The 144,179-nt window shown below is 36.2% G+C and overlaps 1 protein-coding gene across 2 annotated transcripts; it reads left to right on the top strand.

Annotated features, from left to right (window-relative positions):
* The first annotated feature begins 30,729 nt into the window (after positions 1-30,729).
* PKIA (cAMP-dependent protein kinase inhibitor alpha) lies at positions 30,730-127,387 on the top strand. Of its 2 annotated transcripts, XM_079901269.1 has the most exons (4): positions 30,739-30,843; positions 93,186-93,311; positions 120,385-120,562; positions 123,732-127,387. In XM_079901269.1, the coding sequence occupies exons 3-4, from the start codon at positions 120,412-120,414 to the stop codon at positions 123,809-123,811; spliced, it is 231 nt and encodes a 76-aa protein (XP_079757395.1). In that variant the 5' UTR covers positions 30,739-30,843; positions 93,186-93,311; positions 120,385-120,411; the 3' UTR covers positions 123,812-127,387. The 2 variants fall into 2 exon arrangements, with proteins under 2 accessions (XP_079757396.1, XP_079757395.1); XM_079901270.1 differs by lacking the exon at positions 93,186-93,311 and having other exon boundaries at positions 30,730-30,843.
* Positions 127,388-144,179: the final 16,792 nt, after the last annotated feature.

The raw sequence follows: 144,179 nt of genomic DNA, 5'->3' as shown, positions 1-144,179 counted from the left end.
ATAAATAAAAGAATTAAGGTTATTCTGTAACAAAGTGAACACAGTAGACTTAAAAACTTACATAGACTCATATTCAACATAAACTTAGACAAAAATAAACATGATCCATTTATGTTTCCCATGATATTTTGTTCTTGTCTACAAAAAATCCTTTGGCTAGTATGAAGATTAGGATTTCAGGATGGAAGTTACCCCTTTTCCCTTCTGAGATCCTTGTTGAGGAGGAAAAATACAAGAATTATTGATGTAACTTGGACCAAAGCATGAGTCATTAAAGAGCATTGTAAAATCTCTAACCTAGGACTCTGAGAAAAACTACATTGGAGAATATGGCTTGGTTAAGAGGCTAAGGTGGAGTTCTCATACCTATAGCTCTGACTCTATGGGTTGAGACCCACATTCCTAGGTGGTTTTTTTGTTTTGTTATTCATTTATTTGGCTGTGCCAGGTCTTACTTGCGGCACCTGGGATATTCGTTGCTGCGTGCAGGATCTTTAGTTGCATCGTGTGGGATCTTTAGTTGTGGCAGGCAGGCTCTTAGTTGCAGCATGCAGAATCTAGTTCCCTGACCAAGGATCAAACCCAGGCCTCCTTCATTGGGAGCATGGAGTCTTAACCCCTGGACCACCAGGGAAATCCCCGTAACTGTTTTTAAATGATCATTGTGTTGCTAGAGCAAAGTTGATACACACACCTCACGTACCCAATAACCAGCGTATTGAAGGAGACTGTCAGTTTCTGCCAAAGTAAGCCATGTCAATTTCAAACATTTCATTCTCTCTTCAAACATGTAACATACCCCAACTCCAAACTTACTTTCAGAAGATGACTTCACTTCTTAAGTTATAGAGAAATAGAATCCATATGACAGAAACTCTCTCAAAATCTTTTACCAGGTCTGTAACTTTCCCCATATCTATATACATTTTCTACGCCTACCTCCTTCTTAAAGTAGACAAAGTGTTCTTTCTCAAGTAAATGACTCAGGTTGTGATTTGACTCTCTCTCCATTTGGTTTCCCAAAGAGACATACTTCACCATTTAACTGGTCTGTGTTTTATATAATATTTTCAGTCATTTCCGCTAGATCTTTCCCAAATTCAATATGTTCAATTCTATTCAATATTTTAAAAAATAAATTATTTTACTCACATATTCCTTCTTACAAACTCCATTCCATCTTTTTTTTTTCCTCCTTAACAGTCAAGCTCCTAAACAATTAATTTTATTCACTGTCTCTATTTCCTTCTCCTTATTCCTCCACATACTCTAATCTGGTTTAAACCCCTTTCCCTCCATCAAAGGAGATCTTGTTAAAGGAACTGAACCCTATAGACTTCTGTCAGTCCTAAATCTCAGAAAACTCACCACTGGTTTTCCTCTCTCTTCTGCTTACAGCAGCCATCTTTTATTTTTCTTCTGTAATACCAGTTGTCTTGATTTTTCTCCATTCTGGATCTTTCTTCTTCATCTTCTTTTCAGGCTCATCTTTCTCTATCTAATCAATAAATATTGCAGCTTCTCAGATCTCAGTCCTAGGCCATCATCTCATGCTCCAGTCTTTCTCCCATATGATTTCAGCTACCCTCATGATTTCAATTGTCCTGTTTAATGGTAACTCCGAAATGTATACCTCTAGCACGGAGTTGTTCTCTAAGTTCCATATACCTATATCCAGCTGCTTATTCAACACCTCCACTCTGGTAAGATGCTTAACTAAACATGTTCAAAACCAAAGCCATAATATTTTTACCCCCAAAATCAAATCCACTACTACAGTTTTCTTTCAGTAAATCACCGTAACTACTATTCAGCAAGCCAAATATCTAGCAGCGCATCTCAGTCTATCTCATTCCCCGTAGAAGTCTGGTCAATTTTACCTCCAAATTACTCTCAAATCTGTACTCATCTATTTCCACTGCTCTTACCCTAATTGAAGTCACCCACACACCTCTCACCCAGAAAACTGCAGAAACCTCTTAACTCATCTCCCCACATCCATTTTTTCCTCCTTTCAATTTGTTTTTCATGTTGCACCCAAGCGATCTTTTCAAAATAAAAACCTAACCATGTTTCTCATTACTAAAACCTGTTTTCAAAGACTTCCTCTTACTCTTAGGGTAAAAATCAAAGTACTTAACATCCCCTCTACCTACTTCTGTAACTTCATCTTGTGCCTATAAGCCCCTTGCCGTTTATGTTTCAAAACCTCAGGCTTTCTACTTTTCAAGTGCACCATTATCCCTGTTGTTTCACAGATATCTCCTCCCACTTCACCTAGTCAGCTTCAACTCATCCTTTCTACTTATATCACTTGTCCCTTCTCAGGAAAACCTACTCTGGTACTAGCACCCTATATCAGGCATAGTATATGGTAAGCACTCAATAGATATTTGTTGCATAAATATATAAATAATACATAGACATACCAGATAACAGGAAACAAAACTATCTGCCAAACCTGAGGCAGAAATGAAAGAAAAAAAGCAAGGTGACATTTCCTGAAAACGCTTAGGTACAAGGATCCCACCATTAACACAGTAGTCCAATAAAAATCAGTCTCGGACCAATTACATACTGCTCTCTCAGAGAGGATTAAGTATGAGCTTGGAGCTAAATTTTTGCAGTTTCCTTCTTTTTTAGGATGAGGTAAATTTTTGAGTGGAATGCACATTCTTCTCTTTAATAATAACTATTATGATGACAATTCTCATCTGTTAGGGTGTTCTTGCCTGAAAGTTACCCCCAAAACCCAACTAAAATAGTCTAAAATGTAGAAATAATTATTTCACAAAGCAAAAATTAGGGAATTTTCACAGTTAATATAGTGGTTTTGAAATATCATCGAGCCCTGGAATTGTTCTATCTTTCATTCGGTCCTATTCAGGGAGTTAGCTTTTTGCCTCATGAGATGGCACCAGGAAAAACAAGACAAATATATTTATACAATAATATTAAAGGTTGAAAAAAGAAAACTCTTGCTTTTTGCTCTTACTTAAGGAGCAAGAAAGAACTTTCCAAGAAATCCCTCCACCACTTAGCAGACAACCCCCTCAGGCTTACTGATCAAAATCATGTCGCGGGTCCATTGCTGAACCAATCTCCAGAGAGAGAACAGGATCATTACAATTGGCTAGGACTAATAGAGCTTCACTCCTAGGGCTGGAGAAAGGTCCTGAAGCACATGGACTGCTGTCAACTGAGCAAAATGAACACTCTCTTATCCAGGAAGGGGGAGATTGACAGCGAACTCTGCCTGCCCCCCTGTCATTTAGTGAGGAACCCCTATGAACCCGTTATTCTACTGCATTTAATGTGCATCTTTTATAATCCTAACAACAACCCAACAAGACTGGTATGATTTTTACAGATGAAGATATTGAGACTTAAAGGTTGAGCTCTAGTACACTAGGTTATATTATTAATGATGTGGGCAAGATTTAAATGCAGGCCTGACTGACTTAAAAATCTGTTGTAAGGAACAGCACGATGATGATTACTCACATGTCTGCTGAAAGCATATTATCTACACATCGAGGTTCCAATAATAAAATTCTACTTGCTGTTCACTAAAATATTCTATTTCAAATACTCCATGTTTACTATTCAATAATCAATGTCTCCTAAAGTTTCTGACACAAAGATAGGTGCTCATAAATATATGTTAAATTTTTATATTAGACATATAAAACTAGGTTGTTTACTTTAAAACTTAGGCAAATTACTTAACCTCTCTGTGTCTTAGTGTCCTTATCTATAAAAAGGTTTAATAATAGTAGCTTCCAGTTCATAGGTTTATTGTGAAAAATAAAGGAGCCTGGTACAGAGTAAGTGCTCAATGTACATTAACTAATATCATTCCCAATTCAAAACTGATGCCTAATCAGTATTAACAATAGAAAAAAACAATTAAAACAAAATAAAACCAGAATTACCTCTTTTTTTTTTTTTACTTTGATGACTTTTCAAATGTGTTCTTTGAGATATGTAACCAATTTTTATTTATAACAACCTTTTATAGGTTTAATATAATAGTGACATTTAAATGGCCCATAGTCTTTTTCCAGGTTTATTGAGATATTATTGACACATAGCGTAAGTAAATTTAAGATGTGAAGTGTGATGTGATGCATGTATATATGGCAAAATGATTACCACAATAAGGTTAACACCTCTAACTCCTCACATAATTACCATTTTGTGTGTGTGTGTGTGTATGTGTGTGTGTGGCGATAACATTTAAGTTCTACTCTCTTAAGTTTCAAGTATATAATACAGTACTGTTAATTATAGTCACCATGTTGTAATTAGATCCCCAGAAATAACTGGAAGTTTGTACCGTTCCACCAACATCTTTCCATTTCCACCCCACACCAAGCCCCTAGCAACCACTATTCTACCCTCTATTTATTTGTGATTTCCGCTTTTTAGATTCTGCATATAAGTGATATCATACAGTATTTGTCTTTCTCTGTATTATTTCAGTTCCCATAATACCCTCAAGGTCGATCCATGATGTCACAAAAGGCAGGACTTCCTTCTTTTTGATGGCTGAATGATATTCACATTTTCTCTATCCTTTTAGATGACATGTCGGTAGTTTCCCTATCTTGGCTATTGTGAATAATGTTGCACTGAACATGGGGTCGCAGACGTCTCTTCAAGATAGTGTTTTCATTTCCTTCAGCTATATGCTCAGAAGTGGACTTGGTGGACTATATGGCAGGAGTCAGCCTGGTGCTGGGCAGCCAGCTCTGGGGCTCAGGGTAATGTCTGGCACTCACCTCACTCTTCCTCTCTGGATGGTATCTCTCTCCTCGCTGGCTGCTGGGGCTTGGGAGAGAGGTAACGTGAGTCGTGTGAATCTGTCTTTCCTACCATCTTCATTGTATCCTTTCATATTTCTGTGCTTCCCCCAGGTGCTGTAATCCCTTGCCTGGAATCCTTGGCTCTGGTGAAGGTATTTTCTTGAGCAGATAGTTACTCAAACTGATGTTTCTGGCAGGGGTGAGGGGAACTTTGGAGGGATGGGGACAGGTAAATGAGTGGTAGAAATTCCTACCCCACCAGTTTTTAGCCCACACTTTTAAATAGTCTTCGTTTTGAAAGCTGAGAACTAAGGTAGCAGCTAGAACACAAACTACTTCCCACTGCCTAACCAAACTCTAACACTTTATTCAATTCAAGATATATTCAATTTCAAAAGCTTTTTTTAATATGACAAGAATTTTGAAGTGAGATCTTGCTTTTCATCAAGCTTGTCTCTTCACCATGAAGTTTTAGCTTATTCATTCTAACTCCATATTCCTTTTAGTCTCGGTTTTCAACCTGTGAATTTGTCTTACTTTATCCAGTTCTGAGTGGGCAATAACCTGGTTTATCAGGTTTACCGAATTGAAAAATCAATAAAATACACAGTGGTAAATCTTCCCAGACAGGATAAATTCATAAACCATCATAGACTCTCTGCCCCATGAGACAACCCCAGCACAGGTCAGTAATAAGAACCACTTATACCTGAATGCAATAAAGACATTTTTACTGACCCTACACAGCTCAAGGCCCTTCTATTTCTTCCACTATAAGTAAGGGTAAAAACCCTAGTCAGATAAGTTCATAGCAATTGAGAATTTCAACACATCTTAGAAATAATTTATTCCAGCCCTTTCATTTCATAGATAAGTAAACAGTATCCAAGAAATTAAGCCACTTGTTTAGTTCTGCCAAATAATTAGTGATAGAAATGGAATCAGACTGCAAGTCTCTCAGTTTCTGGGCAAGCACGTTTTACTTTTCTGGGTTTCCTCTCCACAAAAACCTCTTTTATAATAAATAAATAAATGACAAATTTGTTTTTTTTTTTAATTTATACTTACTTGTGTGTTTTTTCTTGACTTGTACATATATTTTTCATACATTCACAACAATTCCCTCACCACTGATAAAAAGCTTCACTTGCCATGGAATTATCTTATTAATTGCTCTTCAAATAACTCCTCTAAAATTGCTGTAAAGCCATTTCTGCTATGAGAAGGTGTATACCTCTGACTATAAAATAGTTGTTTTTATTCATTTATTTGACATTATTGGGAACCTACTCCATGCTACATGCTGCAATTGGTGCTTGGTGTTCAGATAGAAACAGAGAAGTGGTGTTCACCCTTATAGTAATGTAGGTCAAGTGAGGGAAACAGATAGATACTAAAATAATTATCATAAAAATAAATACATGTAATAAAGAGTCTGACTCCATTTTTTTTTTTTTTTTTTTTTTAGCGGTACGCAGGCTTCTCACAGTTGTGGCCTCTCCCGTTGCGGAGCACAGGCTCTGGACGCGCAGGCCCAGAGGCCATGGCTCATGGGCCCGCCTCTCCTCAGCATGTGGAATCCTCCCGGACCGGGGCACGAACCCATGTCCCCTGCATCAGCAGGCAGACTTCCTCTTCCCTTTATGTCCCACATCTGGGCAAGCAGATACGAAAGCTCCAGTATTTTCTCCTTTCTTTGGTGCCAGTGTGTGTGTGTGTGTGTGTGTGTGTATATATACACACACACACACACACATATATATGTACATATATATGAACCAGTGAAAAATATATACATATATACATGTATATGACTCTGTAGAGGCATCTATATTATTTATATAGTATATACATGAAAAGTGTCAAAAAGAGAAATGGATTTTATTTTTAGCAACCACTCAATTATTATTCCAGAATGTTTACTGAGTACCTTTTATGTGCTAGAGACAGTACTAGATATTTGCAATTAAACAATAAACAAGACAGATGTTGTCCCTACGCTTACACCCTTTCCCACACATTTTCCCCAGATTTCCACTTGTATAAATTAGAAAACTCAAGTAGTTCTTTTGGAGTGTAGCTACCTTTTCATGGGTCACACTCTACCTCACCACCTAGGGCCTGTTGGGACTCGAGTCTAGTTATAGGTCTAGAAGCAAAGAGGGACAGTGAGGGTGGGTTCTGAGGAGAATCTGCATTGTCTTGAATGGCAACTGCCTCAGGGAGGCCATTACGTTCCCTCAGGCAATGAAGAATTAATCCCCTCAGACAGAGGTGGAAAGATGCAAACCACTGGGGTAAGGTTACCCCTTGCCATTGAGGATGGGGAGACCTCTCCCACTGGCACAGAAGACTAATCATAATTTAGGGCTCAGCTTCATGAGAGTCTTCCCACAGATCCCCAACACAACTTGAAGAATCCCATTTTTTTCTCAATCAATGCCCTAATTTTAACAGGAGGCGCCCTAGGAGGCTGGCAGCTCAACTTGAATTTCAGCAATTTCAGCCCTGTGGTTGTAGGAGGTAAGGGTCTCCTTCAGAGCACTCATGGAAGCTCTTAGGTCATTTCTGTGGCTTGAGTTGGGAAGTCAAATACCTGAACCCATTCTTTTGTTTCACCACTTTGTCAAGTGGCATTAGTAGCAACCAACTAATGTCACTATATTACTCAGTTTTCTAAAATGCTCAAAAGTATCATATATGGAGTTACTTAGCTCCTTGCTTCTTATAAGTGGTTGATTAGGAATAACTAAAGCAGATATTTTGCATATCTCTAAAGAATTCAAGCCAAGGACTCTCAGTGCTCTCTACTACTGGAGATAGAGTCATTAGCATCATCAGATTAGAGAGCCAATATATCATACTATTACTGAATGTCGTACTCTTTGTGGGTATACTAGATTCCTCCATGTGTCTTCAAAATATTCTTATTTATAACAGAGTCAATAAAATTTTCCAAACCTATTTCACAAGGTCATCAGGAAGTCTTTCTTTCTTTTCTTTCTTTCTTTCTTTCTTTCTTTCTTTCTTTCTTTCTTTCTTTCTTTCTTTCTTTCTTTCTTTCTTTTGGGCTGTGTTGGGTCTTCATTGCTGCATGTGGGCTTTCTCTAGTTGCAGCGAGAGAGGGCTACACTTTGTTGCAGTGCACGGGCTTCTCATTGCAGTGGCTTCTCTTTGTTGTGGATCATGGGCTCTAGGGGTGCGGGCTTCAGTAGTTTTGACACGCAGGCTCAGTAGTTGTGGCTCACAGGCTCTAGAGAGCAGGCTCAGTAGTTGTGGCTCACGGGCCTAGTTGCTCCGCAGCATGTGGGATCTTCCCAGACCAGGGATCAAACCCGTGTCCCCTGCATTGGCAGGCAGATTCTCAACCACTACCTCATGAGGGAAGTCCCAAGAAGTATTTAAATACAGTAAAACTATAGACAATCAAAGGGCATGATAAGAAGTTTGATAAAAATGTTAAACTCTGTTTTCTTTTGAATCAACAAAGATTTGTACAATTGTTTGCTGTATTGTTTACTTTGCTGGTCCAGTGAATTTGGCAGAGAAACAGTAAACAAGATATTTTTTATTCATCTATTTATCAAGATAGTAATAAATTCCCTTATTGCTTCAGGATGTAAAGCATGTTTCCTGTGAAGGATTCATTAACAAACATGTATGCTTTTCTGCTCTATTGACAAGCTTTTAAACATAAAGTAAGAATTGTCCTCTAAAATTTATATTTTGATTTGACAGAGAAAAATAAGCTATTTCAGGTTAAAATTTAAACTTATTTTCAATGATGTTAAGGTCAGCACACATATCCGTCTAAATGACACTGTGCTTGTCCATTAGGGTAAGTAGGAATAAAACATAATATCATATGCAAGTATTCACAATTAAATCATATATATTTTATATAGATGAGCACAGTTTGAAACAGCATAATAAAGGAAAGATAGATAAAAGATGGTAAAAATTATTTGTCTACAATAATACTATGAGTTTTATTTTCCATTAATTTTTCATGTTGAATAGGAAAGTGTTTTAAAGATTTTAAGTTTGTTAAAAAAAGCAAGTCAATACAAGAAAACAATCTTAATGTAAACCCCAGTTTGGCAATATAGATAATAAAAATATAAATAAGTATATAAACAAAGTATAATATAAACCCCATAAAAATTTAACATCATACAAATTTATCATATAGAGTCTGTTTTATACCAAAAAAATTTAATGATTGGAAATTGAATAAACATGAATTTGAATCCATCAGGACATATAGTTAAACATCCCTTGGGCAGAACAATAAACTTTTCTTAACTTTATTTATTTTCATCATCCATACAGTAATATTAATCACTCCAACCTTAAAAGATTGGTGATTAAAATACATAATATATATCAAACACCTGATTGGTAGTAGTTGCAACAAGCATGGTTCCTTTTCATTAATGAGGATAGAGCATGAATCAAATATTTTAAAGTAGAGAATCCATTCTCTCTTGTATTCATAGTCATTCATTCTTTTTATCATCCATTCATGTACTTATTTATTTATTCACAGGTGTTTATAGAGTGCCTATTATGTGTCAAATCCTGTTAAAGACACTGTGGAACCCTGCAGTGTAGAAATGCATTCAATATAAAATTTGTTGACATATCCTAACATGCCCTAAAATCACATTGTGGTAACCCTCTAGAACTAGAAAAGAGGAGGAAAAAGAATAAAATTATTCAGATGAATATATGATTTTAATAAATGAGGTTTATATAACATGTTTTTAAAAAAATATTTGTCTCCAAAAGATATCAAAGCTCTTTAAAATATAATAACATAGTACAAATAATTTTAGTGGTGTGGAAAATGCATAATATCAGCTGAAACTATTAAGGAAACTACAGAAGCAACACAACATTATATATTTTAATATATTTCTGTATAAAATTTAGTATAGATTCAGCCACAAATTGTAGAAACCTCAACTCAAACTATCTTAAATTATAAGGAAATTAATTATTTTACATAAGAGGAAATCCAGAAATATGGCAGCCTTCTAATTTGTTTGACATACTGGATTAACAATGCGATCGAAGAATGTAGTTATTTACATTTTTTGACTCTGTCATTCAGCCAGTTTTTATCTGTTGACTGTCAGCAGACCTCTGCACTACCTTTGTATTCCACTCTGTGTTGCAGGGGCCTGGAGGCCTCAAACTACATTTCTAAGGTACCTATGTCAATTGGAGACACTGATGGGAGATTGTAAAATGGGAAGAGAAGGAAATTTAGGTGTCTTCTGATGTTGCTTTTTGCTGTAGCAACATCCTTGGGTATGCTTTGAAGACAACTGACCAGTGCAGAGAATTCCGGACTTTATTGGCATTTGTGGGGTTTCCAGCAGTGAGGTCAAGAGCACAGGCTCTTGTGTTACTGCTCTGTGGCGCTAGCACTGCCTTCAGCAAACGGCTGGGAAGTGTAAGGTCGAGGGCTTCAGCCAAAGGGTGAGAGCGGCATTCTCATATGCGTTCCCACTTTCTTCTTCCTTTTGCTCCTCGAGCCTTGCTATTTCTTTCTTTGCTATTCCAGTCTTTCCAATGACTTGTTAATTAATTTCCTGCATTCAATCCTCCTCTGTTGGAACACCTTAAGTCACTTCCGTTTTCTTGGAACACCTTGAGTCACTTCCGTTTTCTTGACTGGACTCTGATTCATAGAGCCAACTTCAGTGATGACTTTGTCCTTAGGCTGCAGCAAGATGACGAGAGCAGTCCCAGGCATCACTCCGGATATAACAATCTTCACAGTTAAAAAAAAAAAAAATAGCTCTTCCTGCAGCTCTCTTAGGATCTTGGGAGTGAGGAACTTTTTCCCAGAATATTCATACCAGATGGCCCTTCATGACACACTGGACCGTACTGAGTCTCAAGCTGTGTGAGAGTAAATTATGCTTCATATAACAGACCCAAAATACATAATATGTCTCTAGAGGCAGATTTTTTTCTCTCTCTCACTTATGCATTCAGATGTGGACAGTTCAAGAGTAGTACAGTGGCTCTGATGTTGTACAAGACAGACTCTAGTTCAGCTTCTCACTTCACTGTGCCTAGGATGTGGCTCTAATCCTCATAATCTGAGATGACACTCCAGCCTTCATAACCATATTGCACCAGGATAGAGAAAGTGGAGAGGAAAAGCATCACCCTCACTTTAAGGACACATCCCAGAACTTGCACAAGTCATTTCTGCTTATGTGCTGTTGGCCAGAACATAGGAAAAGATCTTTATTATGAGTATTTTTGCACCTGGGTAAAAATAGGAAATTCTATTAAGGTATGAGAAGAGAACAGATATTGTGGGAAAACTGTTAGTCTCAGCCAGTCTTCCTCTTTAGCCATTCAAATATCAATATGCATCCTTCTTTCTACCAAAAAGAACAGTTTCACTCTTTTCCTGAGAGAAACAAGCACCAAGCCCTATGACGGTAGTGTATTCACCAAGAAATCCAGGATCCCTTCGTGATTCAGTCATCTCCACAAAGTGCAAATGTAACTCCTCATGGGCCAGTAATCTGTAAACTAAAGCTATCTGCTGCCAAAACAAATAATACACAGTAAAAGTTCACATTTGGAAAAGTTCCACAGTAATTTTAACCCTGCTGGGCAGTGATAACAAACATGCTCTCCTCTGTAAGTAGAATCAATTCCTTCATTGACTCCTTTCTCTGCAAAGAACTTTTTGTTCATTATCCTCCATAGTCCTACTTGATATCAACTTTAAAGAGAAGGGTATCCTAAAGACTTTCATGGGCCATTTCCTGCTGGTGCAAGTTTAGGGACCAGACAGTATTGCAAGTCAGGCTTGGGGGTTCTTTGTGAAACAAGCCCATCAAAAACTCGGTAGAGTTGAGGTTTGTTTCCCGCCAGCCCCATGTGTGAGTTACCACTGCCAAAGTTTTCATCTAGTTATAACTATTCAGCTTCACAGCTGTGGTTGTGCACTGACTGATCTCTGTCTGGTGCTCATTCCATACTATCTCAACTCTCGGGGAGCCCTCTCAGGGTATGGGTTTGGGTGGTGTTTTAGATGAGGTCACCCTTATACTTAACACAAAGCCCACAAGATTCTTCTGTGTGCCAGTCGTTTATTTGGGAGGTCTGTTGGCAAGGAGCAGACATGAGGGATTGGAGACTGAACGGGGGAGAAAAGAAAGTGGCCTCACTAGAGGCAAGGCCGATAACTGGTTTTATGTGTGACTTTCTAAAGAACCTCATGAAATGATTCTCAAAACTTTTCAGTCTGAGGAGACATGGAGAAGCATTCAACAACTGGCTCACATCTCCTATTAGTTTAAGGTCACCCAAATTTCCCCAAGTTGTAAGGCTGAAGGGGCTGCCACTGGGGTCTCATGCCAAAGAGTTAGAAAAGCCCTGGGGCAGGAAAAGAAAAATACCCTGTACATGCTTTGAGGTAGGGTACTGTCAGGCAAAGAGAGTTAAAGCCTGCACAGGATTTTTCACTAGAGCTTTGGCTAGAGTCAGAGGTGAAGTTGAGAGGAGGTAAGGCAAAGTATAGGAGATGACTGGGCACGTGGGAATGTATTGTCCTTAATCTAGTCTTTGACGCTGGAGTGGCTTCCACTGTCTTGTGTGTGTGTGTGTGTTTTTTTTTTTAATTATTTATGTATTTTATTTTTGCTGTGTTGGGTCTTTGTTTCTGTGCGAGGGCTTTCTCCAGTTGTGGCAAGCGGGGGCCACTCTTCATCGCAGTGCGCGGGCCTCTCACTATCGCGGCCCCTCCTGTTGCAGAGCACAGGCTCCAGACGCGCAGGCTCAGTCGTTGTGGCTCACGGGCCTAGTCGCTCCGCGGCATGTGGGATCCTCCCAGATCAGGGCTTGAACCCGTGTCGCCTGCATTAGCAGGCAGACTCAACCACTGCGCCACCAGGGAAGCCCCTGCTGTCTTGTTTTAAATTTCAAAGAAAGATGCTTGAAAGAGACTTGCGGCCACAGTCAAATCTCCAGCAATGGCTGCTGTTTTGCAGCCATGTCTTGTCACCACTTCCGTTTCAAGCAGAGAAACAGTTGGATTTTTCTACCCTTCATGGTCCTAATTTACCATAGTCTCAATCAGTTTAGATTACAGGCCACAGGAAATAGCACCTCCATTATTAAAGCAACATTTCCTTTCATCTCTGTTTGCAGGTTGGCTAACTCTAGCCTGAGTTCATCTCTCTTCTAAAGACTATACTGAGAGCAGCAAGAAGCAGCAATATAACAGCATTCTGAAATTTCCTTCCATATAGGAAATGCGGGTTAAGCCGGTCCATGGCTGCCCTTCAAAATATGGGTAGCAATAGTTTTACCGAGAACGTTGCCTCAACGTAGCAAATCTTACCAACTCTCCAGGAGACCGCACGGGTTACGCAGAGCAGGATCGCCGGGTAAAGAGAAGAGGTCATAACGTCTGGAAGAGGAAGAATGTCCGGTATAGGAGACTCAGGTAAAATGATGAGTGAGACCAGAGGAAAACTAGGAATGGGGGTTGTATCAAAGCAAGTGCTTCAAGGAGGGAGTGATTGTGTCCAATGCTCATAGCAGGTTGTAAATTAAGTTCTGAGAACTACTGGGCACAGACGCACATGAGGGATAGTGATGGGAAATACTTCTTCTGAAAATAGGTGCCTAGACTTCATGTTTTTCAGAGAATTTCCATCCTTCCCAAAGAAACTTTCTACACAGTCTCCTTAAAAATAGAAAAAAAAAAGAGCCCTTGCTTTTTAGCATAAAGGGGATGATTTGGAACAAACAGCACTGACAAGATTAGTGAAAAACTACGTCAATCCTCAAACCTAATGGCCTTATTTACTTAAAATATAATTTCAAAATTTCATATATTTAAAATAAAACTATTGTTTTCCTGAAGGGTTTTCAAAAATAAATATCTGCAAATAATGGGAAAGAGCATCAACTTCTAACTGTTAAAATTATAAAATCATTAATGTAATCTACATAAATGTCACAAGAACCTTGTCAATACTCAGAAAATAGGAGTTTTAGTAATAAGTAATTTTGACAACTTCATGAAGAAAGTCAGTGAGTAATCATGATCCTAAATTCTAATGTTCCTCTAAGTTCCTCCACCGTATTGTGATATGCACAATCATTTATTTCACTTCAATTAAAAATGACTATCATCACTCAGTATTTGGAAAGGAATGAGAAATATGTCACTACAGGGAGCCTAACCAAAGAAGTATAGATAAGATTTCTTGTTGATGTTATATACCTATATAACTGTATATTACATTCAAAAATTACATATATAATAACAAATTATGGCAGACTTTGAACTGGACCTTTAAATGAGTATGATTTGGACAGTAGAGCTTCCCTACCAAATGCAAATAACTCACTTGAACTCTCTTTTTTGTAAAGGACAGACCAATTCTTCCAAGGGGAATTCTTGAACTCATTAGATATGTGATATTCATTATAATTAGTTTCATTTAACACCACAAAAAGGACTTGATCAAAGGCTATTTTACTCTTTTCTTCCTCACTGGATGATTAGCTAGGTTCATTTTTAAATGGAAGATATACTCTAGATATTTAAATGTAGGGCATCTCTTCCTTTCAAATCTCAGAAAGAAAGGTGTGCTTCAGTTTCCCTGCAGAAAGCTCTGGTATCTTGCCCCCCCTTTTGAAAGAGGAACTAATCCTTCTTTCTCTATTCTTCTTTGTCTTCTTCCCTTCATCAGCAATGAGCCTTTTTATCATTTTTGTCAGCCCAAAGAATAATTTTGCTCTTTCCAGGCCATTCAAAAATTGTACACTACAAAGTAAATGGAAATAGCTTTATTTATAAAAATAAAACAGCTATGGCACTAGTTCTCAAAGAGTATAAAATTTTGATCCCTCATTCCAACAAAAAGTCTTGTTAGCATTTAGGGTTCAATGAGAGGCAATAAACAAAAATGTTTTGGTGACTCATTTGACATCTTTACTAATAGGTTTTAATTCATAATGGTGAATATCAGACATATTTGTGTTAGGCAATTAAAATTATATCTAGACATATTTTAAATTACCATATTAACATTAACAAGTAATCTTAGAACTCATCTTGAAAGTAAAAGGTAATTTTATATTTTATAATGAAAAAATCAATAAAATGTGCCTTTATGCAGAGAAAATGTAATTATAATACCAATTAATGTTAACTGGTCACTTTTTTATTGAAGTATAGTTGACATACAATATTATGTTAGTTTCAAGTGTTCAACATAGTGATCCAACATCTAAATACATTTGAATTGGTCACCATGGTAAGTCTAGTAACCATATATCACCATACAAAATTATTACAGTATTATTGACTATATTCCTTATGCAGTATATTGCATCCCCAAGACATTTATTTTATAACTGGAAATTTGTACCACTTAATCCCCTTCACCTATTTCTCTCAATCCCCTATCCCCCTCCCCCTCTAGTAATCACCAGCTTGTTCTCTGTATCTACAAGTTTGTTTCTGTTTTATTTTATTTGTTTTATTTTTTAGATTTCACATATAAGTGAAATCATACAGTATTTGTTCTTCTCTGTCTGACTTATTTCACTTAGCACACCTAGTACTCTAGGTCAATCCATATTGTTGCAAGTGAAGATATTTCATTCTTTTTTATGACTAATTAATATTTCATTATATATATATACCACATCTTCTTTATCCATTCATCTATTTATGGACACTAGTCTCTTCCATATCTTGGCTATTATAAGTAATGCTCCAATGAACAGAGGGGTGCATACATCCTTTCTTATTAGTGGTTTTGTTTTCTTTGGATAGATACTCAGAAGTTGAATTGTTGGATCATATGGTAATTCTATATTTAACTTTTGGGGGAACCTCTGTACTGTTTTCCATAGTGGCTGCACCAATTTACATTCCCACTAACAGTGCACGAGGTTTCCCTTTTTGATGATAGCCATTCTGACAGGCGTAAGGTGATATCTCATTGTGGTTTTGATTCGCATTTCCCAGATGATTAGTGATATTGAGCATCTTTTCATGTGTCTTTTGGTCATTTGTATGTATTCCCAAAGCAATGTAACCCCTATCAAAATACCAATGGTATTTTTCACAGAATTAGAACAAATAATCCTAAAATTTGTATAGAATCATCCAAACAAACAAACAAACAAAAAACCTCCAATAACCAAAGCTATATTGAGAAAGAAAAACAAAGCTGGTGGTATGACATGCACTGATCTCGGACTATACTACAAAGCTATAGTAATCAAAGCAGTATGGTATTAGCATAACAGACACATAGGTCAGTGGAAGAGAATAGAGAGCCCAGAAATAAACCCACAGTTATGTGATCAATTAATCTACAACAAAGGAGGCAAGAACGTACAATGAAAAAAAGACAGCCTCTTCAATAAATGGTGTTGGGAAAACTGGACAACTACTTGCAAAAGAATGAAACTGAATTATTTCCTTATACCATACAAAAAATAAATTTAAAATGCATTAAAGACTCACATTTAAGACCTGAAACCATAAAACCTCTAGGAAAAATACATTAACATTGATATTAGCAATATTTTTGGGGGGGTCAATCTCCTCAGGCAAGACCAACAAAATTAAAATTAAACAAGTGTGATTATATCAAGCTGAAAAGCTTTTGCAGAGAGGAGAAAACCATCACAAAATGAAAAGGTAACTTACTGAATGGAAGATTTTTGCAAATGATATATCTGATAAGGAGTTAATATCCAAATTATCTAAAGAAATTATACAATTTAATATCAAAAACCCCCAAATATTCCAATTTAAAAATGGGCAGAGAAGCTGAACTGGTCACTTTTTAAAGTGTTTGATACAATACTTAGATGCATTCTTTTTTCATTAGCCTTGAATAACAATACTCTTAACAGCTCCATTTATAAATGAAGAAATTAAGGAATGGAGAGATAAATGACTTGTCTAAGGTACAAAGCTTATAAAAAAAAAAAAAAAAGATTATACTAAACCAGACCTCTGATTCAGATTCCTATACTTTAATCATTATGACTTACTGCAGAAGATTAGAGACAGAATTTGACATTGAAAGCTTAGATTCCAGTTTTTAATGAGACTTCTTCACCATGCCTTTATGTCTAAGGGAAAAAATTCTGGTCTGTACTGCCATTAATGATGATACTATTTTAGAGAAATGTTCTGGAGGGAAAGGATATTATTCAAATTTATTTTTAAAGTTTTTTTTTTTTTTTTTTTGGTTTGACTTTGTTTCTTAATTTTCTCATGCTAGGATGGGAGGGCAAACAAAGCCTAAACTAACAATACCAACTATATGTGTGTGTGTGTGACTGTGCATGTACTTATAAGTATGAAAATACAACTTACAAGAAAAGGCAAGGCCAGAATCTCTAAGGCTAAGGATTTTGACTTTATCTGAGATGCAAGAGAAAGCAATTAAATGAAAAGATAGTTTCATTTAAAAGATAGCTGTGTAGATACTAGGCTGTTCAAGTAGAGCAAAGGAGAAATGGTAGTGGCTAAGATGGTGGCAATGAAGATGAAGAGAAACATTATATATGTGATGAGAGAGAGAGAGAGAGTTGAGATTCCAGAGGACCTAATGATGCAGTCTATGCAGAAAGTGAAGAAAAGTAAGGAATTGAGGATCATTCCCAGGTTTTTGCATTGAGTTAGTTTTTGTGTGAATCATGGCACCATTCACTGAGGAAGAAAAGATTTGCAGGATGGGACAGTTTGGAAGAAGGAATAATTGAAGTTTCATTTTAGACATATTAATTGTAGAGGCGTCAAGTAGTGTTCCTCAAATTTCTCCAATGAAAAGAATCACCTGGGGATCTTATTGCACATATGGATTATGACCTTTTCTGCTAGAAATTCTGGTTCGGTAGTCTGAGTTGAACACAAAGTACTGGATTTTCTCACACTGCAGAAGAAAAAAACCACACTGAAGGAGGTGGGAAAGAGCTAACCTAAGTAACTTTGGAAAACAGTATTTTAATATACTGTAATTAACCATGCACAATATATACTGAAAAGCTATATAAGACAAAACGAAATGTACACAAATATTGAACTTGTTAGTAAATTTATTTTTCACACATGTACAGGTTACTGATTTTTAAATATTTTATGTGTATTCCAGAATTGAGCAAATGAATAAATAGACTGCAAATAATGAGAATCAGGTTTCTAATTGTTAAAGAAAAGAGTTACAAATAAGGAAAGGGTAAGGGAGGCTAGAATAAACCCCGTGGTGTTGGATTGGAATCAAGGTATCAATTTGAATTCATATATCAATTTGAAGTTATATGTATATGTAGATAGATAGATGATAGATAATGTGTGTGTGCACATGTGTGTGTGTATACACACACACCCAGATAGATAATATGAAAATAGAGATATTTGTATATTTTTATGTATTCGTATATATATTTTTAGCTCTCTCTGCTGAAAACACAGTGAGGTAGCTTGGATAGCAATGAGTCCACCTCATACCAAGATTCTGGTTTCTGAATACCATTATTAATGCAAAGAACAAGAATTCCATGGAGAAATGACTGATTCAAGGCTGAGACAGAGGAAAGTAAAAGATGGGTCTGGAGCATTTTGTGGTGTCGGAAAGTAAGATATCACTCCAAAAATTGTATGGCCAAGTAGGAAAAATATAGGAGACAGCTTGAAGGAGTACCAGTGACCAAATATGGAACACTTTGAGAAACAAAACAATTAATGATAGTAATAAATTTTAACCCATAGAATAAAATAAATATCCACAAGTTTACACTGATATATGTATATATATAAGCAAATAACCAGATAAATACATAAATGAAGGAGAAGAACAGCTCTTTCTTATACTCAAATTATAGTTAATAAATGTAGAGGGAATGATGGGAATAGAAAATGAACAATCTTCAAACACCACAGTAATTGGTGAAGCCAAAAATTATTGATGGATGCTAAAATTAATATGGGAAAATTAAGCAAGAAGCAGAATATTCGAACAATCTCAAATAATTACAAAGGGAAAAGTAGTGATTTTGCAGCTATCATTATAACTAAGTCATCAAAGTTAGCATCACCAGTAGTGAGACATACAGATTTTTTTGTACCTCTAATATGTACTGAAAATGGCATAATATCTCCCCTGAAGTGTTCTTGTCAAGAAATACAGACCTACTGGAGAACGAACTTGAGGATATGGGGAGGGGGAAGGGTGAGCTGTAACAGGGCGAGAGAGAGGCATGGACATATATACACTAACAAACGTAAGGTAGATAGCTAGTGGGAAGCAGCCACATGGCACAGGGATATCGGCTTGGTGCTTTGTGACCACCTGGAGGGGAGGGATTGGGAGGGTGGGAGGGAGGGAGACGCAAGAGGGAAGAGATATGGGAACATATGTATATGTATAACTGATTCACTTTGTTATAAAGCAGAAACTAACACACCATTGTAAAGCAATTATACTCCAATAAAGATGTTAAAAAAAAAAAAAAGAAAAAAGAAATACATATCCTCAGTCTAACCATGAGAAAATATCAAACAAACCCTATTTGAGAAAAATTCTACAAAATGACTGGCTAGGATTTTCCATTAGTTCAAGGTCATAACATACAAAAAAAGACTGAGGAACTATCCTAGATTAGAGAAGAATGGGGAGATATGACAAGCAAATGCAATAAGGGATCCTAGATTTGAATCTGGACCACAAGACAATAAGCAATATTTGAATACGAGTCTATAAATCGTTAGTAGCATTGTGACAATGTAAACTTTCTGCTTTCAATAATTACACTCTAGTAATATAAAATGTTAACATTTGGGGAAGCTGAGTAAAGGGTATATGGGAACTCATACTGCTATGTTTGAAGTTTTTTGATAAATAAGATTTGATAACACAGTTTTATAAAAACTTAGTTTGGACATTTCTGAACCTCTTTTTTGTTTCCTTATAGAAGAAAGCTGCTGTTTAGTGTTAATACTAATTCAATGGGGGTAAGATTTACACAGAACCAATCCTAACATTCATAGTGTGTGGTACAGGAAACAACTTTGGCCATTTCAAGGAACAATATACTTAAGTGTATACAATGAGTAAAATGGAAGAACTACACAAATTTATGAGTTGAAAAACCATAGAATCATAGAATTTTCTCACTGTAAAGGCTCTTACTTTTCCAACTGCTTAACTTCAACCTCTGTTAAAGCACTTCAGTAACAAGGAGTTCTTGAGTTTAAAATGCAGTCGGTCCATTTTATAGTTGAAAGGTTCTACTTGTCAAAATATTCATCCTTTTATCAACCTAAACCTGTCTACTTGGTCTAAAATCTTCAGTGTGGGACAGTCTAATCCCTTTTTCATAGGACAACTCCTAAAATAGTTTAGAGCGACCACCTACTTCTCTCCTGGTCTTGCGTCATCTCATCTATTCCCAGTTCCTTCAGTTACTTCTTATATAACAATATTTTAGATTCCAGACAATTTACTGAATTCATCACTTTCTTCAGTATAATAACTCATTTGCTGAATGTGATATTTTAAGCCTAAAAGGATTTGTTTACTGTTTTCTATAAAGAATTAAAACATAAAATGTCCAATCAACCAATAATTCTTCACCTAACATGATTCATATACACCATTTGATAAGGAAAATTTAAAAATTCAAGTTACTTCATTCTTAAAGAGTGATCGTAGCATGTACTTATTTGTAACGTGCAGGAAATATGAATTTTCTTTCTGTGCATCTATACCATTGCCCTCTTGCAGGGTACAGAGGATACTCCATTGATGCTGCCTAATGATGTGTATGTGATATCCTGATATTTACTAAGTTAGACATTCAAAAGGATTTTTTGTTCCCAACAGACATACATATATGAATTTTTATTCTCTATTTTTTGTGTGTTTCTAACTTTTATTATTCATCTATTGGCACTTAAGTGCATTCACCAGACTGCATCATAAACATCAAAGCAGATTACTTCACTTTAACTTTTATGAGATTATTATACTTATCAACCAATATTTGAGCCCTTAATATGGGCAAATCATCCTAGCCTGTTAAGCACAGAGGTACAGAGCATGGAGTTGAAAGGGCACACACCAAGATTTGAACAAATTACTTAATCTCTCTAAGTCTTCATTTTTGTATGTGAAAAATGAGAATAATTACAATGATTGAACTCATAAGGTGGATGGTAGAAAACATCTAGGTGCTACATGTAAAGAGCTTGTTTGACTACCTGGCAAAAATATCCATTCTTTATTAACATGATGGTGATGATGTTGATGGTGACGATGATGATGATGATGAAGCTACCAGCAGGTGTCCTTATCAGGTCGGTAAGAATCGTGAATAAACCACAAGATCATGTCTGTGAACATTTGCGTTCTAAGGCTCCACTGCCTTTGCCTTCCCACCTCCGGCTGCACTCCTCATCTGTTTAAACATCTCCCAAGACAGCCCAGGTGTTCTCCTCTATGAAGCTATTCTGAACCACTCATCTAGAATGAACTTAAAATTCATTGCTTGCACTTATATTAATTTATATCAAGTATAAACTTCTGCAGTGGAATTTATTACGCTTTATTGCAATTTTTGTCTCTATATCAACTTGCAACTCTTTTGAGGAAAGAAACTGGGTCTTATTCCTAGAAACTAAAACAGTGACAAGCAAATAAGTCATAAATGTCTAATTCAGCACATTGAAGTTATTTTTTCTAGAAAAGTAGGGAGAACACTTAAGGGAAAGTCAGATTCATTGTTGTTCACACCGTCCTAAGAATGGACTTTCTCATAACTTGTATAATTCTGTATGTAGCAGGTGAAGATGAATCAATGGCAGGTTTTCCTTTATTTATATTTATATAATCTTAAACTAATTTAAGAAAAGCCATCTCATCCTTCTGAGTTAAGTTACAAACATTAAGCATTTTAATATTTAAATAAGAGTGAGACTAGCTTTCTTCACAATTCTGTGTTCTCATTTTATTTTATTTTATTTTATTTTTGCGGTACGCGGGCCTCTCACTGTTGTGGCCTCCCCCGTTGCGGAGCACAGGCTCCGGACGCGCAGGCTCAGAGGCCATGGCTCACGGGCCCAGCTGCTCCGCGGCACGTGGGACCCTCCCAAACCAAGGCACGAACCCGTGTCCCCTGCATCGGCAGGCGTACCCCCAACCACTGCGCCACCAGGGAAGCCCTGTGTTCTCATATTTTAAAAGGATGTCAAAATTTAAACTTTTTTGACTCTCATCTTCTTCCAGATTCAGTTAAATTGTGGTTCTTAACATAATCCCAAGTTCTGAAACTAATGGAAGAAGGTTAAACATCTAGTGATTTCAACCTCTTTTGGTCAGCCTCAACATTTCCTTCAAAAATAATTCCCATTGACCACAATATCTATACTTTCAGTCTATTTTTCCCTAATAAACACAAGAAAAAGTTCATGGTGACAGTTCCAGATTCATCCATGAGGGGGCAAACATGTCTCATACACACAATGAAGGGAAAACTAGTAATAAACTAGTTACGCTGGGAAAAAAATGGACATGGTGTCAATAGCAAGATTTGGCCCATATTAGAAAGAAAACAGTGATACATATCTGTTTGAACATAATATGTTTGTTTAATTTTTACATTTTACTCCTATTTTCAGTGCCAGAGGAAGAACATCTGAAGGATGGAGCTAGGTGTAATAGTCAAACTAATGTCTCTTTAGAGAAAAGAAAAACACTTGAAAACATTGCAAGCTCTCTTAAACTTATTTCTAGTCTAACAACTTTAAAATTAAAATTAGTCTTGTAAAATGCATTTCTGAAAGACTTTATCAAAAATGCATACCTCACCTCAGATAATGTCACTGAATTAAGGATCAAGAAATTACAGACAGGAATTCAGCTGAAAGAAACATGGAGAATTCCTGTGTAACAGAGTGAAATGTGGAGGTTCTAGCTGTGTTTGCTCTTACCATACCATTATCAGTCAAGATTTTCAGTTTTGTGTTCCAACATACAGTTAAAATCAAATGTAGTGCTCAAGGCATAATTCCTCAGTTCTCTGCTTACCCTGATTAGAGCCCATGGTCTGTCATTAGAATCACTCTTTTGCATAGACACTGTGAAGTCCCTTGGCCCTCACTCTCAGTCATATTGGCAGTGCAAAATGCCAGCCCTAGTGAAATAGAACTTATGCCAATTCAGCATCTGGGCCAAACAACTAAACATGGCTGGAGAAAAAAATGAGCAACCTTTCTAATTTGCCTCATTTAAATTCATAATCATTTTACCCCATGTGAACTCTTAGTACTTACTAGAAAACTGATCACTTAATCAATTCTCTTTTCTTCTGTCCTAGAGAACAATTTCATAACTCCCCTTTCTTTACATCTATAACATGTCTTCCTCTAAATTCTCAGCTGCTTCCTATTTCACTGAGAATACAGGAGGGATCAAAACAGAATATCCGTGAACTCCAAACACCAAGTCTACCATCCTACCTGGATCTATCTGAAACCACATGTTCTGGCTTCCATCTTCCTTTGGCAGAAGAAATGTTTGTCCTCTGTTCTAAGGCCGAACCCTCTACTCTGCACTGGATACCTCCCTTCTTGCCTATCAGGGATTTCTCTTCTACTGTGTCACCTCTTCCCTGTATCTTCCATTATTTGCTCTCTACCAGATGCTTTCATTAGCATGCAGAGATCTAATACATCCCATCTTAAAGGGAAAAATTCTTTCTTTCTTCCCATATCCAATTCTAATCATTGCCCCATTGCTCTGCTCCTCTTTATAGCAAAACTACTCAAAAAATATAGCTCTACTTAGTGTTTCATTTCCTTATCTCCCACTTACCTATTTTTGTCCTCTCCACTACATAGAAACTATTCTTCTTAAGGTTATTAGTGATATCTATTATATGTTGCCAAGTCCTATATTAAATTATCAGTTCTCATCTTAATCTACCAGTAGGATTAATAATAACTCCCTCTTCCTTCTAACACCTACCACTTGGCTCATGAGACAATTCCTCTCATGTCCCTGCTCACTTCTTATATCCTTTGCCGAATCCTCTAGATAATGGAGTGTCTCCTGGCTCAGTCCTTCAACGTCATGTATTCTCTGCCTACACCTACTTATAAAGTGATTTCATCTTTAAATCTAAAGACTTTAAATACCATGATTATTTACCGATTTTCATCTACAGCCATGATAATCACTTGCTGTCGAATTTCAGCCTAGTATATCCAGTTGTCTACTTCATATGTCCACATATGCCATCACAAATTTAGTATGTCCAAAAACAAATTCTTAATCCTCTAAAGTTCTCTCTTGACCATCGCCTAAAAGACCCTAAAGGATTTTTCGCTAACCTAGCTTTCTAACCTTATCTTCTAACAATTTCCCCTTTGATCATTTCACTACAAACAAACCTCCTAGTCTCTGGAACACATAAAGTATAAGCCCACCCACCTGCATACACCAAGCCTCTTTTTCAGTGTATTCATACGCTTTGCTCCCACACTTTCAAATCTCGGCTCAGATGTTCCCTGACCACCCTATATACTTGCCCTAAACCTTGCATCATTACACTGCTCCTTCATGGTCCCTCCACTAACTAACATGCTATATTTATGTATTTATGGTGGTCTCCTTCCACTGGAACATAAGATCCATAAAGAAGAGATTTACTTGTTCACTCCTAGAGCCTAGTGCTCTAGTGCCTAGAACAGCAGCACATATTAGACACTCCATCAATATCTGCTGAATGGATGAACATCAACTTGCCTGATGACCAAACACAGTTCACTGAAACTTACTTTTTAATCAGATTTAAATTTCCTCTTCTTATTAGCTTAAATTTGATTTGAAAAGTTGAATATTCATTTTTATTAAAAAAATGAATAATTATAGAGACATAATTCTTTATAACTACTATTTAATAATCTATTCATTACAATACAAAAGCTTTATTCAAAGTATACCTTTCTCCAGAAGGGATTTTTTGGTTTTCTTAGATTCTTTAAAAATTTAAGGTTAAAAAATTTAAAGAGCAATGCCTAAGTACATTGTTTTATTTCATGACTTTCACACGATGATTTTTTTAAAAAAGGGTTTATTTGAGAATTACTTACACCACGCTATTGAATGTATCATATGCCATTTCCAAGCATCTCACTTAAGTAAACATACATTTCGCAATTAAATCTAGACTTCCAATTACAGAATACTACCTGTATTATATAGATCTGGCATTACATGTCAACTCCTTACCAGTAGAAACAAGGTGAATTCTTAGCAATGTCTAAAGAAACAGTTACTGTTCTGTTTGTAGTCATTTCCCTTCTTCCATTTTCCTATTTCTGTTACAGATATTCAATATCAATCTTCATATGAGTGATCATTTTCTTGTACTCTTGTATCCGTGCTTTCATATTAATGCAGGAAATTTTTAGTCCAGCTATAATTACTTGAACGCAATTCTATTTCTATTACTATAGCTTTGCCATCCCTGGACTACATTTGTGCATATTTTACATGATATACTTTCTGGCCTCATTGAAAGGGTAGATGTTTATCATAAAATTTTAAGATTTCTGTAGAGTATGATTAATCAACCTAAGCTGAGCAGACCACACACACACACACACACACACACACACACACACACACACACAAAGGTACTATTGTTATAGAAATTCTCCTCCTACCCTTCTCATAAATCAAAATTATGTAAAACAATATTGATTGTCATGCAGTGAGTGCCCAATTCTTTCCTAGTAAACTAAGTTCCCAGCTTTAGGCAGACCCCTATGTAGTAAAGAGGGCAGGAGACCTGGCAGTCAGTGGATGACAGATGCCTGGGCCAAATCACCCTGACAACTCCTCTCCATAATAAATCTGAGAAGCTAATCTCTGCTAAATTGTTAATGGCTGCTAATCAGATACTGGATACACGGTTACCCCTCCTGATAGTATATTTGCATTTAAATGAGTCCTTTCTGGAAGGACTCCTTAACCCAAAGGAGTGGTTCTAATGCTGACAGCTTCAGGCACCCAGGGCCTCTGGCTCAGGTTTTCATATTGTCCTTTGCGGAGACACATGATATCATGAGGCCATTTGATCTCTAATTCCAGAAAATCAGAAAGGAATTGCTGCGGACCTCAAAGTCCTGATCCGAAGATTGTTTTTTAAAAAAGGGTTGTTCAACGAAAAGTCATAGATTAAAAAACTGATCTATTTCACCTCACCCTAGCCACTGTTCATTAAATTAAATCATCTGACATACTCGTGTAGGTCAAGTTCCAAGCAGATAGATTCAAACCGTACATGTTGATGTAAGACATTTCTCAGTTCACTTTTTGTCTTTCTATTTCCCCTATGTCTCTCGCCATGGTATAGTATCTGAAGCAGTTAATTCCTGCCATTTAATATCTTTAATCTTTGTTTTTTCCCAAGCACCATCAACACTGATTGTCTTCCATGAGTAAAAAGCACCTGGCAAGAGTACTTTCATGGGTGAAGGAGGCTGAATTATCATGAGAAACTATCTATACCTCCAGTGAGTCTGGCTTCACAGAGTGAAAACTATACAAGGAAGGACAATCCAATATGTTATGTAACTGTCCCAAATCGCCACACTTAATCCCCACTGTCTCAAACAAATTGAAAGAAAAGATTGAACATCTACTTTCACTCTTAAGGACAAGCCTATGTAATAGCCATTGTTCTCCTTATTTCAAAAATGAGACAGAGTCAGGCTGTGAATGGAAGGATCCAATCCCCAGTCTGTTCAACTACAAAACCCCTGACCTTCAGGGTCATCTTGTCTTTTTCTCATCGTCCGTCAACCTTATATGGACTTTTACCTCCAACACTGATACCTAGCAAATCCTTCCACTAAATTATAAATTATTAACCATAAGGTTTAGCATGTTCTCTCTTCCAAGGTATTTAGAACTTTAAAGGAGAAAGAAGCCTGCCCAAGTGGGCAAAGCTAACACTTATCAAGCATGAGCTCCCGACATTTGCACCAGACAATTTCACATCATCTCATTATAAACTGACAGTAATCTTTGTGAGGTTGAGATCCTAACCTTTTTACTGTGGATCCCTTTGACAATATGGAGTAGCCCATTTAAATAGTCTTAAAATAACACTTTTAAATTCATAAAATAGAATACATAGAATCTCAAAAGGAACTAGTTACTATGTTTTAAATGCAGTCATTAGAATATTTTAAAAACCAAATTTGTGATATAGAAACGAATGGGTATTTAAACTCATTAAATAACAAGATATAACAGAGACTCTATTAACAACTATACTTAAAAATAGTGATGTTGGGGTGATGGGTTAACAATTCTGATACATGTGTACTGAAATTGAACAATTAAATAAATAGATGGTGGATGGTGGTAGCCACATTTCTCAATATTGAAGTATGAATTTACAGATAAACAAGAGGAGAAAGCTAAAATAATCTCAGCATTAACAGATTATAGTTGCAGACATCAGTATACACTCAGTTCAATATAGATATAGATACTTATATATAGAAATATTTACTGATATGTGTATATACATGGGTTAGTATACATATATATTTCTTTGTTCTCTCAGTTAAGAGAGCCTAATCAAATAATACCCCATTAGCAACAGCACATCTAGAGCCCAGATCTTTCTATTACTACTCTCCAATAAAAGGAGAGTTTCTATTACTACTCTCCAATAAAAGGAATCAGGGATCCTCAGAGAAATGACTGATTCTAGGACTGGGGCAGGAAATACACAAATTGAGCCTGGAGCATCTTGTGGTACCAGAAAGTCAGGAAGTGTTAAACACACACACAAACATGCATGCTAAACACATATACACACAGATACACACACACACACAAACTCACACACCCCAAAGGGAGTATGTCAAAGGAGCACAGGCACCAAAAGCAAAAGCTCCCAATGGCCAAAGCTGGAACAATTCAAACAACAAGATAAAGTAGTATTGGATTATAACGCAAAGGAAAAATAGATATCCATGAGTCTATACTGATATAAATAAATATCAATAATTGAATACATTAATATTTAGGGGAAAATAGACAATTCTGTGCAGAAGAATTCCAAATACTTTATGTACATACTCTGTCCTCAAGGAGGTGGAGCATAACTCTCCACTCTTTGGGTTTGTGCTTCACATAGTGACCTCCTTCCAACAGGTGTAGTGTGGAAGGGGTGGAGGAGTAACTTTACAGTGGAGAAATCTGAGACACTACCTTAGCCAGGTTATCAAGGTCAACATCAACAGTCAAATCACGTTGACAGCATGTACCCTTGATCTGATGTTATAAAAAAGGCACTTTATCTGGTTGTCCTCCCAATAAACCATAATCCCAGTCTTACCATGAGAAAAGCATTGGACAGATTACATTAGTGAGGTATGCTACAAAACACTTGATCACTGCTCCTCAAAACTGTCAAGGTCAGGGCTTCCCTGGTGGCGCAGTGGTTGAGAGTCCACCTGCTGATGCAGGGGACACGGGTTCGAGCCCTGGCCTGGGAAGATCCCACATTCCAGGGAGCAACTAAGCCCATGTGCCACAACTACTGAGCTTGCGCTCTACAGCCCGTGAGCCACAACTACTGAGCCCATGTGCCGCAACTACGGAGACCCACGCACCTACAGCCTGTGCTCCACAATGAGAAAGGCCACTGCAATGAGAGGCCCGCGCACTGCAACGAAGAGTAACCCCCGCTCTCCACAACTAGAGTAAGCCCGCGCGCAGCAATGAACACCCAACACAGCCAAAAATAAATAAATAAAATAAATAAATTTAAAAAAAAACTGTCAAGGTTATCAAAAACAAGAAAAGCCTGAGAAACTACCACAGCCCAGAGGAGCCTAAGGGGGCTTGATAACTAAATGTAATGTGGTGTCCTGGATGGAAGCCTGAAATGGAATTAAGGACACTAGGCAAAAGCCAAGGAAATCTGAATAAAGTACAGACTTTGGTTAATATTATTGTATTAATATTGGCTCATTAATTGTAAAAAAGGTACCACACTAGTGTACGGTGTCAATAATAGAGGAAATTGGGAATGAGATATATAAGAACTCTGTATTATCCCCTTAATTTTTCTGTATATCTAAAACCATTCTAAAATATATATAGTCTATTAGATAAAACAAAAAAAGTAATGATGATTTGATTGTAACATCAGAGTAGTGATACTTTGAGGTATCTATAAAAACTGCCTTAGGAAATTGTCTGTGACATCTGCTGGTGATATAGTCACAGGTACGCCTAATATTATTGTGGTTTGTTGTCTGCATTTAGATTTAAAGGAAATGCTAAATACTAAATTCCAGTTAGAGGTTAGTGAAATTAAAGATATAATATTCCCATCCAGATTCCACATACACTTTGATACATATTAAGAATCCCCTGCTCTTTGGTGAGGTCTAATTTTATGAAAGTGAAACTCAGAGAGATGAGTTAGGTTGTTCCAGCTTTTAAAAAGCCCGCATTCTAGGGTCAAGAATTCTTACTGAGCCTTGTTGAAACTATTTGCTACACTACCTCCTAATTTTGGAACTGCTAAACAGAGAGTTGGGAACTCTTCCTAGATTAAAAGTACTGCCTTGGCCTTGTGCAATTATACTGTTTAGGTTGCTGGACAAATCCAAGGATAAAACTGGCCTGGACCTAGTGATGGGCAATTCCAAAAGCAAGCTGAATGTGAGAAGTTCACTCACAGAGAACCCTAGTGTCAAAGAGCCTCTCTACTTGGGAATGGCTCAACCCTGGTTCAGCTGTAAAGAGAGCACATCCTTGGCCTTTTTTCCCCCTTAAGTCCGGAAACTGATGATCTGGTCAGCTTAGGAGAGGGAGGGAGGGAGGAAGATGAGAGAGAGTGAGAAACCTGTTAATAGCCGGTGCCAATTTAAAGAGAGAAGGAAAGGGCTTATTATATACGTATATGCTAATATTATTCCTAAAGCCAATTCTGATAAATCCTTCGGGAAAGAAAGAGATGCAGCCATCTGTTAATGTGGCTTCAGCTTCTTTGTTTCCAAATGTTACAGCTGTCACCAGACCAGCCATTCCACTTGGGGTGGGGCCAGGGGGTTAGAGGGGGAACATCTGTCCACTAAGGACACCACTAAACAGCAACAAAATCTTGGGGCGACCCCTCTCTCTTTCCTCGAGTGCTTTCGCTAGCCGGTCCTACTTCCCCACTCCTTTGGGAGTTTCCTGTTCCATTACGTAGGCAAGAGGGCGAGAGGTCCCAGCTTTCATAATTGTGAGTGGTTTGGCTGGGTGTGTACGTGCGAGTAACTGTGTGTGTGTGTGTGTGTGTGTGTGTGTGTGTGTGTGTGTGTGTGTGTGTGCGCGCGTGTGTTGGGGGAAAGTGGAGCTTGCTACAAGGGGCTTAGAAAAACTAGTCGCCAATTTAAAATATTTTCGGAGTGTTTGAATGATATTTTAAAAGCTAATCCCACTCTCAAATTCAGCGAAATGAACAATACAGATAAGGAAGATGAAGAGGGTGGAAAACCCACACAGCGGAATGGAGCTGTCCATGCCGCGGGAGTGACAGGGGAGCGCTCAGAGGAAAGGAGCTCTGCAGAGAAAGTCACTCTGGCTCTTCTCTCTCGGTCCACCAGCCGGCGACGCTTCTTCTGTAAAAGCATTCCTAGAAAATAACCCTACAACCGGGAAGGGTAGCGATCATTGAGCGCAGTTTCCAGGAGCCGGTCCCCGCAGCCGGGAGAGGTCCCTCTCCCCCCGCGGCTGGCGCGGAATGTGGCGATCCGGCCCGGCGCGGGGGATGACTTCATGCGGCCGGAGCTCGGCGGCGGGAGCAGCTGCTGCAGCTGGCAGGTGGGGTGGGGGCCGGCCGAGCTGACCACGCACAGACCCGGCGCGGCGGCACTGCGGCCCCGGGGCAGCCGGCGCCGGGGACATGCGCTGATTCGATCCCTCCGGAGAAGGTAAGCAGCCCGGCTATTCTTAGCCTCGGCTACACTGCGCGGTGCTTTCTGCTTGGTTAGTAATGGGTTTTGTAATACAGAGGGAAGACGGGGAATATCCCTGCCGCCTTCTGCAATGGGAAAAGGAGCAACAACTGGAATTGAAATGTTAATCAGCCAAGTGCTCGAGATTATTGGAGGAGCGGTGTTACTGGGCAAACAAAGAAGGCGGTCAGCCTCTGTAATCTTAAAATAATCAACCATTGCTATGCCACACTCGCTTAGATATTGAAGAGGATTCAGAATGTAAAATAATTTGAGTTGCACTTTTACGTTGCTACGTTCAACCTTCGCTTGGTTAATTTCTGGTTTGCGAGCAGCAGGTTCTTGTCAGCAGCCTGGAGAAGTAATCGGAAATCTTCCCTCTCCTTTTGCCTTCCTCAGTCTTCTCCCTTTCCAGTTAGAATGGGTCTGCACGTTTCAACGTCAAACACCCACTTCAATACTGAACCTTTAGAAAGAATGTCAAATTCGAGGAGAAACTTACCTCCTGGAGTTCAGCAGCACTTGTCCCCACTTCTCCCTTCATTTACCATCTTCTCTTGTCAATCATTTCATTGATTTCTCCCCCCACCCCGGGGATGCTGTGCCCATTAACAAGCCAGCTCTTGTCAGCTCCTGTCCACCACCTCTGTTCCGTGACTGATTTTTCAAGGACCCAGAAAGGGCATTGCCTTATACCACGTTTGGACTATTATCTATGTCCTTCCCCAAAATGCATGGCATGAAAAATCCTTTAAGCCCAGTACCAACATGGTTTCCGATAACTCCCTTCATTGTAGTCACTGCAGCTACCAGATGGGTTTCGAGGACAGCAGAATCAGTTGGGGTGTGAGAAAGAGGGATATACCTACATATTTTGCTCCATGTGCATAAGAATAGGTGGAAGTAGAAATGCGAATGTCAGTCTATCCCGTTTTTCTGGAAGCTTTTTTAGTCCAGCTAGGTTGTGAGACACCTAGCTGGGTAGGGTATGGGGCAAGTCCTCCTGCAAAAGCAAGCAGTGTGTTTGTCCTAGGATTCCCCCAATAACCTCAAAAGAGTTTCCAGAGAGGCTTTTCCCACAGACAGTCAGAAAGTCAGGGGAGGTGGCCAAGGTAAACCTCAGGTTATTTGGGCATCCTCAAGTTAGTCTCCCCTTTTAGGGGTTCTGACCTAGGATTTCCCCACAAATGCCTTGCTGCTGAGCTCAAGTGCCCATTCTTGTTGCCCATCTAGGTATGTACAATTGAATGATATTCTGTGAAATGGTGAAGATTGCTATGGTGGGGATTGCAAATGTGCCACTTCACCAACAGAGAACAGTTGCAATAAGCCAGACTGTGTGGTGTCTGTGTGCCAATATTCCATTTAAAAAGAGATTTGTTATCTTTAAATCTGAAATTAAAGAGACAGTTTGACTCAAAAGGCCATGGGTTTTATTTTAACAAATCAAAATAGGAGATCAATGAAAAAGAGGGCCAGGGTTTATAGCTAACCTTCTCACCTTCTTTTTTAAATATTGCTTTTAGAACAAGATACTGGTTCTGAAAAATCATGTTACTTCTATTATATATCATTATTGTTTTTCTGATTACAAATTCTCTATTTATAAATACACTTTGGAAAGATTTGAGTTGGTTTCTTTGTCTCTATCTTCAGTATATGAGGCAGAAGGAGTGGAGGGGGGTGGGCAAATCCCTCTCCAAATGGCCCACTCAAAGAACTGTTCCCCGGACCATGCAAACCTCTGGACCAAGATTTTTTTGGCTTGCTGTTATTATTATCTTTAAATGTGGTTTGGGTTTGAAATATTAAATGTTCAGTGTTGTAAAATTTTGACTCAGGCACACCAACTAGAAGAGAGAACAAAGAACAAGAATAGCAAAACTATTTTCCACCTTTCTTACCTAATTGTAAAATATTTAATTATATGAATAATTATTCTGAATAAGAAGTGAAAAACATATTAAAATAATAATTCATTTTTAAGAAAGTAGCCCAAGGTTTATGAAATACAGGTTAGTGCGATTGATCTTAAGTACAGTAAGAATTTCTGTAATTTTAAAAGGTGTTTTTATGTTGAGTATTAGTACATGAAAATATGCTGATGATGGTTAGAAATTGAAATGTCTGTTACTCGGTTTCTGAAGAAACGGAATTCTTTGGCAAGAAATGGGTCAGGATTAGGGGACTGGAGCCGCCAAAGCTGGCATCATACCTGCCAGTGATTTTATAGGTGAGATGAATGCATTAAGTTATGGATTAGGGTTGGAGAAACCTTCTGGGGAAGAAAGAAAACAAGATAGAAAATATAATTTGTTATTTTAGTGCAACTAAGATAATTAAATTTAAGGTATTTCTGAATTTGGACTTCGTTTTATTTAAACAATTTCTGAGGAAAGTTTCTAAATTCAAAGCCCTAGGTAGAAATAGTTGTATGATTTCCTAACTGAAACTGATTTTTGACTGTATTTCCTTTTTTAAAAACGTTTCCCAGAGAAAGGAAAAATTAATTGCCCCGTGTTAAGGAGGAGTAATACCAAATAGAAGGATGTACGCTCTTAGATGCTAAATGAACTGTAGGAACTATTTTGTAGATTTGACAAAATAGAATTGAAATCTATCTGTTGCTTTCCAATCACGTAAAAAAAAAACATTTAGTCTGGTGGGTGGACAGTGTTATCAGTCATTTAAGACTTGAGTACCGATTTAGGATTCAAAGTTGCCCTCTCCTTACAAAAGGCATTTTCTGGTGCTGCATTACTGCCATTAGCTACAATTGAAACAGACTTATCCTGAGATTTTGAAAAACAGAAAAAGAAATAGTAGGATTAATAAGGTTTTGCCTCCACTGAGAATGGGTAGAAAAAGTGCTGTTTTGAAAGTTATCAATGGCCTCTTAATTGCCAGATTTCTGCGCTGTTTCAACCTGTTCTTTCGGTCTTTATTTTTAAGTTCTCTTCTAAGTTCTTTTTTTAAAATTTTACTGCTTAGTGTTTTATTCACTAAAATAGCATTTTTAATTGAAGTATAGTTGATGTGTAATATTATATAAGTTACAGGTGTAAAATATAGTGACACAATTTTTAAAGGTTATAGTCATATACTCCATTTATAGTTATTATAAAATATTGGCTATATTTTCTGTGCTATGCAATATATCCTTATAGCTCATTTTATAATAATAGTTTGTACCTCCTAATCTCCTATCCCCATATTTTTCTTTTTTTTAAATTAAATACTTGTGTTCAAAAGTACTATTAATAAATAATATATAAAGAGATATCTCTTTATCTAGTTTCTCACTAATCCCCTTAAATTGCCTCATGACCAGCCTAGAACAAGTGATATTTATTTGTAGTTTGTGCCTCATGATATCACGGCTATATGTCTTCATTTGTTCCTTTCACTCACCCTGCTACACGTTGAAACCTTGCTCACATCATACACTGCCTCTTCCATGAACCCTTCCCCATACCCACCTTCTTTCTCATTTCAGATGTGTTTCTCCCTTGTCTAAATTCCTATGGCACTTTCTGTTTTGGTCTGTCCTTTAGTTTGAACATGATTTGCTGTTCTAAAATAACCCTAGAGAGCAGAGTCTTTGACTAACAACTTTTTATTACCTGCAACTCATAATACAGTGCCTAGCTATGTATATGCAAAGTAGATGTTCAGCAATTTGATTTTAGTGAAGAAATTAGCTATTATTTTCCAGGGGTGTATACCCACCTACTCTAATATCCAAGTTAGGCTCTAAATAATGTGTGCAAGTACATTTTAGTTTAAAATCCCTATATAATAATATAGTGAAAGTACATTCAAACAGTTATATTCAACAGAAGTTATTGTGAGCTTACATGCCCTTAAGTGGATATTGGCTCATCCGCATCAAACAGCATAGTAAGCATTACAAAACAAAACTTTAAAGAAGACATTGTACCAGCTTTCAGTATGCTTTCATTCTACTGAAAATAAGTAAGCAGGGGAAGATGTCTTGCATAAATAAGTACTAGTTTTAAAGCACTCTGCGAGGTACTTTCATCTATGGTATATAATTTCATCCTTCTACTATATGCTAATTTTACACTGAGACTCAGAGATCTTACCTAAATGGCAGAGATTCTTTCCACATTAACATGCTGTTCTTTGAAGTGTTAACGAGTGAAGGAAAACTATAAAAACATAATCAGAGTAGTTTAAAATTGTTTTGTGAAAAGGCTTTCCAGTGCTTTTTAAACTTTTGGGTCATAACATCCCCTTTAATAATTCAATAAAGGCTATGCATCCACTCCCCAAGTACATACACAACACACACACATAGAATTTTGCCTGTAATTGCAGGTGATTACGGACCTAATAAAGCCCTCCTTTGCAAATGCTTTAAGGACATCTACACTGGGCACAGTTTTTCTTTTTCCTTGTTCTATGCTTAATATTTATTTTTGTACCTATTAAAATTAAACAAATTGTTATGTTATAGATTGAGATATAAACCTAAGCAGCTTCGTACTTTACAAGTTTACTTTTTGCATTTTTGTATTCTGTCCTTCTCTCTCACACAAACATAGAAATTTATATAAATGAGATCAAATAATACTTTTTTGTGAAGAGAATGCTTAGAATTTATTCTTAATGATTTTTCTATATATCACACGTCAGTGTTAGTTATAGTCATCGTGTTGTACATTATGTCCATAGTATGTATTTATCTTACAATTGGAAGCTTGTACCTTTGACCATCTTCCTCCAATTTCCCCTCCGCTGACCCTCTGTCTCCTGTAACCACAGGTCTGATCTCTTTTTCTATGATTGTTTTCTCTTTTTTTTAGGTTCCACATATAAGTGAGATCATATAGTTTTGTCTTTCTTTCTCTGACTTATTTAACTTAGCATAAAGCCTTCAAGGTCCATTTCTGTTGTCTCAAATGGTAGCATTTCTTTGTTTTCTTATAGATGAATAATATTTCAGTGTGTGTGTGTACATACATATGATATGTATATATCTATAAATATATAAAACAACCTCTTTACCCATTTGTCCATCAATGGGCACTTAGGTTGTTTCCATGTCTTGGCTATTATAAATAATGCTGCTATGAACATGGGGGTGCAGATATCTTTTTGAGTTAGTGTTTTCATTTTCTTTGGGTATATTCCCAGAATTGGAGTTGCTAGATATATGTAGTTCTAGTCTTAATCTTTGAGGATCCTCCATACTGTTTTCCATACTGGCTTTACCAATTTACAATCCCACCAACAGCACAAGGGTTCCTTTTTCTCCACTGACTGTTGGAGAACAGGATGACTATTCTAACAGGTGTGAGGTAATATCTCAGTGTGGTTTTAATGTGCATTTCCCTAATGACTAGTGGTATTGAGCATCTTTTCATGTACCTGTTGGCTTTTTGTGTGTCTTCTTTGGAGAAATGTCTATTCAGGTCCTTTGCTCATTTTTTAATTGGGTAATTTTTTTTTTGCTATTTATTTGTATGAATTTTTAATTTATTTTGGACATTAACCCTTATCAGATATATGGTTTACAAATATTTTTTTCCCATTCTATAGTTTGTCTTTTCAATCACTTTGTTGATTTTTTTTTGGTTTTTGTTTTTCTTTGCTGTGCAGAAGCTTTTTAGTTTGATGTAGTTCCATTTGTTTATTTTTTATTTTGTCATTTGTGTTTTCAGTGTCATATCCAAAAAGTCATTACCAAACCCATGTAATGAGCTTTATTCCTATGTTTTCTTCTGGCAGTTGCATAGTTTCAGGTCTTACATTTGAGTCTTTAATCCAATTCAAGTTAGTTTTGTGAGTGGTATAAGATATTGGTCCAATTTCATTCTTTTACATGTGAATATCCAATTATCCCAGGGTTCCCTTGTATGTAACTTCTCTCTTTTCTCTTGCTGGTCTTAAAATTCTTTCTTTGTTTTTGACTTTTGACGATTTAATTGCAATGTGTCTCAGTGTAGCCCTATTTGAGTTCAACCTATTTGGGCTTGATTGGGCTTCACGGATCTGGATGTCCATTTCTCATCCTAGGTTTGGGAAGGTTTCATCCATTATTGCTTTAAATATACTTTCTTCCCCTTTCTCTCTCTCTCTTCTTCTTCTGGAATTCCCATAACATGAACATTGTTTAGTTTATTGTGTCCCATAATTTCCATAGGCTTTCTTCACTCTTTTTATTCTTTTCCTTTTTGTTCCTTTCACTGGGTAATTTCTAATGTCCTGTCCTCCAGTTTGCTGATTCTCTCTTCTGCATGGTCGAATCCACCTTTGAAACTTTCTATTGAATTCTTCAGTTCAGTTATTGTATTTTTAAAATCTAGTGTTCCCGTTTTTTTGATGTTGCTATTTCCTTGTCAAACTTCTTGTCTTGTTCATGCATTGTTTTCCTAATTTCACTTAGTTGTCTGTGCTTTCTTGTAGTTCACTAAACTTCCTTAGGAGGATTATTCTGAATTCTTTGACAGTTCACAGATCTTCATTTTTTTAAGGTCAGTTATTGGAGTTTTATGACTTTCCTTTGGTGGTGTCATATTTGCCTAATTTTTGTGATCCTTGATTCCTTACATTGGTATCCGCATATTTGAGTATGGGCTCTTCCTCCAGACTTTACTGGGTATTATATTCAGTAGTAGTAGTAGATAGGGCTAGGAATTAGTTTCGTGGCAGAGAATCAGAGCCTGTATAGGACCTGGCTCTGGACAGGACCCAGAGCCTGTATAGTTCATTGTTTGGGAACCCAAATCAGGCCAGAGTGTGCACTTAATTCCCTGGTCAGGTGAGGACACTGGTTTTGCCCTGCAGATGGGGGAGGCCACAGGCTGTGCTGTCTGTTCAAGTGCCACTGTATCTAGGGCTGTTTAATGGCTGTACAGCTTCCCATGCTCTCTGGTTAGGTTCCCCAGTTGGACATGCTGAAGGCTGTATTCAGTGATGAGTAGGGCTATGAATTAGATTTCCTGCCTGGGTGCAGCAGGAGAAGCAGCTCTAAAGCCAGTAAAGCTCTTTGTTGTCTTAACTCAAGCTGATCCACACCCCACGTTCTGTGTCTGAACAAGGCCACTGGCTTTGCTTTGCAGACTATCAGCTCTGCCTACCCTTCTCTAGGCTTGAGCACTGCTGGGCCGCACAGTTTCTAGGAGTTGTCACCAATCCTTCTAGTCAGATGGGCCACAGCACATCCACAGCAGATGGGATGGGGCTAGTCCCAGTTCCTTTGCCTGGGTGGGATGAGGACGGGCCACTGCAGGCTACTCTTAATTTCTCAAACAGGCTCCCCAGTTGGGAGGAGCTGGGAGCTACTCTCAGCCTTGGATATGAATTAATCTCCCTGCCTGTGCATGATACAGGATCCCTCCACACCTGGTACTGGCTCTTTTTTGTACCAGAGCCAGTGATGAGCTCTGGCTGCCTGCCTCTTGGCTGGAGCGGCTGGAGCACGACTGGGCCAAATAGCTTCCAGGATTTATTGCCAGCCCTTTTGGTCAGATGGCCAGAAGACACTCTCCACAGTGGGTGGGCTGTGACTCTGCTCTTTCCCTGTGTATGGGCAAACCAGGCTCAAGGGCCAGATGCGTATCAGGTGGATCTGTACCCTGCTGAGTTCCCTGGTTGTAGTGCCCCACCAACCTGGCTCTGTAGATAAGCAAAGATGCCAGTTGTGATCACTACTTGGGCACTGCAAGTATGAATTCCATCTGTCACAATCCATGTGCTGGCTGTTGCATGCCCCTTCCCCCTACATCACAGTCCAACTTTTAGTGGTCAAACCCTGCAGATTCCCCTGCAATCCCAGTGGAGCAGATTAGAGCAGTGGCTCCCACAAAGCAACCCCAATGCTAGTGGTGGTGCTTGCTGTCCCCCAGTTCTCTTCTCCTACTGGAGGAACCAGAGGTTCATGGGAGACCTCACCCATGGTGCTCCACTGGCCTGGGGGAGGGGCAATGTGGTCAACGTGTAGCTCCTTCTCTCACCCTTCTAATGCAGTCTGTCTTGGTCTCTGTAGTGCACGGGGGTGCTTCAGCCTCACCTCCATGTTCTAGGATCCTCTCAAATAGTGTCCTGTTTCCAAATAATTGTTAGTTGTTCCTCCTCGGGGGAGCGCGGAGCCAGGAATGACCTTGGTGATGTCACCCCACTCTGTGCTTACTTTGACAATATGTGTGTCCTTTATAGCCCAGACATTTCTGGTACTTGAAATGAGGTTGTCCTTTTATTGTTCTCCCTGCTTTAGGACCTAAAATGGGAGCTCTTCATTAGCACTGGCACAAAGGCTGCTGAGATGACTAGGAAGCAAGTGCCAAGGAGAAGAGTGAATCAAAGAATCTTGATTCATTGATTTCCTTGATTCAAGGAATCCCAGAAGGAGCTCTAAACGTTACACATTCCAAATGATTTATTCAGGTTTTTCCAATCAAAACCATTTTTACAAAAAAGAAACAGTTCTCAGACTTAGAGTACTATACTGCCAAGTATGTAGAAGAACATTGCCAGCAGTTGAGTGGTGTGGTCTACTTTGAAATATATTCAGTTTTCTTAGGATGGACATATGTCTACTTCAAAGTTACTGTTTCTTTCTAGTAATGCTGTCTACAGTAATATATTTGCTTTTGCCAAGTTAAGAAAACAATGACATCCCTCCCAGGTTCTAAAACAATTACCAGCATAAAAATACATTAAATTTTTTAGCTGATACTTAAGGAAACCAGCACTAGCTAGCATTCCTACTGATGCTAGTATTCAAAGAGAGGCATGACAAAACCATTAATCTAGAAAAAACCAGGTTGGAAAGATGGAGAGAAAGAACTCAAGATGACTACTTAAGCTGTTGCTTTCTTTACATGTCCCCAAATATGATAATAACCATATAAGCTCCTAAAATAAGTGCAATTTTATGCAAACTTCATAATACGCCTAGTATGAGGTAAATTTTTACTTTATTTTATAGTATATTTTTATTTTGGTAAAATGTCCCATAATGTAAAATTTACCATTTTAACCATTTTTAAGTGTATCATTTATTGGTATTAAGTACATTCACAATGTTGAGCAACCATTACCATTATCCATTTTAAGACCTTTCTTATTATCCCAAACAGAAACTGTACTCACTAAACAATAACCCCTTATTTCTCCCCTCCCCTTAGCCTCTGGTTAACTCTATTCTATTTTCTGGGTTTATAATTTACCTATTCTAACTACCTCATATAAGTGGAATCATACAATATTTGTCCTTTTGTGTCTGGTTTCTTTCACTTAACATAAAGTTTTCAAAGTCCATCCATGTTATAGCATGTATCAGCATTTCATTCCTTTTTAAAGGCATACAATGTATAGTGATTTTTAGTTGCAAAACACTTTTAGTACATTGTGTTTCTATTATATTAATGATATCTAGCATATATCACTACCATATTACCTTTAGTAGATGCCCAGTAATGTGTACTATGAGTGAGCCATAATTTCAATTCAGCCAAAACCCACTGATAAACATTTATTAAGTTCCAAACAGTTTTATGATTTCAAGAAATGTGGTAATGGACATAGAGGTTCATGTCTTTATGTGCTGGAGCTTTTACTTTTGACGGAAGAATTCTTGGAGTGGCATGGAATGGTATTGTTGGGTCAGAGATTATGCAGAAACATTTATAATTTGAATACATACATTGACTATAAAAACCATAAACTTCTTCAACAGATAGTATTCCTGTATTTTATGTAACCATTTATAACTATCTTAAAAATGAATGCAAGTAATATAAGGGAATCTATTTAATGTGATTTGAGCAAGGAAACATTCTCACTTTTTTCATTTCTAGTTCATGGAAGAAAATTCCTATACACAAGTATTGAAATATTTCAAGTCTCTGGATCACACATTTCATCATTTCAAAAATATTACAGAGTACATCACGGATGTCAGTCAAGTCTTGTAACAACAGTGTAGAAAACTAGTAACATTTATAGCTAGTTTTTTTTAAGCTTCAGCAGTGGATCATTTCTATCCAGCCTAATCTGAAATTTTAATTCGATTAATTTTTAAAATAAAAAAGATTAATTTTTAATCTAAAACTATTTTAGTTCATATTTATGTACCTGCATTATGATAAATATTTTATTTTGTTGTTTTTTTTTAATCTTAGTTTCTCTTTAGAGTATCTTTTAAAATTTATTTTGAAACAGAATAATTAAAGCCCAAAGATGAGAATGTCTCATTTAAGCTAAACTAAAGAAAGTTGGAATAGCTGAAGTATGAACACAATTGGCAAAACTTTTCACTACCCTCCTTAGAAGAAGACTGTTTTGATTTGCATGGTCCAAGAAAGGAGAAACAGATAACTTGCTGGGGATTGCAACCTGCTTTACTTAAGTTAGACATTAACAGGCTAAAAGGGCAAGGATGAAGCAACATGTTTATAACATAGTTTTGAAAAGCTACTTAAAGGTGAAGGGTTGCAATAACACAGACAGACACACCCTAGACCTTTCACAACAATATTTTAAGGTATGCCTTTTCTTTGGTTGATAGGGATGGAGGGACCTATTAATAAACATTTCTCCTATTTACTTTTGTCTTTATTGCTGTCTAATCAAACCCTCATTAAAAAACAGACATAAAACAAATAAGCATTCTGACTTTTGCCTGAATAAGCAGCAACAAGCTCACATCTTAAACAATGGACTGCAATGGCTATGAGACTGAGGATCCTTGGTCATTGCAACAGTAGCAGCAGCACAACCTGCTTTGTTCCTTCTGTTGTATACCGCAGAATCTGAGTAAATAGAGAGAAGTCAATGATACCTTTAGTGCCATTTCTTACACTCCTCTCCATGATCTTTCACACTCAGGTTCTCTGGTAATCTCAATGTAGTGAAAAACAACCAGGATGCTAATACCCTCTATCCATTGACAAAACTTAATGCTTCTGAGACTTGCAGAAATAATGTTGAATCTGAATTGGTGGTACCCAATAGAGTCACTAAGAATAATCCGTCAGACTCACCAAATCCAAATTCAGATTTAAAGGCCATCAAATTTTAAAGATTACAAAGATTTTAAGATTTCAATATTTGTTATATATGGTCATATGTAAAAATTTAGAAAAGTAAAATTATATGTATAGGTTTTTAATTATAAGCTATATTCACTGGAGAATTAATGCATTTTTAAAAGGATTCATTCTGAAAAGATTACATTAGCACTTTTTTTAAACCACTACCCTCAAAAATAAATTGTGACAAATCATTGTTCATCCAAGTTTATCTCTCATCTCAAGGAAGTGAGTTGTTCTTGGGGAAATTGCTTTCATCTAATTTGTGCTTTCCTGCAGTGGATCAAGCTGAAATGAAATGGGGCTGACATTCTTAACTATTATTACGCGCCCACATTTACCAGAATTACCTAATGATCAGTACCGAAGTGTTTTATAATAAATAAATATGTATGTACTGAGTTGAGAAATGGCTGGTGATCCTGTAGAAGAGATATCTAGATTATATTTCTTACATCATCTCCATATTAGAAAGCAATCCAGGATTGCAAAGCAAGGCATGAGACAGTAGCATTTGGTGTATTTTATAAATGTTTAGATTTCTAGGGAGCTTATTGGTATCATATATTATGGTAAGCACACAAATGTAAACTGTTACTTTAAAATAGTAAAATATCAAGAACATAAAAATTTCTGCAACTTAAATGGTCAGTTTGGTATTTGGCTTTATTATAGGCATTTGCAAGATATTTATTAAACAACCAAATGAACCAATACCATTTAATTTTGAAAACTGCCTTCCTAATACAAAAGAATTGGTATTCTACACAAGTTCCTTGTGATTATTTTTGTAGGTGTGGTGGGAATGAATTATGGATGGCACTACCCTTTCTTGTCTGAGGTTTTGGTAAGGTGGAAATTAGAGGTGACGGACCTTAAAGTTTGAGCAGTTCAAGACACTCAACCAGTAAGTCAGAAAGAGAAAGACAAATACCGTATGCTAACACATATATATGGAATCTAAGAAAAAAAAAATGTCATGACGAACCTAGGGGTAAGACGGGAATAAAGACCTATTAGAGAATGGACTTGAGGATATGGGGAGGGGGAAGGGTAAGCTGGGACAAAGTGAGAGAGTGGCATGGACATATATACACTGCCAAACGTAAAATAGCTAGTGGGAAGCAGCCGCACAGCACAGGGAGATCAGCTCGGTGCTTTGTGACCAACTAGAGGGGTGGGATAGGGAGGGTGGGAAGGAGGGAGACGCAAGAGGGAAGAGATATGGGAACATATGTATATGTATAACTGATTCACTTTGTTATAAAGCAGAACCTAACACACTGTTTTAAATAAATAATAAATAAATAAATAAATAAAATAAAAAAGAAATTTTGGCAATTAAAAAAAAAAAAAAGACACTCACCAAGCACAGTCCATTTACCCAGGACAAGAAAACATATGACATTACTCTTCTTTTTTCAACCACAATGGATTTGAACTTTTAGAAAATTGAAAATGCAAGATACAGATTTTATTTATTTTTTAAAGTAATTTATTTATTTATTTATTTCTGGGGGCATTCGTTCTTTGTTGCTGTGCATGGGCTTTGTCTAGTTGCAGGGAGCGGGGGCTACTGTTCGTTGTGGCGTGCGGGCTTCTCATTGCAGTGGCTTCTCTTTTTGCAGAGCACGGGCTCTAGGGCATGCCGGCTTCAGTTGTTGCGGCACAGGGGCTCAGTAGTTGTGGCTCACGGGCTGTAGAGCGCAGGCTCAGTAGTTGTGGCACATGGGCTTAGTTGTTTTGCGGCATGTGGGATCTTCCCAGACCAGGGTTCAAACTCGTGTCTCCTGCATTGGCAGGCGGATTCTTAACCACTGCACCACCAGGGAAGCCCAAGATACAGATTTTAATAAGAAAATATTAGTCAACAGTTCTTTTATCTCTATGTCTTTTTCTATCTCATTGATTGTGAAGAATACAATCATAGAGAAAGCAAACTCTACATCAGTTGAAAATTTTTTCCACCTGCATGCATGTTATAGTGGATGTGTAACATCTTCACACGGTTTGTGAAATCACTATTTCACCACAAAAATTAAATATGACACTAAAATGATCTGACACTAATTAGCCCATTGAATAAGGGGAGGAGGATTGGCATCTTGGTCATCGTTTAGAAGAAAAAATAATCATTAACCTGTTAGACAAAATACTTGTCTTTAAATTTTCCCTTAATAAATATAATAGAAAATTAAATAAAATGGCAGTACAGTGTTATGAAAGGAAAGCAATTGGGTTGATCTCAAAATGAGTGAATACAAAAATCAATGTTTTTTGTTTAGTTTGTTAATAATTTTATTCTTAGAGCTCTCAGGCAGCTAGCTTTTGGTCATTTTTAAGATCAATCAAAAAGTTCTAAACATTATTTTTAAGGTATGCAGATCACTAGGCCCGCCTCCCCTCCTTTCTCTCTTTCTTTTAATTTTTAAATTTATTTTGGGGAGTTTTGGCTACCATTTATGTTCTAATCATGTTTTTCAGGAAGTGAATTTGAACTTTGAACCTTACCTAGTTTGAATCCTACCTCTATTGTGTTCTATCTCTATGACTTAGGGTAAGTTACTTAACCACTGTGAATTGTTTCTGGATATTTAAAACAGGAAAATCACAGGGTTGTTGCGAAGATGAAAGAAGATAACATAAAAGGGAACTTACTGCAGTGTTTGAGACATAGTAAGGGTTAGTAAATATTTCCAATTTTTATCTTTCTAATTCTCGTGAGCAGTTTACAATGAGATCTCATTACCACAGATTTTCCCTAAAATTATGAACCTTTTCCTACACCTCTCCATTTTAAACCAAACCTTGAAATGACTGAACCTCAGAGGAAGACGTCTCAATACAGATAATCCCAGTAGCAGGAGAGGTTGAAGCTACCACAATGCGAAGTTGTCAGGCTCTGATCTGGCAGTAGCTGTGGGAATTAGTCTTAGCTTCTATTTTTAACTCTGCAAGGAGTTGATTGGATGACCTGGGAAAACTCAGTTGGCATCTTATTTTCTTTCTGAATTGTACCATTTGTCTAATCACTCTTTTCACTGACTCATTATCAGAAATGATATCAAGGTTGTTGAATAAGGGTGTTGATTTCAGAAGTAATGTTATAGAAAATGGGAATTGTTCCCTTTCTTAAAAGCCGTAGTTGACAATTTTATTTTATTTTTTTCTGATACAGTGTTGAAGTTCCTGGGAGAGGGCAACTTTAATTTATAAAGAGTTGTTAACATTCACTTCCTCTAACAAAAGCCTTTAAAGGTAATACTACTAATTATCTGCCTTGTACCCCAATCTTTTTTTTTTAATATGTAACTGTTGAAGTTTTTTAATGTTAATCAATATCATTAAGTTGTCCAAAAAGGAAAATTAATCTGTTACTCCATTGTACATCATACACAAAGGAATCTTCTTGGTATATATCTTTCTATTTTACTGAATCTCAATGAATTTAGAGAGTACATGTAAGAATTTTAATATTCAGAGTCTTATTCATAAATGTGCACTACTGAGTAGATACAATCACTAGCAACACCTTTAAACTGAAATCAAAAATAGAGCCTCAATTAACGTGAAAACTTTAGTACCAGAAACACCTGCCTATAAAAACTGCACTGTTAGTACACAGACGAGCTTTAGTATGATAACAATTTTGTTGGGCTTAAAAAGCACATAATTTTACATTTTTTTCTTATTTGACTTTTTATCATTATGTGGACAATTTAGGTCTAAGGAAACAAGTACAAAAACTGCCTAAAGCCTTCCATTTAATATGTAAGCCATAGTTGTCCACAAGAGAGAATTTTGTGGTGATCAACAACTCTAGCCAAATAGGCAATAATTTATTTCATTTGGTAGAGTCTAATCATGTGTAACTATGCACTTTTCAGTAAAAAGTGTAAAACATTTTTAGTGGTAAGTTTGTCCTAAATTTCCAAATCAATATTTTTAATCCCTGTTTGAATACTGAATTCATTAGCTATTCACCAAAGGCTTGAGGCATAGATTTTGGGCATAATCCACTTCTAAGATGAGACGTAGCAAACAGTCTAAATTCCTGTTTTAAATATACATGTGCATACACGTATACACATATATTGTACAAAAATTTATATACAGACATTCCCCGAATTACAATGGTTCGACTTACCGATTTTTCAACTTTACCATGGTGCAAATGTGATACTCGTTTAGTAGAAACTATAGTTTGAATTTTTTCAAAGTATACTTCGAATTTAGAGTAGAAACTATACTTTTCCCAGACTACTGATATGCAGCATGATGCTTTCTTGTGATGCTGGGCAGCAGCAGCAAGCCACGCCTCCCACTCAGCGACTGGATCACAACTGACACACTTAACAGCCGTTCTGGTTTTCACTTTCTGTACAGTATTCAATAAAACAAATGAGATAGTCAACAGATTATTATAAAATAGGCTTTGTGTTAGATGATTTTGCCCAACTTTAGGCTAATGTGAGTGTTCTGAGCACCTTTAACGTAGACTAGGCTAAACTATGATGGTTGGTAGATTGGGTGTAGTATAAGCATTTACACTTTATGATATTTTCAATTGATGATGGGTTTATCAGGATGCAATGCCATAGTAAGTTAAGGAAGATCTGTATTTTATGTGTATTATATAGATTAATTATATTTAGTCAATTATGTGTGTAAATATATACATGCATATATATGCATGTATATATGTCTGTTTTCATGAACATTTGCCTTCTATTTCAAATATTTGATTATATTTATTTATTTTTTATTTGATTATATTTAAAATAAACAGACAAGTTCTTGGAGAAGCATTTGAAGAATCTTTGTTTCCAGAGTCAAGTTTCGCAAAGAAAACTTATTTTTTCACTAGCTGTTTATTTTTCGATAGTTAATTTTTTTTTTAATTTCAAAGTGATTCTTTAATATATGAATACGAATATGTATTTACTTCAGGTGCTATATATGTTATTTATACATATGTGTATTTATATATATTTAAATGTTTTTAAACCTGATCTTATTGGGTTATAACTACTATCCAATTATGTGAGAATAGTGATATTGTTGCTTTTCAGCTTGGAACATGCTTCTGTTTCATTTGATTATATTTTATCCATTAGGTGCTCTGGCCTTCCATTAGCTCTTTTGCTTTGAGGAATACATTTTATAATGCATTAGAAATAGTCTTCTATTTTTCATGCCATAATTTTCCAGTGTCTCACAAAATCCTAATTTGGAATGTTCTGACTTGAACAGTATTTCAGGATAGAGACTTGTCCCTTTTGGAATCATCAGATCTGTTGGTTAGGTACAGTATTTCTTATTTTTTCTGTTGGAGAGAGGGAGGAAGGAAACTGCACTATGGAACTTTCCAGTTTTGTTTTGTTTTGTTTTGTTTTTTTCCTTACATTTATAACAAAAAAATGCACTCTTCTAGTAAAACTAGAAACGTGAGAGTGGCAGTTACATAGTTCCAAATTAGGACAACCTAATATACTGTAATTTTTTCAAGTAAGAGAATAACCCAGGTAGTATACTATTAACTAGATTTTTTCAAATAACCATTTGTTTATTAATAATTCTATTATTTTTCCATTCTTAGTTTCATTTTTTTTTTTTTTTTTTTTGCGGTACGCGGGCCTCTCACTGCTGTGGCCTCTCACGTTGCGGAGCACAGGCTCCGGACGCGCAGGCTCAGCGGCCATGGCTCACGGGCCCAGCCACTCCATGCCATGTGGGATCGTCCTGGACCGGGGCATGAACCCGCATCCCCTGCATCGGCAGGCGGACTCTCAACCACTGCGCCACCAGGGAAGCCCAGTTTCATAACATTTTTACAAAAAGGTTTATATTAACAAATGGCATCAGTTGTATTGTTGGTTTTCTCCTGTGTTCTGAGTAGTTCTATAATTTAAAAATGCTTAAAGCCCAGACTTCTCAACTAGAAAACATAAGCACAGTAAAAGCAGTGTTTTTAAAATTAATTCTGGAATATATTTCTCTTGAGGGTAAAGACATGTAAGATTACAGATGAGTATGTTTGGATGCTTTATAAATAAAAATAATATGATTAATCATGTATTAATTTATACTACCAGAAATTCCCTCTAAATCCTTTCTAGGACACAAATATTTATGACATTTCTATATTGTTCTCATTTTATTATTTTAATGAAATATTATACAGGTAGTATTTCATAAAAACACTGCATCAATTGTAATACTAGTTTAGGAATTTTAATTTGGTATGTAAATATACTAACTTCTGTTGAAATTGCTATAGCTTAGGGTCAAAATTAATTTGAAGGTTATTAGTGTTATTATTCTGGTTTTTATTAGCTGCCGTCTCAAATTAATTATAAAGACAAAAATGTCCCTGCCTTAGAGTTTCTGCACTATCAATGACATACTGAGATGTCTATTGGGTATCAGTAAATGATATATTTTAGAGCATAACTTATGAAATGACTTGCCGGTTGGCAGACCACCTTTGACAATAAAATATATTTGATAGTCTACCTTTGCAAATTCATTGTACCACACAAATTTGATCTTGGTAATTGACATATGACTATTAAGCTTCAATCATTCTCTATAATATTCCTATTACCAATTATTAACAGAATAAAGGGGAGATAACAATTCTATAGTATTTATTCAGATTTTTATTTAAAGTCAAGTATAATCTATATTTCTATAGTGCTTTTTTTATCTAACACCTCACTTAAGTAGAAGGAAGTGTTCTAGAGGTTTGTTATCAGCTTTTAAATGAAGTAATCTTTAACTATCTTTTATTTAAAAATACTAAAAAAAAGTTTCATGGTCTTTAATTAAATATAAATATTGGAATTGTCTATGAAACTTTTGAAATGGTCAATCACATAAAAACATAGGGATATCGTTTAAAGCAGGGGTCCACAACCCCCTGGCTGTGTTAGGAACCGGGTCGCACAGCAGGAGGTGGGCGGCCGGTGAGCCAGCGAAGTTTCATCTGCTGCTCCCCATGGCTCGCCATCGCTGCATTACAGCCTGAACCAACTATCCTCCCCCACCCACTCTGTTGGTGGAAAAATTGTCTTCCACGAAACCGGTCCCTAGTTCCAAAACAGTTGGGGATCACTGCTTTAAAGCATATGAATTTCTAATATATTTATTTAGGATATATATGCTGAACTTTTTTTTACATAATAGCTCATAGGTAACCTTCACTATTAAGTATTTTATGATGCTTAGAATCGGAAACAATACAGAAACTAACAAATTAAAATTGTTTTTTGTAAAATGTCAAGTGAGAAGAGAAGAATGTTAAATAATAAATACAGCATATTCACAACTTGGTTTTGAATATCACACATATAGAGAAAAAAGAACCAAAGAAAATTTAAAAAATATTTATCAGTGGTTAACTCAAGAAATAAGAGAGTCAGGGTGACCTTTACTTCCTCCTGTTCTAATTCTGTATTTCCAAATTCATTGCAATATGTATGTGTTACTTTTAGAACTGTTTAAGAAGAAATGTGCCAGTTCGAATAATTATTTTTTAACATCTAAACATTGCCGAGTGTTGTTAAAATGTTTAGTTTTTATGTAGCTTTCTGGAAGATCTAGCTGGCCATAAAAAACTGAATATATTAGAGGAGGGGGAGTTTCCCCTCATCTTGAAATAATAATGATAAATAATATTTTTAAAGCATTAAATAATTTTCCAAGCTATTTTGTATACATTTTCTCCTCAGACCATCCTAACTCTCTAGAGTTGGTAGAAAAAGGATTATACTCATTTTACCCAGGGTGGGGGTTGGAGGGTGGGAATTGAAATTCATGAAGTTTAGCAAATTGCCCATTTAAGCCGTGCACAGTTATTAAGTGGGCAGGGCCAGAATTCTAACCTGTTTCATGCCATGGCCAATCTAGTGCTTTCCTCTATCCTGTAGGAACTGGACATATTTAAGAGGTAAGCACAAAAATGGAAATAGGTCTGAATCTTGCTCTAGTTACAAATTTGCCTATAGACCTCACTGGAGCCTGAACCAGGAAAACCTATATGAATTTCTTTCTTCAACCCAAAGAAATGGCCATGTTAAATAATTCCTAGGTTTAATTAAAAAAAAAAATTATACTGTCTGTTTTTTACCATATTCCAGTTTGTGTATCTTGTGTCTATCAACTTCTCCAAAGAACCATGCTTCTTACCTAAAGGATCGCATTTGCTTAATAAACAAACATTGACAATTCTGATGCTAACCTGAATTAAATAATATACCAATCATTTATGAGATCCGCCTTAGTATTTTTACGCTTCTGAAATATCATCTCTATAACCTGCTTTTTAAAATAGTCTGACACCTACTGAGTACTCTTTCACTTCCTACAAGAAATCAAGAAAAATAAAGCATTTGTGTTTTTAATTTTAGTGAAGGTTTCTTGATTTAAGAATTAGTCATTTAGTGTCATTTGAATTTCAAGTGTGCCTCAAATACTTGAGGCTCTTTCTGTATGACTTCTCCAGAGTTTCCACATATATATCATCAAAGTACTTTCACTTGGGATTAGTAAAAGAAAAGGTTTATTTACTACTATTTCTCAGTTTTCTTCATTTCAAATATTCAGTGCCTTGTCAAAAATAATATTATAGTCTTATACTGTTCATTGATAACAGATAATACCAAGAAATTGTGATTCTGGTTTTCAGTTAAAAAAACAAAATGAGAAACTAAAGAAATAATTACTATAACAATTTTTTTCTTCATTTAGCTAATCAGATATTCACATCAGTGAGTGTTAGATTTTGAGACTATGAATCCCAATGCTAAATGTTTTATATATTCAGAGAAGTGAAAAATAATAATTATTATGCTTCCTCTGTGCTAAATACTGTTTTAAAACCAATTGGAATCCCCCCTCACAACAATCCTAAGATGTAGGTACTCTTTTCACCTATTTTACAGCCGGACAAACTGAGGCACAGAATGATTAAATTATTCATGGTCACACAGCTAGTAAGGCGCAGATACGGTATTTAAAATCCAGTCTGTTTTTGTGAGAGTCCACATTCCCAACCCCTGTAATGAAAGCCTGTGACCCCTACTATTTGCTATATACCCATTGACTTGCTTTGTGGAAAGAAAGGGAGTGAGGGAAGAGGAGGGAAACGGAGGGAGGGAAAGAGGAAAAGAAGGCGGAATGGAGGGAGGCAGGAGAATTGTCAAAATTCTGCCAGCTTGTTGCTACTGTGTGTTATGTCTTATAATAAGGTTGAAATTAAGGACTTGTAGAGATTTACATAGAATAAATAATTTTAAATTTCCTTAAGGGAAGTCTCTGGTAATATTATCAGATGGAGACAGCAAGTGAATTTCTGTTTAATTCTGTTCATAATTAAAATGCTATAGCAGGCTCATATTTGGAACAAACACAGTTCTGGTAATTCTCATAGTAATAATTCTACATTTTCTTAAATTTGTTATCATTTTTTCACCCTCAACACTCTCAGCTTATTTAATTTTAGTACCTATTCTTTTTCAAAAGTCCATAGATTTTAGTTAGGCTTAAATCATAGGAAAATTGAAGAAAATTTAGAGCCTGTAACAGAAGGAAACCACCCTCTTCCCACCCCGAGCCCAGCTCTGTCCATTTCTATCAGAGCTACTCCACCAAGAAAGGAGGAATTATTCTGACTGGTCAGATTCATGACACATTCTATTACATAGGGTGACTGTGTTTGTTTAGAGGTACACAGCAACAGTTCCACATTTCTTCTTGTCCGTTGCCTGGTCCTGTGAAAGCAGGTAAGTGGAGTGAAGATCCTCGAAACCTAGACCTCAGTCTCTTGTTTCTGCTCCATTCCATTCACCAGGGTGAGCTTAATCCAGCAGAAGAGTGAGCTCTTCTGTGTTTCACTGGATGTTTCCATACAGATGAGTCAAGTTCCATTTTGAGCCTGGAAAATCTTGCATGCTCTCTCATCAGCTTCATCCTTTTCTGAGTATGTACTCAGAAAATGGTAACATGCCCCCAGTAAGCCTTTACCACAGCTCTGACTCAGGGTTATTAGGAAGTAATTCCAAATCTCAGACATGTTCTGTATTTTAATCAACAGATAATTTGTACTTTTAGTTAACATTTACTCTCGATTATTCACGTGTTCTTATGCAGTTGGAACCTATTTCTGTCTTCATGTGCTTAAAGCTAGGATGAGTACGGATTTTAATCAAGATAATTTAGAAATTTTATTAAGTGTTTCCTATGTGGCAGGCACTGTTCTAGGTACTGGTGATAGAGTGTTAAACAGAATGGTTACAATCCACACTCTAAGAAAGGGTACTTAACATTAAAATTCAAATAGGAAAGATGTACAGAAATCATATGCAAAACACAAGAGTCAGTTTAATATGCATGGTTGGCATTTTGGGGATAGAAGAAATCTAACACAAGGAGTTTTACAAGACTGATGATATATAGTCACTTCAGTTGAACTTTGTTTTATTTAAAAGAAGCAACTTTTTTTCAAACCAAGTAAAAAAATTATTGACAGTAATTTATATATATAGCTTTAACTTTATATATAACTTTATAGTTCCTTATTTAGTGAAGAGAGGGTGCTTTGACTTATGATATAAGGCAATTTCAGTATTTTGATAAACTAACCTTCAGCATTTTAGAAATTAAGCTTTTACATTGGTGGAAATTCTGATATTTGCCCATCAGTTTTATTTCATGCCTCCAAAATTAGATTAAATTTTCCAATTTTAAGTGAAAAACTGGCATATTATCAGTTGACACTACAGTTCCAAGTTTTATCATAGGAAAAGGTGGGTGAGAGGAATCCCCAGTTCAAAATCCTATCCAAATTTGAATTCTGAAAGTCTTTTTTTGATTGATTAGTAGATGTTGGTATCACATTATTTGCAATGACAGAGGACATTGTCAAGTTGTTATTAGCATTCATTGCAGCACCAGCTTCTGAGAATGTAGTAGTTTTTTTTTAAACCACGTTTTCTCCTCTTGATCCATGACTCCAACTCTAAAAATATCTTGACTCATTCATACATCATACATTCAAGAAATAATTACTGATCGCATATACTATTCCAGATACCAAGCTGGTCACTAGGGATTCAAAATGACTAAGGCACAGGCTTGGCTGTCAAGGAGACCCCAAGGTAGTGAATCTTTGCTTCTTACTCTTCAAGTGGCATTGATCCTGTGTAATCAGAAGTAATAGGGAATTAAGTAGCATTCATATTGTAATTAAATGTAGATAGAGCCAGATGATTTTCCAAAATCAGGTTTAATCAGAGATAGGGCAAGAATGTTCTTTGGGATTTTTCCTTGATGAGCATTGTTAACTATCCTTGAGATGCAATAGTAGAAGTCACTGAGTAATTTATCAGTTTGGTATCCTATGGGAACCAAGATGAAGGCCGTTTTCTCCTTTAGGCACTGACTTTCTACAGAGATAGCGAAGGCGCTTCAACTTTCCCAGACAAGAAATCACCAGTAAACAGCAGTGATGGTAGAGGTGGGTTATTTACTACCATGGGGTTGAGAATATTAGTGAGCTGCATTTTGACCACTTGTCAAACATTTTGACATCTTGGAACAGAAAATGTTATTTAAATATAAAAAGCATTTTCTGTTGAATTGCTGTTAGTCATCCCTATGAGGAAATGACCTATTAAGTAATAGATGGGGAATAAGATTGATTTCTGCTAGAGTCCTTAAAGTAGCTACATGTTTCAATTTGTGGGTTTTTTTCAACCATTTGTAAGTTACCACAGTAAAAACCCCATGTAAAAAGCTATCTGAATTTACTTTCCAGCATTCTTTCCTGGGCTTTCTCTATCTTTCCCCCTCTCCCTCTGTCTCAGATCAGAAGGAGAGCAATGGGTCTGAAGCTTTAGCGAGAATCAGAAGGCTTGTCAAAACAATGATTTCCGGAGCCTCAGCTGGGAATTTGCATTTCCAACAAGTTTCTAGGAGAAACTTCTGCTGCTGTTACTTATTTGATGAACCACTGCTCAAGTAAAAGGAATGGGAATTTAGGAAGTAGAAAGATGGAGAGCTATGAAAAGCTGAATGAAGTCAGCCTCGGATCTTCTTCACCAAGCTGCCCAAGGTATTGAGAAGATCATCACTAGTGCCCCAGGGAAGCGTATTGAAAGTCACACCAATTAGAATGGGCATCATCAGAAAATCTACAAGCAACAAATGCTGGAGAGGGTGTGGAGAAAAGGGAACCCTCTTGCACTGTTGGTGAGAATGTAAATTGATACAGCCACTATGGAGAACAGTATGGAGGTTCCTTAAAAAACTAAAAATAGAACTGCCATATGACCCAGCAATCCCACTACTGGCACATACCCAGAGAAAACCATAATTCAAAAAGACACATGCACCCCAATGTTCATTGCAGCACTATTTACAATAGCCAGGTCCTGGAAGCAACCTAAATGCCCACTGACAGACGAATGGATAAAAAAGACATAGTACATACATAAAATGGAATGAACTTGGGTCACTTGTAGAGATGTGGGTGGACCTAGAGACTGTCATACAGAGTGAAGTAAGTCAGAAAGAGAAAAACAAATATCGTATATTAACACATATATGTAGAATCTAGAAAAATGGTACAGATGAACCGGTTTGCAAGGCAGAAATAGAGACGTAGATGTAGAGAAGAAACGTATGGACACCACGGGGGGGAAAGCCGGGCAAGGGTGGTGGTGGTGGGATGAATTGGGAGATTGGGATTGACATGTATACAGTAATATGTATAAAATAGATAACTAATAAGAACTTGCTGTATAAATTAATTAATTAACTAATTTAATTTTAAAAAAAAGTAATTGGCCCTCCTCTGACTGATTGGCCGAGGGCATCATGTAGAACGCTCTTGACTGTCCTACTCTTAAGCCCAGGTTTGCAGTGAATGAGCCATTTAACCTCTCTTTACTCCAGTCTTTCTCAGATTCAAAATAGTAACGGTAATTTCCCTTCCCTTTTGTTAAAAAACAAGACAAAACAAAAAATACACAAATCCTGATGGTGCTTTCCCTTTGTGGAAAATTGTTTGGATTTATTCATCTATTACTCTGATGTAGTAAAGAAGAAATTTAGCAAAATTTCTCTCTGTCCATAAAGATTTTAGGCTTTTAAGCTTAACTCGTTAGCAAAAACTACCAAATGCCTATTCTTCACTGCCTGGGGCTAGACATTTCCTTGATTCTGTCTAAGAGGTGGGGAGCCACAAGGGAACAAGTACTTAAAGAGACTCTAAAAAGCCCTATCTATTCTGCACCCCCTTCACCACCACCAGCTCTCCAGTTTATCCACTGCTCTTCTCACTCTTTCCACACCAGCAACACCAGCCTCTTAGCTTGTACTTTCAACACTCAACGTTCTCCCATCCAAAGGCCCTTGCATTTACGATTTCATCTCTGGAAATGTTCTAGAAAAGTAGTCCATACACATATAAATAGAATATGATACTAGAGGTTATGAAAATAGATAGGATATGACTACCTTCCAGTTTCTGGTCAAATGTCACCACATCAGTGAGACCTTGATCATCCTATAAAAAACAACTGTTGTGCATCCCCATGCAGGTGCACACATTAACCTTACACATGCTCTATTCCATCTCTGATATATTTTTCTCCATATGTTTGTTCCCATCTGCCAAACAATACATCAGTATTTTGGTATTGGTTTATTTTCTGTCTCTTCCCTAGGTAGAATGCAAATTCCGTGCAGGTAGAGTCATGGTTTTTTCACTGCAGAACGTGCAACAATCATTGGCACATAAGAGTCGCTCAGTAAATATTTCTAGAGTGAAAAAAAGAAAGGTGATATATCCTTACCTTAGATTATCCACTGCAAATTTTGGTATCTTTTGCATTACTTGTTAAATGATCTTATACTCCAGTCATACTTACCTATTGGCAGTTCTTTAGAACCACCATTGCTCTTTATGCCCTCTTGTCTTTTTTAAAATTTAATTTTATTTTTATTAACATCTTTATTGGAGTATAATTGCTTTACAATGCTGTGTTAGTTTCTGCTTTATAACAAAGTGAATCAGCTATACATATATCCCCATATCTCTTCCCTCTTGCGTCTCCCTCCCACCCTCCCTATCCCACCCCTCTAGGTGGTCACAGGACATATATACACTCACTACCAAATGTGAAATAGCCAGCTAGCGGGAAGCAGCCACATAGCACAGGGAGATCAGCTCTGTGGTTTGTGCCCTCTTGCTTTTTAAATCTTGCTGTAGCCTCTGCCTAGAATGTTCATTTCTGAAACTTTTTTGTTGTCTTTCACACTTCTACATTTCCTTCAAAACACAAATCAGGTGTCCTGTTCTTCAAAAATATTTCATGATAAACTCGTTCTTTCTCTGTGTCCTCCTTCCCACCCTGGCACCCTATCCTGGCACATATCTACTCATTATGTTATACTATTCTGTCCAGTTGAAACCCCTCCCAGCTTTACCAGAGACCACTTGAAAGCAGGGACTGCTTCTGACATCAAAAGCACAATGCCCCAATGCCTGGCATATGACAGCTACTCATAAATGATCAATAAATGAACAACAATCTACCTTATTCTTTTTCTTATCATAAGAAGCTACTCTTCATTGCTTTAAACGTCTAAAATTGCCCTGAGGGATATAATAGTAATGAGTGTTCCTGAAAATCAAGAGAATGGGCACTTATGATAAGTAGCTTGAAGATCAGCCAAGTGAAAACTGGAATAGCTCTCAAACAAGGAAGAGGAGTGAGGCATTCAAGCTTCTTTAGGAGTAGCAAGTAGCAGTGATGCTGGTGTTCACACTGCCATGAAGAAAACCACTGCCATGTGAAGCTCCTAACACGAGTAAATATGTAGTATCTCTGAGGCATGGGATAGTATGTGATAGTAGATCATGATAAAACTCTTCAGCAACCCTGTTTCTGGATTTCACCTCATCCAGCATCACTTGGTGTATGTTGAGGTAATGCACAAATTGTACTAGGTAATTAGTCTAGGAATTATTCCTCTAGGGTAGAAAGATGCTATGTTACTCCAATCGTGTTGCTATAACAAAATACCACCAACTGGGTAGGTTATAACAACAGCAATTAGTGCTCACAGTTCTGGAGGCTGGGAAGTCCAAGACTGAGGTGCTAGCATGTTTGCCTTCTGGTGAGGACCTTCTTCCTGGTTCATAAGCTGACACCAACTCCCTGTGTCCTCACATGGTAGAAAGGGCAGGGGATCTCTCTGGAGCCTCTTTTATAAGGCATTAATTTCATTCATGATGGTTCCACTGTTACGACTCAAGCACTTCCCAAAGGTCCACCTACTAATACAATCACATTGGGCATTAGGGTTTCAACATAGGAATTTCAACATAGGAATTCAACGTATAAAACATTCAGACCATAGCAGATACTTGGGAGTCGAAGCTTGTTCTAAACTTTATAGCCGGGAAGACTCTGTGAAGCTAGTATGTGTGGCTGAGTCATGCGTGTTTGAAGATGATAAAAGACCCATCCCAGCAGAAAAATCCTACACACAACTGAGAAACCACTGGGCATTGTGAATGAGTGTATGCCTTGGCAGAAAGATTTTACAGCTGTTCCTCCTCACATCTGTGAATTATGCATGATATTGCAAGAGGACTTTTTAAATATGAGCAATTTGGAGCAAAAATGACAGAAAAGAGAAGTGCAAAGAAACAAGGTGAGTGAGTATTGAAAGGCAGAAGTGGTATATTGGTAGGCCTGGAAATCAACTGTGAGTAATTTAAATTGATTAAATGCAGCATAGAAAATGTACAAGAAAAGGTTGAGGGGATCAAATTAACAGGCAGAAGAAACAATTTTCTCAACAGTAACATTTTTGCTGTATCAAAGTGAAAGCAGTCCATAAGAGATTGAGAAAATGAGTATATTTTCTCATTCTTTGTCATGTGACAAAGGAATAAAATAATTCCTTTGTCACATGACTAGATCTAAGGTGAAAATTAGAACTTTATCTCAGTATAAGAAGACAGTCATTCTTAGGAAATAACATTTAAATTGAACAAGAAAAAGGAGATCAGAGGCATGAACCAAGAGATAAGAACTTGTCTCACTTATTCGTAAACTATGGGGCCCAACTGTCGAACAATAATCAGTATCGAGGCTGCAGAGAACAAAGTTGTATTTGGGGTCTTAATAATTGCAATCCTGGAGACACAGATTCAGGTAAAACCCAAAGATGTTTTGTGGAAGAGAAAGAGTCAGGGACTTATAAAGGTAAAAGGTACAAGGTTGTTAAAGCTGTCTGGCAGGGATTATGATTGACTCTGATGCAGGAAAGGAAATATTTGTCCTTAAGGGATTCTCTGTCACAAGTTATTTTAGGGTAAGGGTCCGATAAGTATCTTGAGTTTCTGGAACGTGGGCAGATGCTCTGGATGCCTGTGTCAGAGCAATAGGTAGTCAGAATTCAGATTCCATCTCGGCTGAGATGTGCCTAAGTCACTTCCGCAGTGGCTTCCTCAGAGGCTCCATTTGAGAGAGCGCTCCCTACCAATAATGACTCCATTTCTGTTTTCCTTTCACACAACTTACCTTCACTCCTCAGATTTGTTGGGAACTGATAAGCGTATTCTCACCATAGTGCTTGTTGTCGCTCACTTGCATTAGAGTGTACCATATCCAACATCAATAACTAATGATTGAGTTTTGTGGTCTTTTTCCCAAATTCAGAGTTATTTATTTTAAAGCATCAGTAAGCAAACTATGGCCTACAGGTCGAATCTATTCTTGGGCTAAGAATGGTTACTGCATTTTGAAAAGGTTGTAAGAAAAGAAAAAGAAAAAAGGAAAAAAATAAAGAATGTATGTTAGAGACCTATGTAGCTCATAAAGACAGGAGGGCTTAAATTTAAGGGGATAAAGTTGATATTCACATTCATTAGATATCTGAATATAATAAATATATTATGAATAACAACTGAATATAATAAATGTATATACTGAATGCGAAGGTTTATATATACACAGTTAATTATAAGAGAACAATTTTGTCTTACACATTGTAGGATTTCACACCCTAAAGGGTGGATTTCTAGATAAGAGAAAGATATATATTTACCAGTTTATAGTTCATTGAGGACAAGAAGGAAGAGGATTGAGGCAAGTTCACTTCATTTTTGCTATTACAACATTACAGAAGAAAATGAAGTAAAAAATGTGAAACGGAAGCCTGATTGTGGAAGATGCATGAAGGGAATGAATAAGGCAATGAAAGGGTATAACCTGCTTTGAGAGCTCTGATACCAGGAGGAAAGTGGAAAGTAGTAATGTATGTCCCTGCAGGTATTTGTAGATTGTCTTACACTCTGAGATTTCTCTGCTGCTGCCCCTCCCCTAAACAAGTGTCAGAGAGGATTGGAGCTCTATCTTCACAGCGCTTGCTGACTTTTCAAGAGAAACATTGTACAGATAGACCCACAGACATACTTAAATAGATATCCACAGCTCTGTTGGATGTGTAGTATTTAGCTTCTTCGGTCTGTGAGTGAAACACTTCTAACATGCTTCCCCTACTCCAATGGCCACAGGGCCACCAGTTTTCAACCTGTTTTCTCTGTCCTGTTAAACACACCTCTTTTTCTGGCAGCTGAATGGGAAGGAAGACCCCCGCCCCCCATTTCAGTTGTTATCTTCCTCGAAACTGTTCATTCTAAACGAATTCTCACATTTCCCTTCTGAATCTATCTACCATCTCCCTCTATGTCCAAACTCCTCCTGATAGCCAAATTTATTGAGCGCTTAAATGTACACCAATTACCGTTTGTCAGTGGCATTTAACCCTCACATATATTATCCACATTACACAGGTAAATATTGAGACTTAGAGAAAGTAAGAAACTTGCCAAAAGTTGCACACTTAACAAGTGACATGTCTAGGATTCAGGCACAAAAGATTTGAGCCCAGAGGCCATGCTCTTAACCGTGAAGTTAAACCCTCTGGGAAGAAGTTAACACCTGTTCAAGGGAAATGGAGGGTCCATACCAGCTCCCTTATTTATACCAGCTGCCAGAGGGGAAAGTTTAACAGAAAAGTGTTCCCATTTAATTTTTCTATTTCTTTAACCATTGAATTAAACAATAACACATACTTCTTAAATGTAATCTCTCTTTGATTCAAGCTTTTGATTATTTCAGAAACTTCAGTGAATAGTTTATATTTTCATAATTTTTGTCTTTAATTTCAGAACTTTGTGAGAAGGATAATGCTATTTTTTTAAGTGATTAGATAATTTTGTAATATTCTATGCTAAAAAGTATACTTATAGATATAGTATAGTATATATAAAATTCTATGTATTTAATGTGTACTTTTGTTAAAACACTGTAAAATAACAACTGATTTGTACTCAAATAAATAAATCATTTTCCTCAACATTGACTTAATGCGCACTATAGTTCATATTTTTTTTCTGATTAGTTCAGAATTATCAAATTAGAGAATTATCATTTTGAGACTGGTTTTTACTAACTCTAACTTCCATGTTCCTAATGAATAAACTAAGCTTTATTTATCCTTAATATTTTCTGACCTCTTCACTTCAATTGAAATCTGGATTGTTTCAAATGATTCTCTTACCATCTCCACCACAAATTTAGCTTTCTCTTTCTCTAGTATAAGAAGAGCCAGCCTGCTTCTTACATTTAGGCCACTTTCTGATTATTATTCTATAATCTCTGTATTCCCCTAATTTTAACTTACTGTTAGGAAGTAAACTTGGCCCTCTCTCTATTCAAACCACTCCTGTATCCTCCAGAACCAGTGCCCACTTATACTTTCCTGAATGAGGTCAACTACAGTTCACCAAGCTTACCATTTTTTAATTTTAATTAATTAATTTAAAAATTAATTTTATTGAAGTATAGTTGATTTACAGTGTGTTAGTTTTAGGTGTACAGCAAAGTGATTCAGTTATACATATACATATATCTATTCTTTTTCAGATTCTTTGCTCATATAGGTTCTCATAGACCAAGCTTACCAGTTTTATAGTTTCATTGCCTGTCTTCATCTATGCCATGACCTCATTTCTCATTCATATCTCAAAATTAAACTTTCACAACTCTATTGCAACAATGATCAGTGGTCTAATGAACTTGTGTAAGATGACCAGAAGTTGAAGTATTGTAAGCATTAGTAATATAAAAGTCCAACTACTGTCTGTTCTGCAAATGAATATATGTTTAATACTAAATATATGTTTAATACTAAAAGTTTTACCATGGTAGTGTGAGTCTTTCCAAAATTGATTACATTCCTATTATATGCCAAGCACTGACTTACTCTTTGATTTCATTTTTCCCCCCATTTTGTTTTCCAAACACAGAATGACAACTTGGTGAAAAAAACCCTGTGGTATATACCAAATACCAAGATATGCATCCTCTGCCCGTCCTCATTTGTGTATTCCCACTCATCCCATCATAATTAGATTCTGCCACTTTTCTCCTCAGCCCTATAACAGTCTCATGTCTACTCACTTCCCATCTCTTCCCCATCTTTTAATCTCAAATACAGTTCATACATACAGAACGTCACCTGAATGGTGTTCATTACTGATGGCTGCTTGCTTTCTTAAGAATGCTTAAGATGCAGTGTTGGAAGAGAAAACTGTCACCACCTGCTGACTTGTGCCCAAAGTCTCAGAGGCTGAAACTTCTGCTTTCATAAATGAGGAGGCCCAACATGGAAGTGAAATGAAGAAGTGCCATAAAAGAGCTTATGAGCCTTTGAAAGACTCCCCAGGAAATATACACACACACATGCATGTACACGAGATGTGCAGTGTGATTTCAGAGAAATTCCCAGACACTTCATATGTCTTGAACACTGGGTAAGACCTCTGCTTCCAGACATTCTAAAATTTACTCTTGAATAATGCAACCCAGAGAGCTGTGTACTTGGACCAAATTACTTATATCCCTTAGAGTATTATTTCTGGCAAATTACCCCATCTGCTTTTGGCTTGCATAACAGACAATTACAAGAATTTCTTTTCTATCTATTGGTAGAGGTCCTCTTCCATCACATCCTTTATACAAAGACTATATAAATGCACATAATGTCTTACATATTATTTCACAGGGTTAACAGATACTTGGTGTCCAATGTAGAATAACATGGACTATGGGCTAACAATGTTCTATAAAGAATAAAGTAGTCCTTTGTAAACTAGACTGTTTATATATTTCATACACACTCTGTTTCCCAGTTATTCTCTCTTATCGCTTAATAAATTCTTTTGATGTCTTTTCTATATCATTTGTACTAAAGCGAAACAAAGCAAGATGTTTCTGATTGCTCCATACCTGGACAAAAGTGTTAGAATGGAAGCCTAGAGGCTGCTAATGGTGGTAGCAGTCATAATGAAAATGAGAGAACCCCTAAACGGATGTGGTTTTCCTGCTTCAATTACCAGGAGGTTGTTTTCCAGGGCTGACACCAGGATGTTCTGAATTTTGCTTTAGTGAAAGGAATTAGTGTTTCCTCTACAGTTTTAATTATAATTTTGTTTCTTCTAAAATTGCTATGTAATTTCACTGACCATTGAATTAATACAAAGTGAACTCCTTGGCCTGGCCCTCCAGGCACTCCAACTGTTCTAACCTATCACTGCGGCTCCATCACCTCCCCTTATCCTACGCTTGGGCCTGTGCTGCCATCAAACTGCACAAACCTCTCTTCTCTCAAGTGCTGGGGAGTTTTCTAATCTCTGTGTCACTTTTCATTATGCTGATTATGTCAGGAATTGGATTTTCTTAGATGCGATGCATATTAAATCTACTTTACATGTATAGCATGCTTATATAGTTAATAAATTTGACAAAAAATTATTAAATGATACTTAATGATGACTACATTATAAAATCATATATATATGCTTTTTCATATATATTCATGTCTTTCAACACTAACCGCACCCTCTACATTCTCATAATACTTAAAATATGCTTGCTTTATGTTTTCCAGGCCATTGCATGTGGTACTCTCTTTGCCTGGAGTTCTCTCCTTCCTCCGTTCTTCTACTTGCCACCACTTCCCCATGTAATGACCCGATTTGGAGAAGACTTGTTTGTGCCCCTCTTATGGGTTCCCTTAGTACCCTATTCTAAGCTCTATTAATTCACACTGCATTGTAACTCCCTGTGCATTGTCTTACTTCATCATTGTGTCCCCAGTACCTATACAGCACCTAACGTTTGGAAAGTACTCCAATAAATGAAAGTTGGTGACATTGAAATACATGTATAACTGGTTTAGAAGAGTTAAATGATAATTGTTATTGAAAGTCATAAAGATACTTATGCCTTTGACACAGTAATCCAGGAGTCAAAAATTCAAATGCTTTCAGGGTCAAGCAAGTAATCTAAACGTGCAATGTTGGCCTGGGGGAAGGCAATGGGGAATACAGGTTACTGTACTTGCCTCACCTAAACACACTCAGATTTACACTTTTATAAATACTGTCGACACAAGCCAAACAAACCATAACCCCTGTCTCATTCTAAAGAAACAATTCTGTAGAGGAAAAAAAATATTCATAATAATGTTATTTGTGAATCTGTCTGTAATAAGGAAAAAAATGAAGACAAATAGCTAGTAATAGGGATCTGATTAAATTAAATATAGATTGTATCCATTAAATATCATGTATTCTTTAACATGAAAATAATCCCCCAATCGTAATACATGAAAAATGCTTTCGTTATTGGAAATAGTGAAGGAATAACACAAAACCCTGTGTTTGCTGTAATTGCAACCATGTAAAAATGTACATCCTTGTTTAAAAAAAAAAGGATTATGCAAAATGAAGATAACTATGTTAGGGTGCTCAGAATAGAAATGATTTTTTTAAAGTTCAGCATTTAATAATGCCATCATTTTTCCAATCCCAGTCTCTGGAGAAAACTTTGGCAATATCTCTTGGAGTCTTAGAAGATGATACCTAGCAAGCAGAACCAGGTTACTTTGGGTAGAAGCTGAAGAATATGAATTGTGGGTTGAGCTACAAATAACCTTGTCATAGCAACCTCCAAAGATTTCATAGAAAAGGCATGACTTGGATTTCTCTTTTTTTTTAAGGAAAATGACTAACAAGATCCCTTTTGAAACAGTTCCAATATAGTGAGGGATAAGATACAATAAGTTTGATAGAGAGTTTTGTTGAGAAATTAGGATAAACTGGCATAACCTTGAGATCAGAAGTGAGACTCCCTAGTGTAGCCTTAGCACATTTTTTTTGTGTGTGTGTATTGATTAGTTTTCAGTGACATAACACTTATGTGATGCCAATCTGCCTTCCCTGCAGATAATAATTATTTATTTAATAATAAAATATTAAGAACAATATAATAATTCTATAATGATAATAATGGTTATTATAAGTAAAAAAAGTTCAATTCTCCTTGTTAAGAAACATTTAATATATTTCTCTGATTCTTTATAAAGGCTTGATTATCTGTTCTCAGGGTTGTTCTGTGATACTATATATAACCTCCTGGAAACAGAGGACTGTGGAAATACTGATAGTATCAATGGAAATCATTGTAACTTTTTCCTTGGAAAGGGCATATTCCATAAGTCTCATTGCCTCATTTGTTAAGCTGAATCGCCATCCTAAGTGACAGATCTTTTCAGTGTCCAAACTTCCTGCAAGGATTTATGTATTAACCCCATTCTGTTTGAGTTTAGATCAGGAGTGTCCCTTAGGTTATTTTATGAACACAGGTTTCCTGTAGTTTGCAAAAGCTAGCCCAGCCCACTGGCAGAAAATCTGCTTCTGATAGCATAGTCCTGTGGTAACAACTTTGGTATCTTGCACAAATAAGCAGCCTTGATATAGGTCCATGTGGTTAAGGAGGAAGGCATTGTCAGTAGTTACTTTTACGGGGGAAATCCTAGTTAGCGATTTTTTTCCAGTTCGAGGTAAACATGTAAATCTGGACTTATCATAAATAGCAATATATCCAAAGTATCATTCTCAGACTACACACAAATTTTTGACTCTAGCTTTCTGTGTAACATTAGAAAAACAAACAAACAAAAAAGCATAGTCAAATCACCTATTACCTCAAAATAAGGAGCTGTGTGGCAGCATCAGGAAGCATAATGAGTTAAGCCAGAATTAGCAAGTAGCAGGGCTGAGTGTGAAACCCCTGCAGTTCAGGCCTTATCATTGAACCTGGCACCTGATTGCCCTTACAAGTAATACCTGTTCACTCAGTTCTTGAAACAATCAAACATATACCATAAATATCATGGTTCTGCTAACACCTTTTGTATATTTTCTGAAGCCACTGGTAGAACTAACCGTTTTAACCATCTGCTGAGGACAGAAGTCACGTTATAAGTCAAAGGGAACTTTGAGTTCTATTCACATATCTGAACATTTGACCACAAAATTAAACCTCAGATTCTTAAAGAAGAATTCAGTCTTCTGTGTAAGTGGGATCTGTCCACTCATTCATTCAACATTTACTGAGCTGCTGCTTCATGTAGAATGTACAAGTGGGTTAAAAAATGTTTGAGGAGATTACTGTCTCGTTAGCCATCCAACTAATCATCCCTCATGCTGAAGTTTTGAAACAGAAAAAAAAAAAAGAGTTGAACCAATATTTGTTAAATTTTTCACACAAATAGCCCTAGGGAGCACAGAAGGGAAGACTTTTTCCATCGAAAAAATGTATGACTTTTCTGAATAAATTAATATGTATCTTAATCATCTATGTTTCAAATGAGGAAAAGATTAATTTAACAGAATCATTCTGTAAAACCCCTACTGCTTTGAATCATATGAAAACTTGTTGTTAATTTGAGGCTTTCAAATTTAAAGTCATAAGATAAGTTGATCAATCAATAACCTTGAAATTTAGGAAAGTGACTGACATGGACTAGCCAGAACATTTTTTGCAGTAATTTGATTTATAACTCTGCCCTAATAACTCTTAAAAATCAGCTAGACAGTAAAAAGTTCTCTACCTTCAAACCTCTTGATGAAGTTTTGCAGATTAATCTGAATGGGTTTAAAATGTGATGAAAGGATGGAGAGCATCTAAATTTAGTTTCTCTGGATAGCCACATGCAAAAGAATGAGACTAGACCACTATCTTATACCATACATAGATATCAACTCAAAATGGATTAGAGACTCCAATGTAGGACCTGAAACAATAAAACTCCTAGAAGAAAACATAGGCAGTATTCTCTTTGACTTTGGTTTTAGCAATATCTTTCTGCATATGTCTCCTCAGGCAAGGAGACAAAGCGTAACTAAACAAATGGGACTATTATCATACTAAAAAGCTTCTGTACAACAAAGGAAACATCAACAAAATGAAAACCTACCAAATGGGAGAAGATATTTGCAAATCATGTATTTAATATCCAAAATATATAAAGAATTCGTGCAACTCAACAACAAAAAAGCTAACAATCCAATAAAAAAATGAGCAGAGAAACTGAATAGATATTTCTCCAAAGAAGGTATATAGATGGCCAAAAAGCACGTGAAAAATGTTCAACATCACTAATTATCAGGGAAATGTAAATCAAAACCACAGGGAGATATCACTTCACACCCATTAGAATGGCTGTTATCAAAAAGACAAGAAATAACAAGTGTTGGAGAGGAAGTGAAGAAAAGGGAACCCTTGTGCACTTTTGGTGGGAATGTAAATTAGTGCAGCCACTATGTTAAATGACATGGAGATACCTCAAAAAATTAAGAATAGAACTATCATATGATCTAGCTATTCCACTTGTGGGTATTTATCCAAGGAATACAAAAACACTAATCTGAAAAGATATCTGCACCCCTGTGTTCATCACAGCATTATTTAGAATAGACAAGATATGGAGACAACCTAAGTGTCCACTGATGGCTGAATGGATAAAGAAGATACACACTTACAATGGAATAATAGCCATAAAAAGATGAGATCTTGGCATTTGGGACAACATGGATGGACCTTGTGGGTATTATGTTAAGTGAAATAGATCAGACGGAGAAAGACCAATACCATATGATTTAACTCACATGTGGCATATAAAAACAAGCAAAACAAAACGAATGAACAAACCAAACTGAAACAAATAGATACAGAGAACAGAGTAGTGGTTACCAGAGGAGAAGGGGGTGGAGGGAGGGCAAGATGAGTAAAGGGGGTCAACAATATGATGACAGATAACAGCTAACCTTTTGGTGGTGAGCACACCGTAGTGTATATAAATGTCAAAATATAATATACACATGAAACTTATGTGTTATAAACTGATGAGAATATAAATAAATAAAAATTTAATAAATAAATTTACTTTCATTAACTTATGAAACAGCAACATACTTTGCCCAATTTACTTAGCTTCAGAATTTTCATTTGTACAATTTGAACCAGAAGAAGTACCTTTATTGGTCTATTTTTTTTTCTAAAATTCTAAGACTAAATTGTTATTACAATGTCTTCATAAAATTATCAATAGAATGCTTTCATAATTATCTCACATAAATATTTAGATAAATAGCTATGTAATAGCTGAATTTTCTCAAACTGTTAAAGTATTATTTCTAAAGGTATATTTCAAGTTAAGAAGGATTAAGCTGCACAGATATAATGTTTAATGATATTTCTCAAGTGATAAGAACTTACTATCAGAAGCATGTAATATATTTGTACCCTCATTATGGAGTTCAGGTTCTCTCTTCAGCAGAAAATGCTCAGGGCATATGTGAGTGATGATTTATTATTTTTTTTCTATGCCTATATTCCTATAGCATTTCTTATCATGATCTCATTGTGTAACTGCATTTAAAGTGTGCTTTTATGGACTTCCCTGGTAGTGCAGTGGTTAAGAATCCGCCTGCCAATGCAGGGGGCACGGGTTCGAGCCCTGGTCCAGGAGGATCCCACATGCCACAGAGCAACTAAGCCCGTGTGCCACAACTACTGAGCCTGCGCTCTAGAGCCCACGAGCCACAACTATTGAACCCATGTGCCACAAATACTGAAGCTTGCGCGCCTAGAGCTGGTGCTCTGCAACAAGAGAAGGCACCGCAATGAGAAGCCCGCGCGCCGCAACGAAGGGTAGCCCCCGCTCCCTGCAACTAGAGAAAGTCCGCGTGCAGCAACGAAGACCCAACGCAGCCAAAAATAAATAAATTTTAAAAAAAAGATGATTCTTTAATAAATAAATAAATAAAGTGTGCTCTTAAGTATTTGCCAATTAAAGAAGCTCAACGTAAAGACCCAAAGACCCCATCTGAGTTTGCTAAGTAATGCAGTGTTAATAAAACTGTGGCTCATTGGAATCTAGTGTGTTACAGGATTTTTTGCACACTTAGCTCTTCATCTGATTTGGTTTGGATTCTAGTCAAATTACTTGGTACCTTGGTTAAGTGGGCTTGTGAAAAATACCTGATGTATACAACCACTTCATATGGAGCTAATAGCTATGTGTTTGCTAAGTATTTTGTGAGAAGAAATATCAGAGAGCAAAGAAAGCTGGATTTCCTTGAAAGCCTTGAACTGTAACATGTATGTAAAGACTGGGTAATTACTGGGCAGAAACAGGCCTGCCAGTAAAAGCCAAATATATGCAGCTCCCTTCTTTTGCTGAAAATCTGTCCTAGTTTCATGTTAAATTATATATTAAAAGAATACTGCATTTTTCTATAATGATGTTTTTATAATATAGAGGGTATGTTTCTGACCAAAGACTCTACATCCACAATATATGATAAAAGCAAAGGTATAATTATAAAATATCATACTCAACTCATTTAAGTAGTAAAGTATATTCTAAACCTCATAATGGACAAATATAGGCACTGTGAGGTGTTTATATAAGTCTCTAATATATTTTAAAAAGGTATATATCATGTTCAAACCAATTTCTACTATGTCTTAAATTATAACTATATAAAATGAACACATTAACTTTAATTACCACTTATTTACACTAATATAAGTCTGTTCCCCAACAAGAGAGATGTACATATGTATATGGGTGTTTGTATGAGTTAGATAACTGGCATCTTTTTAAAAACTGTCCAAGAAAGTTTGAAGTAATGAATTTTCATGCAGCATGAGGAGGTAATCAAAATCATTCTCCCATATTTCCTTAATTCTAAGGTGCCATATGTTGTATATGTCCTTAAGTTAGTGAAACTTTTTTTGGAAAGAAAAAGCAAGTACACCAAATGCGCACATTAGAAGGAAAAATCTGGTTTTATAAATTTTATAATGAAAAAAAATGAAAATGGAATACATATTTTTATTTACCTTAGAAGTAACTTGAATTTAAGCTTAATTTCTACAGTAACCTTTAGAAATTTTTATTATGCAGTCTTTCTTGATGATAATTTGTAATTTGCTATCATTGATTTAGAATTTCCAAATTTCCATCCATTTTTAGAATTCAAAATTTTGGCTAAAACCATCAATTATTTGAAATCCTCTCTCAATCTAGACTGCGCATGAGGCCAGTACCTGAGCTGATCCTCTAGAGAGCTTCATGGAGAGTATAATAAGGGGAGCCCTTGTTGAGTAATTTATAGTTGATTAACATCCTCATGAATTATACCCAACTTTATTCATGATTCTGAACACTTGAGATAATTGAAATACCAAAATAAAGAGTATAAAGCTTTTAGGACGAATGGATACTTGAGCCTACTCACAGTCTCTTTGAGGCAGAGGCTCATTTTGTGCATAAGTGTAAAGAAATATATTTTTGGAAAAATAATTCTAGTTCCAGTTAGAAGATGGTGAACTCAGAGATTTCATTTATCACTGCTCAAAGTGTTTAGAGCCATTGAAAACATTTCCCCCTAGACATTGACATGATGGACTTATTTTAATCAGCAGTTACAAAAGTTGACCAAGTGTCAGGCATCAGTGAGTAGATTATTGGGCAAAAATCAGGTTTTTTCCCTTGTACGAAACGTGGATGCATCCTGTCCAAGGACAGACTTAAACAGGCAAGGGAAAGTTTATTCAAAACTATTGCAATTGTAAAGAGATTGGACTAAACTCTGCTGAAACAAAAGGTGGGAGAGTTTATCAATTCTGGAGTGAGCTAGTGGACTGGTACTGGAGGACATTAGGAGACTGGTTAATGTGATTAGGCCATCTGTGTTTGCTAATCAGCACTTATTGAAGTTAGACTCTTGCCCTCCCACAGAGAATGTGATGCTATCTTTCTTGATGATTGCATTTTGAAAAATGGCTCCCATGTCCTTGAGAAAGACATTCCTGGGTTGTAAATCTGGCAAGATTACTAGAAGAAGATTTACGTGTCAAAGGAGTGAAAAAAGAATTTGCATGTTTTTTAGAGTAAATGTTCTAAATAAGGGGAGGTCAAGGGCCTATAAGTCAGGAAGAAACCTGTCTAAAGTTTTATTAAGCTGAAAGGAATGTTAAGGCTGTCTTGGTCAATCTAAACCTTGAACACAGCTACAGATGTTTGCCAACTCTACAGAAAAGCCTACAAGTACGGCAAGCTCCTTTACCTTTAATCTCCCATCCTCCCTAATCTGATTTAGATATTTCACTTGTGTTGTCACAGGCTTACCAATATCACAGAATTTATCAGGTCAAATTGCAATTTTTTTGTCTATTTACTACTCTTGACACTAGACTATAAGGTACCTGAGAACAGAGATCCTGTTTACATTTGTAACCACAGGACCTACTGTAATTCCTTACCTCAATTAATGCCTGCTAAAATAAACTGAATTCTAAAAAATTAACAGAAAAGTAGCTGAGATAGGAAATAAGAATGTGGGAATTACAAAAAAATTAAGAGCTTTTAGTTTAGTAAAATGAAGATGGTAAGGGAATATGATCAGAAGCCATATATTCCTAGAAGGTATGAAATTTTCTAGTAAATCCTAGAAAACTAGAAGTTGGCCACACCCAGTGGAGATAGGAAAAAGGGCTCACATTTAATGTACACCATATGGTAGACACTATGTTAGCATATCAAACTTAATCCTTTATCTGTGAAGAAAGCACTGCAAACCCTATTTTATAAGTAAGAAAACTGATACCTGGAGTGGCCATATACCACCTACAAAACAGTGAACCAAGATTTAAACACTCACCTTTATGGCCCCAAGTCATAAAGCTATTAAACTTGGCTGCCTTAAACATAAATTATAATAGTTTAAGTTTAGGAGAGAAAAATGATCAATACTTTTAACTTTGCATATGAGATGATATCCCTAAGAAGGGATCACCCTCAAAATATAAATAGAATCAATAAGTATCAGATGTATCTTTAAATACTAGAGACAAGCAAGGTTGTAAAGAAAACTGGTGATGTTTGGGGGTACCTTCCAAAACTTTTGAAGGTGGTGTCACCACAAGGAGACTCTGTCTCTTGGTAGCACCATCAGCTCTGCTTCTGGATTGGATGGATATTGAGATGACATTAGAAGTGCTCTTGTCTTAGAGTTAGGACATTCTCTGATTCTTTAGTAATGAAATACCTTTGATTCTTTGCTTTATCACCAAAGAAGATTGTTTAAAGGAACAACCTTTTTGTTTTTCCAGATATACACTGGGAATGCTATTTACTAAATCTCACTACATGCTAGAGATATGATGGTAGTCCCCTTATATATCCCAGTATACCGTACAGAAAATATTAAGGCCACTGGCATCAGTCCCATATGGTTAAATAAGCTATTTAAAGGAGGATATTCCTGAACTGGAGAGGGATGTCTGGGACAAGAGCAAGCAGGATGGAGAGGATTTAATCAACAATTTAGTTTTATCTGGAAGCCTGATAAAATTCAAATACCCATGTCTCGCTTACATGGGACTTATTTTTCAACATAATACGGCTTGACAATTTTTCTTAAGAATTTGGGATGAGAAGGAAAAAAATAATAATTTAATCTAATCAATAAAAGGAATATTGATGTGCCTTATATTTCTTTGAAATCCTTTGGTAAATTTCTTGGCTTGTCAGCTGACTGATTTTTACCCTTTTCTAGAAAAAAAGCATACCGGGAGGAAGTAAGACCTAGTGCTTTTCTAGTGTACTCTTGGCATTCTTCCAACTCTTCTGGAAAACATCATTCTATCACTTATATTCCTGTAGAACTGTAAGTTGAAATGAAGAACCCTCTTACACAGCCTCTTAGACAAAAGTATCACAATATTCTTAAAAAGACCCTATACAAACAGACATATTTAAAATAATTATTAGTTCATCATCATGACCCAACAAGACTGCAAGGTTGCTTAGCAACAGAATCAGGCACCCTTAACAGGAACATGCATGGGAACAATGGTGAAAAGTGATCGAGATCTTACAAAGGCAAATTCTTTGAATTAAATCTTTGTGAAAAGACATCATGGGGAAAATGAGTTTTTTAACCTAAGAATTGTTTCCTGAGATTGATACATTATTTCATAGCTAAACATCAACCACTTTCCATAGATAGATAGAACAATGGAACTTTTAGTCTTTACATAATTTAGGGCACTTACAAAACATTGTTTATCAGTGTTAGCTTGAAAATGAATAATATTTCTGTGTTGTCCCATTATCTTTAAAACTGTATAGATAGATAAAGAAAGGAAGTTACTTACAAAAATAAATACTACAAATATATTTGATTAACAACATGTTCTATTTTTATGTCATACATAATTAGACTATAAAAAGTGTATTCTTTTAAATTTGAACAAGATATTATATATATATACACACACACACACACACACACACACACACACACACAAACATGCATTATCTATCTAATTCCCATTTCCAGTGGAAAAAAAAGAAGAAAAGAAAAAGCCTACAAAGCATTGTTGCTTTGGGACTCCTAGATTGACTAATTTTTGACTAGTTTGACTGAATGGGCTGATTTTATACTACAATACCTGTAAAGGCACTAACTTACTTCTATTAGTAAATGGAAGAAAATCCAGTACACATGGGCTCTCTTGATGCAATATGTAAACACCCAGCAAGTTCAAAGAGTAAGCTCAACACCCTGGCAGAAGACCTCAACTTTGACCCTAGTCCCATCTCTGGCTTGGACAATTCACTTAACCACCATAGACCTCATATTCCTCATCTATAAAAGGAGGCCTCCAAGATTATTTTCAGCTCTAAAATTCCTAAAGTTCATGTCCATCAACTCTAAGTAGCATCACTCTTTTTTCTCATAGAAGAATTGTTTGTTTTACTGCATTGGTTATTTGACTACTGTCTTTATATAAATATTAGAATTAGCAGGCTTGTTGGCCAATACATTCACATATCATGCAGAAAATTTTCAATACTGGCTTTTTGTTTGTTTGTTTGTTTCTTCATGTCTGATTGCATGTTGCAGAGCTGATTTTTAGTTTCTGGAAGTTAAAAACATGCAGGTGCAGATATAATATGCTGTAGCCATTTATATCACCAGCCATAATGTTTTAAAACAACTGGCATTTTTGCATAGTCTTTAGAAGAGGGTTAGATGAGCACTTCTGTTTTCCTTTTCTTGAGAAGTTTTATAACAACACCAAAAGGTCATCTTTAAAATGTCTGACAAGATTAACAACAAAATCTTGGAAGACAGCCAGTCCACCAAGGAAACAAACCCAAAGGACTATTTACAGATGCAAACCTTAAATAAGCAACAGAACCCGAGAGTGGGGTGAGGGCAGGGGAGAGAAATACTTTGTAGCAAAGAAATACTTTCAAGAGATGCCTCAGGGCATTGAACTGTTGGAAACCAGTAGCAGTAAACAAACCTGGCCCCCAGCAATTGCTAAAGGACACATTCATGAGGAAGTTGGAAGCAAGAAGTCTAAGATCATGAGTCAGAGAAGCAGAATCATGAGCTACACCCACACTGGGTTCTATATGCTATCGTTAAAACAAAGAGAAGTTGATGTAAATATTTTAATTGCAAGGAATTGAAAAAGTGGTTTTTAATCCCACTAGTTGATGCCAGGCCAGGTTTTTGATTATACATCTGCGGATGTAGCTTTATAGTCCTAAGGCTGAGTAGCAGAGAAGATGCTGTTTTCTTCCCACAAAAATACCACTTCTCCTACTATCAATTCTAAAGGGAGAGAAAGCCTTTAACAGAGGACACATTAAAGGAGAGTCACAGTTATTTAAAACCAGAAACTTAAATATTGATGTAAGAAGCAAGTAGGTTTAGGAAGAGAGCAAGTTACAGAAATTGATAAAAGCTTTGTACTTTTAGTTGAAATTTTTAAAATTATAAACAGAAATGGAGAATTCTCTGCAATTTGTATTTTATCCAGTATTCAACTAAGTGGCCTATTAGTTTAGTAGGATGAAAAGTATCTTGCTGGCAAATGTGGAAATTAATACTGAAACAAACATATAAGGCAGAGACATATTTTTGTAGCAAAGGATTTCCCCAGCTTTGTCAAGGTTGGCACCACAATCATATTATAGTTATACTTAATATAAATGGTAGATTATGAAATACATAAATGTATATTCAGGAGAAATAGTCAATAAATTGTACATAATGTACTACAGTAGTAAATGTTAGGTTCTTTTCAATGAATACTTTATAGGGTTTTTGAGATCTTTTTAAAGAGCCTAGTTTTTAAATAAATACTATTTCAAATTTGGGGAATGAGAAGTTTAAAATAAGATGAACCAGATTTCTACAATCCATTTTCTGATGCTCAAAGTGGGCAGACTACAAAATGGAGCATGGCTGAGGCCATGTGGTAATCTGTGTGTTCCTTGCACTGTTTGAATTATATTATACATCCGTAATCTGCAGGGGCACACATCACTCATAGGTTATGCTTTTTAGGCAAACTTTTACACACGAATAACAACTAATTATAATAGACCTTAGCAAAACCGTGATGTTTGCTTGTTTCATCAAGCTCCACTTTCGGAGTTTCCCCTGTGAGTCTATTTATTGCTCTGTCTTCTCTATTCCCTAATACCCTCTGCAGAACACTTATGCCCTCAAGTTCTCTTCCCTCTTTCACATCATCAAAACTTGCTTTTGGATCATTCAGGCTGAGGTAAAAATGACTACGATCTTAAAGCACAACCAGTATTTGAATTTTAATGGGAAAAAAAGATTTAAGGTAACGGGATGAGATTCAGAGATAAAGGGATGAGAGTTGAGTGCCAACCATGAGTTAGTAGGTGAGAAGACATTTTTAGGCATCAAAACTTTTCTGCATCTCTAATCATAATTCTAATTCTGCAAGCTATATAGTTGGAGAGGTGCAATCATATGAAAGGCTCAAGATCCCAGAAAATAGAAACCAAAACTATTTCTTCTTAGTTCATAAATAGGGTGTAGGTTTACTAAAGAGGACATTAAAATTGCTCCCTGTTTCCTGAACCCAATCCATCCAGCAAGGGAAAGGAGTTGAATAATGTGGATTTGAGTTGGTTAATGGCAGGGAGAATTCAGAGTGGAATTACAGGTGTAAAATGGATATCAGGATGTTATTTGTGTGTATGTGTCCATTGTGTATGTGTATAGAAGCCACCTCTGTCATCTAGGAAAAGACATTTAAATCTTCCAGAGTTATTAATTCACTGAGAAGAAACGATAAACTTCATCATTTTGTTGCTAAATTAGGTCATATTTGAGGGATGAATCAATAACAATGATTTCCTTGAAAGGTCTCTCAAGGCTATTGATTTTTTTATGGCACTGGTATGCAAGGGGGTTGTTCTGAAAGGACACAAACAGGTAATACTATCTTTCAAGAATTTTGGTAGTAGTAGTTGAGCAAAAACTACAGTATGATAGAAAGCGGTTAGTTTTCTTTGTCTCATATACAGAGTTAAAATTAAAAAGTGAAAAGACCCTACGTTTTACCATTTTATATTTAACACTTATCTACATAAGTGTTAAAACAAATTGATCTTAGTACCCATTATGATTATTAAGGTACCAAAAAGAATTCACTTTGAAAACGATTCCTGAATATGGATATATTCTGTATGCAGAATCACATGGAAAAAGAAGCCTCTTAACTTCCATGGGCCAGTGTCCCATAGTTATTGATCATTATTCATGGGAAATAAATTAATTTTCTAACATTCCATCATTTGCTATTTTTTTAACAAAAGAGGGATTTTATTGTTCAGCACAGGGAAATATAGCCGTCATTTTATAATAATTAAATGTAGTATAATCTATAAAAATATTGAATCACTATATTGTACACCTGAAACTAATATAATATCGTAAATCATCTATACATCAATAAAAAAGAGGCATTTTAGTTTTCTTATCAGCTGCTCTGTTCTGTGTTAAGAAGTGAGGAAAAAAACACTGATTCTAAGGAAGTCAGATCCTTGATTTGCCTGATGATTATGAATATGAAAAAAGTGTTCTCTACAGAACAGTAGCTCTTAATCAAAAAAGGCCGGCTCTAACGTATTCTACAAAGAAGAGTGCGCCAAGATATAGCAATCCTTTTTGATTTTTTTGAAGTTTAAACAAATAGTGTACTCTGCATGAATTTTATCTTTCAACTAAATCATTCTACTGTGAAATTTATGATGCTATAGTACTAGTTTACGAAGAAAGTGTAGTAGGCTTCACATATCTCCATATCTTATATTGATGGCATTTAAATTCTAATACCGAACTGTTATTGTCTCATAAACTAGGAGAAAATTGCACTGATAACAAGCAGGAGAAGCTGGCGGAAACAATAGATTTTCCACTCTTTGCTTTCTATTGTTTGTAAGCCTAATTACCCTAGTTGACCAATTAATGACAGCACATGACAAAATTTTCCTGACTGCTAATTAATTAGCTCTAATTTCACCAGTTTTGTTACTGCTAAGGCTTCCACTAATTCTATTTGTGAATGTCTTCTTACCCTAATCCTCCTATTTTCCTCTTTGAACGTCCTCATATGTAGAGAACCCATTTGATTGACTTAAAAGTCAGAAGATATAATCAGAGAAAAAGCAAAAAAGAATGACTATAATGCCAATTAGTATGACTATTAATTAGAAATTATGTTTTGAGGATTTTCAGACAGAAGAGAGGTAGAAATGATAATAGTTTAGTTTTAGGAAAGCTGTAGTACACAAATAGAACCCCAAATCACACCACAGATAATTTTCCAGGAATTTAATATATCTGATATACACTCAATTTGTGCCCATGAATGGTGAGCAACTAGAAGTAAAGGAGAATCACATAGTTACATTTCTGGACAAATCAGGTTATCAGAATGATGTAATAATGGCAGTTTACCTTAATCACTTCTTAGGCTTTCTTATTTACTATGCTAAATGTTAAATGAGATTTCTGAGTAAAAGCATTACAATGACTTCAGCGTTGTGGGACATGAAACACAGTGAGAACTCAGAGCAGGGAAGGAAATAAGTAAGGTAAGAAGGAAAAAGAATTGAAAGAGCTGAAAGATGTATTACTTGACTGTCAGGTGTTAGGAGAGTTTATCTGTGCTTTTTCTTAATATTCATAATGCTCTTGTCAGAATGGTAGTAACATACCCACTTTTTTAGATGAGCGACCTTTAACTATAGGTTGCACTTGATTGTCTGCCAGGTTTTCAAGTCTGTGTTGGGGACAGTAATGTCAGAAATTTCAATCCCAGTCAAATCAAGACCTGGTAGAAACACCATTATGGAAGTGCATAGTTTTGACCCAAATTTGACCACATTAAAATGTTGTTCTTTCTTCTCCAGGATGATAGTCTATATTTCAAGAAGAATTATAATTCTTGCCCCATAACAATTTCTTTGAGTTCTTTGTGCCAACTAAAACCTTTAATTGATTTTCATATTAGCAAAGCCCTGGAATTATATGCAAAATGCTATGAATAGTTATCTACCTATCTAATTATTTTTAGCAAAAGGATGCAGAGCCGTTATCAGATTCTCAAAACTCAATCAGATTATCTAACAGTTTACATTAAATGAGGTAATGAATGCCCTTTCTGGATCCAAACATTATAATATTTTTAATCCTTACCATGGTCCCTGAAATGTCTATTATCTCTAATTATCAGTAAGGGAACTGAGGCGTAGTAAAGTCTAAGTAAGTGAGAGGTCTGGAATTCAAATCCAGGTCAGTTTCAGGCTTGAACACCACTAATTCTATAGCCTACACTGCATTCTATGCTCTCACTGTAGATAATCAATAAGTGTTCATTTATTTCCTTTAACCCAGTTGGGGACAAAGAACATGGGTGTGTGAAAGAAAGTACAGATTAGTTTTAATGTAAATGATATAATAATAATGCTAGTCAGCAGTTATGGAATATTCATATTGTGCTAGGAGTTGAGCATTAAGTACAGGCATTCTTTTATTTTAAATCTCATATATATAATACCTACCTTAGGAAGTAGGTAATATAAATGTGTCAAGGTGACTGAAATAACGTGGTCATGTACAGGCAATGAAACTGGAAAAGAGTTTTCTGGGCTGATTGTTGAATGTTGGCCAAGACATTAAGGGGAGAAGGGATGAGCACTGGTGGGGAGACTGAAAACTTATTCATCGTGGGGAGAAAGCACTGGTGTAAGCATCGTACTGGTTGCTTAAGAACTGTTACCCTCATAACCCAAAAACTGAGGTTTTGCTGAAAGCTGAAGGCAGATTTCTTGCAGTGTGAAAAAGAATTTACTGATATCTATTCATCTCTTCGTGTTTGAACCTGACTGTTTTGCAGATTTGTTGAAATGACTCAAGTTCTCTTTCAGATCTGGACTAAATGTCTGTATCACAGCATTAGGGCCCATGGAGCAGCATTTGCAAGCCCATGCTCACCTCCCCCCTTTTTAGTGTTTTGCACTCTGGAAAAGCAAACAACAGCACCAACAATATCTTATTTCCTTTTATTTATAGTTATTATTAATCTTGTCAAGAAACCCAATGTGATATATTTATGCTAAAATATAAATGAAATTTTTCCAGTTTTATTGAGGTTTAATTGATATATAATATTGTATCTGTCCAAGGTGTACAATGTGATGATTGATACATATATATAGTGTGAAATGATTACCACAATAAGTTTAGTTAACCTTAATTCACATAATTACAAATTTTATTTTTGTGATGAGAACTTTCAAGATCTACTCTCTTAGCAACTTTCAAACATAAAGTACAGTATTGTTAACTGTAGTGACCAAGCTGTACATTACATCACCATTACTCACTTATCTTATAACTAGAAGTTTTTATCTTTTGATCATCTTCACTCATTTTCCTCATCTCCAACCCCCAGCTCTGGCAACCATCATTCCATTCTTTCTATCATGAGTTCAGTATTTTAGATTTCACATATGAGATCATAAAGTATTTCTCTTTCTCTGTCTGACATTTCATTTAGCATAATGCCCCCCAAATCCACCCATGTGGTCACAAATAGCCAGATTTCCTTCTTTATCATGGCTGAATAATAGTAGGTTGTATGCACCCCATTTTCTTCATCCATTCATCCACAAAAAAACACTGAGGTTGTTTCCATGTCTTGGCTCCTGTATTGGGTTGGCCAGAAAGTTCATACAGTTAATGAATACACTGTTCAATAAAACTTGGTGAAAATGAAAAATGTGTCTTTTAGTTTTACTTAAAATAAATCTTTGACAAAGCCAGCTAGGCATCCCTTTGAGTAATGACTTATATCACATTGAAATATTTTAAACATATGAACAGTAATAGCTTAAATGACAAATGTTACTAATATTGACACAATTTATCAAGGAGAATATGTTAGAATATGTTAAAATGCAGATGGTCAGTGAAAGAACAAATGTACCTTTTAACTAAATATTGTCTTGATATTTAGACCATTGGTTAAGAACATAACAGGTTTCATCCATTTCAAGAAAGCAGAATATTTGCAGATCACTTAACATTTACTAGGTATGTTCTCAGTCCGGAAGGATATATTTCACTTACATGTGTCATTTAATTTAACCACATCCCTCTGTAATAGATAGTGTTATCCCTATTTGCAGATAGGAAACAGGCTCAGAAAGATTAAGAATGTTACCTAATTCTAGTAAGTAGCCAAACCTAAACTGATCTAATTCCAGGGCAAAGCTCTTTCTGACACATCAGTGTGGGTCTTTATCTCTTTGAGAATTGTTGAACATTAAAAGCCTTCTTCCAGGTAAATGCATAAAGAAACAACATGAGCAATGACATAACAATACAAGTCTCACTAAATAATTGGTGTGTTTGGCCTTGCTTTTGCTGATAGATCTTTTGCAAAATTGCTTTTCTCTGAGATAGTGGACTTTAACTATTTCCTTTGAAGACTTTCCTAAATTATACCTATCAGAAAGCTGCTTTGCTTTAAGGCTAAAGAAAAATGAAAGCTTACTTAACTACACTTAGGTGCCAGGGTCATACTATGAACTCTACACCTGCCAGGATTCACGCTAAGATAGGGGGTGGCTCCACAAACTGTCCATAGTTCTGTGATTTCTTTCTGATATTTTGAAGTAGAAATAATTTAATAACTATTCACAAAAGAGAGAAACACTGTTTCTTGGTCCTCAATATCATACTGCTGTAGGCTAATTCTTTCTCTCTTCTGTTGCCCCTTAGTATAGAGAGTGTGTTTTGGGGACCCTCCTTCACGATCTTCTCCATTCCAAGAGCATCTTACATAAATCCAGGACTTCTCAAGCAGCTGGTTTTGCCAGATGGTCTTAGGGTTGGTTGTACCCATATATGTATAATCCTGAACTTCTCAAGTAAGGTCCTTATAGAACATAATGACTAAGAGAATTGGTGCTGATACCAGACCTGAGTCCAAATACTGCCTATGCCCTTAACTAGCTGTGTAACCTTGGAGAAGTAACTTAAGCCCCTTAAAGGGATCAGATTTCTCACCCGGAAAATGGTATAATAAATGCATCTACCCCATATGGTTAGTGTGTAAATTAATGTAACTTGAGATGGTGCATGTTAAGCATTAGCACAGTGCCTGTCTCTTATTAGTAATACCTGCTTTTATTATTAATTATTCTCTTTATATTCCCAGTTCCAGCTAAGCGCCTAACATATAATAGTTGTTCAGCAAATATTTACTGGATTGAACCAGCTCTGAAATTTAAGCATTGGGTCAACAGCAGTCACCCCACCATCGTTTCTCCCACAGAAAGGGAGAATAGATGGAAGCCAGCCATCATACTTTCTTTTCTTATTCTAAACTTCCCATCCAGCCCCAGCAATAAAAAAATCTTCCTGAACCCCAACAATTTTGAGAATTTTTCAAATCACACTATTTGAAAATAGTTGGGTTTCCCTAATCTAATATGTCCCAGGACCCCAAGGTCACCAAGCTTATATTAATGAAGTTTAGTTAAGATAAATGATTACAGTTAGTAAACCAACTGCTTATGAGCTCATTGGGCTTTTTAAAATTTACTATCTGCACTTCATAGAGACACAAGTATTTTGCTTTTGTAGGACACTCAACAGTCAAAGTAGTCTTTTAAAAAGCACAAATCAGACGCTATTATTGCACTGCTTCTAACCTCTAAAGGCTATCTGTTGTAAAGAGATTAAATTTTCAACTACTTAGCCAGGCTCACAGGGACCATGTGCGCTGGTCACTTACTGCATCTTTCCCTGACCTTCATGCGGTTCGAGGCACAGTTGTCTTTTTCAGTCCTTCAGATGCAACAAGCTCTACTTCTTGCTCTCCCAGCTTTAGATTGGCTAATCCTTCTACCAGACCAATTTCCCTCTGATCGTTAAGGTCTCGGTTCAAACGCCACCACTACTATCTTGACCAAAGAGATCTGCCTCCTCAGTGCCTCTCCATCCCATTGTCCAGTCGTATTTCTGTCACTACAAAATTTATTTACATGTTTACTCTGTCTTCCTTCACCACTGGACATTTGCTTAAGAGCAAGGACTTTGTAATTTTTTGCTCACCACTGAATCTTCCAAGGCTTGCAGCAGACACTGGTACATAGAAGGTGTGTAGGAAATGTGTGTCTAATAAATGAATAAATATGTGAATGAAAAAAACTGAAACAGTAACACTAGAATATTTTTCTTTCAAAAGAATAATGAAAAATAATTTCATTCAATAAAAGTCATTCTTAGTTACTGATACATGACTTAGTAGATCCCATTCAGTTTAAAATGTTCCATTTTTTTCTGATACTTCACAAGTCATTAATTAAATGTTGCTCACTTTTAAGGCCAATCTGTGAGACATTATTTAACTTGTCTACTCTAAAGTTCCAGCATTAACTCAGGCGGGGCTTCACCAAGTACTGATCATGTGACCTTGGCCTCTCATTGCCTCAGTTTTCTCATTTGTAACATGGGTATAATAATAGGCTTATTTCATAGGCCTATGAGGAAGAAAACCTTATTTATATATATGTGTGTGTGTGTGTGTGTGTGTGTGTCTATATATATGTATTTAAACAGTGTCTTAGAATAGTGTCTGGCACATGATAAGCATTATGGAAGTATTGACTGCTGCTACTAGTACTGTTATTATGAGAACTAACTGTTGAGAATAATCCTTCATATAGTGGTATATTCCACTGAAGATAAAGGAAACTAATAGAATATTAGAAATCAGATTAAACACAGAAAGCCAGTAAAATATACCAGGACAGAAGATGATGAGAGTGTGAAAGCATAAAGGAAAAAAAAACGGTTTTTGTTTTTGTTTTTGTTTTTCTTTCTTAATGAAGGAAAGAGCCTAGAAATAGGACAAAAACTATTCATTGGCTATACTGACATGGAGATCACTGGTGACCTTCATAAGTAAAATTTCAGGACAGTGGGCAAAGAAATTACGGTGAGAGAAGTCAGATGGATGTAAATTATAGAGTAAATGGGACGTGAGGAAATAGAAATATATGAAGATAACAATTTTGAAAAGTTTAGACATGAATTGGCTAAAGAATATATGCAGGGATTAGGGGAGGAGGGAGGCTTTCATGTTACATGTATAGTTTTTAACACTTTAAGTTGGAGTTACTAGTCTAGAATGAGGTTGAATTTTGGCAAGAATCATGCATAAGGAGTAGATGGGTTGTAGAAAATGCAGTGCTGTGAAGTACTTGAGAAGATGAGAGAAAATGAAATGCTAGTGCACATGGCCTTTTAACTTGAACTCCTGTAGTAAAAGGGAATACAAAGATCAATGCGAATGCTAATGAATTAATGGATTTGGCAGTGGACTGTTTACTGACTTCTATGTTCTTAATGAGTTAGGAAGCACCTCACCAGCTCAGAGTGAAGGAAGTAGAGAGGATGGAGGAAAATTTGAGGAGGGTAGGTAAAGCTTCTAAGAAAATAGTCCTTAAGGAGAATTAGAAAGAACTTACTGTAAGTCAGAGCAATATTTCCAGTCTTGAAAATCCATTTGAAGTTGGTGATTATTAATTTATTGGAATACCAATTTGCCCTGCCACATGATTTTTCTCCAGCTACCTGGGTATAAGTTACACAGAGGCAGAAAAGAGTGAGAGATAACAATCGAGGGAAAATACAATTAGTATTTTTTTTACCTTTTTCCACTTCCCCGCTCCAACTCTGGGGAGCCTTCACGGACATGGCTGCCCTCCCAGCCTCCAGCAGCACTCTGTCATCAAAGAATTCAAAGAAATGGAATATAGGTTTCCAACTTATTAATTTAGCAAAATCAAAAATTATATATAATGTCTTCTGTTGGCAAAGATTTTTGCAATATAATTTGGTTCCATCTTTTGACAAGTAATTCGGCAATGTCTAGCAAGATAAAAATGTTAATATCTTTTTACACATTAATTCTACTTCTGGAAGCTTATGCCAATAAAGAATTTATAATCCAGAAAATTATTATATAAAGATGCTCATTGTCATGTCATTTGTAATAACAAAAATTTGGAAACACCTTTAATTGTTAACAATAGGAAAACAGTTTAGGAAATTATATCCACTTAGTAGAAAATTACACAGTTACTATATTATAATTACAAGATGATGGAGCAAAATAGAATAATGCTTAATAAAGAAAGAATGAAGAAAGCTGACCTAAAACTGTGTCTTCCTTATGACAGTAATTATGTAAACATATAAATATTTATTAAAACTTAAAACCAAAATAAAGTTTTAAAAGCTCTGTACCAGTAATGGGGATTTTACGTTTGTTTCAAAATATTTTTTAACATAACTCTTAAATTTTGTTTTTTCTACTCCTTTTCTTGAGAATTTCTTATTATTACCTCATTTTTCATTTCATAGTTTCAAATAAAGTCAGCAATTTTATCATCAGAGAAGATTAGACTTATTTGACAGTTCATAATTCCAAGTTATTTGGTATAAAAAGACCATATACACTTGTAGGTGCTTTCAAAATAAAATTTCGAGAATTTTATTTTTTTGCTTAGTCTTCCCTAGTATGGAGATTAAGCAAACTACCTAAAATTGCTAACCATTCTTTTTTCATTTTTCTCATTTTATTCATTTATCTTGCCCTTCACAGAAATGATAACAAATGAGTCTGCAGCTGCATCTTCCAATTTCTTAAATCCTCTATTTTCCACATTATGAAATCATACTAATATGAATGCTTCCAGTATTTTCAGAGCTCTTTAGTTATTATACTTTAGCATTCTGTATGAAGTATCTTATGTAAGTGTAAAATTTAGACTCAACTTCTGGAAGCTTTTGATTTCTTAGTTCAAAAGTGAGAGATCCTTAGTTCAGCCATATGATTAACAATTACTTGTATAGTAAAAAGCTCCTAAATTATTGTTTTATGGATACCTGGCAGTTTTCTTGCCATTTCTCAGAAGTTCTCTATTAAACACATTCTCTCTTTCTTTCTCTCTCTCTCTCTCTCTCTCTCTGTCTCTCTCTCTCTCTCTCTCTCTCTCTCACACACACACACACACACACACACACACACACACACACACACATTGTGATTGAAAGCACAGACTTTGGCATTATGAAGTCTAAGGTTCAATTTCCAGTTCTGTAGTTTCTGGGCCACTTCACGGCAAGTAATCTAATGTCTCTGAACCTTGTTATTTTCATCTGTAAAATGGAGATTACAATTATATCAGACAATCCTCGAAACATCCGTAATGATTTTAGAGTTTCAGAGTCAGGTACAAGCAGGCACTCAGTAAATGGCTAGTGCTTTTATTACTTTATTATTATTTAGGTCTTGGTTTTCCTTGAGTCTGTGAGTCTCCATAATGAAATGTAATTTCCAGTAGATTGAGTAACACCTGTTTTCACCAAAAATTTTAACTGAGTTCATTACTTTCTGTGCAACCAGATTAGTTTTCTACCTTTTTCTCTGTGCCGTATGTAGGTGTTCAATAGATTTATTTAATAAATGTATGAATGCATGAATGCGTAGATGAATTTTTAAATGCTTCTTTTTGAGAAGGTAGAACAAATGTGACACAGTAGAACAGATAAGAAAATAGTCCATGGAAAAAATGGCAAAGTCACATATGTGCCCAGGGCCAGCCTAAGAAGAATTGCTTTTTATTTTTAAGGAAAAATGTGTTGAATAGCTTATTTTAATTATTTTTAAAAGTTAAGTACAGGATGGGCTTCCCTGGTGGCACAGTGGTTGAGAGTCCGCCTGCCGATGCAGGGGACACAGGTTCGTGCCCCGGTCCGGGAAGATCCCACATGCCGCGGAGCGGCTGGGCCCGTGAGCCATGGCCGCTGAGCCTGCGCGTCCGGAACCTGTGCTCCGCAACGGCAGAGGTCACAACAGTGAGAGGCCCGCGTACCGCAAAAAAAAAAAAAAAAAAAAAAAAAAAAAATTAAGTACAGGGACTTCCCTGGCGGTCCAGTGGTTAAGACTTCGCCTTCCAATGCAGGGGGTGTGAGTTCAGTCCCTAGTCGGGGAGCCGTGGTCCCACATGCCTCGCAGCCAAAAAAATCAAAACATAAAACAGAAGCAGTATTGTAACAAATTCAATAAAGACTTTAAAAAGTGGTCCACATCAAAAAAAAAAGTTAAGTACAAAAATTTGCTGATGATTTACATATTTAGCACCAATAAAATAATGTGAGATTAGCTGTACTAAAACAGAATGTTGAGTTACATTCACATTAAGTGACATTATATAGTCTAAATTTATGGAAAACTTCTGAGATGGCTGATAAAAAGTAAGATGGTGAGTGACCTTTGAGCAGAAAAAGACAGAAAGAGAAGTGGCCTCTTCTACATTCTCTTGTGCCTCTAAGTAAAATGCTTGGTAATCTAGCTACAAAGCTACATGTCATTTGGCTTTAGGCACCTACTGTGATTTACCTTGTGAAGATCAGATTTTGCCATGGAGAGGATTTGTAAAAGTATCACACATTCCAGTACCATTGGCAACCACAGCTACCAAAAACTCCAATTTAAATTGATGAACCTAATATCAGATGATAGTATCATTTCCTTGTGGGTGTTTTGGGAAAAGGTGGGTAGGAAATGTATAAAAGTGAATACTTTATTGACTGAAATAACAATTCATCATTTTGAAAACATAAAATACATTAAAGTTGTTACAGCATCATGCATTAATATTTCACTGTACTTTAGACATGGCCTACAATCAATGTTTTCTGCCCTTTGAAACAGAACCATGCTTGTGGTATGCATTAATCATATAAAAGATTAAACACTGAAAAGAAATTCAGCCTTTAAAGATGATTTCCTTTGATTTATTCCGTGGGTTCTTCCAAAAAGTTACACCAAGAATTATTGCTTGTTAAATTGGAGTTACAAATTCTTTCAGAGTTACTTAGTATTTTCTTTAATGTCAGTATCAAGGAAGGTAAAGCAAATTTACATATTTATTAGGAAATACAGGCACATGATCATAAAACAAGAAAACACAACGTTTTTATAGACTTTATTTTTTAGAACTGTTTTAATTTTACAGAAAAATTGAGAAGATAGTATAAAGTGTTTCCATATACACTATACCCATTTTCCTCTATGATGATCAACTTATATTAGTATGTTACATTGTTACATTCAATGAACAAATATTGATACATTATCATTTACTATAGTCCATACCTTAGTCCAGTTCCTTAGTTCTTACCTAATGTCCTTTTTCTATTCCAGGATTTCATCCAAAACATCACATTACATTTAGTTGCCATGTTTCCTTAGGCTCCTCTTGGGTTTGATAGCTCCTCAGATTTTCCTTGGATGACCTTGACAATTTTGAGTAGTTAGGTTTTTGTAGGATGCCCACTACTAGAACTTGTTTGATGCATTTTTCATGATAATATTGGGATTATGTGTTTTGGGGAGGAAGACCACAGAGTAGAAGGGTTATTTTATCAGATCACATCAAGTGTACAAAGTATCAATATGCATTATAAATGCTGAGGTCGACCTTGATCACCAGGCTGAGGTAGTGTTTTTCAGGTTTCTCCATTGCAAAGTTACTGTTTTCCCTTTTCCATATTGTACTTTTTGGAAGCAAGTCAATATGCTCAGCCCACAGCTAAGGAATAGGGAGTTATGCTTAAGATGGAGTACTACATAAACTATTTGGAATTCTTTTGCACTGGAGATCTGTCTATTCTCCTGCATTTACTTATGTATCCAATTATTTATTTATATCAGAAGAACTCATGGATTTTTATTTTATACTTTGGGTTATAATCTAATTCTACGTTAGTTGCTTTGTTCCTCAAATTGCTCTAGTCCTGACCCTTGTGAACTCTTTTCAGTTCAGTGGCTCGTGTGCCACTCTGAGGTATCCCCATCCTATATATTTTTTTGGAACTTCCTAACTTTCTGACACTATAAGATGGTCTTGTATATAAATCTTGTATATTTACTGCCCCAGTCCTAGAATCAGCTATTTCTTCAAGGATAACTAGGTCTTTTCAGTGGAGAACAGTATTAGACAGCAGGATCTGGGTGTGGGGTGTGCTAATTGCTGCCCGGATGTCATTGCTTCTAGATCTTCTCAGCTGACAGAGCAAAGAGATAATATGTGTGTACATTACCCATGTATATGCACATATCTATAAGTATCTCTCTATATAACATGTGTATTAAGGTAATATGAAGCAATATTAAGCTAAACATGAATGTATGTTGATGTTTCCAACTTTAATCTGTTACCACATAGATCATCTTAGCCTCATCTCTTGCTTATCTTTAAATTTCAACTCCAGCAAAACACTTGACTTTTAGAAGTGTGAAAATCAAATTGTAGCAACTTTGGGAAGCCACATCATCTAGCAGAATAATTCTTAAAGGGCAAGGTGTATATCATCAAATTTTAATTTACAGTCAGCAGTACTTTGTAACATCAATAGGCCTCCAGACTTCTGCTTCCAAGAAGATGAAGTAGCCCATTTCTCCCAGGTTCCCCCACTTAAAACTAAAACCCTGAACATAACAACAAACAAACATAGGAAGACACTGAAAGGTGGAAATGAGAAGGCAGACTTAACTAGGGACTTTGGGACTTGAGGAATAACATGGTGATGAGTCCCCTGTGTTTCCTGTTGCTTCCCATACATCCTGGAGAGGGTATTACAGGAACCCCCAATCAATAACCACCAACAGAACAACAGACAAAAAAGCGTCAAAAAAAAACCCTGTTCCCCCTAGCCAAAGTATGAGGAAAGGGGATGCTAAAGACAGAAAACCATTTGGGCAATAATATACACTCTACTCGAGCCAAGTGCCAGTGGAATATTGCACCCATCCCCTATGTCCTGTGGTTTCAGTTGGGCCAAGCTAGGATTTGATCTTCCACACTACCCCACTCCTACCCTCCAGAAGAGGCAGCGCTCTGATTACCCACCAGGGTTGTTTCAGTGTGGCCCTGTGGTGAGCTGAGCCTCCACCCCTTTCCATTAGCAAAGAGACTTTAAAAGGTGGTGCCTGATAGGCTAGTTAACACTGGGCTGCCCTCACACAGTCGCGGGGTCCAATGGTGGGACTTAGCCTCCGTCTCTCCCTGACATCAATAAGAATAGGATGTTACAGGTTGGAGGGAGTAGGCACCCATTAACCCCCAACACATGGTGTCAGTGAGACCCAATGGGGTGCTGAATCCCCATAACCGTCCTGAGGCAGTAAGACAGAATGAGATGGCACAAGCAGGGCTAGTTGGCAGTTCTCTTCCTCTTACCCTGGTGTCAGTGGGGCCAGCAGGTAGCTGACCCTCTACCCACACCCAGCATCAACAAGAAGGAATGAAGTGGGAGGAAGGACAGCAAACACTTCACTTCTCCCCTCCCCTGGTGTCAAGAAATCTACTGGGGAGATGAACTTCCACTCCTACTAAAAGGCAACACAATGATATTAATGTTCCCACTTTTGGGGGGAAGGTGTCAGAAGGGCCAATAGGATAGCTGAACTTCTACTTGATCTGTCTGCAGTGAGACAATGTAAGTGCCCACTTTTGCTGGGGTATTGTCAGTAGGGCCCAATGGAAATCTGTATGTAACCCCCCAGTCCTCATACTACACCTCAAATAGGATGACTTCCTTCTAAAAAGTAATAATACAATTAAATGGGATACAGAGTCATATAATAACTCACAATGTTTAGAATACAATTGAAAAATACTCATGACACAAAGAACCAGGAAATCACAAAATAAATGAGAAAAGACAATAAACATACACCAACACTGAGATAAAACATCTATTGAAATTATCAGACAAGGATTTTAAATAAGCTGTCACATAAATGCTTCAATTAGCAATTATGTGTTCCTTGACAGAAATGGGAAAAAATAGAAAATGTAAACAAAGAACTAGAAGTTATAAGAATAAAAACAAATGAGAACAGTAGAACTGAAAAATACAACAATCAAAAAACTTTGCTCAAGATTAGAGTGGAGATTACAAAGCATAGAATCATGAATTTAGAAGAGATCAATACAACGTACCAAATGTACAGAGAAAAATAGACTGAGGGGAAGAGATGGGAGAAAGAACAGGATCTCAAGAACCTGTAAACAGTAACAAAAGCACTAACATTCATATCATCAAAGTTCCAGAATGAAAAAAGAGAGCACGTAGGACTGACAAAGTATTCAAAGAAATAATGACTAAAAAGTTCCCAATTTTTTAGAAGACATAAACACAAATTCAAGATTCTGAACAAACCCAAAGAGGAAAAACAGAAAGATAATCCTTGCCAAGACATGTCATAATTAAACTTCTGAAAAGTAGAGACAAAAAAAAATCTCGAAAGTGGACAGGCAGAAACAATGCATCACTTATTGAGAAACACCAATTCCAATGACAGCATATTTCTTGTCTAAAACTATGGAGTCAGAAGCATTGACATAACATTTTTCAAGTACTTAAAGAAAAGAACTCTCAGCCACAAATTCACACTTTTTATATCCACTTTCTTGTTTGACTTATATTAATGGACTACTAACTCATCTTTCTATATCCAGGACTGCCATCACGCTTCTCCAGAAATCTAGTCACAGTATTTCCAGAGTGATCTTTCTGAAGATGAAACAATTTTTTCTTATAAAAATACCTGATGTGTTATGAAACTTTTCTCTCTTCTAAGTTACCAGTTAAAATCCTTCAATGGATTCCCATCTTTCTTGGAGTAAAATCTCACATCCAAACTCTCTTTGTCCTTTTGGGCTGCTGTAAGATTATCCTGCAGGTTGGGTGGCTCATAAACAACAGGAATTTTTGTTCTTTTTCTCACGGTTCCAGAGGCTGCAAGTTCAAGAATAGGGTGCCAGTATGGTCAGATGAGGGCCCTCTTCTGAGTCACAGACTTCTCATTGTATCCTCACATGGCAGAAGAGGTTAGGGAGCTCTGTGGGGTCTCTTTTATAAGAGCACTAATACCATAATCACTTCCCAAAGGCCCCACCTACTAATACCATCAGCTACGGAAATTAAGATTTCAACGTATGAATTTGGAGGGGAACACAAAGACTAGACCATAGCACTTACTATACATACATGGACCATTCATGATATGGCTTCTACCACCCTCTCCGTTGTCTTCTTTTCTTACACTCCAGTGAACATTTTTTTTTTTTTTTTTTTTTTGCGGTACGCGGGCCTCTCACTGTTGTGTCCTCTCCCGTTGCGGAGCACAGGCTCCGGACGCGCAGGCTCAGCGGCCATGGCTCACGGGCCCAGCCGCTCCGCGGCATGTTGGATCTTCCCAGACCAGGGCAGGAACCCGTGTCCCCTGCATCGGCAGGTGGACTCTCAACCACTGCGCCACCAGGGAAGCCTAAGTGAGCATTTCTTATACTGATTATGAATGGAGCTCCTTTCTGGACTGATCCTTAACCATTCATTTTCCGGCAACCATGAATGTATCTTCTCTTTTCCTCAAAAATTCACCCCTCCATCATGTTACATATCCATTTCAATTGCCTTCTACAAGAAACCCTACTGATATCCCCCATATACTGCTGTCCACAGCATGAATTAAGGTCTTACCGTGTCTTCCTATAGCACTCTGTAATAATTTTTACGGTAACTATGGATTTTCTTATTTGATTGTCACAATACATTGAATTCTAGGTGGCACGATAATGATTTTAGTAACAGTAACACTGGTGCTTAGTTTAACCCATGGCATACTTTAGGTGTTCAATAAATGTTTGTTGAATGAGTGAATGAATGAATGGTTAATTTGAAATCTTAATCATGTTACTTTTCAAAAATCTGTTAAAAGATACCCACGGTTTTCCAGAAGATTAGGGGCTTAGGATCTTAAACTTGATTTAATAGAGGAAATTTTTACTCATACATCATGCTTAAAAACCTCAAAGTAAAACCATTAACCCAGGAATTTAAGGTTATCCATTTGGACTTGCAAGCCAATAATTAATATCTCCTGCCCTGACTGTATTAGATGGTTTCAAGGCTCCACTCATATCTCCCCAGCACTCATCATTCCAGTATATGCTGATAGAATCATGCTACCACCTGCAATTATCCACCTTAGGGCAGGCCAGAAGTGTACAGGAGTTAATGTATCTGGGTGTAGCTTTCAACCAAGGATGGAGGGGACTGGAAGATAAGTACTTCAAGTTTCTCACCGATTCTTGGGATAACTCTGAGACATGCTCTATAGAGTTTCACAGAACTCCCCTGAAGTACTGGCAGCAGTTCCCTGCAGGAGTAATTTATTTAGTAATGCACCTCAGTTGGCTTCCTTCCATGCCTCCATTCTCAATTCCTACTCCACTTCTGAGTTTTCTGGAAGCACCTCCCAGATGAACAGTTTGCATTCAAATTATTCCCTCAGGTTCTGCTTCTAGGGGAATTCAATTGATAGCCTCCTAACAACCCAGTGTTCCTTACAGAGCCGTCACTGGTACAAGTACCAAGGCACGGCACATTACGTATCACTCCTCCTAAATCCTAATATTTTTAAACAGATAGGAAAGAGCATGACCTTGAAGAGAAAAAGAGTTTATGTGAGAATGGCCAATGGATAAAGGGAAGGAGAGACAGTGCCATTTGTTTTCCATTCATGATAGTCTGAAATTTATGGGCAGATGGTCTAACAGGTGTGACTATAATTTGAGGAGCCTGCTCCCTTGGTTACAGAAGACTGCTATTGTTATTATTATGGAACCACCACCTCATGACTTTATTGCTTCACTTGATGTAGCCTTTTCTTGTACCCTTAAATCTTTCTACATCACTGAATTGCAGCCAATAGGTTTATTTTCTCCCTATGGCTCATCACAAAAAAAGACACACATGTGCACACACACACACACACACACACACAGAGTTTTGTGTATGCCAGTGCTAGAAAAGACAAGCTCATGGTGCATGTATGCAATGGATATTGTACACTACAGGTCTCTGTGAAATAGTCTTCTGCAGCTTCCTATGTTTATTTTATGAATAATTAACTTTAGTAAAGTTAATTTCCTGAAGATCTTGATGAAGACTGAAGAAAGGAAGTAAATTTTAAAGAAAAAGACTTAGAAACTTGCCCTTTTTGCCCTCTCTTTGTGTCTTAATGAACAAAGGATTACTGGGCCTTTTTTGCTTGAGTTGAAGACACAAAATGCAACCTGTACTCTTATCATAATACGTTCAGTTTATGAGTACACAAACTTATAAACCGTGAACTTCCCTAAAGTTATTATACCATTTAGAAGATGTTTGCTTGGACGTTTACTTAAAACCAAACAATTGAGGTCTATATGTCCAAATAATTTCCTTCTCTCTTGCTGTCTCCATTTCAGTTTCCTGAGTTTCTGGGAAGGCCTCGTTTCCCCAAAGGAACAATTTCTGGTAGAAGTCTGAAGGTCTGCCCCAAGAAAAAAATCCAGTATAGCCAATGAATTGATGACAAGAAGGTTTCCAATCAGGTAGGAACATTTAATCTCATACATTACAATCACCTTAAGTAAGGTGTGTTGATAGCTGGATATGATTTAACTGCTTGGAAAAAGATGCATATATAACCTACCGCACAAGGAAGCTGTTCTCAATTCCCTTAGAGGTTGTGGTGTTTATCAGAGAGTGCCTTGGGGGAAAATGATTACAATAACAGTATAATGCTTATTTTTTTTTTCATTTTTAGCTCATTGTTGCCAAGTACACTTGGTGATCTTGGTGCCTGTGGTTTAATCCCAGGAGGTTAGACATGTGAACAGCACATTAACCCTTTTTAGCATTTTCTCCCAAGAAAAATCATTTTTATAGGTTGTCTCCATGGTCTTCTAGCTGCTCATCAAAATTAAGCATCAAGTCTTCTAAGTGAGCAATAGCCTCAGTCAGTGTGAGGAAATCAGCTTGGTTCTTATTGGGGCACATCTTGGTCTTGGCACAAAGTGAGTTCACATAGGGAGTTAGAAGGAGGAGAATGGGGCATGCGAAAGGGGAGTTCTGTGTTCTCATTTACCTATGCACGTTGAAACTCCACTAACAGTTTTATTTTCTTTAGTAATTTGTGATTAAAAACTTAGGGTAGGGCTTCCCTGGTGGTGCAGTGGTTGAGAGTCCGCTTGCCGATGCAGGGGAAACGTGTTCATGCCCCAGTCCAGGAAGATGCCACCTGCCGCGGAGCAGCTGGGCCGGTGAGCCTTGGCCGCTGAGCCTGCGTGTCCGGAGCCTGTGTTCAGCAATGGGAGAGGCCACAACAGTGAGAGGCCCGCGTACCGAAAAAAAAAAAAAAAAAAAAACTTAGGGTAAAGGGAATAATGAAGCTGTCCCATTATATGGCAGGACAAAAGATAGTAGTGACATCAAAATCAGGGCCTATCCATCTCATTTGCAGTTATATACTCAGTGTTTATCATAGCATTTGACCCCTCATCAGTATTCAATAAGAAGATGCGTGTTGAATGACTTAGGGATGAATTAATGAATGAAAAAAATTAATATGGTAGAAAATGTGTTTTATCCTTGTATTTTCGTGTGTTGACTTCTGTATTTCAAGACCCAGCACTGTAACTGACACATAGAATATAAGCAATAAAATTTGTTGAAAGAATGAATGAGTCCCCAGAATTCTAAGAATAATTTTAAGACCAACACAGACCCCATATCTTCCAAGGTCTATGACAGAAGTATCCAGAGGTGAAAGCCTGGATCTCAGCTAGTGGTAGAGCTGACAGAATTTATCTAGTTTTAATAATTTACAGCTCATCCCATTACATTTAGGCATAGTACCTACATGAGCCATACAATTAAATGTTGACTGAAAACAATGCACAACCTAGAAGTTGAGAATTATGTTTTATGTGGGGGACATACTGAGGACTTAAGTCAGGAGACAACCTCTCAGATAGCTTTGAGGGACTGTTCTGAAGAGGTAAGGGAGGGCACAGGGTATTTAGGGGTTCTTGCAAAAAAAAAAAAAAACAGGTAGTTGGAACATCAAAAGATTACTGTTAATTAAAGAAACTAGACATCTTAAGTTAATAAATTTAGCACTTTTCTATATATGGTGAGATGCAAGAGTCTGGTCTCATGGAAATCATTCCCTTGATATGCACTTTAATTATCTAGGGCCAGTATCCTGTTTTCTCCATCCTGAATCCCCTCAGGGTGCAGCTTTGGGGGTGGCTTCAGTGGCTGATGGCTTGATGGCTATAACATCCTGTGTTACTGAAAAGGCAGGCTACATTATTTGTCCATGTAAATGACTTGAATATGAATAGTAAATCTGTGGATTTGCAAAATGTAATTCTTGGAGCATTTTTATAAGGACAAAGTTAAGGGCAATTTCAGAATCACTAGCAGCTAAAATTGCTATTTATATTTTTCCACTGGTAGGTAGTAATCTGCTGTTGCTGTCTTCAGTATTCCCAAGGGATAACAAAAGCCATTTAATTCAAGAAAGAAATGTAAAATTTAGCACAATGCAGCTTCCACAAAACCAAACACACAAACACACACCCAACTCTCGCAGATATGAAGTAATAATCTAAAATAGAATCCTGGAACTAATTGCAAAACAGGAGCAAATGTACTCATATTGGATAATTTTATTCTTTTATTAATGTTTGATATATATATATGTATTTATTATTAAAATTCAGAGTTGCTATATGGAGAAATAGCTTTGTACCAATATTGTCTTTGTATGTGTTTATCAATAATGTATGAGATTGCCTCCTATGCTCCTTTTCCTTTATTCTCTTGCAGGCAGTAGATCATAGTTATCAGTTGTTTTTAAAATTTCTAGGCAGCCAAAGGACTAGTATCACTTAAATAAAGAAGGCAAATTGTCCCAAAGTAGGAACGATTTTCCTTCATTATGGAACATAAAGTCCTCATATGAAAGGGGAAGAATTTCATAGCTAAAAGCTTTCAACTACAGAAGATTTATGAGTAACTATGTGTGTTGTTTCAAAGTGGACTCTCTATAATTAATGTCTAGGGGTTATCTTTGGTATATAATGGATTTTTTAAATATTATTAGATAATATACAAAAGAATATATTTAATTGTATGTAAGTTATGAGAAATAATAAAAACTGCAAACACACCACCAAAACTAAGAACTAGAATCAAAACTGCTGAGTCTTCTCTCTGTTCTCTACCCTGTTCCCACCTTCTTGCTTTCACCAAAGAAATCACTCTGATCTTGGCTTTATGTTCAACATCCACATAATTTTTATCTGATTTTGCTTATTATTGAGATTTATAAAATTGATATCATACTTTAGTCTTCTGTTCTTGCTTTTTTTACTCAACATTATGTTTCTAAGGTTCATCCACTCTGCTTTAACTAGTGTTCATTCATTTGTACTACTGTACAATATTTTATTGTATAAATACAAGAAAATGTGTTTATTATTCTATTAATGATATTTGGGTTGTTTTGGGCCTATTATGGACAGTACTTCCATGAACATTTATTTTCATGTTTCCTGGTACACATGTGCAAGATTTAACATAAGTAAAAGAGTAGACATACTGAGAGTAGAATTGCTGAGTTGTAGGGAATTCAAATAGTCAACTTTAAAAAATAATGTCAAAATGTTTTCCAAAGTTATGGAATCAATTTTCAGTCCTTTTGCTCTATAGCTTCACCAGTTAGAATGGCCAGTCTAGTCTTTTGTTCCTTGTTATTAGTCTGCTCAGGTTGTCCTAGCAAAATACGTCAGATTCAGTAGCTTAAAAAACAAGAGATTTATCTTCTCACAGTTCTGGAGGCTGGAAGTCCAGGATCAAGATGTTGGCAGTTTGGGGTCCTCCTGAGGCCTCTTTCCTTGACTTGCAGATGACCACTGCTTTCTTGCTATGTCCTCACATGACCTTTTCTCTGTGTGTATACATCCCTCGTATCTCTTCCTCTTCTTACAAGGACACCAGTCATATCAGTTAGGGCCCCACCATTATGACCTCATTTAACCATAATTATGTTTTCAAAGTCCCTGTCTCCAAACAGCCACATTGGGAGATGGGGCATCAACCTACGAATTTTAGGGAACACAATTCAGTCCATAACAATTTTAATTTGTATTTCCCTAATTACCGATAGGTTGAGAATCCTTTCATTTATTTGTTTAATAGTTGCCTATGTTTCCTATTCTGTGAAAGTCCAGAGAATATCTTTTGTCCATTTTTCTACTGTTTATCTTTTTCTTACTTATTTCTATTGTTCTTTAAATACAAGCAAATAATCCTTGGTCAGCTATATATGACACAAATAAGTTATTTCATGCCTTCTCACTTTTTTAATGTTGTCTTGTGATAAATAGCAGCTCTCAATTTTAATGAAATCAAATTTACCTTTTCGCTTAGTGTCTTTTTGTTCTACTTAAAATGTCCTTCCCTAGTTTAATGCTACCCAGATATAGTATATTTTCTTCTGAAAGTTCTAGTGTATCTTTGTTTTATTTTCAAGCCATTAATGCACTTACAATCGACTTGTCTGTATTATCCAATTTCTTTGTTTTCTTATGAATAATTAAGTTTTCCAGGACCATTTTGGAATGAATGGATTTTTTAGGTGTGTCTGAGCTGTTCTTGACCATTCACATAAATTTCAGAATTGGCAATCCTGTAAAACCTCTATTAAGTATTTTTATTGTAATTGTATTGACTATATAAATTAAGTTGGGGAAAATTTACATCATTATGATGAGTCTTTTCTATCCATAAACAAGATGTATCTCTCCATTTATTTAAGACTTCTTTAATATCTTTCAATAAGGTTTTATTTTCTCCATAAATGTCTTGCACATTTTTATTTAGATTTATTCCTAGGTAGTTTTTTTTTTTCCATTTTAAATAATTTTTAAACTCTCTTTTTGTTCCTGGATTATAGAAATCCAATAGATTTTTGCATCTTGAGCTTATATCTAGCCATCTTGCTGATATTATTTTTTAGTAAGAGAGAGGATTTTCTTAGCAAAGAGGAATAAATGTAAAATTCAATAAAAATGTTATGGGTCAGCTCTGGTCAATAGAACTTTCCATGATAATGGAAATGTTCTTAGTGCTTTCAAAAACTATAGCCATTAGTCACATGTGTTTTTAAATTTTTAAATGTAAATTCAATAAAATTCAATAAAATTAAAATTTCAGTTCCTAAGTCAAACTTGCCCACGTTTCAAGTATTTAATAGCCACTTGTGACTAATGGACAGTATACTGGACATTGTAGCTCTAGACTATTAGACTGTGAAGCCATGGCATCCCGGGATTTTATCTTTATCAATGGCATAGTGAGATCTTTCCTGTGACAGTTATTCTGTTATTAAAAAGAGAAGTTACTTAACCTAGTCATCCCTAACTTTTTGAAATAATCCAACATAGCTTTCACCATCCATGAATTTCTTGAATCACATTTATGTTTCTAAACTATTTCTTGCATCAAGTGTTCACTTTGTAGCAAGTTCATTGTTCTAAAATGGCACATACCAAAGTATCAAGAGGTTCCCTTATTCCTGATAAGCTGTGATTTGATGAAGAAGACCTTGTTACCCTGCCTATCTGATTTTTATTATAATCAGATGTTAATCTGTATCAGTCTCCATATTCAAAATTCACCTTCAAAATTATATGTTATTCACATGATGGTTGTCTTTATTTCATTTAGCTAGTATCATGACCTTATAAATGCAATTTTGGTCATTTTCTCCTAAAATCTCATATTTATCCGTGTGAAAATACATCTCCTACTTCTTTGCCCTCTTATAAACTCTTCCTGTAATTTAATCCTCATGAGCTTTATTTCCCCTAATTTTAATTACTTAATATTTTGTAAAACATTTAAGAGATCACTGGTATGCTCTTTTTTTCAATCATCTATACATTTAAACAGTGTGTTGCAATAAGAAATAGTACTGGTAATGAGAAGACCAGAGTCCTAATTTTACCCATAAAAATGAAGTATATGTGCATTTAAATAAGGTTTATATAAGGTTATGTAAGGTTTATTCTGATACTAAAATTGTTGTGGTTATTTAGAAAATTGTGTTTGAAATATGACATTGTTCAAAACCAATAAAGGTTTGAAATCTATTAAAAATCTACAAACAATTCAAGTATTTCACCTTTTTCCCTGAATTGATATTAAACTGTAATCCTTCATCTCTCACTTACAGCATGCTGTACTGCTGTTGACACAAAGGCAAAATATAATGTCTAAATATTTTGTACTTGTTTTTTAAATGAATACTTTTGTTTAAAATTGTCTTTTACATAAATTCTTGATTCCCTTTTCACAACTTTTCCATTCCCCATGCTACTGCAATCAATTACTCATGATAGAAAATTATTCTCTTTTCTGTTTGCTAAAGCTCTTTTTAAAATACCAAGTTTCAAATTCTCATCAATTCAAGAAACTTTGGAAAATGAACTTCATAATTTCCAGAATGAATATTTTGTTTCACTGGCTACCAGGACACCATCCTCTCCTAGATTTCTCCCCTCCTCACTCACCATTCCTTGGCAGTCTCCCTTGGTGATGCCTCCCATCCCTCAACGTCTGTTAGAATGCCCTAAGGCTCATTCCTGGCCCCCTTCACTCTCCATCTACCTTAACTACTCATGAGTTTTAATCTAGTCCCGTTACTTTAATGGGAAGATGACTTATGACTTCCCAATTCATACTTCTAGCCCTAACCACTCACCTAACCTCCAGACTCCTAATTCCAATTTCCCACTAAATATCTCCAATCTATGCATAATAGACATTTCAAACTTAGCAAATAAAACTAAATATTTTGCTTTGATCCATCCATTGCACTCCAGTTTTTCCTGGCTCCATAACTCATCCAGTTGCTCAGGCCAAAAATGTTAGATTCATCCTTAAACTCTCTCTTTCCCACAATTCCTATGTCCAGTCCATCAGAAATTCTTGCCAGCTCTAACTTGAAAATACATTCTGAATCCACCTACCTCTCACCTTACTCTTGCCATCTTTACTTACTCCAAGCCATCATTGCTTGCCTCATCTAATGCAATAGGCAGCCTCTTCCACAACCTCCTTGCTTCTTCCCCTCTTGCCCCAATCCTTATAGTCTATAAACAGTACAATAGCCAGAATAATCTAAAAAAACCCATAAATCATATCACATTATTTCGCAAAACCCGTTCCCATCACTTTAGAATAAAAAGTAAACTTTTTACCTGTCCTACATGCTTTATTCAATATTTCTTCTGCCCTACTCTCCAAACTCATTTACTACTACTATTCTCTCACACACACATCCAGATTTTCTTTCTGCAGTGGCTTTCCCAACATCAGGGCCTTTGCACTTGCTATTCCCTAAAACCTGGAATATTTAAAAAATCTGTAAGATTCCTCCGAGCAAGATCTTAGAAGGTATTTACATTTCATTTTGTAGAGACATTTGGTAGAAGACATTTTTGCAAAAGATAGATACATTTTACTTTGGCAGCTATTCACACATCTAGCAATTTCCAAGTTGGTTAAATAACAAATGTGAATTGACGAAGCTAAAATAAAAGAACTGCAGTTGGTGAGACCTATGTGTTTTAAACCGTGAACTTTGAGGCATTGTAGACATGCAAACTACACCAGGGTTTCAGTGTTAATGTGTGAGAATTAGCTAAGGTATTTTCCAAATATTTATTACTCTCTAAAGAGCTTCTGAGCAGGAAATCAGAACAGGACCTGTGGACCTGAATTTTATCAAGTACCTCAGTTGATTCTGTTGCAAATGGTTTTCAGTCAGCCCTTTGAGAGACACCATGCTGGGGTATTTGCCCAGATATGATTACCAATGGTCATGCAAGTCACCAGTGAGATACAATCGAGAATCGACAAATGACTGAAAAGAGTGACAAAAGAAGAAGAGGATCCAGTAAGGACCAGTAGAGACGCTATCCCAAACACTCTTGGCTAGGAGTTTTACAAATCCATTCATATAAATGGACTGATAGTTAACAGCCAAATGGCACTGCATATTTTTTTAAGTTGCTGAGTATTAAAGTGTATGGCTAAGCATCATAAGTTTTGTTAAATTATATTTTGGTTGCTGTAAAATTAGGTGTACATTGTGTGTCATAGATGTAGGGATATAGATGTGTAAAAATATGTCGTTGTTTCAGTTCTTCAGCTGATACTTCATAATGTCTTGGTAACTTCTAAATGAAGGACCTCTTCAAATATTGTTTAGAAAAAAAAGATACCTGTTCATCCCTGTCCACCTGCCTTTCTTCATCCCCTTCCTTGTCCCTTCCCTTCTTTTTTTTAAATGCAGCTTAATAACAAAAAAACAAACAACCCAATCCAAAAATGGGCAGAAGACCTAAATAGACATTTCTCCAAAGAAGATATACAGAGTGCCAACAAACACATGAAAGAATGCTCAACATCACTAATCATTAGAGAAATGCAAATCAAAACGACAATGAGATATCATCTCACACCAGTCAGAATGGCCATCATCAAAAAATCTAGAAACAACAAATGCTGGACAGGGTGTGGAGAAAAGGGAACCCTCTTACACTGTTGGTGGGAATGTAAATTGATACAGCCACTGTGGAGAACAGTATGGAGGTTCCTTAAAAAGCTACAAATAGAACTACCATATGACCCAGCAATCCCACTACTGGGCATATACCCTGAGAAAACCATAATTCAAAAAGAGTCATGTACCAAAATGTTCATTGCAGCTCTATTTACAATAGCCCAGAGATGGAAACAACCTAAGTGTCCATCATCGGATGAATGGATAAAGAAGATGTGGCACATATATACAATGGAATATTACTCAGCCATAAAAAGAGATGAAATTGAGCTATTTGTAATGAGGTGGATAGACCTAGAGTCTGTCATACAGAGTGAAGTAAGTCAGAAAGAGAAAGATAAATACCGTATGCTAACACATATATATGGAATTTAAGAAAAAAAAAATGTCATGAAAAACCTAGGGGTGAAACAGGAATAAAGACACAGACTTACTAGAGAATGGACTTGAGGCTATGGGGAGGGGGAAGGGTAAACGGTGACAAAGCGATAAAGAGGCATGGACATATATACACTACTAAACGTAAGGTAGATAGCTAGTGGGAAGCAGCCGCATAGCACAGGGAGATCAGCTCGGTGCTTTGTGACCGCCTGGAGGGGTGGGATAGGGAGGGTGGGAGGGAGGGAGACGCAAGCGGGAAGAGATATGGGAACATATGTGTATATATAACTGATTCATTTTGTTGTGAAGCTGAAACTAACATACCATTGTAAAGCAATTATACTCCAATAAAGATGTTTAAAAAAAAAAAATCTTTATTGGAGTATAATTGCTTTACAGTGTTGTGATCCCTTCCCTTCTTGAACAAATTGGTCCATTAAGTGAGGTAAAATAACCCTTTGTCAGCATGGGGGAGGTGGGCATTCAAGGAACCACATGACTTGGCATTGGGTCTCAGAGTCTGAGAAAGGGGAGAGGATGTCTGCATAAGGGAGCCTGGAGTTGACTGCTGAAGTCTGATTCGTGTGAAAGGGCATCCACATGAGGAAGTGGCCTTGGCAACCACTCTGTACAGATAGTCATAACCCGTGCCAGGTGGAGAAAATGTGTGGGATGGGAAAGTGGCAGCTACAAGAATTTACTTGAATACAGGAAGATTGATCAGATAAGTAAGGATATTAAGGATATGGTAATCAGTGTTATTTTAATATCTGTGGAGGGAGTTAAAATATGAAAAGGGCAAAAACTAGAATGAAAGGGTGTTGAAAGGGAATGGAGGATGTTAATGTGAACACATGATTTTCAATATAGAGACATTACAGAAATAAACATAGATGATATGTATGCATATGTTTATGAATATATGTTTATGAATATGTGTAAATGGTTATGAATATGTGTTTTCATATGTGTGTATGTATATATGTACATAAATCCCCTAGCTCTGCCTATTGAGAGTACCTGGGACCACTACTTCCCAAGAGCAATGAATACACCTAGTGTCCGGATCTTGGTTTCTAAATACAGCTCTCCAACTGAAGGAACTAAAGCTCTTTGGAGAAATGACTGATTCTAGAGCTACTACAGGGAAAATATAAGATGACCCTAGAACATATTATTGTTTCAAGAAGTAAGGGATCAGCCATAAAAAGAAATGAAATTGGGTTGTTTGTAGTGAGGTGGATGGACCTAGAGTCTGTCATACAGAGTGAAATAAGTCACAAAGAGAAAAACAAATACCATATATATGGAACCTAAAGAAAAAAAAATGGTTCTGAAGAACCTAGGGGCAAGACAGGAATAAAGACGCAGATGTAGAGAATGGACTTGAGGACACGAGGAGGGGGAAGGGTAAGCTGGGACGGTGTGAGAGAGTGGCATGGACATATATACACTACCAAATATAAAACCGATAGCTAGTGGGAAGCAGCCACATAGCACAGGGAGATCAGCTCGGTGCTTTGTGACCACCTAGAGGGGTGGAGTAAGGAGGGTGGGAGGGAGGGAGACGCAAGAGGGAGGAGATATGGGGATGTATGTATATGTATAGCTGATTCACTTTGTTATAAAGCAGAAACTAACACAGCATTGTAAAGCAATTATACTCCAATAATGATGTTAAAAAAAAAAAAAGAAGGGAGATATCAAAGAATAATTGGGAAACATCAAAGGATATAGAAACCAAACTGAAGGGGTTTCCACTAGACAAATCTTGAACAATCTAAGCCTCAAAATAAATAATGGTAGAAACATATTATAGTCAATTGAATAAAATAGGAGTCTATGAGTTCATACTGATTTAAATAATTAAATTGAATAAATTATGTTTGATGAGGAACAGGATATTTACATAATTACAAAGTGACTTACCACAGAAATTATTAATAATGAAGGAGAAAAAAATAACTTTACAATGGAGAAGACTGGGTGATACACCTTAATCAAATGAGTAAAATAATATTCCAGTAAGGTTACAAGTTAAAAGTTTGCCAAAATTGTTTGATAGGAAGCAGTAAGAAGAACAGAGCTTCACCACTGTGTTATTCCTGCCAACTACACATATCCTGAATAATCATGAGACAAATACAAACAGCTAAATCCTACAAAATAACTGATCCATATTCTTTAAAATTTTCTAGTTCATGAAATTCAAGGGAAGCCTGAGAAAATTTTCCGGATTAAAAAACTAAAGAGGGCTTCCCTGGTGGCGCAGTGGTTGAGAGTCCGCCTGCCGATGCAGGCGGAAGCGGGTTCGTGCCCCCGGTCCGGGAAGATCCCACATGCCGCGGAGCGGCTGGGCCCGTGAGCCATGGCCGCTGAACCTGCGCGTCCGGGGCCTGTGCTCCGCAACGGGAGAGGCCACAACAGTGAGAGGCCCGCGTACAGCAGAAAAAAAAAAAAAAAAATTAAAGAGACAGGACAACTAAATGCAACATGTGATGCTGAGCTGATCCTTTTATTATGAAGGACATGAGTGGGATAATTGACAAAACTTGAAAGGGGTCTGAGGCTTAGTAGCAGTGTAGTAATGTGTCAGTGTTAATTTCCTGATTTTCATGATTATATTTGGATATATGTTTGTAGGAAATACTAGAGGATTTGGGGGAGACATTGCATTGTGTTCGCAACTACTCTCAAATGGTTTGGGAAATAAATTATTTTTATTGTCATTTCAACCTTTCTTTAATTTTCGAGATTGTTAAAAGAAGGCAAAGAAAGAGAAGACCCCTGAGTCAGGTAATCCTCCTTTTCCTGGAGACTTCCATAGTTAAAAGCTCAGTTTACAATGGTGGTCAGTTTTTCAGTCTATTTGTGCTAATTTCTGTAACTAACAACACAGCATCTTTTTTCTATTTGAGGTTTTTGGATTTTTCCTAATTATGCTTTTGCTTTTTATTCTATCAAATGTCTATGAATTTGATAAAGTCCTCGGTATTAAAACAAAATCAGTAAGATTCATAAAAATAAAAATAAGTTCTTGGAGAAATTTATAAAGTTCTACCTGCATTCAAATTGGAGTAAGTTGGTAAGAAATTTATAAGGGGAAAATACTCTAAGGAGCACTCCCATTCAGAAACTCAAAATGGTTGCACGTGTTTATCCTATAAGAGGTCTGTGATGAAACCGCAGGATGAAGGCTATATGTCCAAACTTAAATGCAATCTTTTAAATCACCTTTCATGTCAGGCCATGTAAGAACTGGGCAATTCAATAAGTAAATTAGAACAATTATTGTTTTCAATAATTTCTCAGGTCAACACTTAGAATAATAAAACACGTATCTATAACTCCAAGAAATCTGGACAGTTATTAGTTATTATCATTTAGACTATTGAATAAAATCAGATATGATAGAGGGGCCAGCTGTTGGTAGGTTTAAAAGTCACCCTAGGTGATTAATTCATGCAGCAGTGTTGCAGGTCTCTCTTTAGATGAAGCACTTAGAAGTATAACCAAGCATGGCTCTAATTTCATATCTGAGACCTGTTTTATTTAGAGTTCTTTGGCAAGTGCTTGCTCTATGTGTTTTTATAGTCTTTGGTTGTGCTATACAAATATCAAAATTATGAATTAACAGATATGCAAAAGTGAAATCCTAGAAGATAGGATAAACATGAAGTCCTCTAATTATCACTCAAATAAGTTTGGTTGACACAGAACTGGGAATCAGATAAAGACATTAATAATTCATAATGCTGAAATTAAAATCTTCTAGTTACAGTACAAAAGAAATCTTAATTTGTACCACAAGGTAATGAATTCAGTACTTTTCATTTGTTAAATATTTGCTTATTACCCTGTACCGTGCATATAACACTGTTCCAAACTTTGGAGGGCAAACAGGAAAAACAGAAACTCTCTACCCTCATGTTGTTTATACTGCAGTCAGTGAAATTTCTCTACTTGGAGATCTTTTAATTCCTCAGTTCATTGTAACATCTTCTTCAGATGAATTGTTTTTTATTTGTTAAAATGAACGTTTAGCACTTTAAATAGTTTCTTTAATGTTCCTGATAGTGAAATAGTCATAATGCTAATTTCCAATACTAATTATAGAGTTGATAGGAGAAATGCTCAAGATTGATAGTAAAGTGATTTCGATAACCTACAAAATGTCTTGAGGTTTCTCAGATAACAACTTGTCTCCCAGGCAAAAATGCACTTATTATTTATATTCCAAGCTTATAAATGTTTTTTGTACTTTAATCATATAGAGATTTTACAACATCTTTTAATTCACATTTTAAGATATTTTGTTCAGTAGATTATCTCATTTGGAAACTATTGATTTATATATACATACTATGTAAATATTAGTATATATTTCTCAATGACTAGATCAGTGCTTTCTTAACTACTTAAATTTGTTTAATTCATATTGTTCTTCAGCATTTCTTCTACTCACTGGAGCCTATCCTACTGACTTCAAAAAGTCTGAAAACTCTGAAAATCCCATTTAAAGTAACTGTATGGAAAATCTTTAAAATAACATATAATAATGGTAGAGAAGAAGAGTATTTAACATTGTGCTGAAAATCATTCCATTAATAAAAAGATCAATCAATAATTCTAACATTCAGACATATAATAACAATGAAAAACATTAACCATAATACTGAGCAATGACATTTTCAATAAAGGGAGATATTAAATATTGTATAGGAAACTAGTATCTGCAAAGCAGATAAGTTGGCAACGATTATACATATATTTAAAATATGTTGAAACAGTCATAGACAGTTTTTCTTTTTGGCTGAAAAGAGGCATATTGAAGTGTTTAAGCACTACCTCAACTGGAATAGATATTTAGACACTATACAGAAAACACATGATTGCAGAAGAGCAGATATTAGCAGGTGTGTGAATGTGTATGTCTTTAATTAATGCATTTTCATTCATTCAAAACGGAGAAGACTGCCAAATTTACTTTAAAGGTGGCATTGTGATATGTTACAGTTCCACTCTTAGACTTTTGCTGCTGTTGCTGTTCCTTTAGTATTCACCAAAGAGTACCGTCCTGTCGTTTATCCAAGTTAGAAATCTAGAAGCAATCCTAGGATTCTCATTATAGGGTCCCCTACCTTCATGCTCCCCACTCAATAAGTAACTGATTCTTGGCTCTCCTATATAGGAAAGCTCTCTCCAATGTACGCCTGCTCTGTCACTCTCCGGGTCCAGCATCTCTGCCTCAGCCTCCCATTGAAGTCACTTCTAGTTCATTCTGTGCAAGGCCATTTTTAAACCTTCCTTAGTCCTAGGCAATTGCCCTTTTAGAAGCTTTACCCTAAATGTTATCAAATGCATTAAAATGTGCCCAAGTCACATATCCAATATAATTTATAGATAACTATATGAAAGCTGAGTAACATTGCTGTTGTAGTAATATTAGCTGAAAATATTAATTACACAAGTTTTTATCTCAGTTTTGCAGATCTTTTTTTCATATTCTGGAGCCATGTTTTTCAGGTGTCAAACAATTTTCTAAGTCCTTCTCAAACTCCTAGTCCCTAGTGAGTGTGTTGTTACTGTCACAGGGTTGAACAGCCCAGACAGCAAGATGTCTGAAGATGAAGACCATCACATGGTTGAGTAGATCAGATACGTGGAAGTTGGAATGCAAAGTGTTTGTAGAAAAAAATATACAAATCAAGGAAGAAATTGCAGTGTCAATTAATATGATGTATATCAGATGATAGTATTAAAAAGCCAGCTTCTGTAGGGATGTCAATAAAATATCACCCTACACAGTAATGTCTCAACACCACAGTATGTGAACTGCTTACATATTAAAAAAAAAATAGGGATGGCAAACCATCAACAAAAAATTAAGTATAGTATGTTCCAAAATGAATGTTGGAAAATGGCAACTGGTTTTGTAAGTGGTTAAATCACCTATCAGTTTCATGACAATATTTCTAAACCTTTAATATTCCATCTTTAAAATGGAGATAATGAACATTCCTCTTTGATAAATTTGTTGATGAATTTAAACTATACAATTCACATAAACTTCTTAGTGTTGTATCTGGCAAATACTTGATATTTTTGTTATTATTGATAAATAATTAGTAAACAATAACTGTTATGTTATTATGGTCATTATTACAACTTAGACCAGACCAGAACAGACCAGAAAATATTACTGAGATTGGTTTGATCTTTCATCGTGCTTTTAAAGATGGAAAAGTTAATAATGAGTTATTTTGAGAAGAAATGTGTCGATGTTCTAACGTCCTTGCAAAAACTAAATATTTATTGGATGTAGAAAAAATAGTCTTAGTTTAATGAGAAGGTATAGATTTTATAAGTATCTTTCCTCCTTGGACTCATAGAGAGCCAGAAAAGGAGATTAAACAAAGGATTTAGAAAGTATAATATAATAAAGAACAGCACCAGCTCTGGACTCTTAATGATTTTGTGGTTTTGATGTGAATAACCCCAGGTCCCCATTCTGACATCAGTACTACCACTCACTGTGTAAGAAATGGTCAAGTCGATTAACCTCTCTCTGCTTTCGTTTCTTCATCTGTAATGTGCAAGTAATATTACTTGTCAGTTGCCAACCAGCAGTACTTCTTCAGCTAATTGACTGTGTCAGCAAGTATGCTGCAAAGATTAGCTAATAAATGATTTATAAACCTTTTGAAATATTAAATAAATGATGTAAAAAGCCTTAACAAAAGAAGGACAGAACAAATCATTCCATGCATTAATTCGCTACTTTAGTCATATATATTTTATAAAAAACTTAAGAAGAGGTAAGCTTCCATAAACTGAAAATAGGATAGATTACTTGGAATTCTAGAGTGCTTTTCGTTGCTGTTATTTTTTTAAAATCTTCTGTCATAATTAAGAATACACAGAAGAAAAAGTGTATTAGAGGAAATAATTACAGTTCACCTCTTTATATTGATGATAGTATTATGAGACAGGAAAATGAAATGAATAAGAATAAAGAAACATGCTTTCTGAGCTATCAATACTTTTACTATTGACAATGGAATAACATTGACAGATTTACTTTACCAATAAGGATCTTGAGTATGATGATTAAAAATAAATCTACAATATACATTTTTTCAGATGTAAGAACAACATACAAAATCCTGTGCCAAGCATTCTGAGGGGACTCAAAAATCAAAGATCCAGATCTCAAGGAACATATAATATAGGAAGAAGAGCAACATGAAAATAATTAATTCTTGCATAGTGCCAAATTAAATATTATAATAAAGTTATTTATTTTACCTGGAGATGGGGAGGTGCTGTAGCTTATAAACTGAGTTTGAAAGATGAGAATTTTGTTGTTCTTGGGAGAGAAGTTCACTCCAGGTTGAGACAAGCAGCATGAGAAGACCAATAAGAGAACACCAGAGATATAGCAAGTGTTTGCTATGATCTAACTTAGTATACATGGGAGAGATAGTATAGGGAAAAAAGCTAGTAAATTAGGTTGGGTTCACATTCTTGAGGGCCATGCAAATAAAGTTACAACTATGTTTTGAGGGTTCCCGGGAGCCACTGAAGATTTTTGAGTATTTTATGTTTAATAAAGTTAATTCTGGCAAAAGTGTAAAGGGTAACTTGGAAAAGAATAAGTTTAGATAAGTAAGTAGTTAGCCTATAATTGCAATAGTCAAGAAAAAAGTGATGAAGAGAGTGACCAGACAAAGAACGGAAATGAAGAATACTGAAGAAGCATTGAATGGATAGAATTAAAACAATGAGGTTTGAGAATTTATTAGATGGGAAGAATTAGTGAGATGGAAGTAATTGAACACAATTCTAAGATTTCTATTAATATCATGGATACCTAAGAAAATAGTAGTAATATACACTAAAATAATAAGGATAATAAATAGTTTGGGGGTGGAGGTAGAGATGCAGCAAAGAAATTCCATTTGAACTTACTGAATTTGAGTTTTTAAGGACAAACATGGGGGAATATCCAATAGGCAGTAAAAATTCCCAAGCTACGCTTCAGAAAAATATCAGGCCCCCAAATTATAGATTTCATAGCTGTCTATAAACAGTTGGAAATTAAGACAATTGGGGTAAATGGGATTACCAAACAGAACATAAAGAACAAAAGAGAGAAAATATATTATTTAATAGTTAAGTGAGGGAAAGGGCAAGAAGAAATATAAGAAGATTATGAGAAAATCAAGAGTACAGTAACTATCAGAGCCAAGGACGAAAGATGTTTCAAGAAGAGAGGAATAGCAATGTAAAATGTTGTACCAATTTGATATAGATGATTACTGTGAAAAGCCTATTGAATTTTGTGATTAATCTGTAATGGTTTTTCTCTGAGAAAACAGTTCTGGTAAATTGATAGATATGTAAGTTAAATTGCAAAGGAATTAAAAATAAAACATTGTAAAGGATGCAGGAAAATTAGTATCTGCCTCTTTTTCTGTAAGTTTGAGAGTAAATGAAAGTAAAAGGTAAGTGAAAAAAAGAACAGAGCTAAAAGATGAAATATATTTTATAACAGGTAATATGTAAATAATTTTATAGGCATTGGAGAAAGCAGAGTAAAGAAAGACTCCAGAAGCACAAGGCAGGATTGAAGGAAAAATAATAGGAGAGAAGAGAGAATCAAGAGCACCAGTCAGGTATTAATGTGGCAAAAGGACTCAAATAAAAAGATGGCAATTTTGATGTGATGATAAAGAAACAGCAATTGAAGGAATTTATGTAGGATGACCTTGACATTCTCCATAAATTCATTAGGCAAGATTTTCTATGGAGTGAAAGAAGATGAAATACAAGTGAGACTTAAGAAACACAAAAAAATGAAGAAATTGCTGTTTTTAAGGATGGTGAACGGGTCAGCCAGAGATCAGCAAAGGAATTTATGAATAGTTTTGAGGTTACTTGTTGCCTAATTAGACAGTGAAAATATTTTCTTAAGATAGCCTGTGCTTCTGGCTTTATAACATTTTTAGGCTTTATAACATTTTAGGCTTAACAAATCAAAAAGTTTTGATTTGTTAAGCACTGTGGAAAGAAAAAAAAAAGGATTTGAATCTGGGCTAAAGGAAGTTTCAGAGAAGAAGTTAAGTAATAATACAATTGACTAGGTCATGAATTTACAAAAACAATATGAAAATATGCCCATGTCAAAACAAGGAAAAATATATATATAATCTTGAATGAAGGCATAAGGATCACAATTATCACATTACTGGGGATCAGAGATGAATTGATGAATAGAGAGAAGATTGAGAAGAATAACCATTAGTATCAAATGTTGGACATTTTTGAACTTGAGAATTTTTATTATACACTGAAAATAAGGGAAGAAGTGACGAACTCCCCCCAACAAATGTAGGTGGGTTATTATTTCTAGTAGTATTAGTCAAAAACTTACTGTGAAAACCATCAAAGACAGCCTATTTTTTCTCATATTAGGCAAAATTTATTCTAGCAGTATTTTGTGATTTAAAAAGTCAATACCTTGGATTTAGAACAAAAGAGGGTTTGACTTCACAGAGTTAATATGTGTTGGCATCATTCTGTGATACAACTCAGTATATGAGATTACTTTTTTCTAAGTGTGCTTTTGATAGAACACTATCCAAACTCTTCTAAAGGACAATACGTGTCCCATTATACCAAATGGTATTCTAGAGCATGCAATGTCATGATCTGGCGCAGGATTTATAATTATGCCTTAACAGAGGAGACTTCTGTGGAAATTTTCAAATTGTTACTATTAACAGGGTATGGTTCTTGATTTCTTCTTTGTTGTCACTTACTCCAAAATGTGACTAGAATATAGCCCAATTCAAGGAAAAGGGGAACTAAGGTAGCATCAAGTTCTGGCTCCCTGTCCTGAGCTCATAAGACTTAATTTGAAGCCCTCTGATTTGTGAGATCGGTGGGTTGTTCTTAGAAATAAGCTATTAGATTGTTTGTAAGCCTGAATTAGATAAATAAGTAATATTCTTATGCAGGAAAAGAAAAGAGAAAAAGATAGATAGTATTGTACTTAGCATGGAAATAGCTGATTATTTCCAGAATATTTTAGGAATCAAAAACTTGCTTAGTTAAGTTCTTTACAAAAGGGTTCCCTTCTCTAATCCGTAGTGTTTGTCGGATAGCTTCCTGTTACTGTGTAGATCAACAGTTCTCAAAATTTGGTCCCCCAACTCCTGCATGTCCCCAGTGACCCTTTCAATCATTCCCTGAGATACTTTCAGTGGATTCACAAGTTTAAAATAATTTTCATAATAATACTGATGCTATTTACCTTTTTCACTTGGCTGCCATTTGCACTAATGGTGCAAAAGCATGGTGGGGAAAACTGCTGACACCTTAGCATGAATCAAGTCAGTAGCAGCAAACTACTAGTAAGCCTAGTGTTCTTCACTGCCACACACTCAGAGTTAATATTTTTAAAATGCAAGATGTACCTAAGAATGTACTTGATTAAGGAGTAAAAATATACTAATTTTGTCAAATCTTGACCCTTGAGTAGAGGTCTTTTTAATATTCTGTGTGATGAAATGGTAAGTCAGTGAAGATGTACCAAACTGCATGGTTGTCTCAAGTAAGTACTTGTGTGACTGCTTGGGTTGAGAGCTAAATTAGCCACTTTTCTCATGAATCACCATTTTTACTTGAAAGAACAACTGACAAGCAAACTGTGGTTTTTTCAAACTTGGATATTTGGCAGAGATTTTCTTGAAAATGAACAAAGTGAGCTTGTCACTTCAAGAGAAGCAAAATCCAACTGTATCTGTTGCCAATGATAAAATCTGAGCTTTCAAATAAAAATTACAATTTTGGAAAACTTATTATTGGCCGCTGTGAACTTTTCAGTTTCTCAATTCTTAAAGAATTTTCTGTTGAGATAGGTGGCATTCCTAACAAATGTGATATTATATAATGAAATAAGCTACTATTTGGAAATTTTACATAACCTAGTGAACCAATATTTTTCCAAATGACCAATACCTGATATTTTAAAAATACACATGGGCAAAAGATCCATTTAAGTTGCAAAGTAGACAATAGATTTTAATAAAACAGTAAGGGAAGCATATTGATATGGTTTTAGATTCCACATTGCAAAATTTAAAAATCCATAATTATCTGAAAAAGCTATTAAAATTCTCCTCACTTTCCCAACAAAGAAATCTGTGTGAGGCCAGATTTTCTTCATATACTTCAACTGAAACAACATATTGAGACATTGAACGCAGAAGCAGATATGAGAAACCAGGTATCTTTTATTAAGCCAGACATTTGCAAAACTAAGCCAGAAAATTTCAAAATGTAAAACAATGCCATTCTTGTCACTATTTTATTTTGGCTTTGGAATATATATTTCATTTCACTAAAAATATACTATTTACTGAAACGTAATGGGCTTTTTATTTATATTTTAAGTGAATTAATAAATATTTAAAATTTACAGTCTTAATTTCACATACGGTAAATATTGGCAGATATAACTATATAAACAAAATCTCATTCGGGTTCTCAGTAATTTTTGATAATGTAATGGATATCTGAGGCCAAAACGTTTCAGAAACACTAATGTAGACCAAGTCTTAAGCACATAGGAAACTACTCAATGACTTCTATCAAACTTCACATGATTTCATAAAGTAACAATGGAGAAGTCATGTAACTGCATTTGTAATAATGGTAGAGGAAGAATTTTCCTTCTCTTTTAAAAAAAATCATACCATTTATATTAGAGAGAAGACTTCAGTGCCTGCTGATGACATTCTCTCCATTCTTTCTTCCAAGTCTGTGAGTCTCATTTTCATGTGTCCCCATTTACAGGAGTAAAATTAGCATGTTATCCAGTCACCATTTGGCTCATGACTCAATGTCACTATAAAAATCATTTAAGCAGCTTCATAGACCCAACTTCTTTTAGAATACATCTATGCGGACACTTCAATTTGTTTAATACAGGAGACGTAAGTACATACTTTTTCTAGCCTCTTGCAGTCTATCTAAATCTATAAATTATGCTAGGGTGAAATCTGGTTTATCCTCTCAATTTGTGTAAATGATATTTAAAAAGATAAAGGGAATAAATAAGGGAAAGACCAACACAAATTATGAATCTCAGTTTAGAAATCCATTATACAAACAAAACAATTTTAGAATACCAATATACTGTTTCCTTTGTTAAAGAGGGAGAAAGTGAGACTTTTTTAAGAAGGGAGAAAAGAAAGCAAGGTTATTTCTTAGTCATGAATTTTGACTGGATTTTTAGATATCAATATTTAGAAATTTATGCTTTAAAATTTAATCTAATTTTAAATAGTACAGTACTTAAATAATAAAATGTCTTTTCCTCCCTCTAATCCGACTTTGAATATTAGTATAATTAGCTCTTGTATATAACTAGATACAAAAAATAGCACCATATTATCTTGGTTATATCCAATACTACCATTTTGTCATGTCTAGAAAATTCTAATTATAGCAACATAAATAGGAAGCTTTAGTGAAGAGTCAAAGCCCACTTTTGGTAAATTTTTCCAAGTTTTATTCTGATTAGTTTATTTTGCATAAGGCCAGAATGTGTGCTAAGTGCTACTCTATTAAATCTCTACCAGCTGCTGACACTTTTTAGACTTTTTTTTTGACTTTTGTCATTTTTGGGTGAACATCTGTCAGCCATAGTCATTTGGCAACAGTTTCCCCAGAATTTCTAAGCTAACTACAAGTCATTATGCAGTGATTATATTGGTGTAAAAGTTATTTCCAATCTCTGGTAGTCATATCAATAAATTGAAAAGCTGTGTCAAGATGTTTAGCTGAAAGGAAAAAAACATAGCTGCCATGCATGTAAAAATTACTGTTTTTGAGCACCTAATGGGAGTTCATTAAGGAAGTATAATCATGGAGAGAGAGAAAAAGATACAGAGTTTATAACATGTATATGTTTTGTTTCAAAATGTAATTATGTATTTAAATATGCGCTATTTGTCAGCTATCGTTCTTTTTACTGAAAAGTAAGTTTATTGTCTGGAGAAAACAAATCTAATAAAAGTGAAATACTACTTTATAATAATAACTATTATAATAATAATTATAATGGCTACCATAATTGAATGCCCAGTACTTTCTATGTTACTTTAGAGGTTTACAATAAGATGCACATCAATCTAGCAAGTATATTTCATAAATGCTTAAGAAGAAAAGGAGTTTACAGAATAATCTATTCTCACAATTCTCATTATTGTCTTTCACTAAATCCAATTGAAATCTAGATACACACACTTCAAAGATGAACACAGTATACACATACATCTCTCATAACCCTGTTTCTTCTTCCATGTGCTCATTACTTAGGAGTACCCTAAATGAAAATTCAAATTAAGTTTTTGGCTCCCCTCTTATAAATAGAATTAGCACCGTCACAGAAATTAACATTCACAGATATACAAATCATAATGCAGTGCTCCTTTTAATTCATACCTTCTCATGGAAAATGTCACCACTTTTTTCTGTCTCACTCTGATTTTTCAAATCTTCTTAAAACTATTATCAGCAAAGTGAATTAGATGTAAACTCCCACATACACGAGTATTATTATGACAGTCTACATTTTAAAAAATGATAATGGCAAAAAACAAGGAACTTTATTGCAAAATACAGTGTTCTTTATGCAAAGCCCACAGACCTGGGTTCAAGTCATAGTTCCGTTTGTTATTTAGCAGTCCCTTAACTCTCTGACTTATTTTCTTCAAATGAAAATGAGGATATTTTTGCCTACTTCATAACATTGTTATCAGATGAGAAATAATAGCAGTTGTGCTATTTTTAAAGCCTATGTTTTAAAAAGCCATAAAGAGAATAAGAATGAAAGACAATAACAATGACTTTGAGATGAGCTTATTCCTGTAACCTACTTCGCCTTTTTATCAGATATATTTGATAGATATAAGAAGGTCAATGACTGATTCTAAATTTCCACAAAATGTGCCCTTATTTCAAAATGTGACCATAGAAAGAAATCGGTAAAGATATCCAATTCTAAATCTTTAAAGTAACATAGAAACTAAGTACTGCGTTGGTTAATGATAGTGGAGTAGGTAATGAAAATATCATTATAATAGCACTGAATTACTCAAGGTCAAAAACTTTATGCAAATTTGTAGCTTACTCACAGACAAGCAACCTGGTAAAACAGAAAGAGTGGACTGGGATTTGAAGACCTTCATTCCAACCACTTAATTAATTAACTATGTGAAGATGGGCAGATCACTTGAACTATCTGGTCCTCAGATTTTTCACCTATAAAACCTTCCAGAGTTTTAGGATTTGGTGATTTAGTATAACCCACGGATAGGGAAATTCTCTGTGGCTACTGATGAAAGGTGATTAATGTATTTCTTCCTCATTGTTCAGTTCTATTCAACATACTTCTATTCAGCACTGATTATGTGCAAAAGGCTCTACTAGGAATTCTATGTAGTTAAAATATTAACAAAATGCATTTCCTGTCTTGTCAGAACTTGTGATCTGTCTAGAAGGAGAGGCAATCATGATGCCAGTTAGAATTTTAACGCCCTGTACAGGCACAAATCAAGGCCTGTGGGAGTGCTAGGTGAAGAGATAGGGGAAAGAAGACAAAGAGAAGATGGCATTGGCTGAATTTTGAGGGCTAAATCCATTTCAACAAGCAAGTTTGTCAGGAGAAGGCATTCCAGGTTGAATAACAGAATTGAGCAAATGCACCATCAGAGAAGCTCTGGGAAAACACTGTGCATTTTTCTGTAGCATACCAAGTATGAGAGTGAGTGGTTAAAGTTAAAGCAGCAAAAGTGGGTTCTTTTCAGATTGTGGGAAAACTCAGCAATAATCCTGGTAAGAGCTTTTTCTGTGTTTTACAGAGAATAAATATGAGTGACATCAAATAGAAACCAACATGACCTGGCAGATGATTAGACATGGATATCAAGTGAGAGAAATAAGTCAAAATATGCCCCAACACGGCGTATTAATGAAGCCAGTTTTCTCTATTTATGTGTTTTGTTGTTGTCTTACTTTGTTTTATTGAATTTGAAATGTTTGTGCAAAACCAAGTGGAAGTCCGTATTCAGCAGGCAGTTGCTCTTGTGTGTGAGGACCTTGGGAGAACATTCTAAATAGCAGATGCAGACGTTTGTATTATCCATAGTGAGGAATTAGAAGCATTGGAATTAGATGAGTTATTCAAGTAAGAAAGTAAAGAAGGTCAATGACTGATTCTAAATTCCTACAAAATGTGCTCTGATTTCTAAAGGTGACCCTAGAAAGGGAAGTCTGTAAAAAATACAAAGGTCAAATGGGATGGAACCAGGATGGTAAGGGATCATGAAAGCTAAGGAAGTGACAGTTTTTTTTTTTTTAATCAGTACTTACCCACCATGTGCCAAACACTATGTTAATCTCTTGAGATACATAATCCAAGTAAATTCTCATAATCTTGAGAACTAAGTATATTTATCACAATTTATAGATAAACAACTGAGCACAGAGGGATTAGACATAGCATAACAAGTAAATGGAAAGTCTAGATTCAAATACAGATAAATCTGATTCTTATAATTATTTTGCCTCTATAACTTTTAATATATGCTAGGGGAGAGTTTCAAGGAGAATGTAACTGGCAGTGTCATGTGAGCTCAAACAGGATAGACAGTCACAAGAACATTTAACACTAAGCGGTTACTTAATGTTAATACAGATCATTTCAGTGATCTATATGAAAGTAGTCTCTGTAAAACATACTATATAAAGGCCAATGGAATAGAAAAATTCTAAAGGTTGGTTCAAGGAAAGTGAGAAAATAAAAGTAGTTGAACCCTACTGAGAAGTTTAATGAAGGAAAGAGAAGGTAGTGCAAAGATTTATGAAGGTCGAGGAATGGGTATTTGGTTGAATGGTTGGTTCATTTTTTTTTTAGTAAGGAAAGACTTGAACATGCTTATAAACTTGACAGAGAAATCCAGAGGAGAAAGAAGACTCAAATTACTGAGAAAAAAATGGACGGAGAAAGGTCCTACAGGAGGTAATAGGAAATAGAATCAATAGCATGCCTTAAAAAGAAAGCAGCTAGTTCATCTAGAAAAGAAACAATAGTGATTTACAGAGAAATGTATTTGAGAAAGGAAGAAATGTAAGAGAACTTGCAGCAGATGTCCTATATCTTCCCCAAGAAGGAAGATGCAAAGTCACCTCTTAAGGCAGGTAGTGTCTGGTTGTGTGGACTACAAAGGGTTTGGAATCCTGCCCACAGAGAGAAGCCATACAGAGGAGTCAAATAGAAGTGAACAAAAGAATTTCCATTCAACTCAGAGTGTATACTAATAATAGAGTAAAAATGTTTAGTTGAACCAATTGGCACAATTTTATGACTTTTTTGGTAACACTTATCCACCCAGTAATGAGATCAGAGAAAGTGTACCGTGCTGTTTTCCAGGTGAGGCTTAGGAAAGTCAAGGTGACGGTAGACCAAAGGGACTTCTTGATGCTAATGAGAAGCTACACGAAACGGTGGACAATTGATCCAGACTGGGCCTAGAGGAAACTAAAACAAAAAGGGTTAAAGGAATTAAAGATATGACCAGTGTGAAGAACAGATTCATTATGAGTAAGAGGAAAAGAAAAAAATTGGTGGTTATGGTCACAGAAGGGAATTTCCAAATTCAAGATTCTAGAAATGATATAGTTTTGAGTGATCATTGTTTTTACACTTTCACTTAAAGTGCCATTAATGATTATGTCATCCAGGTGTCCTGCTTTACTTATTAGAAAATGGAAGGCCAGGAGGTCAAGTGATTTTCTGTCACTCCATGACCCAATGTCAGGGGCAGGACTAAATCCAGGATCTTCTGAGGAGCATTTGGAAATTTTAAGTAACATGGTAACAACCATTAAATCATATTCCCATGAAAAAGAATGATGGATATAGTCAAGTGATTGGAACCATAATATAGTCACAGTAAAGCATGCAGTATTCATATATTTCCTATTTCAAAACTTGTATTGTGCTATTCCTACCTGTTTCCTCTTTTAGCTTCCTCTTACAGAAGAGAGAGTATAAAAGTTTTCCCCAGATTAAATTAATAGCTCCCTCATTATGCACTGGGAGAAGAACTAAGCTTTAAGGAAAGTGCTACTGACTGCCATCCTGGATTTCACTGTAAATGGCATCAATTTATTTCAGAGTGACAGTGTGCATGTCCATGATAGTGTATGGGTTCTACCATTTTTGCTTCTTCCACATTTCGTATATTTTGAAAAGACTCCTTTCTCTTGATTATTGGCATGAGTTTTTAATCTTAAACTATAGTAAAATGTAATTGGAATGGGTAAGACAGGAATAAAGACACAGACCTACTGGAGAATGGACTTGAGGATATGGGGAGGGGGAAGGGTAAGCTGTGACAAAGCGAGAGAGAGGCATGGACATATATACACTACCAAACGTAAAATAGATAGCTAGTGGGAAGCAGCCGCATAGCACAGGGAGATCAACTCAGTGCTTTGTGACCACCTAGAGGGGTGGGATAGGGAGGGTGGGAGGGAGGGAGTCGCAAGAGGGAAGAGATATGGGAACATATGTATATGTATAACTGATTCACTTTGTTATAAAGCAGAAACTAATGCATCATTGTAAAGCAATTATATTCCAATAAAGATGTAAAAAAAAATGAAAGATTTACATTTGATGATCTTTTGTTATTACATGTATCTCATATTCTACCTTGAAAATATTTTCTTCATTAAGTCTTTAACTAAGTATGTGTGTTACCAGGTCTGTTTGGGGAAACTCACTTTCACTGAGTCCTTTGTAATTTTGAAGATTTTATTTCAAAGTTTCAGTCAAGAAAGATTATTATTCCTCCCAAGGAATGACTTACCAAGTAAGCAACAAGGAAGCTGTGCTCCTGGACTGGGAGCGGTATTTGGTCACTGGCATTGTTTAGAATTGCTGGTGCATGATGATAATAAAAAACAAACTGGATTTTGGTCAATTTCATTATTGTTCTTAGGTTCTCTGCAAACAATGCCCTTGCTTACTGCTCATATCTAGGGTGGAAAACTTCCACTCCACCTCCCACCACTTTGGTATGCTACTGAGCTCAAGTTCTTCTTTCTGGAGTTGAAGACTGACTAAAATGGTATCAGAGGAGGAGAATTTTATGATCTAAACTGGGTGGCCACAAACTACGGCATGCAGGCCAAATCTGACCTTATGCCTATTTTTATAAGTTTAGTTTATTACTTTTATTTAATGTATTCTCTTTGAGTACTTTTGTCCTACAACCATAGGGTTGAGTAGTTGGATAAAGACTATATACCCTCAAAGCCTAAAATATTTACTATCAGGCCCTTTACAAAAAATGTTCCCTGACCCTTGATCAAGAATCAAAGCATTACTTGCTTTGTGGACATGTAAGCAAGACAGTTATTTCACATCCATATTATAGGCCAGTAATTTAACAAGTGTCTTTGTTAAATGTTTACCATTGACCAACATTATATTTACCTTTTAATTTTTCTCTGTTTTGTAGCTCCTGCTATGTGGATATTTGTTAGCAATGACTGATGTGGAAACTACATATGCAGATTTTATTGCTTCAGGAAGAACGGGTAGAAGAAATGCAATACATGATATCCTGGTTTCCTCTGCAAGTGGTAACAGCAATGAATTAGCCTTGAAATTAGCAGGTCTTGATATCAACAAGACAGGTGAGTCGTTTGACATCCATCTCTATGAACATGGAATGATTTGCAGCACTTCGCTAAGTAGGATTAAGTCATGAAAAAACACCTTTGAAAGTAACGTAATAGAAAGTTATAAACAGTCTAAGGCAAGATAAAAGGCAGGTACTAATCTCTTAATCACTCCCACTCTGTTTTCAATGACTGCACCTTACAGGGTTTCCCACTCAAATGCAGAATCCTTAATCTGATTTTACTAATGCAATCAATAAAACACATGAGTTTTTTTTTTTTATTTAATCCTAATCTCTATAAAAGCTCTGAAATATCTTATGTAGAACATTTAACAAAGTTGGAGCTCCTACCTTTGACAGTTTGGCCACCTGTAACACTTAATAGCATTAGATATTTAACAAGATTCACAGATAAGTCTGACAGATCTCGATTCCAAGAACCATTTCAAAATAAAAGGGTCTCCAGGACCATTTTTCTTGAGAATGGAAGTAAAATAGTCTATTACATAAATAAGTCTTAGGTAAGAAGTTTTCCTTTCATGATAGACTGAGTTTGAAAAATTTGTCTTACTATTGGGCCTCGAACTCCTACCCACCAAATCTATCTTTACCAATGAAAAAGTAAAATAAGTTTGACATGTCAAAGTACAAAGTGCTGAAACCCCTGATGGCTCTTCCATCCATAGCTTTTGCAAATATCAAAGCTGAATGTATTTCCCTGAAAAACACTTGTGCAAAAAATAATCTTTAAAAGTAAAAAGGAGTTCACAATTAAGGAAACACAGTGTTATATATGTGAAAAACACTGGTCAGTTTCTGACTCTTGGTAACAGCTTGATAATTCTTTGCTATTAGAATTTTCATGGCAAAGCCTTCCAGTTATTGGAAAACTGAGTCAGAGTATATATATATATATATAAATGAAATAGCTCAGCAACATTACCTTAAAATACCTACTGACAGAACTTTATTCAATGACTACAGGTCAGCAGGTCATAGATTGGTCTTTTAAAACTCAGGTTGAAAATAAAACTTTAATAATCACTTCCATGGAGTATATAGACTGATGTATATTTTAGATTTTGTTGTTTCTCTGTTACTACCAGGAGTTAATTTTCAAAATAGCTCTGAGAAAGGCTATAGGGAATTATTCCAATTTGGTGGCATGAAGTAAGTAAATATAATTTTTCTGTAATATTTGAGAATTTACTAATCTTTTTCATAAAATTTGTGTTTTATATGAATACTCTATTTTAAATAATCTGCATTAATTTTAGCCACTCTTACTATGAGGACATTTTTATTCATAGTGTAGTTTAATTTCTTCTTTTTTTGTTTTCACTGAAATTAAGACCCATTAACCTCAAGACCTTTCTTATACAAGAGACTATAGTCTCTTAACATAGTCTATTAGACTATGTTAAAATTTAAATAGGTTGACATTTTATATTAATAATTTTATATTTGATATTAATATGTTATAATTAAATAATTTAAAATAATTCAAATATCTTTATGCTTCCAGATATATTCTTTTTCAAATATTTCTACATGTTAATTGCAATTCTGTAGACCCTGAAAGAATTTTCTGTTTCTCTTCAAATCACAAAATCCAGAATAAGGCAAAGTATAAAAGCACTGACTTTATTTATTATTCTAAGTACCAAGAACTAAAAGTAATAACTGTACAATCAAAAGTCCAAAACATAAAAAATAAAGACAACTGTACAATGGCAAATTAAATATCACTAGCTGAGAATAGCACGGGACTTCCTTTGTAATTCCTGAGTATTTCAGCTTCTATTTAAGTTTATGCTCAACAATATTGTTGTCCTATGTTTATCTTGACTTGTTAACAAGCATCTATTTAGCCACAGCTCTGTGTTTGCAGCATTATTCTGAGCCCTGAGGAGTATCCCTGGATACCTAGAAAGTCCCAAGCCCCATGGGAGTTAAGATCCTCATCTTGTATTTATGCAGTCACTTTCATCCTTAATATTCTACTGTCTTGCATCTGCCCTAATATGACTTCATTCCTTTGGTTGACAGAGCTTCTCCTATTTATCGAGTTCTCATTTCATGCTAATCTACACATCTCAGATTCAGGCCATCTGCATAACTTGGGGGCTTGTTCATTTCTCTAATAGTGAAGATAGTACATGAAAATTCTATATAATGCATCATGATATTCTTGGAACACCTTTAGAACAGAATATGATTTTTATGTGGAAAAACTGCTTTTAATTTCCCTAAAGTATGGTTCATGGTGAGGTGTCTTGTGTGTACTTGTTAAGCGTAAAGGAGTAATTACCTTCAAAATTTCCATCTAAATAACGGACAGTCTACTTACTTCAATTAATTTGAATTATGGTAATAAACTCTTAGCAAAAATTAATATAATACGCATTATTGCACACCCAAATATTTTGTCCACTAAGCCATATTGGTCGCTTAGTAACAAGCTAACACAGGCAAATATTTGAATCTTTGAATCAAGAATTGCCTGCAGCTTGCACCCAGGTAAAGTGACCTAATATGGAGAGAAAGCATTGTTTAATTTTAGTGTTGCTATGGCTGAGATTGTTGCTAAGGGTACAGTTATGAAAGTGGTTTTATTGGATTTGTACATATGTTCTGTAAGGGCAGGCCAGAGGCCATCATAACTATTTGACAAGGGACTAACCAGCTGACATAATGTCCTTCCACTGTTGCTTTTAATTTAAATTAATTAAACCTATGAGAAGTCAGCTAGGTTATCATCAAGTGTTCAGAATAACGTAAAATGTAATTTTAAAATATTTCTTAATATAAGATAGTCAGGCATCAAAAGGTAAACTTGTTCCCTACGTCTGATTTCTGCAACCTATGAAACTACAAGTGCCATGCCATGACCTGGCCATGAGATTTCCCAGCTATTTATCAGAAGCATAGAGCATCACTAACCATTCTAAAAATGCAGTTATTATTTTGTTTTTGAGCCATGCTCTTCCAGAACCAGAATTAGCCCTTGAAACACTTAAGCTGTTTTCTTGATGGGGAATTGATTACCAAGAAAATATACTTGTCTCTATGAGAATTTCAGACTTGAGTATTTCTGAAATTTCCAATATGATATACTGAGAGTCAGTAAATATAAGCAATCATTTTTATTTTGCCTTTATCCTTTTTTATGTCTCTAACAGAAGGTGAAGAAGATGCACAGCGAAATTCAACAGAACAAAGTGGGGAAGCCCAGGGAGAAGCAGCAAAATCTGAAAGTTAACACCCCACTTTGATCTTCATCAACACCTGACAATGTCTCAAATCTCCAGGCCTGGCTGGAATGCATTTATTTCCAAGAGTGAAAAGGGGAAAAAGAAAATGGCTGTGCTGCATTGCAGGAACCTGCTTGTTATGTTAAAAATGGGGGCAGAGGCTGTGGCTGCAGACAGACTTTTCTCTACCTCTGGCATCAGCAATGGTTGAAATCATGTGGCTTGTGTTTGGATGTCATTTTTGTACGGATCCTTTCACTTGACCATATGATTAAATGCTTGTAGAGAGTAGCACCGACCTAGGTGATGATTCTTCCTGTAGCATCTGGCCCCTCACAATGTCAGAGGATTTAATTGTGTCTAATCGCAAAGGGTTGGTTGAACCCCAGAGTTTAAATATCTCTGGCCCAAGTATTCACCCAGTAAAAGAACCATCCAGAAAGCACTGTTTTTAGCATTATGTATCTGTGTGTTCCTGCTGTGTTATTTACACTGTTTTGTATTATACAATATAGATGCTCAGCACTGCCCCCTTCTTTGATTGCTTATGAAAAACAAAAATGATGTACGTTACTGTGAATTTTTATACTAATCATTTTTAAAAGGGCTGCCTAAAAATTCTGCTCCATCGTGTGGTGGTGTGCACAGGATAGAACCCACATTTTTTTTTTTTTTTTTCTTTTGCGGTACGCGGGCCTCCCACCGCTGTGGCCTCTCCCGTTGCGGATCACAGGCTCTGGACGCGCAGGCTCAGCGGCCATGGCTCACGGACCCAGCCGCTCCGCAGCATGTGGGATCTTCGCGGAGTACCAGGGCACGAACCCGTGTCCCCTGCACCCGCAGGCCAACTCCCAACCACTGCGCCACCAGGGAAGCCCTAAGAGCACACGTTTTTTAAAACCTAATCTTTCCCCTTAATGCACAGCTGATGAATTAAGTCTAACAGATTCATCAACACTCCTTTGCTTATTATACAGGCATTTGAAAATATCCATTAATGTGAATATTACCTGAATTCAGTCTGTTTGGTGTCTACACAGACCAGAATTCAAACTGCAAATTTTGTCTTATTCCCAAGTGGAGAACTTTTTCCAACGTATATTTTTATTTCCAATTATGAGGATTTCTGAGAATTGGGGAGGTGGGAAAGAGAATACAAGATAATACTAAGCATGGGAAATATTTTCTTCTATGGAATCAAATTTATCACAGTGCTGTATGATACTATTAAAATTTGGAGGACAGCTTATCTCCACGGAGCAGCAAAAGATGTAGAAAATGATCTTGCAATCATGTGGACACCAATCACAAAAGTAAAGCCCTTGTGTTGTGTTTTTCATGTCTTTTTTCAGCCCTATCAGATCCAAATGTTATTATGCACTTTCTAATGTTTGTAAACTTTTACTAATAATTAGTGTGAATTCCATTCTGATACAATAATAATCATCATTAGAAGCTGACAAAATCCTCATTAATACTGTTAGTGACCTCTGCTGTGTTTTGACATCGTGGTTCTTATATGGAAAGTTTCTATGAGCTGTGTAATCTCACTGGTCAGTATTATGAAATCATTTCTCAGTGGTAATATATAAGGCACCAGTAATATGCCAATGGCTCATGAATTACTGGACAAATGGCAGGCAACAGGAAGACCCTTTGCAATAAAGACCCCACTTAACGGTCCTTGAGGTCTTAGATACAATCCCATGTGAAGTAGGTTAAGCAGCATTTCAACAGATAATCTATATGGACATACCAGGAACTCAGCCCTCCTTTGTAGTTACATAAAGGATGAAAGGTAAGTCTGCCCTCATCTCCCTTTACAGTACTTTTTGAATGAGTGGAATAAGGGCATGGGTATCACATGGTCCTCAATCACATATTACTAGAAAAAATGTTAACAGTGTGAGTCATTGAGACAATAGGAAAGATTAAATTTTAGAGTACTTCCTTCTGCTTAACCCAGTAGGATCCAAAATGTCCAGTTAACGTTCAAACAAATCCACCTATTAATAGACTCACAAGTGGGAAAAGAGGTTCCTGGGGCTATGTTAGACAATTTCTGCTAGTCTATTTAGCACATCCAACCCATACAATCACTTTTTAATATCCTTATTTATTATCCTCATAGCTTTCTTGTGATTCTAGGTAAAGTTCTCTTCATCCTTAAAATTGTGGAATTCCAAACTGATTTCATGTGATTTTGTAAAGTTTAGGACTAGTGCTGAGTATATGTGGAGTATTTATATTCCTGTGTGATATACTATTATTAATGCATGTGGTATCATGCCTGTCTTTGAATATATAATAGTTGCTAAATTGTGAAGTCATATGGAGCTTTTGAATTATTTTTGACCTCTTACTGCTACTTTGTCTGCTATATTCAAATCCAGAGGTTTTCCCAAGCCAGAAAATAAAAATTAGCTTTCCAAAACATTCACATCCTACAAATGTTGCTCAGCAAAAGTTCATAGTATCTTCCAAATTTTATCATAATATCTTTTACTTGCAAGTCAGTAACATACAAGGAATTGAATTTTTAAGGAGAGAAGGAAAGAGTAGAAAACTAAGACACTGATTTGATAATACACATTGAATTCCTGTTAACCAACTGACTTTATGCTATTCACTTCACAGCACATATTATCCCATTTAATCCTCAAACAATTCAATTAAAGAGGTAGCGTTATTCCATTTCATAAATAAGGCAATTAAGGCTCAATAAAGTATAACTTTTACAAGCTTGAAAAGCTAATAAATGATGAATAAAATTTGAAACTGTTTATCTGTCTCCAGGGAGCTTTCTACTGCATGCGCCCTAAAGTTGAAGCCAGTTACAGAGCATGTTTATCTGGAAGGGAACTTTTAGAGATGGACTGAATCAGCCTCCATATTTTAGAGGAGGAAACTGAGTCCCAGAAAGGGCAATTGTTTTTCTCAAGGTTACCTAGATGAGCAATGACACATATGTGAGTAGCACTTTTATCTAAAAAATAATAGAAATAAATTTAATGTCAACTTATTTTTTCGTGTTATACTTCCCAGAAGACATTTTTTTCTGACATGGAGTCTGTAAACTTAGCATGGTTCAGACTTTTTATGTTCCATGCTACTCATTTTGTTTAATTAACTAGAAATTGAAATTTTCCGTTTTTCAACTTATTTGCAACAAGTGTAAACTTTTCAAATTTACCTTTTATCAATTGTAAGTGTCCTATGCTGACATATTGATATCATAAATTCATAGAAATGTTTTTCCAACAGATAATAGACAGGCAGCCTCCAATTTTTAGGCAATATCCCCAGAGCTGTGTACTGTAAATGCCCAACACTTGAGTCTTACTCAGGCACAGTGGAAATACACCATTTTAGAAGATGACTGATAATGTCTGTTTCTCTTCAGAGACGCATTAAGGGGTAAAGAAATGTAACTGTGGGCAATAGAGTTTCTGAGTGAAACCAGTAGTAATAGGGTGAAAATGTATAGTCATCAAGTGAAAACAGGAACGGATCTATGTTTATGATGTCTTTATAGGGCCTAAATTGTTCTTTAATTGCAAGTGGCAGTCTCTGAAGTCATTTGTGAGCTTGTATGACTTTTGTATTTAGCAATGTTGCATGCTCACATAATTGATATTAAAAGTAATACATTTTTCTGAAATGTACACAGTCTATTAAGAGTATTTATTGAACATACACTATGTACTTGATGCTTGGGAAAGTGTTGCAGGTAATAAAGGAGAAAGCCAAAGCTCAGCCACCCTGTGGTGGACATACCCAGCATTCCAGCCTCATTTTTCCTGGCCTCTACTCCAAAACTTTTCACCTCCGTTCCACCCTGGTAGCCCACTTCCTGGACTTTATCACCTACTAGAGCCATCCCACCTCTCAAATATTAAACTCCAATATCACTCCTGTCTTCTTACCTGCTCACCTGTAGGACAGTGATTTTCAGTCAGAAGAAAGATAGGTGTTTATCAGTACCCCCTGAAAGTTTTTACAATGCTCCCTCCTCCCCCTGCACACACAGAGAGATGAGCACTCTCTTCCCCTTGGAAACATTCCCTGGGATACTTTCATATCTTTTTTTTTTTTTCCTCCTACCCTCACCTCCACAACTTGAGAACCACTTATCTAGAAGAAGTACAAGGCTTCCTGATGCACCCAACCTGTTCACTGAAAAACTAAAATGAATCAACAAAAAGGAGTGCTCACAGACACACAGGGTTTTACTATATTAAGGATAACATCTTAGAATAGAGGAGCAAACAGTTTAACTTTTTTTTATCTTAGTGTGTTGCTCTCTTTTCAAAATGTTACTGTTACCACATACAGGCAGTAAAGACCAAGCAGAGACCAAGGCAGGGCTCAGGAGAAAACAAGCATCAAATAGCACTCAGCCTGGATCCAGGGAAGGACTTAAGCCAAAGAGGCAAAAAAGGATGTAGATCTTTAAGTTCTTCTTACTCAGGTCATGAGGATAAAACACTACATAGGGATTTGGGACAAAATACTAGCAAACAGTGCGACCAGTTTGCATTAGCCTCTCGTGTCTCTTCTTGCAAATGTTTTGCATGTGTCTAGTCCAGGATATAGGGATTTGGGGTCCCGGCCATCTCTCATTGTAAAGTCAAAAGTAAAAACCCACCTGACTATCACCCATTATCTTTCTAATTTGCACCACATTTACTTTCTGACCATATCAAGATGGCTATTTTCTCAGCAGCTCTCTTCTCAGTCTGGAATCCCTGTTAATCCTTCTCTTCAGTGCTTTCAATTTCCTTGCTTTCTTGTCTTTCTCACGCTCCTGTCCGATCAAAATCAACCAAACCATCTCTCTTTGCTTGTCCTCTGGATGACTGTAAAAAGTGTATAACAATGTTTATTCATTGTTTACAACCTCAGTTTAGACATAAGTGCTGCACAGCTACTTTTTTCATGTCCCTGGGGACAGAGGAAGTTCTCCTCTTCCTGTCTAAGATTATTCCTTCATCTGAGGTTTTTAAACCATTTTCTTTCTGACCTTAACAGGAGGTCTGTTAATTATCCTTTCCTTTTCACTGACTTTACCCTTTTCCGCAAATGTGTTCAAGTTCTCAAGTTCCCCTCTTTCCTTCACTACTTGTTTCCCAAGGTAACAATCTATGCTCCCTGTTTTCATGCTTCTCCTTCTTTCTTCTTTCTTTTCTTTTCTTTTTTTTTTTTTTTTTTTTTGTGGTACGCGGGCCTCTCACTCTTGTGGCCTCTCCTGTTGCGGAGCACAGGCTCCGGACGCGCAGGCTCAGCGGCCATGGCTCACGGGCCTAGCCGCTCCGCAGCATGTGGGATCTTCCCGGACCGGGGCACGAACCCGTGTCCCCTGCATTGGCAGGCGGACTCTCCACCACTGCACCACCAGGGAAGCCCTGCTTCTCCTTATTTCTTCTCCTTTTGCAATTTGACTTCCAGCTAATTTTTTTTCATTACCAATGACATCTTTAGTAGCTCCTGGGTTCTCAGTAATTGTCACTGAAGCCCTGGCCAATGTGGAAATTAAAAAGTGATGATGTTACAGAGATCTCAAGCTTCACCTAAAATCAAAGTTAATGATTTTATAATTTTGATTGATATTAGTGTGGCACAGTATAGTTGCATAATAAAAGCCTTCTTAAAGATGGAATCTACATATCCCAAGAAAAAGACTGTTTTCTCCTCCAGGTTCAAATCTTCCATTACGTATGTATGTGTCCTTTCTCTCTGACCACATTCTCCCCATAATGTTCCTTTGCTACATTCCCAGATCCTACAGTGCTCACTTCTTCATAGGAGTGGTGGTTACATGTATAGGCACTAACCTAGGGCCCATACATCCAGAGATGGGCAAGATTATCTTGTGATGTTTTAGAGTTCTCTGTTTCATTATACCCTGGGATGACTGTCAGTGATATTACCAGTTCCTCGAAACAGCAGCCACATACAAGCAAAAACACTTAACACCTTTGTACCCAGTCCCACTCTAATTCTCTGAATTAGACCTAGATAAATATATCGATCCAAGTGATGAAATATAATGGATAGTTTATATATCTTTTATTAGCCTACCCTATGTATGGCATTTAATCTTACCGTGGATTTTTTTTTTTTGAGATGTTTTGTTTGCCTTCATGTTTTTTCCCAGGTGTTTTAAATTTAGTTAGTTATCTTTTGTCCTTTTCTCTCTGGCAACTCCTCACTCTGCTTGACTAGTTCTTCCTTCTCTACGTCCCCACTACCTCCCTGGAATTCCATCCTTTTTCCTCTTCTCCAATCCCACTCTTCACTACTCTTCCACTCCAGCACCATCAATCACCATATTTACCATGATGAATCCCATATCCTGGGCCTCGGTAGGCCGAGGGGTTTTCCTAATCACCTGACCTATTGGATAGCTCAACATGGATTTCCCAAAAGCATCTTAAAATTCAACATTCAGATGCTAAATCCAGTATATGAGACCATTCCCACACCTGCTTTCCTTCATATGCTACAGATCTCATATAATGGTAGTACTGGTTCCTCAGCAACCTTAAATCAAAATTCTCAGATTTCTCTTAACTCTTGTTCCTCCAATTTTTTAAATTCCATCAATTCTAATTTTAACTACTTCTTGAAACTTCCCATTTCTTTTTGTCTACACTCAGCCCTTTAAATCATCTCTTATAGGGGCTTCCCTGGTGGCACACTGGTTGAGAGTCCGCCTGACGATGTAGGGGACACGGGTTCGTGCCCCGGTCCGGGAGGACCCCACATGCTGCAGAGTGGCTGGGCCCGTGAGCCATGGCCGCTGAGCTTGCCCATCCGGAGCCTGTGCTCCGTAACGGGAGAGGCCACAGCAGTGAGAGGCCCGCGTACCGCAAAAAAAAAAAAAATTATCTCTAATATAATGTCTGAGCAATGGCCTACCTTGTCTGACACCCTTTCTATCCATCTTGCAATCAGAAGTATCTTTCTAACACATAAGTCTGATGGCTTCAATCCTCTAATTTAAAAAATCCTTAAATTTAGCCAGACAACACTTCTTGGTATAAGTGCCATATTTTATTTTTATATAACTCCTTGCTCTGTGTAGCTGTTTTCCTGTTCCTAAGATGTCCTTCCTCATGCTTGTTGGCAAATTCTCATTGATCCTTTCAGCCTATGCCTCACTTCACCCTTTTTTATAGAGCCTTTTGGACTTGCATCCCTATTCCCAAACCCCATCCTAGGAAATTAACTGTTCTATGTACTTTGCTCCCCTAACACTTGGTCTGCAAACATATCTCACTAGACCATAGCAATTTGTTTTCATGTGTATTTCTCCAACTAGAATATGAGTTCCTTGAGGGCAGCAGCCCTCCTTTATTTATCTTTGTAACCTTGTTGTCTATTAGATACTCAACAAATATTAATAAATAAATGTCTGCCCCCTGAAGCTCACAATATAGTTGAGAGGTTTACACACAGATCTATTAGGGGAAAATGCAATTCAAAGATAAAGTTAATGTTTGAAAATAGTAAAAGCTACATAATATTGCATTACAGAAGATAAACACTTGATTTCTATCACTTTTTTTCCTAGTGTGTGCAATAAACTATTTTTAAATTTGATTCTCAAACTCTACGCTGCATATTTACACACATACACATGAAGATTTGATACGACTTAACGGAGATGAGCTGTTTAATAGTACAATATAGAAATAAATGAGCAAGTCAGAGTATGTCATTTAGTTAAGAAGTGACCTTGGTAAAGGTATTTGTTGGCATTCTGTAGTATGAATTCCCTTCAGTTTGCTGGAATTTTTATTAGCCAAAAAAGGAGGTTGTATCCTAATCTCTTGGCCTAAGTAACACATTAGCCAGAGAGGAAGATCTCTGGGGAGATGTTTGTGGGCCTTGAACAAGGGTACACTGGAGTTTCTAAGAATATGCTTTACAGAAATGAACTCTAATATACAGTAATAGCCTAAAGAAATGGGAGTTCTGATAAGAATATGATGAACTTCAACAGAAGATGAACATAGAAAAAAATGGGGAAATAATAAAAGAAACATGCTTTTATATACTCAAAGAAAGCACATTGATATATGCTTTGAGTATATAAAAACATGTTTCTTGCTGATATATATATATATACACACATATATACACATATATACATATATATACATATATATACATATATATACATATATATACATATATATACATATATATATATGACCTTAAATTCTTTTTCCTGAATATTGTATCAATTGAAACAAACAGAAAAATAGTAGTAATCAAATTAACACTGGAAACCTAACAGGACTAAAGAAGTATTATGTACTTTTTTGACTCTGAAACCAAGAAATAAGAATGGCCAAGGTAATGGTGTAGGTAATTTTTAACAGAACACATGTTTGCACTTTGGCTGCCGTGATTCATTTTACACATTTCACTTGAGTAGGATGGTGTGACTATTATGACTGTCCCGTTAAATTTCTAAGTTTTCTTTTACCCCACATGCTTTTTTAAATCCATAAAACAATACATAACTGTGAATTTTAAGAGCAAAAAGTTATGTAAAAATAGCTATAGCTAGGGAGTGACAACTTAAACAGAACCTGCTTTCCCAGATGGTCTTAAATAAAATTCGGTAAGTCATCACATTTATTTAGGAAATATTTAATGAGCTTTTAGTAAGTTTAAGTCTCTGTGTTAGGTGCAGTAAGGAGTAAAATTTTTTAAAAAGACCACAAATTCTTTGACCAATAGAAACTGAAATATATGATGGTGCCCATAGTTTTTCTATCAGTATTCCCAGCCTTCCTCATCACCACTCCATTCCTTGTTATAAGGAACTTTTCTTCTATTCCACTGTGTAATGAGAATTTATTTTTTGCTCAGGTGACTCCCAGGCCTTTGTAACACAAAAGTGGGAGAATAGATCTAGACACCGGTTAAAGTGATAAGAGGAAAAAGGAGAATTTTTTCATGAAGAAACAGGACCACAATTGTTCTTTGTTGAGGGGTAAAACAGTTAACGATTGAAGCAGACAAAAAAATTATCAAGCTAGCATTTTTAAGTCAGTTTGTATAATAAAGAGCTAAGAATTAGAAAGAGGATTAGAAAAAGCTATGAAACTGAGTTTCCAAAAGCAAGCTTTTGGGGTTTGACAAGTAAGAGGCTTCAGTGAAGAAACAGAGAACTGTATCAATGTAGTGTGGACAGAAGGACAGAAAAGAGCATTTTTATAGGTTGTTAATTAGATATTCTTTAATATTCTCAAAGAGATACATGTAAATATTGGGAATACTTTCCAATTATTTCTGGATTTTGGATGAGACTTCTTTTGAATGTGGCTCCATACAAAGACAGGGCCACGTGGGACCCTAAGGTTTATTAAAGTGTACTCATTTATAATAGTAATGGTAAGACAAGTACATACATATCTATAATAAATATCTAAGTTTAATGAGCAATAATGGATGAACATGGAATATCCCATTATAGACTCTTGGGGAGAAATGTCACTCAGTAGGAAAGATCATGGGGAACGCTGGAATGATTTTTTTTTAATAGATCTTTATTGGAGTATAATTGCTTCACAATGCTGTGTTAGTTTCTGTTGTACACCAAAGTGAATCAGCTATACATATACATATATCCCCATATCCCCTCCCTCTTGCGTCTCCCTCCCACCCTCCCTATCCCACCCCTCTAGGTCATCACAAAGCACCGAGCTGATTTCCCTGTGCTATGCTGCTGCTTCTTACTAGCTAACTATCTTACATTCAGTAGTGTATATAATGTCGATGATACTCTCACTTCGCTCCAACTTCTCCCTCCAACCCCATGTCCTCAAGTCCATTCTCTATGTCTACATCTTTATTCCTGCCCTGCAACTAGGTTCATCAGTACCTTTTTTTTTTTTTTTTTAGATTCCGTATATGTGTTAGCATACAGTATTTGTTTTTCTCTTTCTGACTTACTTCACTCTGTATGACAGACTCTAGGTCCACCCACCTCACTAGAAAAAACTCATTTTTGTTTCTTTTTATGGTTGAGCAATATTCCATTGTATATATGTGCCATATCTTCTTCATCCATTCATCTCTCGTTGGACTTTTAGGTTGGTTCCATGTCCCGGCTATTGTAAATAGTGCTGCAATGAACATTGTGGTACATGTCTCTTTTAGAATTACGGTTTTCTCAAGGGATATGCCCCGTAGTGGGATTGCTGGGTCATATGGTAGTTCTATTTTTAGTTTTATAAGGAACCTCCATACTGTTCTCCATAGTGGTTGTATCAATTTAAATTCCCACCAACAGTGCAGGAGGTCTCCATTTTCACCACACCCTTTCCAGCATTTATTGTTTGTAGATTTTTTGATAATGGCCATTCTGACCAGCGTGAGGTGATACCTCATTGTAGTTTTGATTAGCATTTCTCTAATAATTAGTGATGTTGAGCATCTTTTCATGTGCCTCTTGGCCATCTTTATGTCTTCCTTGGTGAAATGTCTATTTAGGTCTTCTGCCCATTTTTTAATTGGAATGTTTGTTTTTTTGATACTGAGCTCCATGAGCTGTTTGTATATTTTGGAGATTAATCCTTTGTCTGTTGTTTCATTTGCAAATATTTTCTCCCATTCTGAGGGTTGTCTTTTTGTCTTGTTCATGGTTTCCTCTGTTGTGCAAAAGCTTTTAGGTTTAATTAAGTCCCATTTGTTTATTTTTGTTTTCATTTCCATTACTCTAGGAGGTGGGTCAAAAAAGATCTTGCTGTGGTTTATGTCAAAGAGAGTTTTTCCCATGTTTTCCTCTAGGAGTTTTAGTGTATGGTCTTACATTTAGGTCTTTAATCCATTTTGAGTTTATTTTTGTGTATGATGTTAGGTAGTGTTCTAATTTCATTCTTTTACATGTAGCTGTCCAGTTTTCCCAGCACCACTAATTGAAGAGGCTGTCTTTTCTCCATTGTATGTCCTTGCCTCCTTTGTCAAAGATTAGGTGACCATATGTGCGTGGGTTTATCTCTGGGCTTTCTATCCTGTTCCATTGATCTATCTTTCTGTTTTTGTGCCAGTACCATACTGTCTTGATTACCATAGCTTTGTGGTATAGTTTGAAGTCAGGGAGCCTGATTCCTCCAACTCCGTTTTTCTTTCTCAAGATTGCTTTGGCTATTTGGGGTCTTTTGTGTTTCCATACAAAGTGTAAAATTTTTTGTTTTAATTCTGTGAAGAATGCCATTGGCAGTTTGATAGGTGTTGCATTGAATCTGTCGATTGCTTTGGGTAGTATAGTCATTTTCACAATATTAATTCTTCCAATCCAAGGACATGGTATATCTCTCCATCTGTTTATGTCATCTTTTATTTCTTTCATCAGTGTTTTGTAAGTTTCTGAGTACAAGTCTTTCAACTCCTTAGGTGGGTTTATTCCTAGGTATTTTATTCTTTTTGTTGAGATGGTAAATTGGATTGTTTCCTTAATTTCTCTTTCTGATTTTTCATTGTTGGTGTATAGGAATGCCAGAGATTTCTGTGCATTAATTTTGTATCCTGCCACCTTACCAAATTCATTGTTTAGTTTAGTAGTTTTCTGGTGGCATCTTTAGGATTTTCTATGTATATTATCATGTAATCTGCAAACAGTGACAATTTTACTTCTTCTTTTCCAATTTGGATTCATTTAATTTCCTTTTTTTCTCTGACTGCCATGGCTAGGACTTCCAAAACTATGTTGAACAAGAGTGACAAGAGTGGACATCCTTGTCTTATTCCTGGTCTTAGTGGAAATGCTTTCAGTTTTTCACCATTGAGCATGATGCTTGCTGTGGGTTTGTCATATATGGCCTTTATTTTGTTGAGGTTGGTTCCTTCTATGCCTATTTTCTGGAGTTTTTATCATAAATGGGTATTAAATTTTGTCAAAACCTTTTTTTGCATCTATTGAGATGGTCATATGGTGTTTATTCCTTAATCTGTTAATGTGTTGTATCACATTGATTGATTTGCTTGTATTGAAGAATCCTTACATCCCTGGGATAAATCCCACTTGATCATGGTGTATGATTCTTTTAATGTGTTATTGGATTCTGTTTGCTATTATTTTGTTCAGGACTTTTGCATCTATGTTCATCAGTGATATTGGTCTATAATTTTCTTTTTTTGTGATATCTTTTTCTGGTTTTGGTATCAGGGTGATGCTGGCTTCATAGAATGAATTTGGGAGTGTTTCTCCCTCTGCAATTTTTTGGAAGAGTTTGAGAAGGATCGGTGTTAGCTCCTCTCTAAATGTTTTCTAGAATCCGCCTATTGATATATTTATTCTTTGAAGAAAGAGATATTAGACATTCTACATAGAAAACAAAATGACATAAACTGACGTACAGAGGTAGGAAAACACGGGGTCATATATTTTAAAAATTATCCAAATTAGCTAGAGCACATTCTGAGGAGAGACACCAAGCCAGGTGGAGGAGTAGAAATCTGAGACCCTAAGGAAGGGAACCTGGAAGACCCAGAAGATTATGAAAGTCAGTGAGAACTCATGAGTGTGTCTGACAGCTCCTCAGCAGCTGGCAGACCAAGCTCCAACGGATCACTCATAGGGAAGAGTGTGGGCATTGGGGTATGTCTCAGGCACAAAGACCCTGAGACACAGTTGGGGTCCATGCCAAAGGGCCTAACATAGAAACAGAAGAATTTTGAAAGTGAGAGTTAAGTTTTTAAAGGCGAGCTAAGGCCTTCAAGATGAAAGCAGACACAAGGACTTATACCAAGGTTAAGAATCCAGCAGCTGAAAAAAACAGACGTCAGAGGAAAAGTGAGAAGCAGGAAAGATGCGTGCATCCCGGTACAGACAGAATCCTGCCTGGCAAAGCAGTTGCTGCTGTCCTTTATCCATGATTTCTACTCATGCCCTGATGCACCCCTCAGTTTCTATAGACACTATATCTCTCAGCTGACAACACATGGTGCAAGTGTGGGGAAAAAATGTCTTTTAGTACCATAGGAAGGGGGGAGAAGACTCAATCTTCTCTCAGGGTAGTAATAGCTATCATGTTCCAAACATGTATTGGATGCTTGATTATATTAACCCCATTTCTCACAATTACGCTGAAATATGAGTATACTATCTCCTTATAAATGAGCAACATAAGGCTCAGAGAGGTCAAGTGTCTTGTCCAAGCCCATGCAGCTTTTGTGTTGTAAAGCCAAGACTGAAATCTATGTCTATCTTCTCTGACATTTCCCATGTTTTTCAAACTATACCAGAGCTGTCTAATAGAACAATAATACAAGCCAGACATGCAATTTAACATTTTCTAGTAGCCACATTAAAATAAAAAGAAAGCAGTAAAATAACCCAGTATATCTAAAAATATGTCCATTAATATGTAATCAACATAAAAATCAATGATACATTCTTTTTTCATTTTGTTTTGGTGCCAATTCTTCAAAATCCAGTGTCTGTTTTATACACGTATCTCAAGTCAGTCTAGTACATTTCAAGTGGTCTGACTACCATATTACACATCACAAATTATATACCCTATTCTGCTTTCCAAGGATTAAGCAGAGAAAGGATTCACTTTGGGGATATAGGGATATAGGGTGTGCCTATACGTGTATAGTTCCTTCTCAGTGATTCTCAAATCTGGCTTCTTGTCAGAATCACCTGGAAAACTTTTAAAACATATTAAGAATGTGGCCCTATCTCCTTCGATTTTGATTTTATTGCAAGGTAATGCCCAGGCATCAATATTCTTTTAACTTTGTTGAAGTAAAATTAAGTAGTAAAAATAAAAGTGCACATAAGTGTGCAGTTTTATGGATTTTTATTAAATGATCAGGTAACCAGCATCCAGATCAAGGATCGGAACATTCCAACACCTGAGAAACCCCAGTCAGGTTCCCTTCTAGTCACCTTGCCCTGCAAAGTGCTACATCTCATGAGACTGATAAAATGGTGAATCCACATCTGCTTTTATAGAACCGTCACCTAATACAGCTTGCTCTTCTGCAGGGTTCTAGCCTAGGGTTTGTCAGGTCAACTTGTAGCCCAGAAATAATAAACCACGTGCTAACCCATCTGTCTTCTAGAGCAGCAGTCCCCAACACTTCTGGCACCAGGGACCATTTTGGTGGAAGACAATTTTTCCATAGAGAGCGGCGATGAGGGGTGGTGGGTGGGGATAAGGGGAGGGGATAGTTCAGGTGGTAATGCGAGCAATGGGGAGCTATGGGGAGTGGCAAATGAAGCTTCGCTTTCTTGCCCACTGCTCACCTCCTGCTGTGCGGCCCTGGCCACAGACCAGTACCAGTCCTCGGCCCGGTGGTTGGGGACCCCTGTTCTAGAGGATCTCTACCTGAGAAAACACAGGTCCTTCAAACCACTGTATCTCCTGGTCCATGCAGGTCCAGTTTCCATTCAGTCCTGAACCACTGGCTCCGTGTCGGCTCAGCCCTTCTAAGTTGCATGATACTGGGTATTTGCTCTTCTCCCCTCCTTTCCTGGATTATCCACCTATTTTCTCACCTGAGTTTCACCTCCCTGATCATCAACAGATCAAATGGACAGCAACTTTGTGAAGCCTGTAACAGTGATTTCAATTTCCTACTGAACAGGTTTAAGTCCCAGCAGGCTTACAACCTTTTCCTTGGTACTTAATTCCCCAAACTTTTGCTCCAGCCCTTCTCATTACTACACACACCCTCTGGTCCTATAAATTCAGTTCTTTGGAAACAGCATTTGTTTTCCTAGTCATTTATCTTCTGCAGATTCAAGAGATTTAAAATACATTTCTAAGAAAATTCAAATTTTGTGTGTTCCACAGGTGTTCCCTCATTGGTTTAATCAAGAAAAAAAAAAAAAAAAAACTCAGTGAACACATTTCCCAACTCCAGCCAACTTGAGCACACATGAAAATGGACTGCATTCTTGAGTCCCATGCTACAGTGAATCCTGAGTAAACAACATCTTGATGTGTTCAACACCCAGCAGTATTCAGCCTGCCACTTGTTGGAATCACAATTGCTTCACAGTGTTGGTTTTTTTCCCTGCTCTCAGAACAGTGCCTTGTTGTGCTTCCAGCCCATACAAGAATATTTTGAATGAGTCTGACTTTGCAAAGACAGCATTTGCAGCTGAAAATAGGAAAACATGACCATCTGTTCCTCCCTTCATGGTTCAATCTGACAATATCCTGACACAGCTGTCTTCCTCTTTGACTCCATCCTACTCGGCCCACCTACCTCATTCCACCAGTTTCTCACTTAAGCTTCTTCACTTACATTTTGTCTCTCCACATTCCTCTCCTCCTACTCATTTATCACTACTTTCCTCTGTTTTATTGCTTCACCATTCTTATAATCCTCAGGAGTACCTAATGAATTGCTTGCCATTTTCCATCCTCCCAACCCTAGCTTTTTCCCTCAATCCCTCTGCCTAGCCCTTTCTGCACTCCTCAGCCACTACCTAACTTCATGTGGGAGAAAGAAAACAGGAAAGGAGCTCCATACCTAAGCTTCTAGGATCAATGTAAAGTTAGCTGGAAGTATGGAGATAAGCCCTAGGTCCTGGGGAGGGAGAGGGGCATAAGGAAAAGTGATGGGGAGGAATGCATAACTGACACTGGTAGCAAGTGTAATTTTCACCTCTATCTCTACAAATTTCCAATGAGTCATTTACCAACTATGGGAGAGGTGGTAGAGGATACCAACTGCCACCACCACCAGAAGTCAGAAATTTCACCAGTTCCCCAACTATCAGAGAGACACCTTGAGTTTTCATTTGTCCATTCAGTGGAACTCCCAGTGACTGACAATTTTAGGAAACACTTGGCAAATATACGAAGGAGAGACTGATTTTAATAGCATGGACCCAGAACCTAGACTTCTTACTAAGTAAATGTATGATTTTGCCCAATTTCCTTAACCACTCTGCCTATCAGTTTCTTGTCTGCAAAAGGAATTGAAAATAGCATCTCTTAGGGATGTTGAATAATAGTAGACAAGAAGAATGTTAAAAGGTTGAAATTAGTTAATACATATAAGGTACCTTATAAAACTGCCTGGAATTCAGTATAAATATTAGTTACTAATATTGTTGTTGTATTGTTTTATGAAATATGTATTTATAGTCTTAGATAACTCAGAGAGAATAGTTAAATGGCTTTTGCTTCTTTATGGGTAGTGCTATCCAATAGCACAGAGGTTTTACTTATTCACTTATTGAACAAAGATGAATAAGTCCCTTCTATATAAGAGGTACTTTCAGGATGCTTTCTATACAATGGTTTAACCATAGGGATGATCTCCAACCATGTGAAGCTTACAGACTAATAAAACCCAGTTCAGTTGGATGCTGGCAACTGAAATACTTAGAACATTTACCCTAGTCTACTATAGGAAAGTCAAACTTTGAGGGGCAAAATTTGAATGGGGAGGAAAGAGAAAGAGAGAGGAAAACTACTTCAGGACTGTCTTAGGGTCAGTTCAAGTTCAGCTTTACCTTTTTCTTACAACTGTTACCTTTGCAGTTTCACAGTGTCAATAGCTAGTAGAAGGGAACATAAGTACTCATAATGAAATAAAACACGAAGCCATCAGGGATTGACACTAGGAGGACAGGGGGGATCATTTGACAGGATCAATCATTTGATGACGTTGATTTCTTACTGGCACCTCTGAGAGCTGTTTTCTTTTTAGCCTTCTGATTTAAGTGCAAACAAAATTCCTTTCTCTTGGTTCCCCTTGGTAAAACTGAGACCAGGCAAAGAGTCTGATAAACACCAAGGAAATCAAAAAGAGGAAAAACAGAGAGAGTATAAATTAATTGGCTTATTAAAGGAAGGTTTCTTATTTTCAGTCTAGTTAATTTCAGTCCAAGATCTCCAGGCCCTCCCATTACTCGTGAAGTCCTCTAAAGAGAGATGAGACACTACCCCCAAAATTCTCCCTTTTCATCTACAGACTTTTCCTCCTATCCCAGTTTCTAGACTAAGAGACTCCTCTTCCTCTAGTTAGTTATATCATGAAAGCTCTCTTTAATAAATACCAATTTCCAGCATACGGTATTAATTGTATGATTGATATAACACTCACACATCATTCATACATACTAAAGAAGTATTTTTTGTTGATTTAAAAACAAAATGGGGGCTTCCCTGGTGGCGCAGTGGTTGAGGGTCCGCCTGCCGATGCAGGGGATACAGGTTCGTGCCCCGGTCCGGGAGGATCCCACATGCCGCGGAGCGGCTGGGCCCGTGAGCCATGGCCACTAAGCCTGCGCGTCCGAAGCCTGTGCTCCGCAACGGGAGAGGCCACAACAGTGAGAGGCCCACGTACCGCAAAAAAAAAAATTAAAGGCCTGAAGCCCTCAAAATCTCAGCCAGCATATATAGGGGATAAGAAGCTATTTACTAAACCAGCAGAGTTGACTTTTAAATGTTTATTGTTCTAAATAATTTTTAAATAAAAAGAATTCTCCTCTTAATTCTAAGCAAGTTCTATATGATAGACATTCTGATTAATCAAATGTTTTCTATAATTGTCCTTGAATAAATATTTGTGTTAAATAAGACACGTTTCACAGATAGGAAAATCAAGTTATTTAATAATAATTAAATCATCATTCATCTATCTCAAGGGTAAAATAAAAATATACCTTTATATTTTTCTATATTTCTATTTTCTAATCATATTTCTGTAAATATTGATAAATAATGAGCAATAGATTTCTGCCTCCTGGTGGCCATATGCGGTTCTAAAAGAAAAAATAGCCTGTGTCTCTTAAAACACAGCAAAGAGATTTTGTTTTAGAATTTTGCTTAAAAAGCTACTCACTCTGGAAAGCAATGGTGGATCAGCTTGGTACCAAGAAGCGAAAAAGTCAGCAGTGGTAGCCAAGGACATCAGTGCCTTTCAAGGACATTGTGGAGCACAATTCCCCCTTTTCACTCAACTGGATTGTAAGCCATAAATATATGCACATAAATTTAAGTCCTCAGGAAACTAGTTTTGATCAAACTAAAATGTTTGCCTGGTAATTCTAATACATTTGTCACAAGTATCTTCCCCTAAGCCTCACAGTCCTAGGGTTACAGTATGATTTGCCTTTATTACCTTTTGCCTTTATTACCTGGAATATTGTTTATATACATTCTCCTGAGGTAAGGTCTCTTGTGTCAATCAGAGATGGTCAGAGAAATATATGCTTCTTTGTTTGGTTAAGTTCCTTTACTTGGCAATAGAATAAAACCCTTTGGGAAGTATCAAACCTGCCTCGACAGGAACATAGCATTGCTTACTAAAACTATACATTAGAAATGCAGGAGATTTTGTCAAAATAAAAATATACTGAGGTTAATTTTAAAACTATGATTTAACAAAATCTGAGTCATTTTTTGAAATGTTGCCTCAGTAGAAATAATAGTAAAATATGTTGTATGTCATGTCATTAATAAATATTTAACTTAAATACTTATAAGCTCATGATACAGAATAATTTTTGAATAGAAGGAGTATGTTTCAAAAGACAATCTTAGGGTTTCCCTGGTGGTGCAGTGGTTGAGAGTCCGCCTGCTGATGCAGAGGACACGGGTTCGTGCCCTGGACCGGGAAGATCCCACATGCCGCGGAGAGGCTGGGCCCGTGAGCCATGGCAGCTGAGCCTGCGCATCCGGAGCCTGGGTTCCGCAACGGGAGAGGCCGCAACAGTGAGAGGCCCGCGTACCGCAAAAAAAAAAAAAAAAAAAAAAAAAAAAGGCCAATCTTAGCTGCTAAGATTAATTTGTAAATATCTGTAATTCAGAAATTGTTAGATAAATTAACACAAGACTAAGCACCTAAATCACTTTTTTTTTTCCAATATGAGGGTTTAGTTGGGAAAGAAAATATTTATGATTTATTCTAAATATCTCACAATGTTCTTTTGATTAGTGCTGGTCTGCAAAAGGGAAAGAATAGAATGGCTATCATTTAAACATAAGTAATAAATATAATAACTGAACCCAAATCACTGAACTGAATTATATGTAAAATATTTTGTTAAACACTATCGGAATTTTTTGTCTTTTTTTTAGCTATTGTTTTGAAATATAAAATGATTGCATTATCATAGAAGAATGCCCTCTTATACAGTTGAAGAACAATGAATTCATGAGGAGAAATAATATATTTGACATATAAGGACAAATATTCATTTACTCATGACAGCTCTTTAATATAAATTTTAAAAAATGTTAATAGAAATATTTAAATATATATTAAGTAAAAAGTAGTATGATGAACTATCTAGTCATTACCCAGGTTCAACATTATCAATTCTTGGGGAATCTGGTCTCATCTACACTCCCACACTCTACAACCCAACTGGATTATTTTGAGGAAGGTCCAGACATCATATAGTTTTAATTTTAAATACTTCAGTTTGCATTTCTAAAAAATAAAGACTGTCCTATATATTATTACAGTAGCATTATCACAACTAAGAAAAAGAATAATGTCTTCTTATCAAATATTTAGTCACTGTTCCAGTTTACAATTATCTCACAAAATGACTCTATTGTTAGTTTGAATCTGAATTCATAATAGGTCTATATATTGTAATTATTGAGAAGTCTCTTGAAGTTCCTTTTTTAATTAATAGCCTTTATTATTTAGAACAGTTTTAAATTTGCAGATTGAGCAGATAGTACAGAGTCCCTGTACAAAACTGGAACAGTTTCCCTTATTATTAACATCTTACACTATTATGGTACATTTGCTAGAATTGAGAAACAAATATTGATATATTATTAATAACTAAAGTCCATATATTATTCATATATCATAGATTTTACCTAAAGTCCTTTCTCTGTTCCAGGATTTTATTCAGGATACCATATTATATATATATTATTTATATATATATATATATATAAATAATATATATATATATAGTCAGGTCTCCTTAGGTTCTTCTAGCTTGTGGCAGTTTTTCAGACTTATCCTTGTTTTTAATGACTTAATTTTGATGATTACTGGTCAGGTATTTTGTAAAATATCCCTCAACTGAAATTTGTCTGACGTTTTTCTCAGGATTAGACTCAGGTTCTGGGTTTTGAGGAAGCAGATCACAAAGGTAAAGAGCCATTTTCATTACATCATATCAAAGATACATATTAGCAACATGCTATATATTTGATGTCATGTTGATGTTGACTTTGATTTCCTGGCAGAAGTTCTTTTTGTCAGCTTTCTCCTTTGAAAAGTTATTTTTATTCTTTTCCCTTTCCATACTGTACCCTTTAGAAAGAAGATGTATGATCTTTAGAAAGAAGATGTGTGATCATCATGCACAGCCCACGCTAAAGAGTGGAGAGTGATGTATCCTCTCCTTTA

The sequence above is a fragment of the Stenella coeruleoalba genome (genome assembly GCF_951394435.1).
Source record: "Stenella coeruleoalba genome assembly, chromosome: 17".
Taxonomy (NCBI): Eukaryota; Metazoa; Chordata; class Mammalia; order Artiodactyla; family Delphinidae; genus Stenella; species Stenella coeruleoalba.
Note: the sequence above shows the minus strand (reverse complement) of the source record. Positions and strands in the feature narration are given on the sequence as shown.

Bases quoted from the DNA above. Each gene is read 5' to 3' on its own strand.
- PKIA (XM_079901270.1), top strand. From the start codon at position 120,412: ATGACTGATGTGGAAACTACATATGCAGATTTTATTGCTTCAGGAAGA. The intron at 120,563-123,731 runs GTGAGTCGTTTG...TGTCTCTAACAG, and splicing joins TCTTGATATCAACAAGACAG to AAGGTGAAGAAGATGCACAG.